Source organism: Gossypium hirsutum, chromosome A11 (assembly GCF_007990345.1).
Source record: "Gossypium hirsutum isolate 1008001.06 chromosome A11, Gossypium_hirsutum_v2.1, whole genome shotgun sequence".
Lineage (NCBI taxonomy): Eukaryota > Viridiplantae > Streptophyta > Magnoliopsida > Malvales > Malvaceae > Gossypium > Gossypium hirsutum.
Genome location: NC_053434.1, coordinates 1,793,822 through 1,901,292, shown reverse-complemented (window position 1 = coordinate 1,901,292; position 107,471 = coordinate 1,793,822). Strand labels below are relative to the sequence as shown.

The following is a 107,471-nucleotide window of genomic DNA, read 5'->3' as shown; positions in this document are numbered from 1 at the left end:
AATTTGATCAGTAGACTTATTTAATTGTCAGTCGTTACAACGGCTATAACTAGCGGTTTAGATTCTTATTTTATGCTTATTCCAATATATCAGGCTTTGTTCGATGTATTTGTTAAGTAAACAAGACTAGGATAGGAAACATAGCTATTAAATGCATAGAGGTATATGGAGTTTTATGATGTAATGCATGCTTTTCGGCTTGGCACTAGTACTTGGTTTTTTCGAATCCATTTATTGCTTGTTGTGTTTAATTAACGCATTCTAGTAAAGTTTACTGAGATTATCCTCCAGGCATTTTCGTATTTATTATGTTTTAGCGGATGAATTTAACATTCTATGAGCTTGATATCTCTTACCGATTTTGGTTTGGTAATGGATCACGTTATCCCTTTCTGGTGCATGTTGTAGTGCCCGCTATTTTACCTTTATTATGTCTTTCAAATGGCCGTTATGTTTTTAAACCCTAATTATTGTAATTCAAGTGTTTAATCATCATGTTTTTCTCTTTGTAGTTTATATCAATCTTCAGTTTAAGGCTTTAGGGCATCCCATATCGGTTGTTTGATTGATCACATGAAGTCAAAGCCGATGACCTCCATTGAAACGGACTTGTCTGAAGAGCAAGAAGTGCTAGCTGCCACTATGACTGGCATAAAGTTTAATGTATCGGGTGATGAAGATAATGTAAGTATACTTCATTGCTGTTTTTATTTATTTGTTTACCTCTATGTTGGAATTGTTAATAAAACGATTGAGTTGAGTGATTTAGTAGAACCAATCCACACCTGCTGTACGATAAACTTTAAGGAAGGCGAGTCTGATTTTTTTGTGATAATATTTGAATTGAATTTATATTCTTATTCAGCTATGATTTTTTATATTTTTTCTAGTCACTGTTTCTTACTTTTTTCGGTTTTTAAGATTGTTTCAGACATGGCAACTTAACAATCATGTAGCACTTCCCTTAAATTATTGTTAGTATTTCCCTTCCTCTTAACAACTTGGGACGTCATTGCTCTGTTCGGATTCTGTGACAGGAGAAGATGTCAGTCATGGAAATTGTTGCATCAAGTCAGGTGTCTGACCCTAAGCTGGGGTTCCCAAATTTGAGGAATCATTGCACCACCTGTGACGCCAGAGATTTGGGACATTGTGAAGGTGAATGGCAAATTTAAAACTTTAAATGATATCCATGTCTGTTTAAGTTTTGTTTCATTATATAGCTATTGAAAACTCACCGGTTTGTTTCCATTTGTCTTCTTAGGTCATTTTGGGGTTATTAAATTTCCGTACCCAATAATCAATCCATATTATCTATCAGAAGTTGTGCAGATATTAAATAAGATTTGCCCTGGATGTAAATCAATTCGCAAAGATCTATTGATAAAGGTTGCATACCTCACACCTTCTTAAACAGATCATCATATTGTCATGTAATATCATATTGTCCATACTGGCTTGTTTACTTTCTTAGTGTTGATGTTTTCATTGTCATGCATGTACCAGGGAGATAAGTCGGCATCCAAACTACGTCAACGCAAGGGGTGTAAATATTGTGTTGTAAGTTTGTCTGGCTTCTTGTGCTCTTAATCCTTTTTTTCTTTTACCTTTTATTCTTTTACTAATTATTTCTGGTCGACAGGGGAACTCAATTGATTGGTATCCACCGATGACATTCAAGATATCCTCTAAAGAGCTTTCCAAAAAAAGCACAATTGTGGTAGAGGTAAGTGAAGATTCTTTAATGATGGTCCGAAAGAGAGGAAGGCAAGCCTTACCTGCTGATTATTGGGATTTTATTCCAAAAGATCAACAACAAGAAGAAGATGGCTTGATGAAACCACGTAGAAGGGTCCTATCACATGCAAAGGTAGCATTTTCTTTTCCAATTCACTGTTTTACGGTGCTTCTTTTGTTATCTATATCGCGTTGTTGGCATTGGTATTTGCCAACCTTGAACATTTATTGTGCTTCTTTTGTTAACTACATTGTGGTGTTGGTGTTGCTTCCCCCTTCATGTTAACAATCCCTTTTTTTTAACCACATTGATGGGTGCATATTGCTTGATGGTTTTCAGGTTCATTATTTATTGAAGGATGTTGATCCAGAGTTCATTAAAAAGTTCATTCAGAATGTGGACTCTATTTTCCTCAATTGCTTTCCTGTGACACCCAATAGTCATCGAGTGACAGAAATCACGCATAGATCTTCTAATTCACAGCGCTTGATCTTTGTAAGCATCTTTACTTTGAACATTCTGTTTTACATGCTAAAATAACCTTGGTTAATGTGGATGGTTTATATGATTATGTGTATTATATCTGTTTTCTTTTCAGTTTTACTTATTTTTCTGGTTAATGATTTTGTTGTAGGATGAGAGAACTAGGCTTTACAAGAGACTGGTTGATTTCCGAGGAGTAGCTAATGAATTGAGTTCCCATGTATTGGAATGCCTAAAAATTTCAAAGGCAAGTTACAGTGCCTTGTTTTCTTTTTTGTATTTGGTTCAACTTTCGTGGAATCTTATGCTCCATCTCTGTGGTTACATTCATTGTGCAGCTGTTCCAGGAGAAGCCATCAAATGAAGATAATGAACTTATCCTTGCCCTGACAAGGAATAAAGATCCTGTTTCTAACATGTCTGGTTTAAGATACATGAAAAACGTTCTTCTTGGAAAGCGAAATGACCATTGCTTCCGCATGGTTCTTACCGGAAATCCAAATCTTAAACTATCGGAAATTGGTATACCATGTCCTGTTGCAGAGAGGTTGCAAATTGCTGAGCAACTGAACAAGTGGAACGAGGAAAGATTGAAAGCTTGTTGTAATTTGCGTATTCTCGAGAAGGGTGAGATTTGCATTAGGAGAGAAGGTACATTAGTTAGAATTCATCATAATGAAAAGATCCGACTGGGGGACATCATCTATAGGCCCCTAAATAATGGGGATATCGTGCTTATAAACAGACCTCCTTCTATACATCAGCACTCTTTCATTGCTCTGTCTGTCAAAGTTCTACCTGTGAGTTCCTCTGTTTCTATAAACCCCCTTATTTGTTCCCCTTTTCGTAGAGATTTTGACGGTGATTGCCTCCATGGCTATGTTCCTCAGTCCATCAACACAAGGGTTGAGCTCAGCGAGCTTGTTTCTTTGAATAAGCAGCTAATTAATGGCCAAAATGGTCGAAATCTACTTTCACCGAGTCATGATAGTTTATCAGCTGCTTATTTGGTCAATGGTGATGGGGTTCTCTTGAACTTGTACGAAATGCAACAGCTTGAAATGTTCTGTCCCAATCATTCACCATCGCCAGTGTTGAAGCAATGGTCAGCATGCAGCAACCAAGACTGTCGAGGGCACTACATGCAGAAGCTGCAAGTTCATCAAGCCAGCAAGCTGTGTTTTCACTTATTTTGTATTTTTAAGTTAATGCAATGTAACTTAGTTGTATTTCAACTATGTTAGGTTTATATTTGATGTAAAACTGATGGTGATTGCGCTGATTAATCAGCTTTGTTGATTTGTACAAGTTAATTAGCTCAAGTTACTAAGTTTGTTAGTGGTAGTAGGTGAAGTTTAGGTTAACCTACTGTTTTGTCAAGTTGTAAGCTTGTTTATGTATTGGCTTTGAGCCATATTCAGTTTTTTGAATGAATTCAACAAGTTTTCATCCATATGCTCTCCATTTTTAGTTTTGCTTCAAAATCTATTTGAGTTTTCTGCTTTGTTTCTGCTGCAAGTCACGAGACTTGCTCAACAAGCATTCTGTTGAAGCTTGCTGCTGTAGCACTTAGATCCAACAATTGGTATCTAGAGCCATATTCTTAGAGGACCTGTTGTAGTTCAGTATCAAAACCATGGCATCATCAGGTTTTTCACCAGCTTCACCACCTGTCTTCAATGGAGAGGGCTTCAACATTTGGGCAGTTAAGATGAGGACTTACCTGCAGGCATTCGACCTATGGGAAGTTGTTAACTCAGATGCTGAGCCAGCACCTCTTCGAGCTAATCCAACAGTTGCTCAAATAAGGCAACACACTGATGAAAGAACAAAAAGGCACAAGGCCATGTCATGCATACAGAATTGAGTGACAGATGTGATCTTTATGAGGATCATGGCCTGTGAAACACCAAAGGAGGCTTGGGACAAGCTGAAAGAAGAATTTCAGGGGACTGAGAGAACAAGGCAACAACAGCTGCTCAACTTGAGAAGAGATTTCGAAAATCTCAAAATGAAAGAGGAAGAAATAGTTAAGCAGTACTCAGATCGGATTATGGCTGTTGTAAACAGCATAAGGCTCCTAGGAGAGCAATTCAGTGAAGCTAGAATAGTTGAGAAAGTCATGTCCACTCTACCAGAGAGGTATGAAGCTAAAATTTCATCCCTCGAAGACTCAAGGGACTTGACAACTATCTCCTTAACTGAGCTAATCAATGCCTTGTATGCACAAGAGCAAAGAAGAGCCAGCAGACAAGAGGAGCACCAGGAAGGGGCTTTTCAAGCCAAAGAAGCCTCGAGCATCAAAACTCACAAAGGCAAAAAGTTCTGGAAAAACAGGCCTAAGCCTGATTGATACGGGGTTATGCGCGGACCAAGATCGAGTTGCCAAGTCACGAGAAACTCCTATGAAAACCCTAAACAATTAGATCTGAAACGAAACAGAAAATTAAAAGATTAGATTTTTGAATTTTTAGATCTAAAATAAAATCCCCAAATCAGCAAAGAATCAAATTGAGAATAGAAATAAGTGTTAGGGTTCTTGAAACCCTCAAGGAGATTGTGATTCTGCCCAATTGAACACCAAGATAGTTTTCCCCAAATTTTGACAATCTAATTTCACCCAAAAAGAGTATGGAAAAACCCTAGAAATTGGGGATTTTTGGGCTGATTCCTTAAGATAGAAAAAGGCTGAAAACACAATAAGAACAGAAAATAGATTAGATAATGATTCAGCACAAGTAGAAATAAAGAAAGAATTGACAGTAAGAAATTAAAAGATAAGTCCTAAGAAGCCTTGAAATCTCGAAAGATCTCACAACTCCCTTCAAACGGCTCTAATCTCCCCTCCAAAGAATATCAATGGCAAGAAGAAGGTTGAAGATGGCTCCCACAATCAAAAAGATTGTTAAAACAACTTCTAAAGAAAACTCAAGAGAAAATCCTTGAAGAACTCAAAGAAAATTCTGCTCTCAACAAATCTGAAATTTTAATAATAATGATAAGTGTTTAACAAGGTGGACAGCCATGCCTTTAAATAGGCCTTATAACTAGTCCTAATCTAATTAGAAAACTAAAATAAAATAAAAAAAACTCCTAATTATTTTAATATGGAAATTCGGTCAAAGGTCATTTTATCTGGGACTCTTGGACTGAATATTGACATAAAAATTTAAACTAAGTAAATAAATAAATAAATAAATAAAAATAAAAATAAAACTTTACAACTTGGGCCACTTTGACAATTTGGCCTGATTTTCAACTAAGTATGGATGGATTTCTTGATTGGGCTGGGAATTTGCTTATTGGGCCTCGCCTTCAAGAATTTGGGCTTTTGTGACTCGTATCATTCCCCCCTTCCTCAAAAAGATTCGTCCTCGAATCTGAAAAATCAAATGAACTCGACTTTCCTCTATCGAACGGGACTAATGGCAATTGAGTCCACTGAAAAGAATAGCCATGAGATAGTAAATAGCAACGGAAACAAGCTTGTAGTCCAATCATAAGCATAACAGAACAGGTATAACGTATGTGAATGGACAGATTCAGATTACCATGCAAACAATCTAATTTACTCACCACTGCCTCGTCAAATATTTGAAACAAAGATGGACATGTTTTAAGGCATTCAGTCGTCTCACATTGTTCCCACAAACCATGAATAAATTGCGAGTAATAAATCAAATGGTAAACATAATCGTCACAAGTAGGTATTTGAAAAGATTCACATGGTTCACAGAGTTGCATAATCATACCATGCATTAATCGACGGTCTATAGATTCACTCACACATGCATTATCAAAAACAAGAATCTTTTTATCAACCATCAAAACAGATAGATCATCAATAAATAAAATAGGACAGTCAAGCACGTTTCGATCTAAGTGTTCATCAACACGATCTTTATCACTATCCGAGGAGTACAAAAGTGTTTCAAAGGTTTCAAGCATCTTACCTCGATAAGCAGAAGAATAAGGGTCGATTTTACCTTTTTCATTTAAAACAAACCTTCGCTCATCGGGGGCATAGTGTAGTCGAATCTCCGTTGTTGAGTTAACCTTTGTCAAATGGAACTCAAACTTCATGTACAACCACATAAACTGTTTAAGGCACGAATATAAATTGAAAACAAATTTGGAAAATTTCGTTACCTTATTCTCCAAAACAGATTTGGACAAATTCGAGGATTTTACACAAGGTAAATCAAGAGAATAACAAATCACGCTTCTTTTCGTAATGACTTTATCAACCACAATCGAAGAGTAACAATTAATCGGATCAAAATGAGGGGATCTTTTAAGAACTAAGTCACCAAAAGTTTTATCAATAATTTTCAAATCTGCACTGGACTCGGTTTCTAAAATTTCCTTACCTCGCTTACCTTCGGGATCATGTAGTGTGATTTCATCTTTGCCTAAGTTGATTGTATGAAAGCGTCTTTCATTTGAGAGGTATTGAAGTTGAAAGTTATCTTTCGATCTTTCGGGAACCTGAAAAGTAGCAACACAAGAAAAATTCATATCTTGGTTAGTGGAAACATTCCTCACTACCCTTTCCACGTCTTTTTCTTTTGTTTCTTTTTCTAATTCATTTTCTCTTCTTTCTTCAATTTCTTTTTCACTCTCAATCTCTTTTTGCTCTTTTTCATTCTCTTTTTCTTTTTCCTCACTTGTTTTAACAGAATTTTTCAGTTTGATTTGGTCCTCATGGACTTGTTCCGGAGTGAGCGGCACTAAGGTGAGTTTCTTTCCTTGATGCTTGAAAGAATACCTATTGGTACGACCATCGTGAGTGACTTTTCGATCCAGTTGCCATGGTTCTCCTAGCAACAAATGGCAGGCTTGAATAGGTACTACGTCGCACACGACTTCGTCTTGATATTTACCGATAGAAAAGGCGATGCGCACTTGTTGAGTGACCTTAAATTGGCTTTCGTTGCTAAGCCCTTGTAGTTGATAAGGTTGTGGATGCTTGGTAGTGGTTAAGCAAAGCTTTTCCACCATCGTCGTGCTGGCTATGTTCGAGCAACTTTCACCATCAATAATAACTCTACAAAGCTTACCTTGTACATGGCAGCGAGTATGAAAGAGATGTTCTCGTTGCTGCTCGCTCCTTGGTTTTGCCAAAGATGATTGTCCACGATCATGAAAATCATCATCCATTCTAGTGACACGTCGAGGGCCGCGCCTTTGGGGTTGGTTATCCCTATCTTCCTTAATTGGATCTCGATATTGATGTTTTTGATTCACTCGTACCTCATTCAAAGTAGTATTCAATGCTTGAAGTGTAGCATTTATTTGTGTGATTGCAGCAGTATGTCCATCTAACTGTTGTTGGACTTTCATAAGTGCATCATTATTATCACCTTTAGACATCTTCAAAACCTGTAAAAAATAAACACTCAACACTCAAAAATAAAAGTTAGCAAACCTCACCATTAATCACTCAAAAAGAAAATTCAAATTCTCAATGAGGTCGAATTCAATCTTGTGAGTTCTTTATCAGAGTTTATATCAACCAATTAGAGAGTGTGAACCAAACTACCAAAGAATCCTAATTTGCACTAGGATGCCAAAAACTGACGAGACACCAATTGATTCGTGTTGCACCGAGGAAGAAGTTGTGCACACGTTTAAATCCTACTAACACAAGAAACAAGAAGGTGTTAGATAACGTAAAGGAAGAATAAAGGTAAACAAATGAAAACCTACAGCTAAGAATCAATAAAAATTGCTGAAAACAGAAAACCCGAAAAACTGCGGAGTAACTTGACAACTTCGTTCGAGGTGTTCCCGATCTCCAAAAATCACGAAATTAAATCTGGAGTGTCCTTATATATTTAATTTTTGATCTGGAAAATTTGGGCACCAAATTCAACCCGCTGAATATTTTTTTAATTTTTTATTAGATTTCGTCTTTTTTCAATTTTTTGACTTTTTCGACTTATTTTTTTGCGGGAAATATTTTGTATATTCAATAACAGTGCCAAAAATATGTATGTAAAATTTCAGATCAATCAGAAAACGTTTACCCACTCAAATGAATTTTTTTCGAAAATTTTTCTGGGTAAAACTGCTGTTTGTAATTTAAAAAATAGAGATCAGTTTAGAAATCAACCAAGAACACCCAAAACGCCCAAAATCTGATACCAAATGATACGGGGTTGTGCGCGGACCAAGATCGAGTTGCCAAGTCACGAGAAACTCCTATGAAAACCCTAAACAATTAGATCTGAAACGAAACAGAAAATTAAAAGATTAGATTTTTGAATTTTTAGATCTAAAATAAAATCCCCAAATCAGCAAAGAATCAAATTGAGAATAGAAATAAGTGTTAGGGTTCTTGAAACCCTCAAGGAGATTGTGATTCTGCCCAATTGAACACCAAGATAGTTTTCCCCAAATTTTGACAATCTAATTTCACCCAAAAAGAGTATGGAAAAACCCTAGAAATTGGGGATTTTTGGGCTGATTCCTTAAGATAGAAAAAGGCTGAAAACACAATAAGAACAGAAAATAGATTAGATAATGATTCAGCACAAGTAGAAATAAAGAAAGAATTGACAGTAAGAAATTAAAAGATAAGTCCTAAGAAGCCTTGAAATCTCGAAAGATCTCACAACTCCCTTCAAACGGCTCTAATCTCCCCTCCAAAGAATATCAATGGCAAGAAGAAGGTTGAAGATGGCTCCCACAATCAAAAAGATTGTTAAAACAACTTCTAAAGAAAACTCAAGAGAAAATCCTTGAAGAACTCAAAGAAAATTCTGCTCTCAACAAATCTGAAATTTTAATAATAATGATAAGTGTTTAACAAGGTGGACAGCCATGCCTTTAAATAGGCCTTATAACTAGTCCTAATCTAATTAGAAAACTAAAATAAAATAAAAAAAACTCCTAATTATTTTAATATGGAAATTCGGTCAAAGGTCATTTTATCTGGGACTCTTGGACTGAATATTGACATAAAAATTTAAACTAAGTAAATAAATAAATAAATAAATAAAAATAAAAATAAAACTTTACAACTTGGGCCACTTTGACAATTTGGCCTGATTTTCAACTAAGTATGGATGGATTTCTTGATTGGGCTGGGAATTTGCTTATTGGGCCTCGCCTTCAAGAATTTGGGCTTTTGTGACTCGTATCACTGATGCTGCTAGGAGCAGTGACCAACTCTGCAGACATTGTAAAAGAGCTGGTCATCCAGAAGATAGATGCTGGTTTAGACCAGATGCAGTATGCCAACACTGCAAGAAAAAAGGCCATGTTGAAAAAGTTTGCAAGAATAGAAGCAAACCAAGACAGAATCAATTTCAGCAACAAAAGGTAGAAGCTCGAGTAGCTGAAGAAAGCAGTGATCAAGAAGAACATGTTTTTGCTGTGTCATGTGCAGCAAATCAGAAGAAGGGTTCAAAGGGCTGGCTTCTAGACAGTGGGTGCACAAACCACATGTCACCAGATGCAACTATCTTCAAAACCCTGGACAGAACCTGCAAAACCAAGGTAAAAATTGGAAATGGTCAGTTGATTAATGCTGAAGGAAGAGGAGATGTGCTGATTCATACCTCTACAGGTGGCAAAATCATTTCAAATGTACTTTTGGTACCTGAAATCGATAGGAGCCTTCTCAGTATAACTCAACTACTTGAGAAAGGTTACTCAGTTGTGTTCAAGGAGAAAGAATGTCAAATTTTTATCCAACTGGATCAAACCTCATAACAGTCACCATGACTGATAAATGTTTTGAAGTAGACTGGCCAAATGACTTACATTCAGCCTGCATAGCCTCCACTGATGACTCTAGACTCTGGCATCAGAGGCTTGGACATACAAACTACAAATCCATAGCCCGCATGGTCAATGAAGGTCTGGCAGAAAATTTCATCGATTCAGTGAAGAATGATGAGCTTTGTGAGATATGTCAGCAAGGAAAATTGGCAAGATTGCCATTTCCAACAAGCACAACATGGAGAGCATCAGAGAAGCTCCAGCTTGTGCATACAAATGTGTGTGGACCAATGAAGACTGAGTCTCTCAAAGGAAGCAGGTACTTTATTCTATTTATTGATGACTTTACAAGATACTGCTGGATTTATTTTCTAAAACAGAAATCAGAAGTTCTATCTGTGTTCCTAAAGTATAAAGCTGCTGTTGAAACTGAGTTTGGTTGCAAACTTAGAGCAATGAGGTCAGATAATGGAACTGAGTACACCTCAGCTCAGTTCCAAGCCTACTGTGAAGAAGCAGGTATCAAACACCAGTTGACTAATGTGTATACACCCCAACAGAATGGGGTCAGTGAAAGGAAAAACAGAAGCTTGATGAACATGGCAAGATGTCTTCTGTTTGAGAAGAATTTACCCAAAACTCTGTGGGCTGAAGCTGTTAACACAGCAGTTTATCTCCAAAACAGGCTCCCAACCAAGGCTCTGGCTGAGAAGACTCCATTTGAAGCCTGGTTTGGGTTTAAGCCATCACTGGCTCATCTCAGAACCTTTGGTTGTCTGTGCTACACTCAAGTTCCAGCTGAGAAGAGAAGCAAGCTAGATAAAAGAGCTCAAGCAGGGATCCTGATCGGCTATAGCTTGGTTAAAAAGGGCTACAGAATCCTAGAACCTGCTACAAACAAGATATTGGTTAGCAGGGATGTTGTTTTTAATGAAAAAGGACACTGGAATTGGGAGAAGGCTGAACCAGAGGCAGTGGCTGAAGATCTGGCATTGGACCAAAGTGAAAGTGATGAAAACACACCTGAAATAGATGTAGATGATGTTCTAATCAGAGGCACTCGATCACTGGCTGATGTTTATGAAAGAGCACAAGTGGCTACTGTTGAACCAAGTTGCTTTGAAGAAGCAGAAAGCCAGGAGGACTGGAAGCAAGCAATGATTGAAGAAATCAGGATGATTGAAAAGAATCAGACCTGGAGTCTGGTTGATAGACCAACAAACAGGAAGATTATTGGTGTCAAATGGGTTTATCGAGTCAAGAACAATGCTAATGGTAGCCTAAACAAGTTAAAGGCTAGATTGGTTGTGAAAGGCTTCAGTCAAAGGTATGGATCAGACTACCTGGAAACCTTTGCACCAGTGGCCAGACTAGACACCATCAGACTACTAGTTGCCTTAGCAGCACAAAAACAGTGGCTGATACACCAACTTGATGTAAAATCAGCATTTCTGAATGGATTCCTTGAAGAGGAGATTTATGTGGAGCAACCTCAAGGTTTCAAGGTGTCTGGCAAGGAAGAAATGGTGTACAAACTCAACAAAGCCTTGTATGGCTTGAAACAGGCTCCAAGGGCCTGGTATAGCAGAATTGATGGATATCTGACCAGTTTGGGATTCGAGAGAAGTCTAAGTGAGCCAACTCTCTATGTTAAATTGACTAGTACTGAAATTCAGCTCATTGTGTCAATATATGTCAATGACTTACTGGTGACAGGAGGAGATCGAGAGATGCTTAGCAGCTTTAAAGCTAAAATGCAACAGCACTTTGAGATGTCTGACTTGGGATTGATGTCTTACTTCTTAGGCATGGAAGTAACTCAAGCTGAAAATGGAATTTGGCTTAGTCAAAAGACCTTTGCTATGAAGGTTCTCAACAAATTCTCAATGGAGAATTGCAAAGCAACCAGCACACCAATTGCTGTTGGAGAAAAACTCTCGAGCCAAGATAAGCATGAAAAGGTCTGTGAAACAACCTATCGAAGTCTAGTTGGATGTTTGTTGTATTTGACTGCTACCAGACCTGATATAATGTATGCTGTGAGTCTACTCTCAAGGTTCATGCATTGCTCAAATGAAAGTCACTTTAGAGCTGCAAAAAGAGTTCTAAGATACATCAAGGGAACTTTGTCCTATGGAATGCAATTTACCAAGGCTGAGAACTTAAAGTTAGTTGCCTATTGTGATAGTGATTGGGCAGGTTCTTTGGATGATATGAAGAGCACAACAGGTTATGCATTCAACCTAGGCTCTGGTATGATTTGCTGGAGTTCAAAGAAACAGGCAGTAGTAGCACAATCTACTGCAAAGGCTGAATATATAGCTGCTGCTGCAGCAGTTAATCAAGCCATATGGCTTAGAAAAATCTTAGCTGATCTTAACCATGAGCAAAAGGAAGCAACAAAGATAATGTGTGACAACCTATTTGCTGTTGCAATTGCAAAGAACCCTGTCTTTCATGGAAGGACCAAGCATTTCAACATCAAACTTCATGCAGTTCGAGAAATGGAGCAAGCTCATGTTATCAAATTAGTTCATTGTAGTTCTGAAGAGCAAACTGCTGACATTTTGACAAAGACACTCAGTGTTTCCAAGTTTCAACACCTAAGAACTAATATGGGAGTTTGCAACATGCTAACCAAGGAGGAGTGTTGAAGCAATGGTCAGCATGCAGCAACCAAGACTGTCGAGGGCACTACATGCAGAAGCTGCAAGTTCATCAAGCCAGCAAGCTGTGTTTTCACTTATTTTGTATTTTTAAGTTAATGCAATGTAACTTAGTTGTATTTCAACTATGTTAGGTTTATATTTGATGTAAAACTGATGGTGATTGAGCTGATTAATCAGCTTTGTTGATTTGTACAAGTTAATTAGCTCAAGTTACTAAGTTTGTTAGTGGTAGTAGGTGACGTTTAGGTTAACCTACTGTTTTGTCAAGTTGTAAGCTTGTTTATGTATTGGCTTTGAGCCATATTCAGTTTTTTGAATGAATTCAACAAGTTTTCATCCATATGCTCTCCATTTTTAGTTTTGCTTCAAAATCTATTTGAGTTTTCTGCTTTGTTTCTGCTGCAAGTCACGAGACTTGCTCGACAAGCATTCTGTTGAAGCTTGCTGCTGTAGCACTTAGATCCAACAGCCAGCAATTATCAAAGCTCCTTTATTGAGTAATCCTGTTTGGACTGGAAAGCAGTTATTCAGCATGCTCTTTCCTCCCGAATTGGATTATGGTTTTGCTCCAAGTGATGTTGTTATCCGTAATGGGGAGCTTATAACTTCATCCGAGGGATCTTCTTGGTTCCGAAATGCTGATGGCAACCTTTTTGAAAGTCTTATTAAAAATTGTCGAGGAAAGTGTTAACATTATGATTAATGGCAGACAATTTTAATGGAAAACAATCCAAGTGGTGCAAGTTTAGCACCCTAAAGTTGACTTTGAAAAAGTGGCATGGGATAATTTTTTTTTGGTCCTTGAGATAATGGGCTATTTATTGTTTGGTCCTTAAACCTCAACTATAAATAGGCCTTCTCATTTCTCATTTCAATTCATCCCAACCAATCTTTCTCTCTTAGTTTTCTCTCTTCTCCCATTTGAGAATTCTTAAGGAATTCTATTTGTTTGTAATACTTTGGAGATAGTAAAGTTATCATCTGGTGTTAGTGCCCGAGGACGTAGGTATAATTTACCGAATCTCGTTAAATCTCTTGTGTTCTTTCTTATCCTATTTTTCTTTCAATATTTGAGGGTATAATAGTAGTATTTAATTGTGATATTAAATTACTATAGAAGGGATATTCTGTCTAAGGAAAGACTTGGTATTTAAGAGATCCATGTGATCCACCTCTCTTCCCTGGGAATTAAACTTTGTGTGATTTTTTAGTACAATAATTTACACGCTTCCGACCCTATTGGAACAACAAGTGGTATCAGAGCCGAAGGTTAATCGTAGTATGCTCTGTGGTTGCAGTTTAAACTGATCTTCCATATCAGAAAAGATTTCCTTAGGTATATTGAAAGATTATGGAGAAAACGGTCGGTGTAGGAGCTTCAACATCGTCCATGTAGACAAGACCGACAATTGCAAATGCAAGATTAGCTGTGGAGATCTTTGATGGCACGGGCCATTTTGGTATGTGGCAAAGTGAGGTTCTAGATGCCCTTTTTCAGCAGGGTCTAGACATTGCCATTGATGAAGAGAAACCAGATGATGTACAGGAGAAAGATTGGAAGGCGATCAATCGGTTGGCATGTGGCACAATTCGATCATGCCTTTCTCGAGAGCAGAGGTATGTTTTTTCAAAGGAGACTTCTGCAAATAAGTTGTGGGTGGCATTTGAAGAAAAATTTTTGAAGAAAAACAGTCAAAATAAGCTCCACTTGAAGAAAAGACTGTTTCGCTTCACATACGTCCCAAGTACCACAATGAATGATCACATCACCAAATTTAATCAGTTAGTCACTGATTTGCTGAATATGGATGAGACATTCAAAGATGAAGATTTGGCTTTGATGCTGTTGGGGTCACTTCCTGAGGAGTTTGAGTTCCTAGAAACTACTCTACTTCATGGCAGGAGTGATATATCTCTGAGCGAAGTCTGTGCGGCCTTATACAGTTATGAACAGAGAAAGAAGGACAAACAGAAAAACTCAATCAGAGATACAGAAGCTTTAGTAGTCCGAGGTCGTTCATACACTCAGAAGAAAACTCAAAAGGGGAGATCAAAGTCAAAGTCCAGACTCGGAAAAGATGAATGTGCCTTTTGTCATGAGAAAGGCCACTAGAAGAAAAATTGTCCAAAGCTGAAGAATAAGGGAAAAACTGCTGTAGATGCTTGTGTTGCAAAGCATGATACTAGTGACTCTGAACTATCACTGGTTGCATCATCATCGTCGTTCCATTCAGATGAGTGGATATTAGATTCGGGTTGTACCTTTCATATGTCCCCTAACCGGGAGTGGTTCTCTGATTTAGTAGAACTAAATGGAGGAGTTGTTTATATGGGCAATGACAATGCCTGTAAAACTGTTGGGATAGGTTCAATCCAATTAAAGAATCAAGATGGATCAACCAGAATTCTGACTGATGTTCCGTACGTGCCCAGTTTGAAGAAAAATCCCATCTCATTGGGAGCCTTGGAATCCAATGGTTCAGTTGTTACTATGAGAGATGGGATATTGAAAGTGACATCTGGCGCACTTGTGATATTGAAGGGCATCAGGAAAAATAACTTGTATTACTACCAAGGTAGTACAGTTATTGGAGCAGTCGCTATAGCTTCCAGTAACAAAGAATTGGACTCAATGCAGTTGTGGCATATGAAGTTGGGACATGCCAGCGAAAAATCCTTGCAAATTCTGGCAAAGCAAGGATTGTTGAAAGGTGCAAAGGCTTGCAAATTAAAATTTTGCAAGCATTGTGTTCTGGGAAAGAAAAAGAGAGTGAAATTCGGTACTGCTATCCATAATACAAAAGGTATTTTGGAATATGTTCACTCAGATGTGTGGGGGCCTTCCAAGACACCTTCATTGGGAGGAAAACACTACTTTGTTACTTTTGTTGATGACTTTTCCAGAAGAGTTTGGGTGTATACCATGAGAACTAAGGATGAAGTGCTTAGAGTTTTTCTTAAATGGAAAACTATGATCGAAAACCAGACTGGCGAGAAAATCAAGCGACTTAGGATGGACAATGGAGGGGAATATAAAAGTGATCCGTTCTTCGATGTGTGCCAAGAGTATGGTATTGTTCGACACTTCACAGTTAGGGATACACCACAGCAGAATGGATTGGCAGAGCGTATGAATCGAACATTGCTGGAGAAAGTTCGATGTATGTTGTCCAATGCTGGGTTGGGCAAGCAATTTTGGGCTGAGGCAGTGACATACGCTGGCCATCTTGTTAATCGTTTGCCATCATCTGCATTAGAAAGAAAAACTCCTATGGAGGTATGGTCTGGAAAACCGGCTACAGATTATGATTCCTTACATGTGTTTGGATCCACTGCATATTACCATGTGAAGGAGTCAAAGTTAGATCCGAGGGCAAAGAAAGCTCTCTTTTTGGGAATCACTTCTGGAGTGAAGGGATTTCGTCTTTGGTGTTTAAGCACAAAGAAAATGATCTGTAACAGAGATGTTACCTTTGATGAATCTGCCACATTGAAAAAGATAGCAGATAAAGATATTCAGACGAGCAATACTCCACAGCAGGTGGAGTGTACTCCAAAACAGGTGGAGTTTGAGCAGATGGGGATTTGCCCAGTTAATAAGTCTAATTCTCCAGCCACAATGGAGGAATTAGAGGTTGAAGAGGTTCTGACCCAAGAACCACTAAGTACACTAGAACCAGTTGCAGTTGCAAGGCCACGGAGAGAAATTCGTAAACCTGCTCGATTTACTGATATGGTAGCCTACGCCCTTCCCGTTGTTGATGATATTCCTATCACTTATCAAGAAGCAATGCAAAGCTTAGAAAGTGATAAATGGAAAAGCGCCATAGATGAAGAAATGCAGTCTCTCCTGAAGAACAATACTTGGGAATTGGCGCAATTACCGAAAGGTAAAAGGGCAATCGGATGCAAGTGGGTATTCGCAAAGAAAGATGGATCTCCTAGCAAGAAGGATATTCGCTACAAAGCAAGATTGGTAGCTAAAGGCTACGCTCAGAAGGAGGGAATTGACTACAATGATGTATTTTCCCCTGTTGTGAAGCATTCCTCCATTAGAATTTTGTTGGCCTTGATAGCACAGTTGAATTTGGAACTAGCTCAACTTGATGTTAAGACGGCTTTCTTGCATGGTGAGTTAGAAGAGGAGATCTATATGATTCAGCCCGAAGGATACACAGATGCTGGTGGTAGAAATTGGGTTTGTAAGCTGAACAAATCGCTATATGGATTGAAGCAATCCCCGAGGCAGTGGTACAAGCGATTTGATAGCTTTATGAGAAGGCAGAAGTACACAAGAAGCAAATATGATAATTGTGTATATTTGCAGAAGCTGCATGACGGATCTTTCATTTATCTACTCTTGTATGTTGATGATATGTTAATCGCTTCGAAGAGCCAAAATGAGATAGATAAGCTGAAGGCTCAGTTGAATCAAGAGTTCGAGATGAAAAATCTAGGTGAGGCCAAGAAGATTCTCTGCATGGAGATAAGTAGAGATAGACCGAGAGGCAAGCTCTGTTTAAATCAGAAGCAATATCTGAAAAAGGTATTACAATGTTTTGGTATAAATGAAAACACAAAACATGTAAGTACCCCACTTGCTTCTCATTTGAAACTTAGTGCTCAATTATCTCCGAAGACTGAATATGAAAGAGAATATATGGCGAAAGTCCCATATGCTAATGCAGTTGGGAGTTTGATGTATGCGATGATGTGTACGAGGCCTGACATTTCACAAGCTGTTGGAGTTGTGAGTAGGTATATGCATGATCCTGGAAAAGGACATTGGCAAGTTGTGAAATGGATTCTACGGTATCTTCGAAAAACCGTAGATGTTGGTTTAATTTTTGAACAGGATAAATCACTTGGTCAGTTTGTAGTTGGATATGTTGATTCTGACTTTGCTGGTGATTTAGATAAACGTCGTTCAACTACGGGGTATCTGTTTACTCTTGCGAAAGCCCCAGTGAGTTGGAAGTCTACCTTACAGTCTACAGTAGCTGTGTCTACTACAGAGGCAGAATATATGGCAGTTACAGAAGCTGTTAAGGAGGCTATTTGGCTTAATGGATTGTTGAAAGACTTAGGAGTTTTTCAAAGTCACATAAGTTTATATTGTGACAGTCAGAGCGCTATTCATTTAGCGAAAAATCAAGTCTATCATTCAAGAACCAAGCATATCGACATAAGATATCACTTTGTGCGGGAAGTCTTTGAAAAAGGAAAAATTCTACTTCAGAAGATTCCAACAGCAGATAATCCCGCAGATATGATGACCAAGGTGGTAACAACAATCAAGTTTAATCATTGTTTGAACTTGATTAACATCCTGAGAATTTGAGCACCTTCAGGTGTATGGCGCTCGAGAGTGCATTTGGAGGCACTACAAAAGATAGCTTTATCAAATTTGGGGAGTTGAAGGAAGTGTGTGAAGATGTGATTATCCTAATCAAATCTTCAAGGTGGAGATTGTTAACATTATGATTAATGGCAGACAATTTTAATAGAAAACAATCCAAGTGGTGCAAGTTTAGCACCCTAAAGTTGACTTTGAAAAAGTGGCATGGGATAATTTTTTTTTGGTCCTTGAGATAATGGGTTATTTATTGTTTGGTCCTTAAACCTCAACTATAAATAGGCATTTTCATTTCTCATTTCAATTCATCCCAACCAATCTTTCTCTCTTAGTTTTCTCTCTTCTCCCATTTGAGAATTCTTAAGGAATTCTATTTGTTTGTAATACTTTGGAGATAGTAAAGTTATCATCTGGTGTTAGTGCCCGAGGACGTAGGTATAATTTACCGAACCTCGTTAAATCTCTTGTGTTCTTTCTTGTCCTATTTTTCTTTCAATATTTGAGGGTATAATAGTAGTATTTAATTGTGCTATTAAATTACTATAGAAGGGATATTCTGTCTAAGGAAAGACTTGGTATTTAAGAGATCCATGTGATCCACCTCTCTTCCCTGGGAATTGAACTTTGTGTGATTTTTTAGTACAATAATTTACACGCTTCCGACCCTATTGGAACAACAGAAAGGTCCTTGATTTTTTACATGGTGCTCAGGAAGTTCTTTGTGAGTGGTTATCGATGAGGGGTATGAGCGTTTCACTCTTGGACCTATACCTAACTTCTGATTCAAATTCACGAAAGAACATGATGGATGAAATCTTCTATGGTCTCCAAGAAACAGAGCTGACTTGCAACTTTAAGCAGTTAATGGTTGATTCCTACTGTGATTTCCTTGCTGGAAATAATGAAGAAATTGATGGTTTTGTGGGTTTTGATTTTGAACGGATGTGTTATGAGAAGCAAATATCAGCGCCAGTTAATCAAGCTTCTGTTGATTCTTTTAAGCAATTTTTTCGAGATATCCAGAATTTATCATACAAATATGCAAATAAAGACAATTCATTATTGACCACGTTCAAAGCAGGGAGCAAGGGTAACCTGCTGAAGCTAGTGCAGCATAGCATGTGTCTTGGACTGCAACGTTCACTTGTACCTTTATCATTCAGGTTTCCTCCAAAACTCTCATGTTCTGAATGGAATGATCTAAAATCTCAGGGCTTAACCCAGAACGGTGATGATACTGTTGAATCTGCAACGAATTTCATCCCATATGCTGTGGTCGAAAGTTCTTTTATGACAGGCCTGAATCCACTAGAATGTTTTGTTCATTCGGTTACTAGTCGAGACAGTTCTTTCAGCGACCATGCTGACCTTCCTGGGACACTGTCACGAAGGCTTATGTTCTTCTTGCGTGATCTATGTGCATCATATGACGGAACTGTGAGGAATGCATATGGAGATCAGGTTGTTCAATTCAGCTATAGTAGTGATAAGGGTACATCTACAGCAACTAGTTTTGCTAATGAAATACGAAGTCATGGCAGTATCCTACCTGATGGAACAGGTGGCTAACCTGTTGGTTCATTGTCTGCCTGTGCCATTTCTGAGGCTGCATATAGTGCTTTGGATCAACCGATTAGTCTACTTGAAACTTCACCATTGTTAAACCTGAAGGTGAACTCTTTCTTTCTCTTTAATATAGTTGCTAAGAATCGTGGTCTCTCATCTAAAGAAAAATTTAAGGATACAAATTAGTAATATGCTGAAACCTACCTAATATAGTTCCTAAGAACCATGGAACAACTTGACACTATTCAGAACTAAAAGCAAATGGTTTGAATGTGCTTATGGTCAAATTCCATACATTTTGCTTCTCAATGTCCATGTTCTTTTTATGTTATATGTGCCACCACAATCCAGTCCACCAAAGTTTTAGCCCTGATGGGATGGTGAGCAGGGGCAAATCCAGAAGTTCCTTGTGGGGGGTTAGGGCGAATTGAATTATAAATTTTTTGTGAGGTTAAAGTGTAATTTTATCTTGTATTTATAATTTCATCGCTTTTGAAAGGACTATATAGAAATCTTTTTATTTTGGAGGGCCAAAGTGCAATTTTAACTTATAGTAACTTCTAATACTATCATTTATTAGGAGACAAAAAAAATTCCACTCTAAATTCGCTTCTGATGGCAAGCTGGTGTGAATCCCGAATTAGTTGGTTGATATAAAAATGGTTGCACATGTTAGAATGCTAAGAAATTAATCTGATTAACTTGCTCAGAGGGTCCTTGAATGTGGTTCTAGAAGAAGGAATTCCGACCAGATTATGACGCTATTTTTCTCGGATAAACTTGGAAAGGGGAGACATTGTTTCGAGTATGCGGCTTTAGAAATCAAAAATTATTTGGAGAGATTGATCTTTTCGGATATTGTATCTACTGTCTTAATAACGTGAGTTTTTGTTTCTTTTATAATCTCATCCTTTCTCGTTTTATGCTTTTCTTATTATTACTCGAGATTTAACTGTGTCCTGTGGTATAGCTACTCCCCGCAGAAGTCAACTGAAAACTGTTTCAATCCTTGGGTTTGCCATTTTCATGTGTGCAAGGTAATGTGATAGGTAAATGGTATTTTTAATTATGATAAATCTTCGACTTTCAAGTGTCCCCCCATAAAATACTGTACTTTACAGGATACCATGAAAAGGAGGCGCCTTTCAGTGCATTCTATTATTGGTTCTCTCCAGATGCACTGCGCCAATGCCAAAAAATTATGGAAAATCAATTTGCCTGACATCCAAGTTACAAGCGAGTAAGTTCCCCCCACCCATGTCCCATTGTTGCGAGAACTACTCACTGACACTATTAATACAATGTAATTCATCTTTTACATAGTTCAATGAATATCAAAATATCTGTCCATTTAAGTTAGGCCAACTTATCCTTAGAATGTATATCCATGGGAAGCTGTTGGGGTTGTTAAACAAAACAGCGAAATTGCCAGCTCTGGAGATAAAACATGTCCACTAGCATTATTGATTTCTTTCATAGAATTTATTTTTGCTTCTTGACTTGCTTGATTGAATGGTAGGTCTTGTTCTCAATTTGGCATGCCAAATAAAGATGATAGGTTTTGTATCACCGTCACGATTGTTGAGCCTTCCAAAAAGTCTCATATAGAATTGGATGTGATTCAAGCCATAGTGATACCTTCTCTTCTGGAAGCAGTTGTAAAAGGTTTGTAATTCTAGTTCTCCGTTTTTGTCCAAATTTACTAGTATTCGAAATCTCATTCATCTTCTTTTGGTGTTGAATTTATAAAATTCTCTTTAGGATTCCCGGAGATCAAGAAGGTGCAAATTTTATGGAATGATCGATTCAAAGTCTCAAAATCTCATAAGACTTCTCCTGGTGAACTTTACTTGAGGGTAGCTGTAACAGGTGGTTTTAGTAAAACAAACCTCTGGGGCATGCTTATGAATGATTGCCTTCCAATAATGGATTTGATCGACTGGACACGTAGTCATCCAGATGATATTAATCAGTTTTGCTTGGCATGTGGCATAGATTCTGGATCGAAATTTTTTCTCAATGTAATTATTACGTCATTGTTATCACTCCACATGTTTCTACAGGTTAACTGCATTAAATTAACTTGCTTCATGCTATTTTAAATGCAGAATTTGAAGAGCGCTATATCAGATACTGGCAAAACTATACTAAATGTGCATTTGCATCTTGTCGCCGATTGTCTGTCTGTTACCGGGGAGTTTGTTGGCTTAAACTCAAAAGGCTTGAGACTACGACAAGAACATGCGTTTGTCACATCTCCTTTCATGCAAGCATGCTTTTCTGTTAGTATCATTATATCTAGCTTTACGCTCTTAATTTAAGCCAAGTAAATGTCGTTTTTAAAGTCGACTTAGCCTTATCTAATTTGTGGCAGAATCCTAGTGCTTCCTTTGTCAAAGCTGCAAAGAAAGGAGTTTCGGATGATCTTCAGTGGACCATTGATGCATTGTCATGGGGAAGAGTTCCTCGCATCGGGACCGGTGCACAGTTTGATATATTGTACTCTAAGAAGGTATATTTATGCATGTCTTGTGACATAATGTACTTATTGGGAATTATCCATATTTATGGAAAATCAAATATATGGGTATCAAATAATGGAAAGTCAAAGATATGGGTATCAAATATTGGAAAGTCAAAGATATGGGTATCAAATATTGGAAAGTCAAAGATATGGGTATCGAGATATTGGCATAATAAAATCTGAGATATTTGCAATATATGGTCCCTAAATTGTAAAGTGACTTTGCAAGTTGATCCCTGAACCTCAACTATAAATAGGCATAACCATCTCTCATTCTGTATCTCAAACTTGCCATTCTCTACTTAAGGCATTGTTTTCTCTCTCTCTCTTTGTAAATTCTCACTTGTATTTTGGAGTGAAATATATTTGGTAGTGCCCGAGGACGTAGGCAAAATTTGCTGAACCTCGTTAAATTCTTGTGTTCTTTATTGTATTATTCTGCATGAATTGTGTGTGTGATTGTAGTGATTTATTGTGCTATTAAATTACGATTGAGGGATATTCTGGCTAGGAAAGACCTGGTACTTAAGCGATCCTTGCGATCCACCTCTCTTTCCTGGGAATTGAACTTAGTGTGATTTTTTAGTACAATAATTTTACTCTTTTACACGCTTCCGCACAACAATTGGTATCAGAGCTAGATTCGTACTTGGGGAATACGATCGTTCACGGCACTGTTCACGTACTGTAGTTGGGATTGAGGAGAAAAAAATGGAAAAGTCATCGTCAAAGACTACTGTGACCAATGCGAAATTTGAAGTAGAGAAATTTGATGGTACCAATAATTTTGGTATGTGGCAATGTGAGATCCTGGATGTCTTATGTCAGCAAGAGCTGGATATAGCCCTTGAAGAAAAACCTGACAAGATGGATGACAAGGAGTGGGCCAAGATCAATAGACAGGCATGTGGAACAATTCGCCTATGTTTGGCCAAAGAGCAGAAGTACTCTGTCATGAGAGAGACATCAGCGAAGAAGTTGTGGGATACACTGGAAGAAAAGTTTCTAACAAAAAGTCTTGAAAATAGGCTTTATATGAAAAAGAAACTTTATCGATTCACGTATGCACCCGGTATGTCGATGAATGACCATGTGAACTCATTCAATAAAATTTTAGCAGACTTGCTAAATTTGGATGAGAAATTTGAAGATGAAGATAAGGCATTATTGTTGTTGAATTCCCTTCCTGATGAATATGATCATCTTACCACCACATTGCTTCATGGGAAGGATACGATCACATTTGATGCAGTCTGTAGTGCGTTGTATAGATCTGAGACTCGAAAGAAAGATAAAAGAGATCACAGAGATACAACCGCAAAAGTCTTAACAATAAGAGGTCGTTCACACAGCAGCAAATCTGGTAGAAGAGGAAAGTCCAAAGGGAGACCCGCCAAAGATGAATGTGCTTTTTGTCGTGAGAAAGGGCATTGGAAAAAGAATTGTCCTAAGTTACAAAAGGGTAAAGCTATTTCTGATGCATATGTAGCGGAGCATGATGAGGAGTCAGACTTTAGCTTGGTTGGCATGGCAATGGCATGTCATACAGATGAGTGGATTTTGAATTCGGGATGTACTTACCATATGTGTCCTAATAAGGACTGGTTTTCTAGTCTTAAAGAACTAGAAGGTGGAGTTGTTTTTATGGGCAATGATAGTGCTTGTAAGATAATGGGAGTGGGTACAGTCCAATTGAAGAATCACGACGGCTCAATCCAAGTCTTGACAGATGTTCGCTACGTACCTAGCCTGAAGAAAAATCTCATCTCATTAAGTGCCCTAGAATCTAAAGGGCGCACAATCACTTTGAGAGATGGATTACTAAAAGTAGTAGCTGGGCAACTGACGGTGATGAAAGGCACAATAAGAAATAGCTTGTATTTTTAAATGGAAGTACAGTTATTGGATCAACATCAACAGTTTCTACAAAAGATGTAGATTCAGAGGCTACCAGATTATGGCATATGCGATTGGGACATGCTGGTGAAAAAGCTTTGCAGACATTGGTGAAGCAAGGCTTATTGAAAGGTGCAAATTCTTGCAAAATGGAATTCTGTGAACATTGTGTTTTGGGCAAGCAGAAGAGGGTAAAATTTTGTCCAACAATTCACAATACGAAAGGAATTCTGGACTACGTTCACAGTGATGTGTGGGGACCTACCAAAGTAGCTTCTTTGGGAGGTATGCACTATTTTGTTACTTTTGTTGATGATTATTCAAGAAAAGTATGGGTGTATCTAATGAAAAGAAAAAGTGAAGTTTTGGATGCATTTCTGAACTGGAAGAAGATGGTGGAGACTCAGACTGGTCGAAAAGTCAAACGACTTCGATCAAATAATGGTACTGAGTACAAAAACGATCCATTTCTACAAGTATGCCAAGATGAGGGCATTGTGCGACACTTCACTGTTCGGGATACACCACAGCAAAATGGGGTGGCAGAACGAATGAATCGAACTATACTGGAGAAAGTTCGATGTATGTTGTCCAATGCTGGATTGGGCAAAGAATTTTGGGCTGAGGCAGTTACATATGCGTGCCATCTAATTAACCGTTTGCCATCAGCTGCAATAAATGGAAAAACTCCTATGGAGATGTGGACTGGTAAATCTGCTACTGATTATGATTTTTTGCATGTATTTGGTTCCACTGCATATTATCATGTAAAAGAATCTAAGTTAGACCCAAGAGCAAAGAAAGCATTATTCTTGGGTATAACTGATGGAGTAAAAGGATATCGTCTCTGGTGTCCTGATACAAGGAAGATTGTTTTCAGTAGAGATGTGACTTTTGATGAATCAACCATGTTGAAGTACAAGGATTCACAAAAGGATGACAAAACCAGTAGTACTTTGCAGCAGGTGGAGCTTGAAAAGGTTAACGATGATCCAGCTAATATTGAAGGGACAAATGATGAAGAGGTTCCTACCCAAGAATCTCTACAGCAACAAGATTCAATTGCATATAGAAGGCCAAGAAGAGAGATTCGTAAGCCTGCTCGCTTTGATGATATAGTGGCCTATGCACTTCCAATTACAGATGATGATGTTCCTTCTACTTACACAGAAGTAATAAGTAACCCTGATGGTGTAAAGTGGAAGCAAGCAATGAATGAAGAAATGCAGTCTCTTCATAAAAATAAGACCTGGGAGTTGGTGACACTACCCAAGGGAAAGAAGGCAATTGGATGCAAATGGGTATATGCAAAGAATGAAGGATTTCCTGATAAAAATGAAATTCGATACAAGGCTAGATTAGTAGCAAAGGGTTACACTCAGAAAGAAGGAATAGACTACAATGAAGTGTTTTCTCCAGTTGTGAAGCATTCGTCTATTCGGATCTTGCTAGCCTTGGTTGCGCAATATGATCTTGAACTAGTTCAGCTTGATGTGAAGACCGCGTTTTTACACGGTGATTTGGAAGAGAAAATCTATATGACTCAGCCAGATGGATTCAAGGTTGCTGGAAAAGAAAATTGGGTTTGCAAACTGACAAAGTCGCTTTATGGATTGAAGCAATCTCCGAGGCAGTGGTACAAGCGATTTGATCAGTTCATGAAAGGGCAAAGGTACACAAGAAGTAAATTTGATCATTGCGTGTATTTTCAGAAGCTACAAGAAGGAACTTTCATATACTTGCTCTTATATGTTGATGATATGCTAATAGCATCTAAGAGCAAAGTTGAGATTGAAAGATTGAAGACTCAACTCAATCTCGAGTTTGAGAAGAAAGATCTAGGAGAAGCTAAAAAGATTCTCGGCATGGAAATATGGAGAGATAGAGCTCATGATAGAGTTAGCTTGTCTCAGAAGCAGTATTTGAAAAAGGTACTACAGCAGTTTGGCATGAACGAGCAGACAAAACCTGTAAGTACCCCGTTGGCTTCTCATTTCAAGCTTTCTGCACAACTATCTCCTTCGACGAATACGGAACGAGAATACATGTTGCAAGTTCCGTATTCTAATGCAGTGGGTAGCTTGATGTATGCAATGGTGTGTACAAGACCCGACATTTCACAGGCAGTTAGTATAGTGAGCAGGTATATGCATAATCCTGGAAAAGGACATTGGCAAGCTGTGAAATGGATTCTACGGTATATTCATAAGACCATGGATATTGGATTACTGTTCAAGCAGGATACTACACTTGGTAAAGGTGTTGTTGGGTACGTTGATTCTGATTATGCTGGTGATTTGGACAAACGAAGATCAACCACTGGTTATGTGTTTACTCTTGCTGGAGGACCAATAAGTTGGAAGTCTACACTGCAGTCTACAGTTGCGTTGTCAACCACAGAAGCTGAATACATGGCTGTAACAGAGGCTGTAAAGGAAGCTATTTGGTTACAAGGTATGGTTAAAACCTTGGGATTGGTCCAGGAGCATATTAATGTGTATTGTGATAGTCAAAGTGCTATTCATTTAGCAAAGAATCAAGTCTATCATGCACGTACAAAGCATATCGATGTACGTTTCCACTTTGTGCGGGAAATTATTGATGAGGGGAAAATTCACCTTCAGAAGATTAAGACTGCAGATAATCCCGCAGATATGATGACCAATGTGGTAACAACAATCAAGTTCGAACATTGTTTGAACTTGATCAATATTCTGCATGTTTAACAGTTGAAGAAGGCACTATCAAGTGTTGTTGACAAAGGCAGAGAGAATTGTGTGAAGATAAGATTACTCGAATCAAATCTTCAAGGTGGAGATTATTGGGAATTATCCATATTTATGGAAAATCAAAGATATGGGTATCAAATAATGGAAAGTCAAAGATATGGGTATCAAATATTGGAAAGTCAAAGATATGGGTATCGAGATATTGGCATAATAAAATCTGAGATATTTGCAATATATGGTCCCTAAATTGTAAAGTGACTTTGCAAGTTGATCCCTGAACCTCAACTATAAATAGGCATAACCATCTCTCATTCTGTATCTCAAACTTGCCATTCTCTACTTAAGGCATTGTTTTCTCTCTCTCTCTTTGTAAATTCTCACTTGTATTTTGGAGTGAAATATATTTGGTAGTGCCCGAGGACGTAGGCAAAATTTGCTGAACCTCGTTAAATTCTTGTGTTCTTTATTGTATTATTCTGCATGAATTGTGTGTGTGATTGTAGTGATTTATTGTGCTATTAAATTACGATTGAGGGATATTCTGGCTAGGGACCTGGTACTTAAGCGATCCTTGCGATCCACCTCTCTTTCCTGGGAATTGAACTTAGTGTGATTTTTTAGTACAATAATTTTACTCTTTTACACGCTTCCGCACAACTACTGTCAAAGTTATTATATGAACGATGCATTTTAGAAATAACTAGCTAATTATGTTCATGCCATTGTTAATTTTTAGGATGAAAGGATCACCGAACCGGTTGATGTGTATAAGCTTCTTGGAAATATTGATGGTTCTCAGAAGCAAGATGTAGAGTTCGAAGTACCCAAAGCTTGTAACTTCAAGTCCGAGAAATATGTCTCTGAACTTATGGATGCGCTTGGTGATTCCGCCTTTGAACGGCTGAAAAATATTGAAACAAAAATAGAGAGAATTTCTGACGTTAAATGACATTCAGAGGCTTTCACGTACTTTAAAGGATATATTGCACAAGTAAGCTTTCCTCCAATTTGTTGTTTAATTTCTTTGTTCAGTTTGGTCGTGCTTCTCCGTTCTCTGATTGCCATATAGTTCCAGATTTTGGTGATGTTATATTATAATCGGTTTCAATAAGTCTGTCCTAAATTCTGACTATATGCCAAGTTGACCCTTTATCTTGAGGTTGTTGCACTGCTATGTATGTCTTAGAATGGTGGATAGCTTGTGATATCTCCTGATTTCTCGTCTTTAGTGCTTTGATTCTCAACATCAATTCCGATGAAATGACTAGACATGTTTCGTGCTCTTAATTTCTCGGTCTCGTAGTTATTTACTTCTTCTAAGTTTATACTTTTGCTGACTATAGGTCTCCTATTGGCCACCGCTTAAGCGGAGCTGACTGGAATTCCGCTATGATGGCATTGTACTTTCATCCTCGAAGAGATGAGAAGGTCGGATCTGGAGCTCAAGAAATAAAGGTATGTTAAAACATATTGGAGTTTTAACATTTATTATTCATATACATACGCACGGATACAGTGGTTTCTTGATCTTCGTTCCCCTATTTTTTTCAGGTAGGGTATCACCCTGAACATAAAAATTCTCGGTGCTTTCTTTTGGCAAGGACCGATGGGACAATCGTAGATTTCTCGTATCATAAATGCATTATCGGGGCTCTCGAGGTCATCGCCCCCGATAAGGTCCAATCCTACAAGTCAAAATGGTCACAATCCGGTGATCTGTAAACCGGCTCCACAAGCACATGTGCTTCTAATATACAGAAAAGACACCCATTCATACAAATTGATTGCCATTAAGAACTACAGCAATGACATACAAAAACTTTCTACATTGAACAGTTTGATAAATTTCCGGTTTTTACTTGAAAGATCAAATCCGGATCTTAGCCTCACAGCACTGGCAATGTTGTTCAAAGATCACATTGTTTGTATTCTTTTGTTGTTGAAATAGGGTCATCCTCAGCTTCTTGTTGCTCCTTCTACTGGAACTTGTTTTCTTTTTTTTCTTCAAATTTAAGCAGAAAAGATCTAGTCGAAGCAGCAACGAGAAGCTCGGAACCGAATTTTCAATTTGTATTTCTTGATATACTTGTGACAAATACAAGTAACATTGTTATTTCAGCCATTATATCATTGTTTTCTTCCCAAATGATTCTCTTTTTTTTAGGTTAGTGATATACACATACTACACATGCACATGCACGTACTAAACCTATTTATGTGTTGAACTATTTATTCAAATTCAAACACTCACCCGCAATATGGGAGGGTTTGAACAAAAATATTAAACCTAAAAAATGGGTTTAGACAAAAAAATTAGGCTCATTTAAAATATGAGCCAAACTCGAGCTTGAAAATACAAGGCCTAATCTTGGCCCAACTTGGCTTGCTTTTATAAGTTTGTAATTTTAAGCTTATATTTCGAGTTGAACCGTGTAACAACCCAAAATCCGTGGGCACCAGAAAAGTGTGTTATCGGGCCTCCGTCTTAGTGAAATAAGTTCGAAAATAATTATTAAAAATATTTATGAGTCTAGTAATGTGTTTAATTAGGTTTTAATTAAGTAAATTTAGCTTAATTTAGAATAATTAGTAAAAAGGATTAAATTAAATAAGAGTAAAATTTTAATTATAGATTAAAGAAAAATTAGAAGGACTTAAGAGGAAATTAAACCATTTCCTATAGCTGAGGCGGTTTAACGTGGAAAATATCAAAGATTTTATTGATTAAAAAAATATATATTTATTTAATAATTAAGTATATTATATTATATTATTATATATAAAAGAAACAAATAAGTTAAAAGAAACAGAATGAAAGCAAACGAAACAGAGAAGAACAGGGGAGAAAAGAAAGGAAAGAAGAAAGAAAAGGGGAAATAAGGTTTATGAAGCTTGGAGTTAATTGGTAAGCTCAATCAAGTCCTTTTCTCATAATTTTGATATTTTAGAAGTCTTAAAACAAGTTTTTGATGAAATTAAGTTGTTAGTTTGGAAGTTCTTAGGTTTTTAAACAAAGTTCATGTTGAATAAAATGATGAAATAGGGGTTTAATTGAACGAAATTCAAGTTAGAATAGATATAAGGATTGAATTGCAAAGTAAGCTATAAGTTTTGTGTTTTAGGGACTAGATTGAGGAAAATTCGGAATTAAGAAAATATGTTAAAAATTTAATAGTTAAATTTGAGTTTAAATGAAATTTGAATAGGAATAAGGTGTGAATTGGTGTTATAAATTTGGTTATTAACATTTTTCATCAAAACAGTTTTGGGAAGTAGCAATGGTCTGACTTTGAAAATTCACTAAAAATTTTATAAATTGAACTAGAGGATGAACAAAATATGGAATTAAAGCTTATTGAGTCTAGTTTCTTATAGTAGAAACAGTGTAAGCAATTAATTGATGAATCAAGAGATATTTGAAATTTTGTAATACTGGTTCGGGGTGATTTCGAGATGCCCTGTTTTAACTTTAGAAAATCATTAAAAATTGTACAAAAATTATTATGGAGTATAATTTATATATGTGAACTCCTTAATGAATCTAGTTTCAAAATAAATAAACAAGAACCTTATTCGAGTTCTGTACAATGAGATAATTTAGTTTTAGTAGAGAGAGGTCAGAACTGTCAAATGAAATAACAGGGGAGTATTTAACGAATAAACTGTATTAAATGGATAGACCAAAAATTCTGGAAATTTTATGATTAGAAGATATATGAGTCTAGTTTTAAGGAAAATTTACGGATATTAATTTGGAGTTTCGTAGCTCAAGATATAAATAATTTAGTAACAATGACTCAAGTAGACAGCTTAATGGTGAAATTATATATATACATTTAAAATGGTTAAATTTGCATGTTTAGGCTCATGAATTAAATTGAATCATGTTGTATTGATGATTATAAATTATTATTTTCGTAGCCAACAAAGAACCTAAAGCATCAGCATCGAAAGGAAAGGAGAAAGTCAGCGAGTACTAAAACGGAAGAATTACGGTGTGTATTACTATAATTCGAATTTTAATTATTATTGATTGCTGAATTTTTTTTATTGTTATGTATGGTAAGTAAGACTTGAGGTAAGTATGTGCAATTGATATGAATATTGAGTGAAAATGAAAGTGATGCAAATTGAATCAAATTGAATTGAATAAGTGAATTATGGAAGATGTAATTATTTGAAAAGCGTATTGATTGAAAAATGATTGGTGATTTGAATTGTGAATTGAAAGTGATATAGGATTGAGAAAGTGAATTGAATACCCTATTAACTAGTTGGGCTGAGTCGGATATAGTTGGCATGCCATAGGATTGGAAGTGTTCAGGGATACTTCGACCTCGAGTCGATGAGACACTGGGTGTCACTATATTTCTTCGGATAGATTCGATGAGGTACCGGGTACCAACTTTACTTCGGCTAGGCCGATGAGACACTGGGTGTCAACTATTACTTCGAACTATCCGATGAGGCACTGGGTGCCATATTGGTGTGTTTGGTTGGATCCGTGTATCCGCCAAAGTCCGAGTTACGTTAATAGGGTGAAAAATTGAAATGTGAATTTGAGGCATTGAAACGAGAAAAATAAATTGAATTACGAATTGAAATTGGAATTGTGATAATAAGAGAAAAGTATGAAATGTATATTCATAAGTGATATAAATTTAAGTTTAAGAAAATACATTGATTTATGAATTAGTACATATGACATTAATTGTTAGGTATTTTAATATTTATGTTTGTACTATTGTTGATATAATTTGAATTATGGTAATATCACTGAGTATATCCATACTCAGCGTACGGTTGTTTCCGTGCGCAGGTTAGTAGAAGTCAAGTGTCCCGGTTCAGCATCCAGAACATTCCCGACTCCAACACAAATTTGGTGATGTATATTTTTCTTTTGGGTAAAGGTGGCATGTACATAGGTGTTATATAGTCACTTGAATATGCATATTACTTTGGGTAGTGAAGGTTGAATTATAAGATTTAGATGGTTAAATGAAATGGTAAGAAAAGTATATGATATTTTGATACATGAACATTAAGTTGTTAAATGAATGAAGTTTTTAATCAATTTTGAATGATGCTATGATAGTTATTAAGTTGAAATTATGTTAATGATATAAATATTAGTTATATGAATGTGAAAAATTGGTGCTGGTTGTTTTAGTTTAAATTTGCAGAAGGTTTTAGGTAAAAATAAGCAGACCGAAATTTTTATAAAAAAAAAATTCAGAATATTCGAACAAGTTCCGTTCTACTTTTAACACGTGCTTGAACTTTGAGAGTTCAAGATAGGGACTCAATTATTATATTATACCATAAAAGTTATATTAATTGTAAATTATTAGTAAGTTGTCTGATATGTCTGGTAATGACTCATAACCTCGTTCCGATAACGGTTTGGGGTTAGGAGGTGTTACAAACCGAGTTTAAATAAGCATAAAATGTGTTAATATTATACTTAGGTTCGGCTTATGAACACCTCTAGCACTCATTACGTCATAAAAAGTTACTCAAATAAAGACCTATCACTTACTCTTCTAAAAACTTGAATCAAAGTGGGTATTATGAGTGAACAGTTTCTAGCCACACTGCACACGTACACACTATGTCCAAAAGAAGCTATCCAAATAAACACCTACATTTGCCCTCCAGAAACTTAATAAAGACCTACGTTTACTCCCTAGAAACTTGAACCGGATGAGTTTTGTAGACAAATAGTTCTTAACAATTAAGGCTTAGACTAAATCACATGAGTTCATTTTGAAATATTTTTCATTTTAGCATTGTTTTATTTTTAAGAAAATAAAATTTTTCACAATTTTATCAAAGAAAAATAGTGCATTATTAGTTGCTAGTTGAGAATGAAGTGAATGCATAACATACAATATGTTTTAAGTTTTTATACGAATTAAAATTTAGTCTTTTTATTTTTTCATATTTCAAAATTCAAGGATCAACTATTCACTATTAAATTTTTTTATTAAATTCATTGGTGTGATATTTTAAAATAAAAAATTTGATCTAGTAATTAATGTCATATAACAAATGGCATTAACAATTAAACTTATTTTTTTAAAATTTGAAGAGTAAAGATTAAAAATTTTTAAATAATTAAAAAAGAGTAAATTTTAAATATGCAAAGAGTACATAGTAGAATTAAAACTTTTCATTGCTCATGTACCGAATACTTATTCTTTAATATGGATAATTGTTTGGTACACTGATGATGGGACTTTTTAACTCCACAAGTGAAGTTAAGATTTTATCATATGTCCTTAAATTGTATTTAAAAAATAAAAAAATAAATAAATAAAAGATGTGACAAAATCTCAACCCCTTATAGGACTACCCTTTTAATATTATATGGTTAATATAAGATGCATGGCATGCATGGCTTATTTTCTATTTTAAGTATTTATAATGTTCCGATTAGATGTATTCATAAATTGAATTGAGATTTAATTTTAAAAAAATATATAAGCTTGAGCTCAATTCATACAAATTAATCCAAATCATTCGTTTTGTTATTCATAAAAATAATAAAAATTTATTATTTATTTTAAGTTAATTATATATATATATAAATACAAATCCGAACTAAAACTGGCTGAATTAATTAAGCTGAATAAGATATCCTAGCCATAAACAACACTTCTAATGACAACTAATAAATGAACAATGGCTGTTAATAAATTAGTCGATGTTATTAATTGAATTTTTTTTCTGGAAGATATTAATTGAAGGTTAGTTAAATCAGCATCCAAATATGTATTAAATATAACTATTGGGCATATATATATAAAACTTCGAATAATATAAATTTTGGACATGAATTCAAGGAATATATTAATGAACTTTTTTTAAGTAAATATTATTTTTTATTCATAATAATATTTTTATTAACATTTCTCATAATTAATTGAAAATGAATAATATTAATGAGAAACATATTATAAAAGAGGGTCAATATTTTTACTCTTCACAAACATAAAAACAATATCAATAAAATAATAAGGGGTAAACTATAAAAATAATCACTTTTGTTTGTCTCAAATTACATTTTAGTCACTTATATTTGAAATATTATATTTTAGTCACTTATGTTATCGTTTTGTTATACAGAGTAATTGCTCTACTATTAAGCTTCATTACGTCCCTAACAGTGGTCCTACGTGGAAGTCCAAATAGGTTTTAAATGCCAACTTGGGAGTCTTACACGACTATCCAAATTAAATATATTTAATTAAAAACTTATTTCATCCCAGCAACTGACATCTAAGTTGGTATTTGAAACACGTTTGGACTGCCAAGTAGGACTTTCATTAGGGAGATAAGGGAGTTTAAAGGTAGAATGACTACTTCGTAACAAAACGATAACGTAAGTGACTAAAATGTAACATTTCAAACATAAGTTACTAAAATATAATTTAAGTCAAATAAAAGTGACTATTTTTATAGTTTATCCAATAGAAAAAGAAGAGTCGTTTGTTTTTAAATTTTAATAATAAAGAGTTGTTTTTTATTAGTTGCTATTATCGTTGATATAGGCTTTTGTACCTGATCTTTTTTCGTTACTTGGATACACAAAAATGGCAAAGAATGCTGGAATTCTTGCTATCGAAGTCTATTTCCCTCCTACCTGTGTTCAACAGGTGACTTCATCAGTTCATCTCTTCTTTTTTTTTAACAATAAAAATATATAAAGTTTTTAACAAAAAGAATTAATTTATTCTTTCATATAATATATAATAATTAATTTTTTTATTATTTTAGTAGAAGAAGCAAATACAATCTGACACGAAGCACAAAGTTTCTATAATATTTTCAAAATCACAAACTTTTTTTTCTTTTAATTATGACATATTTATAATAGGTTTAAAACAATGTGTTGGAAAAAAATCATAGTGGCAATTAAAGAAATATTGTTGATTTTTCCCCTTTTTATAGTCAAAATTTTCATCTAAAATCACAATAAATGGTGAACTATGGTTTTTATTAGTGTTGAAATACAATTGGATCAAAGAAACAAACCATTTACGGTAAACAAAGTCTTTCCCCAAATGGATTTAAAGCAAAAACTTACATCACAATACACATATCTTTTGATTTCGTATCTTCCGTCGGGGATGAAGATGAAGATGACGACGAGGAGCTCCTTCCACTGCTTCTCTGCCCCTGCAAAATGCCCACCTCAACACAAATATCTTAAAGCTACATATATAAGTTCTTTTCATGTATTTGAAGGATCTTGGAAGTGCCATATCTTAAAAATCGAGTCTGGTTATACGTAGGATATGGGCTACAAACATGGATATTTCGACAAGAATAGAGAATCGAAGCAAAATAAGACAGAATAGAATACCTGTTGAGTTGTTACTAATCTTGAACCACCAACAACGGGTGGTGGCTGACGCGGTGGTGGCTCTTCTTCAAATTCCTGTTGTTGTAGAGCTATTGCAAGCTGTAAATCCGAGCTGCAATGAAAATTTTCATAGAACCAATCGAATCAAAAGCAGCATTTCTGAAATATTTTCTAATTGACAGAACAATGGCTTCCAAGAAATTGTGAGAAATTTATATTATCATTAGAACAGATTAACATCGATACATGTAACGTACTTTACGTCCAATCCAGCTTGCACTGCACTATCAATGCTGGCAATGTAGTCCTTGCATGGTGAAAATTTGTTTGGTAAGTATTCATGAAAGTAAATAAGGTAAAAATTGCATTGTCTCATTTAATAAAAGAACGGGCAAATTAGTCTCTGTATGTTAGACCAGAGTAAATTAATCATTCTGTTAAAAAATTTATTCATTGTTACTATTAAAACTTGTCATTTTACGTCAACATGAGCTACACATGACACATCATGTACTACTGTTTGGTTATTCTATTAGCCATACCAATTTTAAAATTTTAAAATTTTAAATTGTAGAAATAGATGAAATTTTTAAAAGTAAGAATCAATTTATTCATTGATCTAATGTACAAAGACTAGTTTGCCCATTTTTTAGTAAAGCGAAATGCAATCTGGCATATTGTACAAGGATTTCCTTGATATTTTTACTAAGTAAATAGGAATCAACAGTTAAAAATATTTGCTTGCAAAAAAGGGACAATACTCACAGCAGTACTGGCCATAGCATTTTGCTCATCCCAAGTACCCGTGAGATGATTATCATCCACCTTGAACTCCTTGAAGCTGCCGGTCATAAACAGCGTGTCTCCGTTGACCTGAAAGAATCAACATATTACTCAGACTCAAGTATAAGTGTCAGATATGGGTTAATTCCCGACAATGGTAACAATTTTACCTCATTTAGTTTTTCCCAAACCAAATTGGGCTGATTTAGATAGCCTTGGTCAGTAGCTAAAAGATAGAGTTCCCCATTATACTGCAAAAAAAATGAGATACAATGAATGAACAAATGACCATTAGAGCAAACAAAGAAAACTGGTTCTTATAGTTATATCAGCTTATTAGTTTAGTCAAATCGTTTCGAGGGAACACATAGTTGGCAGTTCGTAGATGGTCACAGGTGTTAATTCACAGAGAAACTGACCTTAAACATGGTGCTGAAATGATTATTACGGAAAAAAACACAAAGTTCGCGTTCTTTAAGTCCATCTTGTAAGCAAAAAAGCCTGTAGAATGGATTAATAGGTCACTAAACAACAAGCTTGATAATGACATAAAGAGTTACGATGTAATAGACTCGAAGAAATTGGATCTTTAAACAGCTAACATAATATTAAGAATACCCATAAAAGGTCAATTGACTGGCATTGTTCTTCAAGAAGTTTCCAATCAGTTCCCCTGAATAGCAACAAGCAACTTTAGACCTTACATAACGAAGAACGGAGGTCGAATAGATGAAAGAAAGATATACACACTCTATGACAATAAAGATCTATATTTTCTAATAAGATGCACTACTAACCTTGTTGTGGAGTGATTTCATCTTTAGACCTTACATTGCAGTCATCTACAGCTCTTTGGTCGACTTGTTTTGCAAGAATTGCCTCACCTTCATACATTGGCTCCGGGTTTTCATATGTTGTTGCTGTTGTTGCAGAATCTGCTATGCATTCTTCGCCTTCGTATATAGGTTCACTTTGAGGCACATTTGCATGATGTATTTTGCCACTAGAAGAATCTGAACCGGCATTTTGTAAAGGTACAGATGATACTTCTATGATCAGGCACCCATTCACATCATCAGGAATGTCATGAGTATCGGTTGTAGAATCGGATTGAATCTCGATTTTTTGAATCCCTTGCAATATTTCAGTGTTATTTCCACTGATAGAAGCAATATCTTTTGCCAGATAAACAGGAAGTGCACCTTCAACCTGGAGCAATTCTTCTGCACCATTCCCCTTATTCTCAGCCACATTATTTGAAAGGTTAATTTCTCCGGATTTAACATAAGATGACTGATGCTGATTAATCCCATCAGTCTTCTGGGACTCTTCCCTTTTGAGGGTCTTGGAACATGTCTTACTTCCGCTATCATTGCTCAGGGAAGTGCAATTATCTGATAAGGAAGGTTCGGTCCACTGCAAATTTGGATTTTCAACGCCTTTTTCCCCCTCTAGTGTATCTTTCTTTGAACATGATCTTTCATGGGAACTGCCAGGATCGCTAACCGAGTTTTGCGATTCAGCCTCTGATAATTTCAAGACTCTCAGTAGCTCTGCTTCCTCATCGAGATCCCCTTTTCTTAATATTTTCTGACCAGACAAAGAACGAGGAGAATCGTCAAAAGATTTGGTTTTCAAGAGGCAAGGAGAGGGAACTCCCAGAGTGGCAGTTGTTGCAGCAGCAAAATCCACACAATCTCCAGAGTTACTTTTACGTAAAACCTCCATATTTTGTGCTTCCAGTGCAACAAGCTCTTCCATAATTGCATTGTAGGATTTTGACCCAACGGCAGAAGCAGTTTCATAGTCCTGGCACACATGTGTACCATAAAAATTAACCACCAAAGTTCCTTGTCTAAGGGTTAATCATGTTTGTTGAGCAAGCAGACAAAGAAACACTGAAATCCTATACACAAAACAAACTTCCATGGATTACTCTAGGAGCTTGGCAGGACCAATATGATGACGTGATCCGTACCCCATCGAGCGATAAAAGATGCATATGACAATAATACGATCAACAAAGGAAACAACAGCAATATAAATACACAATTCTTATTAGCTTTGGAGTACCTGGGGATCAACTATCCAACCATGATAGAGAGGAATATCAAGCAGATCGAATATGGCACACTCCGAAGTGAACTCAAAATCGTCTGTTCTGTATGTTGTACACATTATTCAATATAAACCACGAAATGAACTGGTTTGTAGGAGGAAAAAAAAACTTACAGAAAGAAAGAAACGAAAAGGCTAACCTTCTGAATTTGATATTTACATCAATCCCTGTAGCAAGACGAGGGAGTAAATCGATCGCATCAGCAATATTCCGCAGTTGATTTTCGACGTATCCGGCATCTTTATTCTACATTGCCGAAAGAAAGGATTTATCACTACGAACAAACTATACCAGCAGGAAGCAAATGAATCAAGCATAAAAAAAGATAAAGAAATTACGTCGACATTACTGTTGGAATCAATGAGGCGCTCGGCCACCAGTGAAAGTAGTTTCTCCTGCGAAACTTCGGCTATATCGGGACTCAGGTTCAAATTGTTGCTTAAAAGGAGAACATTACCTGTCACAGACGTTCATTTTCAAAACTTCACTAGCTCCAAATTCAAATTTCCACCATAAAATGATAATGATGATGTCGAACAATTAGAAATTTGATCATGTTCATAATTCAATCCATAAATGATATACACATGTATATACTGTCCTGTTCTGTCATTGAGGTATTCCCGCTAAAAACAAGAGCAACAACAAAGAATCAAGTCAATAAAACCTAAATATAATCAAATAATTGCGATGCTGTAAAGAAATCTATACTTGACCGCTCTGAGAAACAATGGAAAGAAAATTGAATCGAAATTCTTCCATTTTTTTAAAACTGAAATTATAAACGTAAGACCTAAATCAAATTTTAAATTGAATTTGAAATCCGAATGTTCCAATCAACAATTAAAAAAAAAACAGAAATGGAAATGGAAAGAGAGAGTTACAGATGGCGAGGAGAGGGCAAGGTCCATTGTCGTTTTGGAGAATAATAGGCGTAGTACGACCTAAGAACTGGATAGCCTTAATCTTGTATGTGCAATCTTTAATTACTTCTTGCTTAGGTTGTTTTTCTTTCACTGCTTCTTCTTTCGATTCATACACAGAAGAAGACGAAGAAGCAGCCGCTGACATTTTTTGTTGTTGTTTTCTTTGTTTTGATTATGAAACAATTTGATCACTGAAATTCTTTTATGATACTGCTAAAATCTAAATCAAAATTTCATAGAATTCAAATCCATGAGTGAGGCAAAAATTTTCTAGTATGTGTTGATTTTGCCTCAGGTTCAGGCAAGCTCCCTCCATGTCTTTCGGAACCCATTGCCAATTACTAGTTGATTTTCACATTCAACCTTTAGCCCATAACGTACATTAGCAAAAAAATAAAAAGGTTGGAAGGTCCTGAAACTATATAAAAGCAACCTATTGAGATAAGGCTTAATGATTATGGGCTGGCCTGTACAGGGTGGGAGTGGTAAAATTGATTGACCAAAAGCTTTTAAAAATTTAGGGCTAATATATCATTTGGTACCTGAAATTGAGTTTAACATTCAGTTTGGTACTTAAGTTTTTTTACCCCCAATTAGAATTTAAGTTTGGCTTCAATATCAAGGTAGTTAGTATCGCACATATGGATGCACCATTATTCTACTGGAATTGGTGCTTATTGGTATTAGTTTGATTCAATGTATTGTTTTATGATTTATTGATATTTTAAAAAAAATATTATGTATATAAAAAAATTACAAATATCAAATGAATGTTATTAAATAAATTTCAAATATAAAATATTCATATACCAGCTGATGTATAATGTTTTGGTAAAAAAAATTATTATTTATTATCATAATGGTAGATTGTCAGAAAATTTATATTTTTTTAATATTATTCATGTAAAACTCAGTGCGCAATGCTTTGGTCAATGTGACTGAAATTGAGTGAAACAAATTGGTAGGACTAGCATGAGTTGAAATTTCAACCGATGCAGAAAATGGAGTTGGTTACACTAGTTTATTATTGGAATGGTGCGCACTAGTTGGAATAACCGAAACTGGTATCAAACCAACTACCCTTCATTCAATATTCAATTTGGTACCCAAGGCAAACGGTATCATGTAATCCAATTAAAATTTAACACGTATGCTCTAGTAAAAAGCATAAATACTTAATCGGGAAAAAAAGAACAGTCATTTATTAAATTGAACATTGAAATTGAACTTAAATACTTAATTAGAACCAAAAAAAAACTTAAGTATCAAATTAAACATTGAACTATATGGGCCTAAAATTCTAATTGGATGATTATTTTCACGATTCACATTGCACAAATGAAAATCATTCCAAGAGTTCGATTATTGTACAAATATGACAATGTATGTTGTGATTTGAAATAAAACAAGTTCAAATATACATTGTATTAATCGACGGTTCTCTCAAAAATTACATGTTAAGATCCGCCATAGAACTAAAAGAAAACAAGTTATAATTCTCTTAGTTACATTATTCAGACTCAATTGAACCACGGAGATGTTCATCATTGCCTATGTTATAGAAAATACAAATAAAATTCTCCAATAAAAAGGAAAAACTAACGAGATCAACTAAATAAAATAAAGGTGTTCGTAAATCAGGCCGGACCAGATTAATGGAAGTTGACATTTGACTTGTAAGTCAAACCTACATTCCAATTTGCAGGTGCAACATTCCAACATATGATAGTCTCCTTGGATGTGTATGAAGTGATCTTGAAAGATAAAGATTGGCCCATAAGTGTTGCAAATGCTTGATATGAAGCTCCCCAATTATGGCTCATACTAATCCACCCTGTTTTGCTTCCTTTGACCCACATTTTGGCAATGTCACCTCCTCCTCCTACATTCATCACATACACTAACAACCAATACCCATTCCCTTGAAAATAAAATCGAAGCCCCCCTCGTCTTATACACGGTACTCTGCAAGGAATTGAAAATTCGAAATTATAAAATAACGATCATAACATTATTTTGTGGAACTTTCTTGTTTAGCTTGATGGTTAAGGATTATTTACTCTTATAATTTATCAGAGTTCATACTTTCGAGGAACAAGTTATGAGTATTTATTTAGACAGTTTCTTTTGGACATAATATGTGTAGCTTGAGTATATCCCTATTCAAAATCATTAAAAAAAGTCATACCTTCGGTACATGATAGGAACAATGCCGGCTTTCCACTGAGCAATTTTCATAAAAGCGGGCTTCGACATGTCAAAATGGACTCGTGGAGGGTTGCACCACCCAACATTGTTGGTGTCTTTGGCCCAATTCGGAGGGCAAAGGTTTGTAGCCGTCACGGTGGTGAATTGAACCCCACTGTAGCACCAAGGCGACTTAACACACTTTATTTGATAACAAGTCCCACAAGCAAACCCATTGTTGAACAATGTTGTGCTCAGTGCAGCTGTGTCAATACCATAACCATTGCTAAACAAATTCCCATACCCACAAGCACCTCCTGTAAAGAAAACAACTTTTAATTATAACCGATTATTCTGGATTTCATGTCTGAATATTCACTTGTAAACACGTATAATTTACAACATAACATACCCATAGTCTCGGAGGCGGTTTCATCGCCGTAAAAGGTTGCATGGGCGAGTGCCCAAGGGCTTGGCCGGTACACTACGGCAGCTACAGAAGGTCTGCCGATGATTGTCAATGCTGTTAGTGTCATAAAAAGAAACACAAAGCTCCATGAATTCATTGAAAAAGACATGGTTTTGTTTTCTATGAGACCTTTGATCAAACAAGTTACTAACAATTAATTCCTGTTATTGACTTCTACATGTTTACATTATATATAGTATTTGCAAACTCACCAACCCGACCGGAGAAGGATTCAGAAAACCGAAATGCATGTTTTTCTGACACGTTCATGAAGCTAAAATTCTGTGAAAGTCAAACTCGAAATTTTTGAAATGGATATTGTTTATCATGTATTTGCTTTTAATATTTGTCAACGTGCCTGCAGGTTCTATTTGTGATCTTTTTAGTTAGATTATTTTAATTTTTGTCCTTTACTCCCAACTAATCAATTTTGATTAATGTATGATAATCCAAAGTTTAAAACTTAGATGAGATAAATATTTTTCTTATCTTAAATAGTGGCTAAGAGTTTAATCATTGTTTTGAGTATAGGATAGCTTTAAGACTCCGGTGTGTAAATGTTGACGGTTAATTATTTTAAAAATATCAAGACTAAATTAACGTAATTTATAAATATTGAAGGTGTTACGCTACCGCCCTTAATAGTTACTGACTAAAAAAATATAATTAAATAATCACTTCATAAATTTACATAGTTAAATAATAAAAAAATATTAATAATTAAATTTTTTATATTTAAAATTCAATATATATATCCCGCCATGAAATATATAATTTTCTTTTTGTAGGTTCAACAAAAATTAATACTGACACCTTAAAAAAATTAATACTGACATATTTAGGGTTTTTTTTAGTAGTTTTTGGCAAATGGCAAGCATGCTTTATAAATGTCAACCTTGCAAAACGCAATTTTAATCCATTATCAACCTTATGCTAACTCAAACCGACCAACTATAAGTTCAAAAAACATGACCAAGTATAATTTAGATTATTGGAAAGTTCATTAACTAAAAGTCGAGTACAAATAATTAAATTTAAAATCAAACCATTTAAAAATATTTTTTTGAAAAATAGGTTTTTTCTTCTTCTAAAAATATGTTTTGAATAAAATTTAACTTTGAATTGCGTAATTGAAATTGAATTTTTTTTTAACCTAAAACAAAAATTTTGTAATTTTATTACTTAATATTTAGGGTGTTTTCATTCTCTAATAGCGGATGACTATACACGTCACATTATATTTACACTTTTATTTTTATCACCTAACTTTTAGGTTGATTTCATTTTGGTCATCAAAAAAAATTCTTTTTAAGTATTGATCAAGTAAAAAAATAATATTAAAGATTAAAATGAAAAAGGGTAGAAATTAAAATAATACATTAAAAATTTGTCATATCCTACTTGTTTACCTCTCACTGAAAATTCTACTTTTTTAATATTGAAATTTTATATTTCAAAATATCAAAATCAATTAAATAAATTGTTATCTTTTTCTTTAGATGTGTTAATCAATTTGTTACTATAATATTGAAATTAATTAAGGCAATCCCCTTCTAAAATTTAAAATTTCATTTTATTTTTTCATTTTTTACTGTTAGTTAATTGGTGACAAAATAACAATTGAATAATTAGGTAATCATTTTGTAACTTTTCATAATTAATGATAAAAAAAATAGATAAGTACCAATATAGTTTGTCATAAATTATAAATATTTAACCCTCACAATATTTGAACAACGAAATAAAATTAATATATTAAATAGTTATTGCTAGGTTTAATGAATAAAGGTAATTATGAAAAAAGAAAAAAATAATGGCCAGAAATAGAAATTGAATTAAAAATCAATTACTTAAAGATTTGGAATAAATAAATATGAAAACGGGCATGGATTGAGACACATATCACGGTCAAAATTATATGATGTTGCTATTGTTCCACTTTGTTTCAATAAGACACTTTTTTACGAAAATTAATACTATTTTAAATTAAACAAATCCTTATATTATTTTGTAATTGAAACAAGCTAGACTTTTATTTATGTAGGCCTTGAATTTTAATATAAAAATATTTTTGAAGTTTTAAATTAATTTTTATTTAATACTGATGTAAATTTAACGAGAATAAATTATTGAATAAAAAATAATATAATATTTTTTTAAAGTGCTAATATGGTTTTGAAATTTTTTTGTAAATTTTATATTGATGTTAAAGTGCTTGTAATATCTAATGCATCAGCAAAAAAATAGATAACAGCCTTAAATTGAAAATATCTTTACTTTACAAGAGCTTTACAGGTAAAAATTATAAGTCAACTTTCTAATAAACTACATTAAAATCATGGTTGCTGCTCATCTGTGTTCTAAATAAATATATAAAAACTATCATCATATCTTGAGAACAATGGAGAGCAAAAAAAGAAAAGAAAAAAAAAAGATTTTATCAGCAATAAAATTCAGGGTTCATAAAAAAATAGTAACCTGCCAAGGAATGCAACTCGTATAAGAGGAGATTCAATTTACTATTATCTGCATTGTGAACTTTACGCTCATTGCTTGAAGCTCATATCCAGGGAACCTTCCATCTCGGTTTAACATACCATACCCACTCAAATGGGGAGATCCTTTTCATTCAAACAACTCACTGCAGCCAAATCAGTTGATGACTACTTTATACAGCCTTTGAACTACATATACACTCAGGGTATGGATTTTCATAGAAGGATTCTTCGGTCCTAAAACGTGCTTTGCCTTTTATTCCAGGTGAAGGACCTTTTCGTTTTCTTGGAGCTCCTTGTCTACATCATAAATACAAAAAAGAAAAAAAAAAAACGAACATCAAATTTCATCCAAAATTATGCCATTCCATTGGACACTGTCATGAGATACTTCCAATTTTGTACAAGTTTCCACGGCCAAGCTGTTTTGCTACTGTCTGGTCATTCCATCAACCGTACCAGTTTTTTACATTACAAAAGAATGAAATTTTTAACAAAAATGATTGATTTTCTTTTTGATCTAACATATAGAGACTAATTTACCCATTTTTTAGTAGAAGAGGTAAAATGCAATCTAACTCCTAATACAAGGGCTTTCATGGTACATTTAAGTAGGTCCACATGGAACAAAGGGTCTAATTCATGGAGAACTGATAATTGCTAGTTGCAACATAACTACCTGTTTTTGTGCATTTGCTGCACAAGATGAGAGAATGATGATGTTTCTCTGAGCTGTCCACTTTCTAACTCATCAAAAAGCCTGACTAGTCCTTTCCTGTAAAATATATATATTAACACACTTGAGATAAGAATATAAATTGCTCGAATAAGAATAATATTTCTTTCGGAAAAAAAAAAAACAGAAGTATTCTTATACCATAGGGTCTCTCATAATACTAAGTATTTCTAGAAAAGAAGTTAAGAAACCATTATTAAAGTTGATATCACCTTGTATTAAAAGAACCAGACAAACTAACTAACAAGACCAAAGATCAATGGTTCATGTCCTCATAGAAAACCTTGTCCTAAAAAGAACCAAATAATACTTTCACTGTCAGTAACCTGTCTGGGGTGATTGTCTTCCGATGGCCTAAGAATCTGCGGTGCCCCTCAACTGCTCGTGCCATGTTACCTGAATATGATGGAACAAACACATCGCTTTCCAAAGAAACAATGTAATCTAGTGCAGCACTTTGAGATGCATGCTTAGCAAATTCATTCAACTCTTCCTTTGTTGCCAGTTTTTCCTGTCATCAACATAAGTACCAAGTCATGAAGGCACCATATCCTCATGGCAGACTATGCATATCAAGCTATTTATAACAAAGACAAAATATGACTTGCAGACCTTGAAAACTAGATTTGGAAAAAAAGACATAAGCTCTGAAAGGCGAGCATCGCCACCATAAATTTCACCAGATGCAACATAAATTAATGTTGATGGAGGATAGCCAATAGCTTGAAGAAATATCCCGACTTCTTTGGGGGTTAGTGGACAAAAGCCACCTATCCTCTGTTCAGTAGAGTTTATATCTTTAACCTTCCAATGCTTTGTGTTCTCCCTGGAAAGATATTTAGAAAGTTCAGTATAAGCGAAAAAATGCAGAAATGCTTAAGCGCCAAAAATATGACTTCTTTAATAATTAACTTGGTCAATCTAGTCACATTATTCCCCATTTTTAGTAAATTTAACTAACAAAGAGAAACATCTAAAGCACATCAAGGATAAGGTGAAACTAGCTAACCTCTTTCTGAAACTTCAAAGAATTAAATACAAAGATTTGAAGTCCATGTCTCGAGACTGTTATCAGGTTAGTTTATTCATTAAGGTTCAATTGGTAAAAAATCTAAAATACTTGGAGATTAGTATATGGTTTACTGGATGGCAAGTAATCGACAAAGCAATTACCCAGGCCATATGAACAAGCCAGGGGCTAATATTCTCATTGTAGAAGTTCTTCTATGTGTTTTCAATAATGGCCAGTTTACCATTGAGGTTGAAAAGTGCTTCCGAAAATTTTGACACTGCTTGCCATAGTTGAAAACTGCTTTTGAAAAAGAGAGAGTATTTTAGACATGATGATGTAAAGTAGAAGGCATGTTGGACTTCTTTAATGAGGATAAGAAAGTAATTTCAACCAAAAGCTAAAAAATTAGACTTTTTAGCTTGAGCTAAAATCTCAGTTTAAAAACATGGTTTGGTTCGAAAAGCTCCTTGTTTACTATTGCTTTTGGATTGAAATCATGGTTTGGGTTGAAAAATCACTTTTCAACCTCAATGGTAAAGCCTAAGACAAATTGAATTTATGATGAAGAAACGAATTCTTGTTAAGACTGAAAGCAAATGCATTAGCACAAAGGATAGGTTCCCACCTCATTATTCTCAGCTCTTCAGATTCTGCATCAGTCAAACCAGAAGTACAACCAGTAAAAGCAAGCATGTCTTTCTCATATCTTAAGTGAAGTGCAATGTATTTTCCACTCCGCATTCTCAGACGATCCACCAGCTTCTGTGGTGTCATCATCATGCATACTCAGAACATAATTTAAAAAGGAAGCCCCATAAGAGACCTCTTAAATGCATCAAAACTGAAATAAACATGAATGCGTTGTGCTCAATTATATTCTACCATTACATGATGAATTTTTTATAAGGTCTTAAATTCTAGCTGCTTTTAAAAAGCTTCCCATGCCTTTTCTCCATGTGTGCAGGTAGTAAATTAACATGGGCATCAACATCAAAGAGTAGCAATTCACCTTTCCTAAGCTCTCAATGGGGGGAGAGAAGCGGAGAGCATGATATAGAGCACGACATCTCAACCTCTGTATGTCAAGAGGAAGATCATTGTTCGCAAGTCTAGAATCTGATTTAGCAACATGGATCACCTGCAAATTTTTCTTGGTCAGCATACTTGGAATTAAAACTTGCCTTAATTTTCCATTTTTTTTCACATCCTACATAATTTGGGGAAAGAGCATGCAGTTTTAAATTTTACTACTACAATCTGGAGAACTTTGCCTTGATATTGAACTACCTAGAAATTCTTTAGTAAAAAGAATGAATTCCTTTCTACTTGTTATAACTGCATTAAACAAAAAGTAACAGCGAATTAAATTCCTTTCTACTTGTTATAACTGCATTAAACAAAAAGTAACAGTGAATTATACCCTGAAAAATGTTAACTCAGACAGATTGCAATGCATCAATGTAGATTAATCACATCATGAATGTCTCAATAAGAAGGTATCTAAAAGAAGCCACAACCAAAAACAATAATGCCAACAAGTATAGCAAAGAAAATGGTTTATAAACCTGATGATCATTCCATAGCTGCATCATTTCTTTGTAGTATCCCATGCTAGACCAGGAAGTAAAGTGCTTTCGTGCCCGAGGAACAAGTTCCAGTTCCTTTGGAAGCTCCCTAACAATCCTCAAATCTCCTTGTAAAGTTGTGATGAAATGAAGCTCATCAAATATATCAGAAAATGTACTGTTTCATAGAATTGAAGATAAGATACCTTAAGTAATAACTGGAAACTAATTAAGATCAAAACAACTACAGACTTGTTGGAGTTAAGAGAGAAACAAATGAGAATACCTTGAGTCTTGCCAGAAGGATCGTCTATCCAGCTGGGGAATGACTAAGGTCGCATTCATTATGTGTGCCACAGCCACCATGTCTGATATCTACAAGAGAATGGTTACAGAAGTTTTGGTCAATGAACCAACAAGGCAGCATCTGGGAAACTTGAAAGCAAACAACAATGGATTTTAGAGCTAACAAATGCATTCAACCACATGTAAGAAACTTGAAAGCAAACACAACAGATTGTAGAGCTAATAAATGCACTCTATGAAATACAAGTTCAAGCAAGTCAAATAGGATAAACATAGAGACAATTTTTTTGATGTGCCAACTGTTAAAAGCTTTCACAACAACTTTTATTGAACCCAAACACTATAGAAGTGTAAAAAATGATATGCAAATTGCTCTTAGAATACAAAGCATCAAGCGCTTAGCTCTGACTTAAAATCATAACTATTTCATATCATTTTCATTCCTTGGATTATATAAGATATGCAAAGTACTCTTAGAATATGAAAGTTCACCTCATTGTCATTCCTAGGATTATATAAGATATGAAATATATAAAATAAAGGTTTTTACTATATACTATTGTCAAGGGTCAAGGCACGCTCTAGGGCCTAGAACTTTACATTGCCTCAAGTGCAAGGCACAAAAGAAGCACCCGCCTGAGTGAAATAAGGGACGATATGCATAAGTGTCTCTTTGTGTCTGCCTGTGTATATATAAGATAGCTTAAGACATACAATTATGATAATAAACTCTGAAGTGTGGTCTAGTATATTTACAAAACATGCAACTTTTTCTTTGGCCAATATGCATGATTTTCTTATGTTCCCATGTTTGCTGTTGAATACTCACATATTGAGAAGTAAGAATTTGACGCTATCACCTTTCTTGCTAGTAGAGGTACATCTATTTTAAAAGTTAAAAATAACTTAAAGAGAACTTCAATAAGGAGGGCATTTTTTATGCGTATAGCCTTAAAAAAAGAAAATAATAATAATAATAATAATAGGGGCACACCTAGGCAAACCAAGTGTGCACCTGATCAAATGAGCCTTGCCCGAAAGTGTTTGAGTTGTTTTGTTGTTTAATGCTAAGGAGCAAGGTGAAGGCCTACCTAGTAGCATGCCTTGACAATCATTTATAATTGGAAATTTTCATATTCATACAAGGAAACTTCTGAACTTTCAATTCTAGATTAAAGGTTAAAATGAAGAATTTCTTCTTGATCCAAATTATTTATTTGAAACTTAAAGAAAGTAAAGGCTTTCTAGAAAAACTCAAACATAGCAGGTTATACTGGCATGAAGTCTTTCTTCAAAACATTTCTCGCTCTTAAAATGAGCATCCTCATAAAAGCATACACCTTGACACATTCTTAGCCTATGCTTTTTCATTTTAAAACAAATAAAAGAGGACCTGGAATGACAAAAAAAGACGCTATTAACTTCCTCTTTTATGAAGAGCAGAGGAGAAAAAAAGTTACTAAAAAGTATTTTTCACTTTCAGGAAGGCACAATGTAGCCATGCTGCTTCGACTCTCTATTTCTTAAAGTAACTGTATTCAACATATATTCAGACATGAGTATAGTGATATGACCCTCCAAAGACTCTCCAAAAAATATATATATATATGAAAGCCTAGAAAAAAATTAACATATCCATGTCAGACACATCCATTTCCAACACTTACTCCTGTGTCTAAGTAACATAACCTTGTAGTACAAAATACAAGGCTAAAATGCAAGAAGATCGGTACAATTATTAATGCCATAACTCAAGCAAGTTTTTAATTCTATGAAATCATTGGATGTGACTCTGGATGTAATTAGACACATTGAAAAAGCAAGCAAAAACAAAAGAAAAGAAATAGATGTAAGTGAACATACACCGGTGCGCATTTGATTCAATCCTCCATTGCTTTTCACTGTTAAATAGCGGTCAGATCCTTGTGCAGCTGACATCACATTAAATGGAATTAGGAAGTATAAATTACAAACAAATAAACAAATATACAACTACACATGATCAAAAGAGTAAGCTCAGCAAAAGAACTGCTCCAAAAGAAAAAGGCAACAGAGTACAGACTAAAATTGTAGATTTTACCTTTATATCTGCTCGTAGGTTTGACACATGGACGTAAACCATGGCGAGAAGGGGCATCCCAGAGTTCATCATCAGCTGTCTGCATAAGTCAAAATGAAATTATAGAAGCAATTTATCATTGAATTCCCTTTTTCCGCAAACTACAACGGTTTTCCAAAATTAGATTATACATTTTATAATAACAACACCACCTAGATAGCTGCCAATTTGTTCATATAATTTTCAGATACCGCAAAAAGACAATGACCCATTTTTCAAAAGCCTCGAATATAAGTACCCATTAAGAGAAACAGAAGAAATAGTGAATCAGAGACCTGTAGAAATTTAGTTTGACGGTGGGATTGGATGGAGATAACTGGGGCGGGGTGGTCTTCCACAATGTTGCCAGCGTTGAAGACAAAAATGAAGATTGAGAAAGCAAAGAGGAGTAATATGTAAAGAGCAATGGTCCTGGGAGATTGTTTCCTAGAGATAAATTTGGTTGTTGAAGCTATTCTCATATGATTATGAGACGAGCCCCTATGGTTTACCATTCCAACAGGCAGATCTCCCGCATCACTTTCTGTATTTCCGCCTATCAGTGCTATATAATTCACATTATTTTAAAAGGTAAACTACATTGAATAGTACTCAACTATTAGTAAGTTTTTCACTTTAGTCACTTAATTATAAAAAATTACAATTTGATCATTCATGTTTTTTATATTTTTTTTCACTCAGCCATTAAGTGTTTAACGGAATACTGACATGGACTATTTTCTTGCTCCTAATATGCTGATGTGGAATTTTTTTACACAGTTAAAAGTTTCTTTTGGTCACTTAACTATGATTTTTAATGTGCCTGAATTGATTATTAAGGTTTACCATTCTTATTGCGTGTTTGTCTTTCTCTCTCCCTTAAGGGTCTATTTCTATATTTATAAGGTATGATTCATTGATGTGACGTATTAGATTCAAATAGGTCACATACATATCAACACATACTTTCCCTTAGTATCAGTATGTATCCTCCTTGTATGAGTTCGCCAGCATGCTGGCAAATTGCGTCTTAGCAAAACCTACTGACGAACTGTGTGGTATGCGAGCTCCTAAGCAGAGAGCTACATAATCATAAGCAATAATCGGTTGGGTCGATTTTATTCAGATAGCGGGTAGTTATATTCATCTGTACTGTGGGTGAACTTTTATTGGCTCCTGTTGACAATGCTTCCGCTGCATAGTCTTCTCTGTTAAATAGGTAATCTATGTAACAATTTTGAGATGTTAGGATCTTCTTTTAGTTGGAGTGCTGGACATTTTTACTTAGGTTGAAATTCAGTTTAGGTTCTTGCCTTCTCATTTTTTTTAACCGTTTGTTTACAATCTGCTGTCAAGTGAATTCATGGATTTATTGATGTGAAAAGTTTTTCATTCAGGTGGAAGCAATTTATGTTGGTGTTCTGAAATATATTCTCAATTTTCTTTTACTCCCTTGAACTGTTCTTTCTTTTGGGTACAGCTATTTCTTTCATTAAAATCATAGGAAAAAGAAAGGGTAAATGGCTGAAAACATCTGCATTCTGCTGATGGTGATATTGGTTGTGAACATGTAAAATCTAAAATTTGGGGTGCAACTTGTGTCAGTACCTGATGATGATGATATTTGTTTGTTGCCTTATGTGTTGGTTTCAGATTTATGGAAATTCTCTCGATATTTGCTAGTAGGTGAATGCACTCTTGTTGATGTCTTTCTTTAATCATTAAATTTATGATTGTGAAACACTTCTTGATTAACTTGGCGGATAAATCCAAGCCGTATATGACAAGGGAATGTAGGAGCAACATACATTAGTTGCCGTGTTCTGTTGGATGGTAATCAATTGCTTCTCTTTCGGATGCTGTAATGTGTACGTTTGTTTTAGGAAAGATAAACACTTGTTTGCTGATTTGGTTGAAATTTTACCCAGGTTTATACGAAGGCTATTCTATTAATGTCCTTTGTTATCTTGCATTCACATCTACTTTAAAGGTGCCCAGAATTTGGTCTATCTGTCTGATCCGGTGGGTCCTCACCTCTAATTCCATCGCCACTTGGTTGCTGCCAATGGAGAGGGTGTGATTATGGGTACCATTGCGCTTCCTCCTCTGATCGAGCTAGCGGCTGATGTCATTTACAAATACGGTGCCAGTCACTCTCTTTGCCAGTTTCGGTTTGGAGGCATTGGATTCTTTTGACGGCATCAACTTGCATTGTCAGAGCTGAGCATGCCGAGTGCAAAGAGTAGAGGTATTTATGGATCGAGTCGAATCAAGTGTTAACACAAGTTATATTTGTACAAGTTCAGCTTGATGTGAAATATAAATTTAAAATTTTGTTAATATCTGTTCATTTTATCTTGTCCATATTATAAAAAAAAAACTAAAAATAGATTTATATAATTTTATTTCAATATTTAATAATTCTTTATAATTCTATTTATTAAAATTTTATATACAATAACATTTATTAATAGTATTATATATTACTATAAATTTAATTCTCATGTAATAAAATACGTAACATAATATAAATCATTATAAATTTCAAAAAATGTTTGGCACAATTTAAACTGTGTTATCTCCATCCCTTACCTTAATATTGTATCAAAAAATAAAAAATACTAATTAAGTAGGGCTCAAAGCATTGAATGTTTAAGCTCAAATTTGACCATTTTTTAAACAGATTTATTTTTTCTTACCCAAGACTTCTTAAATTTTAAATGAGCATTCAAATTTAAACGGATAATTCCATCACGAACAGATCTAGTGAAAAGATGATTGCTAGACTTATGTTGAAAAAACAAAAACAAAAGCCCACCCATAACCCCGGATCCTCAAATGAAGGCTATCAACTATTTTTGTGGGTTTATCTGAACTAACACCATAGTCTTCTTACATGGGCTATAAAAAACAATGCTGTTGCTTGCTACCCCTCCATATCTATTCACTTTATATACGTCAAAAAGTAATTTAATTTTTTCAGTTAAAAATTTTATTTATTTTTATTATTAAAAATTAGCATGGTTGATAAAATAATCAGATAATTACGCATGGTGTGTCACATATACCTCATGCTGATATATAAGGATCAAGTTTTAACGGTAAAAATAGATGAAATTTTTAATAAAATGATCAATTTGCTCATTAGTCTGACGTTTATTGACTAATTTACCAAATTTTTAGGTAAATAGGATAAAATACAATCAAAGTTTAATCTGAATCCTAATAAAAAGGTCTCCTTGACATTTTTAGCATGCAAATCTCATTTATGGAAAACATACACATGCAAAATAAAATAAAATAAATAAATGAAATCTTGACATTATTAGTTATCACTTTCACATCCAACTATACATGAATACTATGTATTAGTTTCTAATCCCAACATGTGCCTGTGCTATTTGATGAATTCTCTCCCATTCTTTCTAATTTGTTATCCACAACATTTTGTATAGATTGAATTCTATTCTATAATTATCCCAATTTAAATTTGTAATTATATAGTAATTACTAATCTCCCCTTCAAACTAATGCTTTAACACTACCAATCGGGTGGCATCCAAAGTTCAGTTTCTTCCCAACACCCAACCAAAAATGTTATTGTGCAGCCAATTGGACATGGTAGATTAAGGATTCAAAAAAGAAAAAGAAATTATAACATCATTAAAATATTGTCGGAAAAAACAGAAGTCAAAGGTATATTATCTTTCAGTAAACATGTTTGGGCAACAACACATGATATCATTGATAAAAACAATGTGTTGATGACGTTATGTGATTAACCAGCAGGTGGGGAGTATGAGAACCTAATCCAAAATCTTTAGGGGGGTACCACGCAATCTTAATAAGGGGCTAAGTATTGTGCGGCAAAACCCTCTGTTTTCTAATTATTTTGTTAATCTACCAACACATGATCTTCTACAGAAAAAAGAAAGAAAAAAAAACAATCACCTTTATAGGCCGAGGCTCTTTTTTATTTCAATTACTATGTTTGGTAATCACAAGAGTTTTTTAATGTTTTTTTTATCTACCAATAGGGATACACTAATGCTCGTAAACTATTTGAGTTTGATTTTAAAAACTCAAACTTGATTCGGTAGTTATTATCGAATTCGAATTTAGTAATACTTCACTTAAATAGCTCAACAGTAAGACATGTTGAATCCTCAATGAGAAATGCAAATTCAAATTTTAAAAATAATATTGTTGGAAAGAACAATTCCGAACATGAATCCTAAAACAAGTATGGAGAATATAAAAATAATTTTTATTTTTAATATTTTATATTATTAAATTGCATCGTTATTTTTAATTGAGTCAAGTTTGAATATGAGTGAGTTTAATTGAGCTTGAGCACAAAATTAATAAATGAACTCAAGTGGTTCAATTATATATCAAGTTGAACTTAAAAAATAAATGCTCGGTTGAGTCTGAGTATTTAAATTCAGCTCGACTTAATTCCACTCCTATCCACAAAACTCAAATCAATGTTTATATAATTGGGCTGGTGATCTCATTGGTCAGGCATCGGTCATTAAAATATTTTAAAAAATAAAAAATAAAACTTAAATCATTAATTTATTTTAAAAAATAAAAAAATTAATTTAATTAATTCAACTGCTTAATTTAATTATTTTTTTAATCTTTTTAATTAATCTGTACTAATTATTGAATCGATTTTACTTAAAGAATGAATTACTGTTTATATGAAAGATTGTGAGTTGGTGTAAGATATTTTAAATTGTAAATCCAAATAAAGTAAAGGGTGAAATCAAATTCAAGGATTTCAAAAGGGAATAAAAAGCTAATATGAATATTTTTTACAATGAACAATGAAGAAACTTGTCATTTTCTTATCACTCTATTATGATTACTTGGTTAAAAGTATATATAGTGGGACTGCTATTTGTTGAAAAATTCATGCCTAATCATTAAAAGAAAGTAAAAATCAACCATATCTTTGCTATTTGTTGAATAAGCCAATTGTGAATAAATCAATTATTTTGCCTTTTCTTTTTCTTTTTCAATTTGCTCCTTTGGGCACATAATAAGTACTGAAATTGGTTTGTTAATGTTTGCCTTGTGAAAGCGAACCATAACGTCCATTTTCTAATTTCCTCGTAAATTATTATTTCGATTCTCATCCATCCGAAATTATTTTACATAAATAATATTTTTATTTTAAAATTTGATTGTAAAACATATTAATAAAAAAATGGAATAAGATCAATTTAAAAACGAATTCAAGTACGTGAATATAAAATTTAAATTGAGCCATCAGTAGCCGATATTTTATAAAGATGAGAGACAATGAGGATGGAAGGACATAACCATGCCGAAGAAATGGTGGTCAAAGCATGATTTAAAAGCTCAGGTTAGTAGTGGAGTATCACATGTGATTTAAAAGCTCAGGTTAGTAGTGGAGTATCACATGCACCAAGTTTGACCTTATCATGATTTTTTTATTACACTATCTTATTTTGTCGGCCAAAGATCTTTCAGTTGACAAATTTTAGTTACACTTTGGCTTTGACTTTGAAACGTGAAAAATCATGTAATGTTTTGGAAATCAAATAATAATAATAATGGCGATCCAAATACATGCCTCAATCAAATTGCAGATTTAGGATAATGACTTCGAAATTATTATTTTTTATTTATAGTAAAGTGAAAATAAATAATATATTGTCTCAATTTGATGAAAATTCATCATATAGAAAATAAAAATTAATAAAATTATCATAAAAAAAAAACAAAAAAGATTAGATATGAACTCAGCTCTAAATATTTTTTGAATTTTTAAATATGGTTGATAGATTTTGTAATTGTGGAGGATTAAATTTGTTGAACTATTAAAAATTATGACAAATTTGATAAAATGTGTAAGCAATGAGAATTAAGTATGGTATATTTTTATTAATTATTTAATGGAGAGTAATTAAAATAAAATTAAATAATAACATTAGTGATAAAATTGAAAGTTTTTGAATTCAATGACTAAAATAAAAACATGTTAATAGTTTATTAACTAATTTTAGAATTTACCCTAAATTTTAAATAAAGAAAGAAGAAAATCACCTACTTTTTATATAATGGGAAGTATCAACGAATTTATTTTATTTTATTTTATTTATTTTTTAGTGTGACGTATGCTTCGAGTGTCTCACGGAGAGATTTGCGGCGCCGCTGTATGCGATCCTAACCCACTTCCCATCCCACTTAACACTGCCTCCAAGTATAACCCGGTTTAGAATTTGGAGCCAAAAGAAGCGCAAGCTGAGTAAAAAAAAAATTAAAATTAAAAACCAATTTAAATTGATGTGTTTAGATAATTTTTGAAATAATTAAAAAATATGATTAATTGAATTGAAATAAAATTTATTTTTATTTAAGTTATAATTAATTATTTTTATAATTTAAAATAAATATTTTATATTTAAAATAGTAAAAATAATTCATAATTATTGTAATAATTTTATTTTAAAATATTAAATAAAAATTAAATATTTTCTATTTAATTAAGATTTTCATTTTTCTAAAAATGTTTTTGAAAAAACCTTCCAAAATTTATCAAATTATAATCATAAACCATAAAACAAATCTTGAAGATAAATTTTAAAATCCAAAATTTAAAATTAATAATAACTTCTATTTAAACGTGTGTAACAAAGGGACCCAGCCAGATATCCACGTGCTGAGCTGTCTTCCACGTGTCATCTCACTGTGGCCTCTGTACTTGACCCTTCACTGCTGCAAATAGCCACCGACTCTAGCCAATCTTTTCTAGTTGACGTATAATTGGATATCTCCGCGATGACGTGGCCCACACCGGTGTACAGTTTGGCGGGAATATAAAACCGTTTTCCCGCCATGTCCAATCCGAAGCTGGTCCCTTTCACCGTTTTAAATATTAACCTTTTAATTTCACAAGTTTTAACCGCCAATAACTGTCGCTTTAACAGCTTTGCTCCCACGTGGCATGCTTGCAACTTCTTAATTGTAGAGTTAATAGATTGTGGTTTTTTTACTAAAATAAAATTAAAAAAAAAATTATTTATTAAAATAGGTTGTCAGCTCGATTATATACGAAAATGTCATGTTTTTTTCATTCGCGCCTATCTGACAGGCGCGACTGATTATTTTATATTAATTTTATTTTTTCTTTTTTTAAATAAAATATTTTTTTATTTTCAGAACAGTAATCGAGCCTTTCTCTGAGGCACGACTAATCGAGCCTTTCTCTGAGCCTAATCGAGCCTTTCTCTGAGTTGATGTCCACATCTTTCATGTGTTATTAAAATGCATACTTTATCCGGATGAAGTATGTATTAGCAGCTGGTAATATTTAAAGCAAACTTGTGGATTATATAGTCGATGAAAGTTGATAATATTATAAAGTTGTTTTTAATACTCGGTTTTATTAGGTATAAGTATTTAAAATTTTGTTTTTGTAATGTGATACATGCGTAAATATATATATAATCATATTAGTGAATCTGCTAATACATACTTCATCCGGGTAAAGTATGCATTATTAAAATTAAATTAAAATATTAAATAAGAAATAAAATTATAAAACAATATGTTATTTAGAAAATAACTATTATTGTAATGAGATAGATGTTTTATTAGGTATAAGTATTTAATTTTTTTTTTGTGATGTGATACATGCATGTATATATATATAATCATATTAGTGAATCTGCTAATACATACTTCATCCAGGTAAAGTATGCATTGTAATAACACATGAAAATGTGGGCCTCACCATTTGCACCTCAAAGAAAGGCTCAATTAGTCGCGCCTCTCAGGTAGGCGAAATTACTGTTTCGAAAATAAAAAAAATAATATTTTATTTAAAAAAACAAAAAAAAATTAATATAAAATAATCATTCGTGCCTGTCAGATAGGCGTGAATGAAAAAAACACTCCATTTTCGTATATAATCGGGCTAACAACCTATTTTGATAAATAATTTTTTTAAAATTTATTTTAGTAAAAAAGCCATAGATTGTTTTATAATTAAGTTTTAAATATCTGATCAAAGTAAATTATTTTTCATGCTCGAATTTAATTAATTTATTTACGTAATTATGTTCATAAGCCACTGTAGACGTAGACTTAAAAAAATGGGTAAACTGTTTAAGTGTACTAAATTATAAATAAATTTACTTTTTGATCATTAAACTATTCAAAAGTTAACGTTTAAATCATTGAATTATTAAAATTGTTGTTGTGTGACATTTTCTATTTATACTGCTTGCTTCAAATGAAAGCTCTCATCCTCCTTTCACATTTTAGTTATTTTCATAAATAATTTTAAACCTCATAAATTTATGAATAGAAAACTAAACATTTTTTTCTTTGATCTTCGTCACTAATTATTTGGTCGATTTGGATCTAAAGAATGTTCTATTTGTCGATGAGTATTAATCTACTATATTGATCGTCAAATCTTTACTTGGAGTTTGCTATTCAAATTTTTTTAATAATAATAACCTACTGACTTAAATAAAATTTTCGAATAATACAATAATAATGTAACTTTTTGAAGTTATGTTACCAAAATGTAAATTTATTAATATTTTAGTGACTTTAAGTGAATTTACCCAAAAAATTTAAAAAAATTGAGAAAAATTTAAGTCCCTCTTCATAGTCTTCATGTTTGTTTGTTATTTATTTATTTGGGGTTATTTGGGGTACAGCCGTATAGCCACCTAACTGTAAAGACGTGCACGTAGGAACCGGTGCACACGACACGGTGTAGCTAAACCGGAGAACGTGTTTTCTGACAACCCTGTACTTGAATTACAGACAGTGGGCCCCAGATGTATGTTTTGCGGAGTGTTGGTTCGACACGTCTTAAATCATCCATTTAAAAGAAATAATGTTTTATTGAAAAAAGTAATTTAAAAAAAAAACTACTAAATAAATTCGAAAGCGTGTATCCACGACTACATCTGAACACATGCGCGCGGTGTTTTTTTTCTTTTTTTTTTTGCCTTTTGACAAATTAAATACGGCTACGTACAATTTGCCTTTTTTTCTTTCTTATTTGACTAATAATTTTTGCTTTACAAATCTTTGTTATCAATAAAGTTTGAATTTAAACATTTTAATACTCAGATTCCATAATTTATCATTTATGTTATAAATAAGCGGTTAAATTTTGTTACTTCTTTCGGCACCATTACATACTTAATTTTTATATTTTTAAAATTTTAATTTTTGACTTAAATAATATTAGTTAATTATACGTAAAGTTATATATTTATTTTATTTTCTATTCTAAATTTTTATACTTTACGATACTTAAAATTTTAATACTGACATAAAGAAAATTTATTAAATTTATTAATCAAATATTTTTTTTATCAATATATAGAAATAGTAACTTGAAATAATATTACACATGTAATAATATATTTTATCTTATAAAATTTTAAAAATAAGAAATTTTAACAACAACATTTTGTGGAAAGTAAAATTTTAGAACTCGTAAAATAAATAAACTAAAAGCAGTTGAACTAAAATATATGAATTAGATCTACGACTTATATATATTACATAAGCTAGTAGCAAAGTTTAATCAAAATAAAATTAACTCAAATTAAAATTAAAATTAAAATTAAAATTTATATTTATATTTATATTTATTAATTTCAATTACTTATTTAACTTTATTCTATCATATCATAATACGAATGAAATAAATTTAGTGCTTACACTCGCCTAATACAAATTGGTCCAACTTATTTAGGGGTGTGCAAATTTTGGATAAAATAGAATTAATTCGGTTGGAGTTGGTTAATAATTTTTTAAAAATTCGGTTAATGGTTAATTTGGTTTGAAATCGGTCAGTTAACCGTATTTAATAAATAATATTATAATATATAAGTATTCGGTCGGTTCAGTTAATTTTTTAGAAATATAAACTAATCGGTCGATTAAGTTGGTTAAGTCGGTTAATTTTTGATATGTTTTATATTTGTTTTAACCAAAAATAAAAAAAAATATAAATTTCAGTTAATTCGGTTAACCGACCTAATTAATCGAAAAAGTTTAATTCAGTTAATTTTTTTGAAAAATTTTCGGTCCAATTAACGGTTAAGAATTTAAAAGAATTGATTAATTCGGTTAATAGTAGTTAAGATCGGTTAATCGATTGAATATCCCTAAACATACGATTCCGGATTATAATCTCTTTCATAACGTGCATCCGAGCTGGACTTTAATTGACAACGTGGCATCATTAAATTTAACCACCGTGTAAGAAAAAACCAGGTCAGTACGGGCAGACTTAGGGCCAGTTCTGCATTGCTTTTCAAAAGCACTTCTGGCTCCAAAAGCACTTCTGGAAGAAAAGCTGTACAGAACAAGCTACTTTTGGCTGAAATTTTTAACTTTTCCTCTCTCAAAAGTACTTTTAATGCTTAATTACTTTTTCACCCCTCCAATAACATGGTACTTTCCTTTTTTTTCTTGGTACTTAATTACAAATGTGTTAAAATCATTAATTAAAAATAAAAAATATTTTTTAAAATACTAATTACAAATATTTAATAGTTATATTTAAATATTTAAAATATAGTTTATATATTTTAATTAAATTTTATAAATAATTAATATTTTAATTAAATTTTATAAATAATTAATATTTATTGCTTAAAAATATTTAAAATTTATATTTTATATATTAAAATATTAACAAGAAGTTATAATAAATTTTTTATATTCTTACTAAAATATAATAATATTAACTAATTTAAATATTATTTAAATGTATATTTTTTTGATAATAACATATTTAAAATTGACATTTTACTTCTTAAAAGTACTTTTTGACAGCAATACTAAAGACTCAAATTTTAAACTAAAATCAAAAGCACTTTTTTACTACTGTACTTTTTAAAAGTACTTTTTTAAAGCATTGCCAAACTAACCCTTAGTGAGCAAGCGTTACCCGCTCTATTTTTTTTCTTTTCTTCTCTGTATATATATAATTACACACACCAATCAAGGCTTAAAATACTACAATAATACAAACATTCAAACAACATTTTTTTTTATATATATGGGAGAGCATAAAACCAGGAAAAAAAAAGCTTAAAACAACAAGGCGTGCTTTGCGTTTTCAACTCTTTAATTAAAGAAGAGTTTTGTGGGAGTTGTTAAAAAGTTGCGACTTAGTAGAAAAGGATTCAAAGCAGAAGAGCTTTAAATGTGTCCAGATTGCGGTCTGTTGTTGGTTTCATAGGTGTTTCGAGACATTAAAAAAGGTTGTTCTTTTTTGGTGTTTACATTAAAATTTTCAATATTTTTTTGGGGTTTCTTCTAAAAGAAAACAATGGAGTGGCATGCTTGTCTTGATGAATATCAAAAGCTTGTTATTCGGATGAGTACTCCCAGGTTTGTAACAAAAAATCATCAAAGAAACAAAACCCCATTTTGTTTTTGTGGATTTTGCTTCTGATTTTGCTTTATTGATTTTTACAGGGTGGGAATCGACAATACCGTTTGTCGCACAGCGACAGTTGTTAAGGTTAACTTCCGTTGAACCTGTCTGGTCTGAAATATGAAGGCAACCCCACTTTGATTTTTTTTTTCAAAGCTTTTTGGCTCATTTAAGTTCTTGTTTACTTTGATTTTTCTTCAGGTTGATAGTGCTAGAAGACATGGAACATTGTTAGATGCTGTTCAGATTTTAACGGACCTTAATCTTTCAATTAAAAAGGCTTACATTTCATCAGATGGCCAGTGGTTCATGGATGGTAAGAAAAATATTTTTTAAAGCATGAATTCTGAAATGAAGTCTGTTGGTAAAATTACCTTGGATGCTCTCTAGTAGGATTGTATTTTACCCCTTCTACTAAAAAATAAGCAAATTAGTCCATATATGGTAGATCAAAAAATAAACTGGTTTTTTTGGTTAAAAATTTCATTCTTTCTACTACAGAAAATATTGGTTTGCTCTTTGTGGTTAATTTACTCAATTTTTTAAATAAAGGAGCAAAATGCATCTAATTTCTAGTCCAAGGGTAATTTTACCAAAGTTTGTTCTGTTTCCATGTTATAAATTTTGGGCTTTGCTCGAAATTGCTGTTACTGACTCTTTTTTCATGGATTTGCAGTTTTTCATGTGACTGATCTAAACGGAAACAAATTAACTGATGAAAGTGTTATTAGTTACATTGAACAGGTAGTTATTAGAACACTTAGATTTTATTTAGTGTTAATGTTCTTTTTTATTACATTGATTCGTTGTTAAACTGATGTATTTTCTGTTTGTTGTCGGGTTCTACAGTCACTTGAGACCACTTATCCCGATAAAAGCCTTGGATTTAATGGCTTAACAGCGTTGGAATTGACTGGAACAGATAGAGTTGGTCTCTTATCTGAAGTATTTGCTGTTTTAGCTGAGTTACAATGCAATGTGGTGGATGCTAAAGTATGGACTCACAACGGTCGGATTGCGTCTTTAATCTATGTAAAAGATTGTAATTCAGGGTCCCCGATCGAGGACTCACGACAAATTGACAGGATTGAAGCACGTTTAAGGAATGTTTTGAGAGGGGACAATGATATTCGTAGTGCAAGAACTTCAGTTTCTATGGCTGTAACACACACTGAGAGAAGGTTACATCAAATGATGTCTGCAGATTGTGACTACGAACAGAAGTCTGATTTGCAATGTTGGACAGATTCGCCGGTTGTCAATGTACAAAATTGGACAGAAAGGGGTTATTCAGTCGTGAATGTTCAATGTGAGGATCGGCCTAAGCTTCTGTTCGACGTTGTTTGCACATTGACAGACATGGAATATGTTGTGTTCCATGCCTCTATTAACACAACTGGGGATAAAGCATATCTGGTACTATGTTGTTTCATGTTTTGGTTACAAACATTGGCTCCTAGATTTTTTGGACCTAAAATTTGTTGATTCTTGTAACAGGAATTTTATATTAGACACACGGATGGAACCCCGATTAGTTTGGAACCAGAAAGGCATCGACTGATCCAATGCTTACAAGCTGCAATCGAAAGGAGAGCATCTGAGGTATATTCCAATTCAGATCCATCTCGATTTTCAAAGTTCATCCAATATTCCAAACACTTACGCATACTAGTTCATATGTGATTTCAGGGCATCAGGCTTGAGTTATGCACATCAGATAGGCAAGGTTTATTAACCGATGTGACCCGAACGTTCAGAGAAAATGGACTGAACGTGACAAGGGCTGAAATATCAACCGCGATGGGCGTGGCAATGAATGTTTTTCATGTAACTGATGCGACCAGGAACCTAGCAGATCCCAAAAGTATTGAATCTGTAAGACAAAAGATCGGCTTAGGTAACTTGAAGGTGAAGGAACTACCATTTAGGCATAGTCAAATGGCTGAAAGGCAGGATGAACACGAAATTGGGGTTGGCGGGGCGGTTTTGTTATCGCTTGGGAGCTTAGTGAGAAAGAACCTATACAATTTGGGGTTGATTAAATCCTATTCTTGAAGGTGACAACTCCATGGTAGGGGCAATTTGGTTGAAAAAAATAGGCATATTCTTTTGCTCCAGTTTTGGGGTTGATAGTGATAAAATTATCATAGAGGCCTTCATATATATATATATATACAAGTCAGATTGCATTTTAATTCCTCTATTTAAAAAATTAGATAAATTTGTCTTTTTTGTTAAATTTTTTTTTTCTATTTGTACTGTTAAAAATTAGCATATGACTTAAAAATCAAACAATGGCACATGATGTGCCATATGCACGTCATGTTAATGTACAAAAATCTTATAACAGTAGAAATAGACAAAAAATTTAACAAAATGATTATTTTACTCTTTTATCTAACTTATATGAATTAATTTGTTCAAATTTTGAATTTAGAGAGTAAATTGTAATTTATATCCTGGGATCTCTACATAGTAGTTTTAACGGTTTATAGCCTTTGTGTATATGAAAATGGTGGAATTTGGTGTTATTTGTTGCCCACAATGGTCGCTAAGAGTTATTTGGTAGTAAAGGGGAAAAAAATGGTATAGGTGGTGGAAAAATGATGGATTGTAATGGTAACATTTGTACATAATGACTTTCAAGTATTAACTATAATGGTAGGCTTTATGTTATAAAATATATTCTCTTTTGTATACTATGTTTTGGTTGGGTCCATTAATATAGTGTTTAGTTAGTTGAATATTGTGGAGATATAAGGTCTTTTTTTTGGGAACATATGGAGACATGAGGTCCTACACTTTTAGACTACTAAAAATGAATCCTTTGCCCAAAGGGTAAATTCTTCACCATGTTTCGTCTCTAATCATTACATGTAAAATGGTATTATTAAAATTTAATTTTTAATTTAGTTGGCGTGTATAAATTATACTTAAAAACAGGCCTAAGAAACCCAGCCTCAAAGCTACAAAATCCTAGCCTCTAAAATACCATTGTTATAGGAGGAGAGCGCTAGGGAATGTCGGAGTAGCTGGAGGCGAGAGTAGGGGATGTACTTTTCCCCGGCATGTAATGCCTTCGGGGGGAGACCATGCACGATGACCCAAAAATAGCATCGTGAATTTCCATGGAGCAGAAGGGAGCCAACGTCAGTGGAAGAACTTATGGCTGTCAAAGTGGCCTTAGCCACTAGTCAAACTAGCTGGTTCGGAGAATCCCAAACTCCGTCGAGCTCCAACTAGCAGGGAACCGAAGAGATAATGGCACTAAACAAACAAAGGGATGAGGTTGCTGGAGAAAAGTTGAAAGGGCCAAGCCTAATGTCGAGGGTGGACTAGGAGGGAAACCCTTACAAGGTGGTCGAAAATACCTCCTAGATGGCCGATCTAAGGCTGAGGAAATAAAGAAAAGGTTCAAACATTATTCTGCCGAGAGCAAAGAGAAAAATAAAACAAAAAATGGGACGACAACAAGCATTTCAAATCAACTATTTGATGATGGAAGAATCCAAAAAGGACCTCATCAAATTAATGGGCTGAGGGAATGTCTCACTCATAAAGAGCAACTAGTCAAATAACATGTGGAGCTTACTTGGACACTCTTAATCTCATATTTAAGCAGCTTCATATCTCAATTATTAACTTCACTCTTTTATCAAATCATATTTTATCGTCCTTTTATAATTTCACCATTATTTATTTTAAAAGTACACGTATTTAAAGAGATCCACATCATGCACTAGGGTGAATCTAAGGGTTGACGGGTTAACAAGACGGTCTCCCATAAAAAGAAATTTTTTTATTTATATTCTTTATAATTTATAAAAATATTAAATTAATAATAATAAAATTATACTTTAAGTCTCTTAAAAATAATAAAAATTTAATTTAATCTTTTAAAAAATATAAAAATATAAACTATTAAAATAATAAAATTATATTTTACTACTATAAAAATGTACAATTTAATTTTAGATTTGAAAAAAAATTTCCTTACTTCATCGGTTACATAAGCTGTTTTTTTTCCTACCTAAAAGACTCCACAAAGAAAAACAAACTCACTCTGCTTGCCAATGCTCAATTCCTTTTTAGAACCTTCAATTCATCTCCGAACTCATCAAAACCACTTTAGATCTCCAACCCTGATTCTTGTGTATCAGTGGTGTGTATATCTATATATGTATTAAGGCTAAGTTTGGTTCAATTTATTCAGATTTTTAGAATATTTTAAACTTTACATGATAATTGATTCAATTTTAATTTTTTTATAATTTTTTTATTTTATTATTTTTAGACTTTCTTTGATAAAGTTTTAATTTTTTTTATAAAACTTTTCTTTCATTAATAAAACTATTTAAAAGAGGAAAGTACATCAGTGCCCCCACACAGACAAAAAGAAAAAGAGGCACGAAGCCAAGTCAATAATCAGGTATGAATACTAAAACGCAAGTTTTTAGAATTATAGGTTTAAGTCTCCAACAAATTTAAATGGCTTAGTTAAATACATCATTAAAATATATAATTGATTTTTTTAACTCGATTAAATCAATTCACACCTATTTCCGACTCAATCAATCAAAATTTTTATCTAAATTAATGTTTAATTAATTCTCAATTTAACCAAACTAATCAACTAACCCGATTCAAAAAATATAGCTAAAACTAGTTTAACCATGCCCAATACACAATTTTTTTAAAAATAATTTTTGTATATAAATTTTAAATTATATTTACTAATTAATATAAATTTTTAATTTTTATGTTATAAAATTTAAAATCAATTCAATTATGAAAAAAATCAAAAACCATCAACACGAATCAATTTTCAATTTCTTAAATTTGTTTGCTCAACTTTTATATTATTATATTATGTATTGAAAATCAAATAGCCATGTTACTTGACTAAACTTTATTGGAATGCCGGCAATTAGCCTTTTCTGATTAGAAAAAAAAAATTAATATAATAAAATAAATAATAAATACATAAAATATAGTAATATTATTTTTCAGCATTAGCATCATGCGTTATTTTTTTAAATGAAAAGATTCTTAATCATCTGTTCTTATTTTCCCCTTTCGATGAGTTAGAAACCAAAATAAAATAAATAAAAAAGTTAAAGGCTTTTTACCGACCAAAAAGATTAAATAAATTAAAGATGTTTACGAATTCCACTACTGTATTCAAGTAATAATAATATTTTTCATTATTAATAAATTAAAATAAATAAAGAAGAAGAAAAGGTGTGGATGGATGTTAATGTTCATCGAGCTCATCAATAATATTTAAAACAAAAGTTTTGAAAATTAATTAAATAGTAGGACTTGGTTTGTTCTTATCTTTAAATTAATTATTTAATACCACTATTTTCTTGTTTTCTGTAACTTACCTTTTAAACTTTGTTATAATATTAATAATCTCAAAATTAATTGCATTTCTAATGGGTCAGTCTTGTGGTCCATCATGATTATAATATAAAATTATTTATTTCTATTAAATCAGAATTACTTCCCTTTTTAATTAAACAAACAATAATAAATTTTATTTTTTTAATTTACTTTTTTTCCTCTCATTTTCTTCATAAGAAAAGTATTAAATAAATTTATTTTTAATTTTTTTAATCGATGGCTTGACGAATTTTCATTTTAAAAATTATAATTGTTATTATTTATTATTGATTAAATTGAGATAATCGATCTAACTAAAGCTTCTAAGTTGAATCAATACTCCAAGTTTAACTGATTTGTTTAAGTTTTAGAATCTTAAAATCGAATATTTACCTTTTCTTTTTATTTAGAGTTCTTTATTTTATTTTATTTTATTGACAGTGGTTTTGTTAATAAGTTAAATTTTTTGTTACATATTTTATTTTTTAATAGCCATTTCTCAGAAATATATTTGGCCTAGCCGTTACACCTCACCAATTTGATGGGCATAACGTGTTAACGATTTTTTTATTCAGGATAAAAGTGAGCAACGTATTTTATATATTTATTTTTGTTAAAATAAGTTTAATCATTAAATTAATTTTTATTTCGGAAACTAATTTAATGGAGAAATAATAAAAAATCCACGAAAATAAAGATTATTAATAAGAGAATGTTCTTTTTCTCTTATTTTTTTTAAGACGAAAAAGAATTACATCTTCTTTTTCTTTTATTTTTTTTAAAACAAAAAAGAATTACATCAAGATAAATTGGACAAAAGTATCATTATTCTTATCACGTCGAATGAGCTCTAAAACGAAGTTCGGGACACTATCATAAACCTGAAGACTTGAGCTCTTCGCTGGACTTAGTTTCACCAAACAATCAATAACTTTATTAAGATCTCTAGGGACATATTTGATACACCGTTGCCTTTAGTTCTCAAAATTCTTTGAACTCTTCTGAGAATGTTTTGATCGTTTCTACTTAATCATTTCATTAAAGCCTTATTTAATTTTAATATAAGATATACAAATCTATTTTTTACATAAGTTTTTTCTTTTTTACCATCATGGGTGTATCATAATCTAATAATATATATAATCTTCTGATTGAGTTGGTATCACGAGTCAATCAGACACCAACTCAATTACAAAATGACTATAAACATTTCTATATACAAATTAAATTATATTATTAGGGTGTTTTTTTATTTATATTTTTATTAAATTAATAAAATACACACGCGTATTTTGAACATTTACAAAATTTTTGTTTGATAACATAGATGTCACAAACATATATACTAAGAATAATTGCAAATTAAAAGTGATTTAATATAGTTAAGGTTTGTTAAGCTTCAATTATTAAATAAAGTAGGAGCTAAATATATATACATAATTTAGTAACTAATTTTTAATTGATAATAGGATAATTAGTAATTAAAATTAATGTGTAAAAGTTATATATTAATTAGATTTATGATTCTTAAATTACATATACATAACTTTTCTGGCATCCAATCTTTAAAAAAAAAAGTTGCTTCCTCTAAGATACTTGTATTTTAATTTGAAAAATCAAAATCACAAGATTTAAATATTACAAGATATCGATAAATTCAAGTATGTTTCATTTTGACTTTTATATAATTTTTTTATATTTTTAGATGAATCTATCCACTGTTATTGTGGATGTGCTGTAATGTAATATAAACAAGCTTTTAACTTTTAATCTGCACTTAAATAAACTCTTAATTTCAAAATTTGTCACTCACAAATACGAGTAAAAAATAATTTTTTAAGTTGATGTGGGTTTTTTATAGTAAAGTAATTACAATAATTTTTAAGTGAGGTGGTTTTTTTTTAAAAAAATATTTTAATATTCTATTTAATTTTTCGTCTCTTTTAATTCTTAACCTTGTGTTATTTATCAAATAATTTAAAAATAAATAAAAATTAATATTTATTAATTTACTACATAATAATTAATTATGTTTTAAATATAAAAAATTTAAAAGTCATTAAAAAATTTAAAAAATATATTTTTTAATATTTTAATTATTAAAAAAATTAATTAAGTACAAACTAATTTTTTTTCTTTCAAAACTTAGCAACTTGAAATTACTTGTCATTCACGACAGAAAAAAAAACTATGTTTTCAATATATTTATATAATAATATAAACCCACTTTTCATTGTCTCTAAAAAAATATAAAATTAAAAAGAAAAGAGAAAAAAAATATCTACCCACTTTCATATTTTTTAAATATTTTATTTTTCTAGATTCCAATGAAAGATAAAAAAATCAATATATTAATGTAATAAAATAATTAATATTTTATTAAAACACAATATTTAATAAATTCCTTTTCATTATTTTAATAATCTTAAATTCAAACAGTTTTAAAAAGAAAGTTAGGAAGCTAAATTATCAAAAGCTGAACAACAAAAACAAAACCTCTCTTTTATTAAAATCTCTATCATTTTTCCTTGAGCTTAATTTTCTTTTTCAATTTTCCTTCTCAAATCTAATTTTTCTCCTTCAAAAATAATTTAATTTTAAAAAAAATTAAAACCCTCCATAATCCCTATTTCGTTTAAACTGTTTTTTTTTCTTTTTTAGCTTCGAAAATCTTAAATTAGTTATAAAAAATTTAATGTTTTCTGGTTTTGAACTTTGAAAGTTGTTTTGTTTTTAATTTTTTTTCTTGAATTTTTTTTAAACGAAACAAGTTGTTTGAGCTTAAAATCCAAATGAATTTTTGATAGAAATCTAAAGGAAAAAAATTAAAGTTTAACAATGGAGTCAAAAGAATTTGTAACTACCACTACTGCTACTGCTGGAGTTAGAGTGGTAGGATCCGATTCTCCATCGGACTACCACATAGCTCCAAGGTCCGAAAACTCAACCCAAAACCCGAACCCGACTCCCGGATCCGTTCCACCGCCGCAGCCCCATGCGGCACAACCAGGACCTCCGCCGCCGGTTTCAGTTTCGGGGATGCCAGAGAAGAAGAAGAGGGGAAGGCCTAGAAAATATGGACCGGACGGTTCAGTCACTAAAGCGCTCTCTCCGAAACCGATATCAACATCTGCGCCAGCGCCACCTTCGGTTATCGACTTCTCTGCCGTGAAGAGAGGGAAAGTGAAATCTCCGATATCGTTTTCAAAGGCCAAGAACGAGCCGGAGAATTTAGGTGAGAAAAACCATAACCCATTTTTGAGTTTTCAAGTGATTTTGGTGGATTGTTTTCATCTTAAAAGTTGGGTTTTCTTTGTTTGTTTATGTTGATGGGTCTTTTAAGTGGGACCTTAGAACTGGGGCTCCATGCCTCTCTATAAGTCATAATCGAGAGATCTCTTTGAGAAGCGTGTGTATGCGGTAGATTCTTTTGAACGATAGTGAGAGCATTTTTATGGGTTATTATTGAGTTTCCTTACGGAATCTTATCGTTATTGAGTGTACTTTGCCACTTGGCATATTATATGCGGTGAAAAAATTGTGGAAGGTAACTGCTTTGAATCTCCTGTTCAAATCTTTCAGAATCTGAACTGACTTTGATATGAAATCTGTTTCAGACTATTGGAAAATCATATATGACATATAGTACGAGAATATGACTATAAATACATAGAAAAAGAATCGAACTCATATACTCGACTTGAAATAACATAGGTTGCTTTTATAAGCTCTTGTAAGTATGAATTTATGGGGCCTCTGTTTTGGTTACTCTGTATTTAGTTTCTTTTGAGTGTTTGAACTTGAAGGATATAAATCATATGTATCATAGTTTTAATCTTTACTAATAAGGTGGATAGATCGAGTGTCATGCCATTTATTTTAGCGAACAAAGCAACTTCTCGGTGTAATACACTGTTTTTCAGTGTACAAAATACAACCGGATGATTTTCATGATTGTCCCCGGGGTGATCTTTGTTCTTTGGCTGGATTTGTGCTACGAAATGAACTTTTGCTTGGTTTTCCGTTTTGGTAATAATTTGGGGATAAGGGGATCATGATAGTTTCTTGGATATCTCATATTTATGCATTTGTGTTCTGCGGTGTTCGGTTTTTTATTACATCATTCTCTTTTCTCTTTTTTGTTTAATCCGATTTTGTTTTCACAATTCTGTGTGTGGTGATGGAAGATCTCTTGTGCTGAGATAACTCCTATGTGCAGTTGCTGATTCTTATAACTTTCTCGATGTAGGTGAATGGGTTCCATGTTCTGTCGGAGCTAATTTTACGCCGCATATCATCACTGTTAATGCTGGTGAGGTATGTTGTATAGATAACATTGAGCTTGCGTGATGTTTATGTTCAGTTATGAATGTGAAATATCTGAATTTTCTTGCTGAGGAATATGGTTCAAGAATACTGCCAAGTTTCATTCTGATGTTTAGCCAAGAACAAAACTCGTTAATTCATTACGTCAGGGGATTTTATTTTTGTTCTTTTAGGATGTCACAATGAAGATTATATCATTTTCCCAACAAGGGCCTCGAGCTATATGTATTCTCTCTGCAAATGGGATCATCTCAAGTGTCACTCTTCGGCAACCAGATTCTTCCGGGGGTACATTGACATATGAGGTAAATGCTCTGTTTCTCTTTAATTCTACATCAGTTGTGAGACATCCTTCGAATTATATCGTCAAAAGTAGTGAGCTGTTGCATGAACATCTTACAGATGTACATGTGACGTGCATGCCCTTGTGCATAAGCATATGTTCGAAGTATAGGAGTAAAATTTCCAGAAAAACCAACATCGCTTTGATTGATTTTACTCTCCTAAGTTGCAATATGGCCTCCTCTTCATAATAATTCTGCATTTCTTGACTTCAATGTTCATTAATCCTAGGGTGAAGTAGTTCTACTTTGTTATTTCATCCTTCATGGGCAAACGTATGATCTCTTCTCAAATTTCCTGCAGGGTCGTTTTGAGATACTGTCCTTGTCTGGTTCGTTCATGCCCAGTGAAAGCGGAGGAACAAGAAGCAGATCTGGCGGGATGAGTGTTTCATTAGCAAGTCCGGATGGACGTGTAGTAGGTGGTGGAGTCGCTGGACTCCTAGTAGCTGCTGGTCCCGTGCAGGTTTGGCTTCGGTTTTGCCACTATTTTCTCTCTGTTATTTCCCGTCTTCATATTTTCACAACTTCATTTAACCAAATCATTACCGCAACCCTGGTTACAACATAGCTTCTAGCTTCTAACTTCTTACTTTCTGTTGTTGCAAACCAGGTTGTAGTAGGCAGTTTTCTGGCCGGGAACCAGCACGAACAGAATCTGAAGAAACAGAAGCACGACTCCGTAACAATATCAGCTGCCACACCAATGGCTGTTATTCCCATTTCTAGTGCCGATCCCAAATTAAACATCTCCTCATCTTTCCGTGGAGATACTTGGTCACCGACTGATTCAAGAAATAAGCCCACTGACATTAATGCTTCTCTGCCTGGAGGCTAATATAAAACGTTACAATGTTTGATATCAAAAGCGTCAATGAATTTCATTCTCACCGTAGTTGTCATTGTTGTTGTTGTTGCTGTTGTTGTTTTATGTGTAAGTTTATCAACTTCTCACAAGTACCGACATGTTCATGTCCGGCTCGGGTTTGTTTTACCCAATTTATTTTTCTCTAGTAGTTAGTCTTTTGAGTGTAGAATATTGAGTGTACTGTTCTAGTGAGAGAGCATTAGCCTTTCTTCCAACTTATGGATTTGTGATTGAGAAACAACCAATGTATTTTGAACATATCAAATTCATTGCTAATGGGTAATTTATCTAGCTTCAGATTATTACTGGTTCAGTTAGCTGGTTGAATCAGTTAAAAAGAGTTAAATCTCAAATTGAAGAGGAAAAAAAAAGGGTTAAATCTCAAATTGAAGAGGAAAAAAGAGGGGTTAAATTCTGTTATTAGTTCGTATACTTTAAGAATATGCTTGGACAACACAAAATTAATTTTTTATATCATGTTTGATATTGCAAGTTGTAATTACAAAATTACATCATTTATATTTTAGAAAAATATTAATTATTATAGAAAAATTATTAGGATGATAAAAAAATCTAAACAAGTAAAAGAAAATTAAAATCAAATCATCATATGTATTATGTTAGTCCAAAAAAATAGTTGATAATATTATTACTAATAAAAATAAATATCATAGGCAATTTTATCTAATTGTTCTAGTGTTCCATTTTTGTTGGATTATTCCCTATTTGATATTTAACATAAGCTCATTTTCATCAAATGTTGGTCCTTGACCGAGTTCATCATCTTGAGAATCTGAATTTATATCATTAAAATTATTAAGATCACTTTCGTCCATGTACTCTTCAACGTATGAATTATCTCAAATCAGCCTATATATGAAATTATGAAATATACAACATGCTATTACGATCTAACATTGTTTCTTTTATGTTATACTAAGGTGATACTGTTAAAAAAGAAATGTTTTTTAAAACAACAAATGTCCTCTCAATCACATTTTGAAGCCTCAAATTTATCAAATTAAAGAGTTCATGAACTATCTCTAGTGCTTGTATTTAGCTTCATTCTCTCAAGTGATATCATCTTCCACGACATAATGCAATAAAATTTTTTATATTTGCATAATTAACATCTAATATATAATATTAGGGTTCACGATACAAATAATATGTAGTATTAATCATAAAAACTCATATAAACTTAAGCTAGAAAAATAATTATGCTAGGTTATAACATTTTTATAATATATCAATTAAATCAAAAATAATATAAAATCTATAATATATAATTTTTATTGTCTAATAATTTTCATAACATTTCTTATAAATAATATAATTTTTTGTCATAATTTTAAAAAGTTATTTTTTTTACAAATAAGTTATGATAAAAAACTATAACACTTTTTTTTTCCAATAAGCATATTATTTTTATAATATGTAGCACAAACACATAAATAAATTATGTCCATATTTCTTAGTCATAAGTTTTTATAAATATATTACACTTTTATAACATGTAGTTATTTTGTATAATAAACTTTTTTATTATAACTTTAAAAAATAGGATTTAAATAATATAAATTTTTGTTATAACTTTATAAAGTACGCAAAAATTATTTTTTAAAATATAATTTTTTAAGATTTATTATATAATAAATCTTAAGTCATAATTATCCTAAACATTCATTCATACTTATAATATAACAAATTATAATTTAATATAAAAATAATATTTTTTTAAAAACTAAATTTGAGTGTAATCAAGTGCATAATTACTCTAATTTTCAACCTTAAAAATTAGAAAGTGTAATTGAGATTCTCTAATTACATTCAATTTAATGGTACCCATAAATTATAATGGTTACCCAAACATACCACCATATATAATTACAAGCAATTACACTCAAATTTTATTATTAAGTGTAACACCCCTTACCCGTATCCAACACCGGAATAGGGTACGAGGCATTACCAAAACACATACACTTGTAAACGTATTTAACCGAGTTATAAAATTTCATCAAAATTAAAACTTTCAAAATAATTAACATGTTTCTATAACTTTTCACAATATATCCTCAAAATATTATAATCATAATAATTAGGGCCTGCGAGACCCGATACATACTCGTGCAATTTAATGCTTCATTTCCATTTCATTCAATTCGCAATTTCTCATGCTCATAATTTAAATCATATCACTAGCAATTTCCATTTAATTCACGTACAATTCAATGACATCAAATTCAAAACTAATACGTATTTACCATTTAACTCAATGTTTATTGATTATACCATTCAATAACACATTTATGAAATTCTCAATTTAGCAATGAAAATATCACTTTAGTTTGAATAACAACATCGTCCTGATATAAATACACTACCACTAATCTATTTACTTTAATTCTTTTGGGCCCATTTGTCACTTACCATCCTTAATCAAATTAGGGAACGGTCACGGAAAATTGAGTACTTCACTTTCACTTTGCCATAGTATAACTATGGTCTTACGTATGATCAATTATCACTTGTCCCTGATCAGATAAGTGTAGCCACCTATCACTTTGTTTCTTGATCAGATAAGTGTAGCCACTTATCACTTTGTTTCTTGATCAGATAAGTATAGCCGAAGCTATCACTTATCACTTTTCACTTGTCACTTGATCAGATAAGTGTAGCCGAAGCTATCACTTATCACTTTGTCACTTGATCAGATAAGTATAGCCGAAGCTATTACTTATCACTTTCCACTTGTCACTTGATCAGATAAGTGTAGCTAAAGCTACCACTTATCACTTTGTCACTTGATCAGAAGTACTCAAATCCGGCGTTCCGCTCAATTTGATCATTTATTCATATATCAGGCTTACCAACATGTGTTAATTCATAAACCATTCATGGTATTATTTCATGCCAAATCATATACTGAATATACCATACACACATACTATGAAACTTTATTTTCACACATGAGCTTAAACCATGATCAATAATGCACAAAAATAAGCATCATTCATATTTCATCGTTTATGAGTTATAATCAAACATATGACCATTTATACACGAATCATTCATATATTTCCCAATTTTCCTCCTCCTCCTCTCCATTCCACATCCTTAATGTGTATAACACACTTAAACAACATTAACCATAATTTCAATATTCACTAACATGTATATTCAAAGCTGTTTATCCGAGTCAGAGTCACTAAATAATTTTTATCCGGAGCTACAGAGCTCCAAATTAAGATCCGTTAATTTTCCCTGAAACTAGACTCACATATCTTCATACCATAAAATTTTCATAATTTTTGGTTCAGCCAAATAGTACAGTTTATTCTTTAAAGTTTCCCCTGTTTCGCTGTCTGACAGTTCCGACCACTCTTCACTAAAAATTAATTATCTCATTGTACAGAATTCGGATGATGTTTTAGCTTGTTTCTTCTAAAAATAGACTCATTAAGGATTCTAACCATATAAACTATAACTCATAATCATTTTTGTACAATTTTTAATGATTTTCCAAAGTCAGAACAGGGGAACCCGAATTCATTCTGACATTGTCTCACAAAATCTATTATATCTCATGATTTACAATTCCATTGCTCACATCATTTCTTTTATAAGAAACTAGACTCAATAAGCTTTAGTTTCATATTTTATTCATCCTCTAATTCAATCTATACAATTTTTGGTGATTTTTCAAAGTTACACTACTGCTGCTGTCCAAAACTGCTTTAGTGCAAAATGTTGATTTCCATTTTGCCCCAAATTTCACAGTTTATACAATTCGGTCCTTTCTCAATTAACCCCTCAATTAATCTAATTTTCTCAATTAGTACTTTACTAGACATTATAAGTTGTTACACAACTATTGAAATTCAGAATTTCCACATATAACTCTATCTTCAAACTCTTTTACTATTAGGTCCCAAACATTCACTTTCTATTCAATTCTTTCAATAAAATCAGCATATGAACAATTTAAAGCTCTAATTTCATGCTAAATCATCATATACTTCCAGCACATATTCATATCAACTTTTAACTTCTTTCATAAAATCAAAAACTAATGGATTTAACAAGTGGGCCTAGTTGTAAAAGTCATAAAAATACAAAAATTTCAAGAGATAGTCAAGAATTGAACTTACTTGTAATAAAAATATGAAGAACCAGCTTGAAGAAGCCCTTCCATGGTGTTTTAGCTGATGAGAATTCAGAAAAATGAAGAGAAATCTAGATAATTCCACTTGGGTCCTAACTTTATTAAGCAAATTTTGCAATTTTCCAATTTTGCCCTTAATTCTCCTTACTTTCTTGCTGATTTCATGCCTCTGCCGTCCAGCCCAAATAGACCTTGGGTCTATTTGCCTTTTAAGCCCTCTTCCTTTTATCATTTAAGCTATTTAATCATTTCCCAAAATTTTGCATTTGTTACAATTTAGTCCTTTTAGTTCAATTAATTATCGGAACTTTAAAATTTCTTAACGAAACTTTAATACTAACTTTTTAACACTCCATAAATATTTATAAAAATATTTATGGCTCAGTTTAAAATCCCCGAGGTCTTGATACCTCATTTCGATTCTAATTATTTTAATATTTATTTCTAGTGTACTATTCACTATTTCAAAAATTTTCCTAACTTCATATTTAACTTATACTTACTAAATTAATAATATTTTCTACCCATTTGTCAAATTTAGTGATCTCGAATCACCGTTCCGACACCTCTGAAAATTCAAGCCATTACATTTTTTTTTCGTCGGATTTGTGGTCCCGAAACCACTGTTCCGACTAAGCCTAAATCGGGCTATTACATTAAGTGGCTTTCCAAACACTACCTAATGTAAAAAAAAATGGTAGAAAATGTATCACATGACATTCATTTTGATATGGGAATTGATGATGTGGAATTCATTAAGAAAACATTCAAAATTATATTTTTATAATATTTAAAAAATATATAAAATAGAAAAAAATTAAATTTAAGAATAATTTTATAATAAATAAAATATATAAAAATATATATAAATGATAAAAAAAGTTTAAATTGAAAACATTCAAATTTTTTATAATATCAATTATATAAAAATGAAAAAAAATATATAAGCTATAAATAATTAAAAATTTTAAATATATATTAAATAGTCAATGATCAATTCACGTTTCAATAGTTATATTATCGATCAATAGCCACGAATGACAAAGAAAAATAATGAACACGTGCCACGTTTTCATTGGTTAAATATGCCATCAATTTCTTTAACATGGTTAATATTAATATAATTATTTTTATTTAATATTAATATAAATATTAATGTAAAATTTGTATTTAATTTTTGAATACATTTTATTTTTAATAATTTTAATTCATATTTAATATTTTAAAAAAAATTAGAGTAATTATTAAAAATATCAAAATAATGTTTTATTTATATTTGAAAGACCAAATTGATTATTAGCCCATTAAACTAACGTTCCGTGTCATTATTTTTAATGGAAAAAAAATGGAAGAGTGACACAAATGTAACAATTCAATAACATTAATAGCTATTACATAAATTTTAAATGTTGGGTGGTCGAAACATAGTTTGATATGAAGTTTAGGGACAGTTGGTAGAATTTACCCTTTTTTATACTAAAAACTAAAATGAAAAGAGAATTAAATTTCAAACTTGGGCTTTGTACGTGCGAATATAGGCCCTAAATACCACGGAGAACTCCCACACGAAGTAGAATCCTCCTTTTCAATCCCATTATTGCAACTTGGGCGGTTTATGATCCCATATAAATAGAAGCCTGAAAAGACCCCCTAACTTATATTTTGATCAAAATAAGAGCATTTAGGGTTTCGATAGTCCCAAATTTGACTTGATTTCCTCTTTCCATCGAAGGTATTCTCGTTTTCTCCCTTTTTTAGGCTTCAATTTTCATTGAAATTTAGTGTATATTCTACGATGACCACTTCCTATTGAATCACCGATTGATTCTTAATTTCGCGATTGTTTGTTTCTATTAGTGCTTTTTTTAAACATTGATTATGTTTTATTGTTTTTAAGTGAAATGTTCCTTCAATCTTTTGGTTTTAGGGTTTAGATTGATTTTCGCTTCTGAAATTTGATACGGTCGTTGTTTTTTTTTCTTATGTTCCATTCAGACATATTTAGAAGTTCAATAAATTGGATTCGATTGCTTGTGTTGCTCTATTTGTTGAGTTGTTGACAAAATATTTACCTTTAGAATGATGAATGTTGCGTTATCTAAGTAATTACAAAGATTGGTTCCTTTCTTTTTTTTTTCCCCTAGAAATTCATATTTAACTTTTTTCTTCTTCTTCAGAGTTTAGAGGGATTCAGAAAATGCAGGGAGGCAGAGGTGGAAGAGATCCTTTCTTTAATTTTGGTGGTGACCCCTTCGGTGGTTTTGGGGACTTTGGAGGATTTGGTGGTCCTAGAAATTTATTCTCCAACTTCTTTGGAGGAAGGAACCCATTTGATGACCCTTTTTTCACACGCCCTTTTGGAAGCATGTTTGATTCAAGCTTCTTTGGCCCCGGTCAAAGTCCTTTTATGGATATGCATCCGACTGGGTTTATTGAGCATCAGGCTCCAGAGCCAAAGAGACCAAGGGGTCCAATTATTGAAGAACTAAATTCTGATGATGAAAAGGAAGAAGCAGATACCGGGATGAAAGGGAATCCTAGGAAGCATGGTAGGTCTAATGCTGAGCCTTATGTTGAGGTTCCGGATGATGAAGCTGGACAATCTGAGAGAAGGAACAGGCATTTGCAGTATATGAATGGTTATAATGGTTCGTATCAAAATCAGCAGCAGCAGCAGCAACAGCCTCAAACTAGTAGTTTTGTGTTTCAGAGCTCCACTGTCACTTATGGTGGTGCCGATGGAGCTTACTATACTTCATCAAAAACAAGGAGGACTGGAAGTGATGGAGTAAGTTCTTCTGACGCTTAAAGAATGTTCATTGATAATCCTTTTCTTATTGTCTTACATTTTGCTGTTGTGGAATAGATTACTTTTGAAGAAAGCAAAGAAGCGGACACCACTACAGGCCAAGCAAGCCACCAGGTTTCTAGGGGACTTCACAACAAGGTGGCTTGCAAATCTTGTTTTTCTCAATCAATCTAAATTCCGAGTCTTTGACCTTGGATTATGACTAGTATTTTTTGCTGTAGGGTCATTCAGTTATGAGAAAGCTGAACTCGGATGGTAGGGTGGATACGATGCAGACCTTACATAATTTGAATGAAGGTATGCACATGTTATATACAACAGAGTGCCGTGGTGTATTTGTTGATAGAGTTAGATTACCTGGTCCAATGGCAGTTAAAGTAAATGTTTTAAATTGAACTTTCCAGATGAACTTCCTGGTTTTGAAGAATCTTGGAAAGGAAATGCCCAAAAGCGTCTGCCTGGCTGGTCCGGAAGTTTTATTGGCCATGATAAAATAGGTAAGTTACGTCTTAGGACAAGCCTTTTTGTTCATTCGTTTTTTTTATATTCAGTTACACTACATATTAAACACTAGATTTTCAATCATTTTTGCGTAATACCAGTTTATCTTTTCCCGGATATATTGTGGTTGTGACGATAGGAATAACACAAGGCAATGCTTTTTTTACATCTTATAACATCAAATCATATTTGTTGCTGCAATTTTTGTCTTAGGGACTGGCAGCAGTGGACAGAACGGGCAGGCTGGTCGGGGAGGATGGGCACTTCCCTCTACTGAGTCTTCTCAACCAAAAGGGAGGATGATGGTAGATGCAAGAGACAGGTCCGGGCCTTTGCATAGCGAACACACTAGGATGAAAGGATCAGCAGATTTTAAAGATAAGAGTTCTCACTCTCGAGGGAAACGTAGGGACTAAGTTGGAGTGAGTCTAACACCGAGATGATCTTGTGGTGCAGAAGGCATTGCCTTCCCTCTTATATATATATGTATGTAGTATTGTATGTTGTTGCCATGTTTTCCTAGTTTAGAGCTTTTATGATTCATGCGTCTGTTGTGGCAGTCCTTTTACCAAGGAGGGTTGCTAATGCAGAGAGAGCTTTAGACAATTACTGCAAATACATAGTGATTATATAACATCTACTTTCTAGTATATTAACATTGCAATCTGAAATAATCATATGCTTTGCTTCACTTTTTATGAGGAATTTTAATGATGTGCTAATGTTTGCACTCGAGTCTGTGTTTGATGTTTTGACTTTGTGTTGAGTAAGCCCAGTTCGGTTCACTGAAATGGAATAGAAATGTAGAAATGTAATTAGTAATTTAATTGTTTGATTGAATGGAATAGACTAGAATTTTAATAATATTTTTGTATTTGGTTGAATGAAATAGATATTTTTATAGCATAAGGAAAAAATTGAAATAATCAAAGTACCCTTGGTAGAAATCTTTTTAAGTAGATTATTGTTATTGTTATTAAATTTTAATAGGATTATTATTAAATATAATTTAATAAAATTTTTAATATAATTATTATTAAAATATGAATTAATAAAAATATATAGCATATAATATTAGAAAAATGATATATAATTTATTTTATTATTTTTAAATTGTAATACATATTTAATGCGTTAGAACATTATTAGCGAAATAAATAATTTAATGTTTATACATGAGGACTATATTTAATATAGCTTGAGGATTATATTCTACGTTCAAATATAATATTTATACATTAATAAAAAATTACACGATGTCATTAGTTTAATGTCCTAATCTATATGTTAAATTTGACATCATCAAAAAGTTACAATAATTTGTGCCATTCTATAATGTTATTATACAATCTAAATATTATATATACAAAACGTTATCAAAAACATCATCAATAAAACCATGATGTTTAATTGCTTGATTTTTTTTATAAAAGTAAGTCATAATAAGGGAAACTGCGATGTCTGAATTAACCGATTTCTTTATGATTATAAAAAAGAATAAATTCATATTAGATATAAATTTGATAAAAACAATATAATAAAGACGGAAAATAATTTTTACACTTATATATTCCATATAATATTGACATTTTGTTTTTTAAAGAAGGTATTCCACTAGCCACCAAAAAAAAAATAGGAGTAACAACAATTAGACATTGACCTTTTTTTTTCGTATACAACTCAGGTGGAAAGCAAATAAGGTCTCCATAGATTATCAACTCCGAAAAAGCTATATCTTATAAGTACTCCTTTGAGCCCAATTTAAGACAAGAGTAACAACTGTTCGACAAAAGTTTCCAATAAGCAAAGCACAGCAGCATAGAGGAGAAGCTGATGTCATGGTGAAAACGATTTCAAATGCATTCAATCTGCTAATTTATATATTAAAGGGAAAAAATGCAGCATAAAGAAAAAAACAAACTGATGCACTAGTAATATGATTTGATAATCAAACACTTGCAATGACCCCAAATTGAAAAGCTAAATATTGTATTATTAATTTATGATAAATTATAACCTTTAATAATTCACTGATGAACAAAATTTGTGGTTCACATATATGTGGAACAATGAATAAAAAATGCTGAACATTTTCATAATAATTATCTTTTCAAAGAAAAGGAGTAAATAGAGTTAAACTGTATTTACAGTGTCTACAAGGGAACGAAGTATGCATCCGAAACCGGCTTTCTCTGTCAGCTTTTCATGGATTTTAAGACACTGATCACATGTTGTGCGATTTCCACTCGACAATCCTCTATATGCATATCTGAAAATATTCATAACAATTATATATGACCTACATAACATTTGTGCTTGTAATGAAAGCAATTGTTTCCTCAAGAGCTACAACATCATTAGGCAAAATGTTCAACAATGGGAATAACTAACCTAGTAAAAGATTTTGTCACAAAGTGCAAATTCATCAGCTGCAGGTGCTTCTAGCTATTCATTGGTCACAAATAATGTAATATTCAGTGCAACAACAGTAGTGCAGTAACAACTGCTAAAAGAGGAAAAAGCATAAAAGTAGATTCCTCGGGGATTAAGCAAATTAGATCAGAATTCATTTTGCTTAAATACTCTGAAGCGGCGGTGCGGTGCATTTAGCTTACTTTTTGTTTCACGCTATAGTATCGCTACAGTATCTAATCTCACCGTTACTACTGTTTTTACACTAACCGCAGGTAAACACACCGCTCATCTAAACTCACCCTTAATCTCATTTAAAAAATTTGAAAGAAACCCTATTATTGAATGAAATGTACAAGTAAAATGCAAAAAAGAAAAAGAAAAAGAAAAGACTCACTTCATAAGAATATCATAGTACTGGGGATCTAAAGAACGAAGCATTCCTTCAACATCTTTTATAGCCATTAATGCTTTATGCACACCTATCCAATTCGCAGACTGCAAATGCTAATATCCAAATTAAAATGAAAAAAATGAAAAAAAACTTTTTTTCTTTTTAGGGTACCAAACCTTGCATCGTTCATCTTGGGGAGGATAACCTTCGAGTGCAGTTTTAATCGCTTCAATGAATTTATATCTGAGATAGAAACAAATCAATCCTACAGAATTAGGGTTTTTTATTTTCCTTTTAAAACTTTTAAATAAGAAATTCTAATTCGTATTAGAAATTTCAACTGTTTAATTAAGCTCTCGATCTTCAAAGATTTGTTTTCTATTTTTGTTAGTATATCCTCGACGTTATCAAATCCCATAGATTTCTTCGCTTCTGCCATTATCGTTAATTCACTCGCTCTCTCTGATCAATCACCTGTCAAACAAAAAATTTTCTCCTTTCATACAGAACTCCTTTTAGAGTTAGAGGGATGGACCTAATATATAAACAAGCTTAGATTTCTAACCAAATAAGCAAAGAGATGAAATTGTAACAACCGAAGTGAGATTGAGGGGAATAATAACTTTACCGGGATCAACTCTGTCGATTACTTTGGGGGTGTGGTGGCTTGAGGTAAGATTTTTCTCTTTATTTCTCAGCTATTCTTTGGGTATGGTGAGGAACGCTTATTACGGGAGAAACTGTAATAAGAGATGAATGATGATTCCATGGAATGAATGATTCGGTGAACCAAACAAAGGGATAACTGATTATCACCAAATTGATCAGTAATGAAATGGATATTACAACCAACCAAACATGAGGTTATACTAAATTTTCATTTTTATTTTATTTTTTACATTTACAATTAACTCGCACACACCCTTAACAAGAGCGAGCTTACCAGACTATGACTGCAAATAGGCTTGTTCCTATGATTCAAACAGTTGCGAGATTTTTGGAGTGAACGCCCAATGCTACTTGGTCAAGAGTTAGAATTCGAGAACTTCGTACTAGGTCAACAGTTAGGATTCGAGTGAATTCATGGTATCCTTAAGATTATTGCTCATGGGGGTTTTGCAAGTAATTTTGTTACTGATTCTGAAATTGCAAATACTTGAAGATCTGAACTTTGCATGCTTCTTCGGATACTGCAGCATTTACGGTGTCTGGTGAACAAGATTCGATTTGAAAATTCAATAATGAGGAACTTAAAATAACTGAACAGATACAACATTGTCAATGGAGAAACTGTTTGCAACAGAGCTTATATTTATATGAACAACGAGCAGAAACTGCTAACCAATGCTCTATTTACACCAGTTGTCTCAATTTCCAAGCATTATTAGAATAAATGTACAATGAATCCACATATAACGGCAGCAAAGAGAAAATAAAGAACTCCCATGTCGATTGGAGGAGGATTCCGGCAGCCGCACCGTGTTGATTCATTGACATTGCAGAAGGCTTAAAAATGATTGAATCTTTCTGATCGATGTAATGAATTTCGGCATTGCTGAGGAGCTGTTCATCTAGACCATGAGATTCTGAACTTTCCGGAGCCGAAGGTGATGGCTGGCTTTCTTCAGAATTGCTTTCGGGATTTCCCCCATCATCTTTTTGTTCGTCATCACGATCCTCCTTATCATTTTCTTTGCTGGGGCCTCCACCGGTGCCGTCTTTTGGGATGCTCTGAACCAGCTCTGGCTGAGCTTCCAATCCAACCCGTCTCAGGTGCAGCTGCCATGATTCACACACCAGATGAAATGACAGTCATCTTGATATAACGATTGTACAATCAATCATATATACGGGTCAAGTTCCATTTTGATATATAAACTTCGTGCACCTGAAGATGTAGGTTAACTTCATCTGGGCGGGAAAGAAAGGGGAAATCGCCTCCTGTTTTGAGATAAGCTCGCCTTGCACCCGGGTACCTCTCACTCAACTGATCTTTGAGTTGTTGAGGAATTGCCGAGTAGTCGTTCGTCTTTGAGGCCAATGCAGAAACCATGTCAATTATAGAGCTACCAGCTAAAGCTTAAATTTCTCCTAGTATTGAAGGTGAAGGCAAAAACTTCCTCATATGAATACAATCATGTAGCTAGAAAATGGTCAAAATATGTTGAAAGTTTCGGTACTCTTCGAAAATTTGGAATTTAGTTACTAGATTTTTATTTCTAGAAACGTAATCCTTCTACTTATCAAATTTCAAAATAGAAGTTCACCACTGTCAACCTTGTTAAACTTTTTTTGGTTAAATTCAAGTTAATTAGAACATCATTTTTGTAATTACATAGCTACAAAATGAGTTTTTCTTTTTTATTTCAAAATGTCATGCTAACAAAGATAACAAAAAAATTTAACAGTGTTAATAGTTGAATCTGAAAATTGAAATCTGAAAAATAGAAGATAAATTCCTTGAAATAAAAGTATAGAGACTAAATTCCAAAATTTCAAAAAGTACTGGGACTTATGGCATATTTTAACCCTAGAAAATTTGGCATGTTAAGCTGCAAGTTAACTGAAAGATATCTAAACAATGAAATGGGCTTTTTTTGAAAATAAAATTATATTTACCACCATCTTTTATGTTTTTTCTTCTCAGTTTAGCAAGGAAACTTTGTTTCCCAGAAGCGGCATGCATATTTGAGATACATTAGTGTGCACAGCCGATAAAAAGCAAGTTTCAGACTACTTACATCCATTATAGTAATAAATGAATCTGAAAGTAGTAGCGGTTTAACTGAAGCAGAGTCAACTGTCAAAGTCAACCTGGATGCTAATTCATCTCTTGAGAGTGTTTCGACCTGAAATGATTTTCACATATGGCCTCATATAACGAAAGCAATCTCTTTTTTATAGCAGACAATTTTGCATTTAAAAGAGCAAAAGATACGAAGTGCCCCATACCATAATGTTAATAACAAAAAAACCCAATAAAGAAAAATAGTCATGTTGTTCCCTGAAACATACCTGCGAAACAACAAAGTCCACAGAATCGGCAATAAAAGGTTCATGAAGGCCATCACGGATTCCTGTTAAGACGTATCGTTTCAACAAAAAAGACGGGGTCCAACTGACACTGCATGTCGGAAATAAATATCTTAAGAACACATTCATATTGACAAGCAATATGTAAATTTAATAAAAAGACCAGACAAGGATAAAAACCAAGAAACACTAAATTAATAGAAAAATATAGGGTTAAATCACTTTTTGTGGCTTGTACTTCTTTTTTTGTACAAATTAGACCCTGCACTTGGCAGTTGTTCCCACATTAGGGCTTGAACTTTTTTTGTCCAAATTAGTCCTTGAAAATCCTAAAGCTCATGCCCCAATGTAGGAACAATTGCCAAGCTCAAGCTCCAATGTGAGGACAATTGCCAGGTTTAGGGACTAACTAAGACAAAGAAAAGTTCAAGCCCTAATATGGGAACGGTTACTTAGTTCAGACCCCAAATGGGAACAATTGTCAAGTTCTAGGCCCAACATAGATAAAAAAAAAATCAGGTCCTAATGTATAAATAGTTGCCAAGTTCAAGTCCTAAATATTGATTTAACCCAAAAATATATGTAAAAGCAGAATGAATATACTTTTTTCTTTCATCCAAGAAATACAAGCACGCACGCAAGTGGTTAATTTACAGGGAATTGACTCATTGCAAGGGAATTTTGTTCTAACTCGATACCACACAAAACTGCATGCATGCATTATCGGATATCAAATTTCCAATGAATTTCTGATGAATTTACAACGCACTTAAACACAAATCTTAAGCAAATGAATAGCTAATATGCATAATCCTATAAATGAATCAATTTAGAACAGCCTAGAGTTGATAACAAGAAATGTAGAAACATACATAGGTGCCCAAGGCATTGCTGCTGCAAAACTGCGTGTCTCCAAAAATGTATTTGATAGAATTAAGGATTTAACCCGTCTGGGACGATGTTGAGCAAAAAGTTGTGCTAGGAAGCCTCCAAGGGATGTACCATACAGATGTATCTGTCAAAGACATGCTACTCAGTCTGCTAAGCAAATGTTACAATTCAAGATAAACTACTGCTAATTAGATTAAGAACTACACTGTAGAACTGTGCAGTCTACTTAATATTACAGTCAACTGCACGATGTTGTTTCACTTTAAGCAGGTAACCTATGCTTTATTCCAGAAAAATATAATAGGAATAATAAATATAAAATATCTACTAAAAGGAAAAATAAATGCTATAATAGGGAAGGAATGAAGCGTAGGACACAAATATATTATGTTCTCACATGATGAACATCGATGGCATCCAAGAACTTTTCAAAACTTTGAATCCACTCTTGATGATTCCAAACACAGGGAATATCAACAGAAATGACCCGGTAACCCTGAACATTTGTGAAATTAATGATTAGAGTTAATGAGAAGTAAACATTCTTCACAATAATATTCGGTAACCATAAAATAAATTGAGTAAATCCATATCAGGAATATGAATAATCTTTTCACCAACCAATAAATGAAATGGGGAACTTTGAGCGTGCTAGCATTGAAAAGAAAGGGTTAAATCACTTTTTGGAGCTTGAACTTGGCAATTACTCCCACATAGGAGCCTAATCCTTTTTTTGGTCCAAATTATCCCTGAACTTGGCAATTGTTCCCACATTGAGGCCTCAACTTTTCTTTGGTCCAAGTAAGTGCCTGATATTTCCTTGAAAACCTTTAAGTTAAAGCCCTAATGTGAGAATAGTTACCAAGTTCAGAGACTTACTTGAACAGAAAAAAAAGGCTCAAGCCCTAATCTGGGAACAATTACCAAGTTCAGGGACTAACTTATACAAAAAAAATTCAAACCCCAATATGGAAATTGTTGCCAATTTCAGGCCCCAAATAATCATTTAACCCAAACAGAAATTAGGAACTCTACTCATTAATAAAATAAGATTAATAACTTGCTAGGAGCTAACTCACTGAAAATAAATAGAACTTCAGAATATCCACTATATCAAGCAAAAAGGGAACAAAAAGACAGCCTATGAAGGTTGCCTTCCATTTATCTTATGTCAAAGTTACTTATCATAGATGGCTTACAACCTTCATGGACAAGCACATGATTTGTTTGTAGTAGACATCTGCTGTCCCTGCAGTTCCAGGGAGACATATGAGTGGAGTAACCACTTTGGGACCAAAATCATAATACCGCCACTGCTTCGTGCCGATCTGTGAGAAAAATAAGGAACTCCAAAAATGAGTCATCACAATTAATAAAAGACAATTACAGAGAGACAAGATGAGTCTATAACTTCGAGACACATGCTAAGCAATGCCATAACCAACTAGGTATGGTAAACTATCCTAGACTTGAAGTGATAAATAGATGATAAAATTTATCAGAAATCACAATATACCTTCATGAAAACAGTATATAATGAATAACAATTTAATTAACCGCTGATCTGACAAACCTCGAGAAACTATTTTGAAGTAAGGATTTCACAATCGTAAGCATAAAAGTTAAAAGTAATAAGGAAACTGCGGCACTGAGGAAAATCAGACAAATAACCAGCTGGTTAATAACCATTCAATCATAGGCATCCTTAGTGATATAACAAAGTCAACTAGTAAACTCCACCAGATAATAATTCAATAATAAGAATGAAATCTATCAAACTGAAATCCAATTCTTTTTTTATTTTTTCAAGATGAGGAAATATCTAAGCTCATATAGATAACTAATTTACTGAAAATGGTCATTAACAGTAAGAAAAGCACAGATTTAAGCAAATTCTATGAACACCCAGAACAACATTTTGTAATTTAGCGATCAGAATTTTAATCAAAACTCACACAATAATAGACTATAGCTAAAACAAAAATATTACCGCAATAAACTTAAATCATAAAACCCGTGACAAAAAAATTATAAAAGTCAACAAAAATATTTAGAGAATTAAAAAAAAAAACTTACGGGGATCCTGTGAAGAGGGACTTGGGACTTGAAGTAGATGTAATCTCCGGGCGCCGAGAAGACCCTTTTCATTGCTGAAATCCACTCAGTCGACGTTCATTTCATTCCATTTGATTCTTTGGATCAATCAACTAAATCTGATCGACGATCTCTCTGTTTTTATTTTATTTTTATTATATTATTATATTTCTATCAAGTTTCAAGTTTAATTTTGACGAGTAGACGAGAGAAATCACGTGGCTGAGCTATAACGATCAATTGACGGAACCGTTTGTCATCAACCAGTCAGCGTTATCTCTCAAGGGGTGCGCAGTATAAATTTTGGTGCACCTTATCGGTGCATTTTAGACGTGCCGGTATCTTCCAATGACTATTTTTCGGTTTTATTAGACAATTAGCATCTAAACTATACACCAATATCTTAATTGGTCCTTAATTTTTTTCATTTATTTCAATTTATTTAGAAAATTATATCAACCAATAAAAATATCACATACAACATATTACAATATATTGTTATTGCATACAATATATTTTTATTGCATGTTGTATACTTCTTAAATAAAATGGAATAAGATTGATAGTTCAAAAATAAGTTTGGCAAAAAAACATTAAGAACTAATTTAAGAATAGAGATTAAATTTATTAATAAAGCATTTTATTTTCAGTTACATTATATTTGAATAAATAAGTATAAAGGATATAAAGGAAAAGCAATGGTAAAAAAAAGAAGGAAGAAATAATTAGGTAAAATAGATTTCTTTTTTTTTATGGATCAACCATTCAACCTTCAATCTCTAATATGTCCCCAGTTCGGTGAAGAAGCCATGGAATTATAAAAGATCATGGAAATAATTGTCACCTAATCTTTGTTATTACAAATTCATCAGTATTTGAAAATTAACAACATTAACCTAAGAACATATTGACAACAAATTATACTAATATTCAATTTTTTAATAAAATTTCACCTGATATATTTATTTAAAAGAATTAATTAACTAATTATATCTTCTGTGACAGAATCTTGGCGTCAAAGTTTTTAAATAAAAAAAATACTCGAGTAATGAATAATATAACGATTTAATAAACCTGAACCTAAAAAAAAAAATTAACGAACTAGCAATTACACTTACCTTTCAAATTCTCAACAATATAAAAACTAAATTTTCTTAAAATAAAATAAATTTACAAATATATGACGTAAGGAATAAATAATTTATTTTAAAATATAATTTTAAAAAGATAAAAAGGTTGAAAAAAAAAACACCCAGCCCGAAAGAGAAAAATCCTGCAAACCTAAAAACCAGTTCCTAACACAGACTATAATTTTTACTTGTTTCCTTGGAATGAACACAAAGATGAGTATTTTATATTTACAATGCAAACGAAATCAAATTACTAATGAACTATTTTACTTTTACTCATCATCTTTGCAATTACAGGTGCCACTTTGGGATTTGCTTGATGCTTTGCAAGATTAGCAGGATTCTTCATCACTGCAAAAACCAACAACAAGATCAAGTAACAACCATTGCTCAAATGCATAAAACTCGGTTACGGATAAATAAATTTCTCGAGAAAATATGAATGGTTTCCTAATCTCCTAATCCGCAATTGCAGTTTATGCTTAAATAAACCACAATGTTGTTCAAAAACTATTAAGGCAAACTCGTCATAAGCATATAAAGATCGGGCAAAAGAACGGAAAAGATATTGAGAGTTGAATTTTTCGTTCTTTAACTTCCATGTAGGTTAGAACATGATCATTTGGCACAATCACGATAAAGAATCATCCACATAGCACATATAAGGATAAACGCAAACTCTGTAAATTATCAAAAGTTTTAAAGAATACAGATCAACTAAAACTACAGGCTTCAAGGCAAATGTATTTGAAATATGGTATAGCAAAATGCCTACCGTCTTGAAGAGCAGCCATGACTTCTGGATCACTAAATGCTGCCATTAATTCAGGATCCTGGCCGAAAAATATCAACATTAGAAATCACATAAAAGGACAAGCATTTTCTAGATGACCTAAAGAAAGTGAAAAGGAGGGGAAAAAAGAATTGCATTAGCACATAAAAAGAAAAAAAAAACCAAGCCTGTTTCATCATATACTCACATTCAATATTTTACTGAAATCAACATTTCCAGGCATCCCACCCGGCATACTACCAGGGAAACCACCTGGCATTCCTCCAGGCATTCCACCTGGAAACCCACCAGGCATCTCACTAGGTTTTGTACTGGAGGATGATTGCTCCTGCTTCTTTGCTTTCTCATATTCAGCCTTGAGCAAAATATGCAATGGAATCGAAGTCAAGAAAGCAATGATATGGTAATGTTAGCAAAGGATGAATAAGAGCAAAATTACTTGAGCTTGAGCATGACGATGCCGTCTCTCGCGTTCAATAATTCTATCTTCTTTCTCTTTACGCAGTCTATCATACTTCCTACGGTGCTCCTCAATGCGGTGTGCATTAGGTTCAACCTGTTTAAGCAAAGAAGTCAGTGTGAGCTGTTAAAGCAGAATTTACGCCCAACAACTATAGCCCTGTTATGCAACTTTTAAAGCATCTGATGCAGCAAAAACAAACATTAGTGGCAGAGAATAATACTTCATTTCTATGTCAAAAAAGATGCATATGTACCCCTAGTTATTTTAATTGGAGAAATCCTCAACGCATCTGATACATCACATTTTGATTAGATCACAGAGTTAAAAATGAAAAAAAGAAGCAGCAATACAACTTGGATGAGTTCAGTTAGTTAGGGCAAGAACACTATATAGACATTCACTTCTGCAAGGAGAAAAAAAATGAAACAGAAAGAGCAAACCTTCTTAAGGACGCTGTTTATTTCCTCATCGTGATCCAACTTCGATGCCAAGCGTAGATCCTTGGCGGCATCTTCCCATTGACCAAGCATTGCTCGTGCAATGCCCCGAGACTTGTAGCCCTTAGCAGAATCTGGGTTAATCTGTAAGACAAGAATGAGGATAAATATGTCTCATGAATCCATAAAACATGAGGAAACAAATATGGAACACAACGTTGCTCAGCAAAAGTTCCTTACATATCAAGCAAGTCAATACATGGTTTAAAATTTACATAATTCCAATTTAAGCATTTATCCTTCAAGCATGTGCACACATTCAAACGAAGGCAAACAACAATATATATAAATATATACATACAAACCTCCAAAGCCGCATTGGCATCTCGAATGGCAGCATTTGGCTTTTTCATCTTGATATAAACACTAGCTGAAACAGAAAAAAGAACAGAAAGCAACCAAATCATTCGAACAAATATAAGAATCTATCTCAATTAAAATTAAATAAAAACAGAGAATGGACGTAGCTAAATAATAAAACACTAACCTCGGGTTCCATACATGATTGCCGATGTTGGATTCAGCAAAATCGCCTGTGTCAGATTCTCTATAGCTTCCTCTAACTTCCCTGCAGTACGCAGCTTCAGTAAATACAAATTCAATATAAAAAAAAAGAAAAGAAGATAAAAACATTAAATATAGTGATTCATTTACCTTCAGAAATAGCATCCATGGCTTTGGCTTTAGCCAACTGCGCAGCATCGCGGTTCTCATCGTTAACCTCCACTGAAGAGTCTCCCATCTACAACACCAAAACACACACACACACAATTAGACATAATTAAACAAACTACAACGGAAATTAACTGAATAATTGTGAGATGAGATCCTACCTTCTGTGGAGGATCATTATCAGGCTCAACGACATCGCCTTCGAGATCGATATCAGATTCAATAATCTCTTCTTCCTCCTCCTCTAAATTAACTTTCTCTCCATCGTCCGCCACTTCCTCGTCACTCTCCTCCATCACATAACTCTTCTATAAATCAATTTCCTCAGTTTGATCAGTAAATAAGCAAAAAAAGAATGAAAAACACGATTGATGCTAATTAGTATCAAAACGGTTACCGATTTGGAGTCTCCGGCTTCATGGCCGCTAGCTGAAGATGGAAGATTTGCTCCGAGACTGACAAAACGGTGCCGTTATTTACTTCTTCTTTTTTTTCCATCAACGAATAGAAATTAGGAGCAAAAAATAGATAACGATTGAGTGAATATACCTTTGGAGATAGTCACGGAAGAAGGAGAGTGAAGGATCGCTTAGAATGGAAGGATTAGCTTTGCACTGATCAATGAACTCCTTTAGCTCCTTTAATTTTGCTTCGTCCATTGTTAAATTCATTTTTGCAGAGGTTTTTTTTTTTTTCTTTTCAAAGCCGAAACAACATAAATAGTACAGAACAGTCACGGTTCTTCCAGGTCTTTCCACAGGCATTATACTGAACAAGCTTGGAAAAAGGAAGATTAGATTTAGTTGTTAGTCCCTGCACTTGTATAGAGTTTGAAATTTAATCCTTATACTTTAAAAGTTAAAAATTCCATCCTCTTTACATTTTCAATTTAAATATATTAGTTCAATCATTATCATTGTTGGTAGTTTATATCAAAATTTATCAACTTATAATGTTTATTTTTTATTAACTATATATCACGTCATATGAGAACTACCTAATCAAAATTCTAAATTAAGAAATTTTGACAGAAAATACTTATGATTAGGGGCGAAGCAAAAATTATTTTCTAGGGGACAAGATTGAGTTATATGTTTTTGTGAGAGTTAAAATGAAATTTCACCATTATATTAACATATGTCTTTATAGTTTTTAAAAAGATTAAATCAAAATTTTATCATTTTTTAGAGGCTAAACAATAATTTTATCATTTTATTTACTTAAAGTTTTATAAAATTTCAGAGGCTAAAAGCATAATTTTTTATTTTAGGCCTGCCCCTCCCTTCACCTTCCTTAAGATTTTAGTGATTAGGCTCATATTTTTTAAATAAAAAAAATAAGAGGACTTAATTTTTTAATTTTTTAGATATAGGGACTAAATATTAAATTTTGTCAACATCAAGCACTAATAGCATACTTTAACCAAAACAAAACTATGGGCAAATTTCTTTTCTAATCATTAGTAGTAAATGTTGGCCCAATATAGGCATGATCTTAAAGCCTCACAATATGCAAACAAATTTGTTTTGTTACAATATATGATTAAGTTTATTGCTTTATATATAAAGAAAATAAATTTATATTTTATATTTAGAATATAAATATGATTACTAAATGATGAAATTATTTAATATTGTAATAGCCTGAGAACCTGGGAAACAGAAGAATTAATGAAATCACAATATCCGAACCTATTTTCAAGTAACAAATTTCGAGGACGAAATTTCTTAAGAGGGGGAGAATTGTAATAGCCTAAATTTTTAGTGGTGTCGGAATAGTGATTCGAGATCACTAAATCGACAAATGAGTAGAAAATATTAATAATTTAGTGAATATAAGTTAAGTGTGAAGTTAGGAAAAAATTTTGAAATCGCGAATAGTGTACTAGAAATATAAATTTAAAAAAAATAAGAATCGAAAACGAGATATCGAGAGTTTGAAAATTTTTAAAACGAGCCAAAAATATTTTTATAAATATTTACGGAGTGTTAATAAGTTAGTATTAAAGTTTCGTCAAGAAATTTTAAAGTTTCGATAGTTAATTGAAAAAAAAGGATTAAATTGTAATAAATGTAAAATTATGGGAAATAATTAATTAGCTTAAATGATAAAAGAAAGAGGGTTTAAAAGGAAAATAGACCCAAGTTCTATTTGTGCTGGACGGCAAGGTGCATGAAATCAGCAGTAAAATTGATGAATTAAGGGCAAAATTGGAATATTGCAAAATTTACTTAATAAAACTAGGACTAAAGTGGAGTTATCTAGATTTCTCATTATTTTTCTGCATTCTCATCAGCAAAAAAAAAAACACCATAGAAGGGTTTTCTTAAGCTGGTTTTTCATATTTTTACTGCAAGTAAGTTCAATTCTTGATTATTTCTTGAAATTTTTGTGTTTTTATGACTTTTACAACTAGGTCCACTTGTTGAATTCATTAGTTTTTGATTCTATGAAAGAAATTGGAAGTTGATATGAATATGTGCTGGAAGTATATGATGATTTAGCATGAATTAGAACTTTAAATTATTTATATGCTAATTTTATTGAAAGAATTGAATAGAAAGTGAATGTTTGGGACCTAATGGTGAAAGAGTTTGAAGTTAGCGTTTTATGTAGAAATTTTGAATTTAAATAATTGTGAAATAACTTGTAATGTCTAGGTAAAGCATTAATTAGGAAAAATTAGCTTCATTGAGGGGTTAATTGAGCAAGGGCTGAATTGTATGAACTGTGAAATTAGGGGCAAAAATCGAAATCAACATTTGCACTAAAACAGTTTTGGACAGCAACAGTAGTCTAACTTTGAAAAATCACCAAAAATTATAGAAATCGAATTATAGAATGAATAAAATATGAAATTAAAGCTTATTGAGTCCAGTTTCTTATAGAAGAAACGGGGTAAGCAACAGAATTGTAAATCATGAGATATAATAGATTTTGTAAGACAATGTTAGAATGAATACGGGTTCCCCTGTTCTGACTTTGAAAATTCATAAAAAATTGAATAAAAAAATTATGGGTTTAAATTTATATTTTTAAAATCCTTTCAATGGAAACAAACACGGACATCATCTGAATTCTGTATGAAGAGATAATTAATTTTTAGTGAAGAAGGGTCAGAATTGTCAGACAGCAGAACAGGGGTGACTTTAAAGAATAAACTGTACTTATTGGCTAAACCAAAAATTCTAAAAATTTTATGATAAGAAGATATATGAGCCTAGTTTCAGGGAAAATTAGCGGATCCTAATTTTGAGTTCTATAGCTAAAGATAAAAATAATTTAGTGACTATGACACCGATGGACGGCATTGGAATATACATAAGTAAACAATTAAATTATAGATAATATTACTTATAAGCGGGTTGAAGATGAAGTCAATACTGATAAGTGAATGATTTTACAATGATAGATCGAGAACCCGAAGCAAGTCGAGGAAAAGAAAAAGTAGCTGATTAGTCCCTGAACTTTCACAAATTTTACAAATCAACCCAGGTAAGTTCATATGGTTGAAGTTTAATGATTATATGTTAATTTTATGAATTATATAATGTATGATGAAATATATTTATTGATGAATAGAGAATAAAATAATAACCCAAAAATTGAATAAATGATCAAATTGAGCGGAATGTCGGATTTGAGTACATCTGATCAGTGACAAGTGATAAGTGGTAGCCTCAGCTACACTTATCTGATCAGTGATAAGTGACAAGTAATAAGTGGTAGCTTTAGCTACACTTATCTGATCAGTGACAAGTGATAAATGATAAGTGGTAGCTTAGCTACACTTATCTGATCAGTGACAAGTGATAAGTGATAAGTGGTAGCTTTAGCTACACTTATCTGATCAGTGACAAGTGATAAATGTGATCAGTGTAAGACCGTGGCAGGACTATGACTTCAAAAAAAGTGATAACTGATGGGAACTCACAATGGCTGTGGTTGGCAGGTGAACTTAATAATTGTGTATATTATACAAGTGTATAAATATTTGGTAAGATTTATGTTTTATGCCTATGAACTTACTAAGCTTTTATAAGCTTACTTGAGTGTATTCAATGTCTCTTGTAGATTGACGTGGAAGTATACGGAGGATCGGATCAACACAGAGGATCACACTATCCAGATTATCTCTGGTAGCTTTTGTAAATTTCCTTTTTGATTTATATGGCATGTATAAGGTTTGATGATTATATAAATACTAAGACTTGTTTAATGAATATACATTAAAGTAATGAATGATGAATATGTTAAATAGTGTAGTTATAATAGAAGTATAATTTGGTATCAATTTGATTGAAATGAATTGGTTGGTTGGATTGGTCTCGGTTTTAAAATTTGCAGGGAAGGTTAGATATTTATAAATGGGTTATATTGAGCAAAAAAAAAACAACTTTGGGATTTTGCGAAAAATTCCTTATGGTTTCGATTTAATTATGGTTTGGTCTCGAAGTATGTTTTGGGCTTTGGAGGCCCATCTAAAGGACGTCATGACATGTTTTAGTAAATGAATAGTATTTAACTCGTATTAATGGAAAATTAATTCGGTAAACTCCGGTAATGCCTCCTACCCTATTCCAACGACAAATACAGGTAAGGGGTGTTACATTTAGTGGTATCAGAGCTCGGTTTAGTCGGTTCTCGGAACATGTGTTATGTGTAAAGTGTTTTGAAATACATGCCATATAAATCTGTGATAGTGTGATGTGTATGATCCGATCTAATCTTTGTCATTTTTATAGATACTCTCCGATTATAAAGATGTCAGATAGACCTGAACGTACTGAATAGGAGGAAGCTAACAGTAGAGTGCAGACTTCTGAACAAGGAACAAGTAGTGATATTCCAATTTCTATGATGCGAGAGCGAGAACTTAAAAATATGATTTATAGAGTTATGAATCAGTGGTATAAGGAGATGATACAAGAAAAAAGTTAGTCTCAACCACCTCCTCCCCCTACTGCACCACCTGTGGTACCTCTGGTTGCTCCTCCACCTCCTTCAATAATTGAAACTAGTAAACGTTCTCCGATTGAAAAGCTTAGGAAGTTTGGAGTTGAGGAATTTCGAGGGAGATCAGATGATGACCCTGTAAAAGCTGAGTATTGGCTACAGAGTTTGGTACGAATTTTTAAACAGGTGGCTTGTTCTCCGGAGGATTATCTACGATGTGCTGTCTCATTGTTAAAAGAATAAGCATATAACTGGTGGGAAACTGTGGAAGCTATAGTCCCTGCAGAGAAGCTTACTTGGGAAATTTTTCAGAACGAGTTTAAAAAGAAATATGTGGGGAAAAGATATCTAGACAAGAAAAAGAGAGAATTTCTTGATCTACGGCAGGGAAATAAGTCAGTGGCTGAATACGAAAGAGAATTTGTCTACCTCAGCAAATATGCTCGAGACATTGTACCTACTGAAGAAGAAATGTGTATCAGATTTGAAGAAGGGTTAAATAATGAGATTAGAATGATGATTGGGGGTAATGAAATACGAGAGTTCATTGCTCTGTCAGACCGTGCTCAAAAGCTCGAAGAAGTATATAACAGAAAAATGCAGCGAGATCAAAAAAATAAAGAGTCATTTAAAAGAGGTGCTTCTAAGTCATTTTCAGAATTACCTGTAAAGAAATTTAGAGAAAAAATTAGTTGAACTACATCAGTGCCAGGAAGATTGGGTAGAGGTAGATCAAGACAATCTGATTTCAGGGTATTTGATAGACCTGCAGCTAGTGTGAGCAGTGTTCAGAATACTCCCCGGCCTAAGTGTCAATATTGTGGAAGACATCATTTCGGTGAATGCAGGACTAAGATGGGGGCTTGTTATAAATGTGGGGCTACTGATCATCTTATTCGAGATTGTCCTCAGCTGTAAAAAAATGAAGTGGATCAGAAAGAGATACAGAGAACCACTCCCCAAAGAAGTAGACGTCCGGGCTAGAGTAGTGCTACAGGGGCTACCCGTTTGGGTATGAGAGAACTAGTTAGTCAATCAGAGAATAGAGCACCAGCACATACCTATGCCATTCGAGCAAGGGAAGAGACTACGGCTCCTGATGTAATTGCTGGTATTTTCTATCTTTATGATGTTACCGTTTATGCATTAATAGACCCTGGGTCTACTCATTCATATATTTGCACTATGCTAGCATCTAAAAAGAAATTATCTATTGAGTCCACTAACTATGATATACAAGTCACTAATCCATTAGGTCAAAGTGTGATGGTTAATTTAATATATCATAATTGTCCACTGAAAGTGAAAGGCTGTGAATTCCCTACTGATTTGATGTTGTTACCCTTTCGGGAATTTGATATTATTCTGGGGATGGATTGGTTAACAAAACATGATGCTGTAGTGAACTATCGAGAGAAATGGATTGATTTGAAAAATCAGACAGGAGAAATGATTTCGGCTGAGTTTGGAAATATGAAAGATAATGTCTGAGTTATTTCAGCCTTTTCAGCTCAAAAGTTAATACGAAAGGGTAATGAAGCATATTTTGCTTATATTCTTGATACTCGGGATTCTGAATCAAAGTTAAAACAGTTGCCAGTTGTTTATGAATTTATTGATGTATTTCCTGAAGAATTGTTGGGTTTACCGCCAGATCGTGAAGTTGAGTTTGTGATTGATGTGATCCCAGGAACAGCTCCAATATCTATAACACCATACAGAATGGCACCGACGGAATTAAAAGAGTTGAAGACTCAGTTGCAAGAATTGTTAGATAAGGGGTTTATTAGACCGAGTACATCTCCTTGGGGTACACCTGTTTTGTTTGTGAAAAAGAAAGATGGTTCGTTAAGATTGTGTATAGATTACAGACAGTTAAATAAGGTTACAATCAAGAACAAATATCCTTTTCCCCGCATTGTTGATTTGTTCGATCAGTTAAAAGGTGCTGCTGTGTTTTCAAAAATAGATCTTCGATCTGGGTATTATCAACTGAAAGTTAAAGAATGTGACGTGCCAAAAACTGCCTTCAGAACTAGGTATAGTCATTACGAGTTTCTGGTAATGCCATTTGGTTTAACTAATGCTCCTGCTGCATTTATGGACTTGATGAATCGGATTTTTCAACCTTATTTGGATAGATTCGTGGTTGTATTTATTGATATACTGGTCTATTCGAAGATCGAGCCTGATCATGCACAACACTTGAGAAGTGTGTTACAGACCTTGAGAGAGAAGCAGTTGTATGCAAAGTTCAGCAAGTGTGAATTTTGGCTACATGAGGTTGGATTTTTAGGTCATACTGTCTCAGCTGAAGAAATTCGAGTAAATCCAAGTAAAGTGTCAGCAGTGGTGAATTGGAAAACTCCAAAGAACGTAACAGAAGTGCAGAGTTTCCTGGGATTAGCGGGATACTACTGCCGATTTGTTAAAAATTTTTCAATGATTGCTTTGCCGATGACTCGACTACTTCAGAAGAATGTTGAATTTGTATGGTCTGAAGAGTGCCAACAAAGTTTTAATCAGTTGAAGAACATGTTGACAGAAGCTCCAGTGTTAACTCAGCCAGAATCAGGTATACTATATGTTGTGTATAGTGATGCATCTTTAAATGGTTTGGGTTGTGTTTTAATGCAGTCAGGGAAAGTAGTGGCATATGCTTCTTGGCAATTAAAACCGCACGAGAAAAATTACCCTACCCATGATTTGGAGTTGGCTGCGATTGTGTTTGCTTTAAAAATCTGGAGACATTATTTATATGGGGAAAAATGTTATGTGTATACCGATCACAAAAGTCTGAAATATTTGATGACACAGAAAGAGCTGAACTTGAGACAGAGACGGTGACTCGAACTATTGAAAGATTATGATCTTGTTATTGATTATCACCCGGGGAAAGCTAATGTGGTCGCTGATGCACTTAACCGAAAATCATCATTGTTTGCACTTCGAGCAATGAATGTTCATTTGTCTGTTAATGAAGATGGTTCAGTATTAGCAGAATTGAAAGCAAAATCTACATTTCTTCAACGGATCCGCGAATTACAGAGTGATGACCCGAAACTAGTGTTGAAACGACAAACGGTTCAGGATAATTTGAGTTCAGAATATAGCGTTGATGATGGTGGTATGTTGTGTTATCGTAATAGAATTTGTGTTCCGAATAATCTAGAATTGAAAAGTGATATTCTTGCTGAAGCTCATAATAGTAAGTATTCTATTCATCCGGGTAGTACAAAAATGTATTGCGACTTAAAAAGAATGTACTGGTGGTCTGGTATGAAGCAAGAGATTTGTGAATTTGTTGCAAAATGTCTAATCTGTCAGCAGGTGAAAGCAGAGTATCAAGTACCAACGGGTTTATTACAACCTATTATGATTCCTGAATGGAAGTGGGAACACATTACGATGGATTTTGTATCAGGATTGCCTGTGACTCCAAAAAAGAAAGATTCAATCTAAATTATCGTTGATAGATTGACAAAGTCGGCACATTTTATTCCATTCAGATCAAATTTTTTATTGGAGAAGTTAGCGGAATTGTATATTTCTGAGATTGTGAAATTACATGGAGTTCCAGTATCTATTATTTCAGATCGGGACCCGAGATTTACTTCGAGATTTTGGAGTAAATTACAGGTGCTTTGGGCACTAAATTAAATTTCAGCACAGCTTTTCATCCTCAGACAGACGGGCAGTCAGAGCGAGTGATTCAGATTTTAGAAGATATGTCAAGGTGTTGTGTACTTGAGTTTGGCGGCAGTTGGGAAATGTATTTACCTTTAGTCGAATTTGCTTATAATAATAGTTATTAAACTAGTATTAAAATGGCACCATTTGAAGTTCTGTATGGAAGAAAGTGTAGAACTCTATTATATTGGTCTAAATTAAGTGAACGTAAACTAATGGGAGTGGACTTGATTTGGGAAACAGAAGAAAAAGTTCGTATTATTCGAGATTGTTTAAAAGCTGCCTCCGATCGGCAAAAATCATATGCAGATTTAAAGAGAAGAGATATAGAGTTTAATGTGGGTGATCGTGTATTTTTGAAAGTATCACCATGGAAAAAAGTTTTGCGGTTCGGTAGAAAGGGAAAACTCAGCCCATGATTTATTGGGCCGTATGAAATTATTGAAAGAATTGGTCCGGTAGCTTATAGATTGGCTTTGCCCCCGGAGCTTGGAAAGATTCATAACGCGTTTCATGTGTCTATGTTGAGACGGTACAGATCAGATCCATCACATGTAATTCCTCATACAGAAATAGAACTCCAACCTGACATGACTTATTCAGAAGAACTGGTGAAAATTCTAGCTTGGGAAATTAAAGAGTTAAGGAACAAACGGGTACTGTTAGTAAAAGTGTTGTGGCATCGACATGGTGTGGATGAGGCAACCTGGGAAACAGAAGAATCAATGAAATCACAATATCTGAACCTATTTTCAGGTAACAAATTTCAAGGACGAAATTTCTTCAAAGGGGGAGAATTGTAATAGCCTAAATTTTCAGTGGTGTCGGAACAGTGATTCGAGATCACTAAATCGACAAATGAGTAGAAAATATTAATAATTTAGTGAATATAAGTTAAGTGTGAAGTTAGGAAAAATTTTTGAAATAGCGAATAGTGTACTAGAAATATAAATTTAAAAAAAATTAGAATCGGAAACGAGATATTGAGAGTTTGAAAATTTTTAAAACGAGCCAGAAATATTTTTATAAATATTTATGGAGTGTTAATAAGTTAGTATTAAAGTTTCGTCAAGAAATTTTAAAGTTTCGATAGTTAATTGAATAAAAAGGATTAAATTGTAACAAATGTAAAATTATAGAAAATGATTAAATAGCTTAAATGATAAAAGAAAAAGGGTTTAAAAGGAAAATAGACCCAAGTTCTATTTGTACTGGACGGCAAGGTGCATGAAATCAGCAGGAAAATTGATGAATTAAGGGCAAAATTGGAATATTGCAAAATTTACTTAATAAAACTAGGACTAAAGTGGAATTATCTAGATTTCTCATTATTTTTCTGCATTCTCATCAGCAAAAAAAAAAACACCATAGTAAGGTTTTCTTAAGCTGGTTTTTCATATTTTTACTGCAAGTAAATTCAATTCTTGATTATTTCTTGAAATTTTTGTGTTTTTATGACTTTTACAACTAGTTCCACTTGTTAAATTCATTAGTTTTTGATTCTATGAAAGAAATTGGAAGTTGATATGAATATGTGCTGGAAGTATATGATGATTTAGCATGAATTAGAACTTTAAATTGTTTATATGCTAATTTTATTGAAGGAATTAAATAGAAAGTGAATGTTTGGGACCTAATGGTGAAAGAGTTTGAAGTTAGGGTTTTATGTGGAAATTTTGAATTTAAATAATTGTGAAATAACTTGTAATGTCTAGGTAAAGCATTAATTAGGAAAAATTAGCTTCATTGAGGGGTTAATTGAGCAAGGACTGAATTGTATGAACTGTGAAATTTGGGGTAAAAATCGAAATCAACATTTGCACTAAAACAGTTTTGGACAGCAGCAGTAGTCTAACTTTGAAAAATCACCAAAAATTGTAGAAATCGAATTATAGAATGAATAAAATATGAAATTAAAGCTTATTGAGTCCAGTTTCTTATAGAAGAAACGGTGTAAGCAAGAGAATTGTAAATCATGGGATATAATAGATTTTGTAAGACAATGTTAGAATGAATACGGGTTCCCCTGTTCTGACTTTGAAAATTCATAAAAAATTGAATAAAAATAATTATGGGTTTAAATTTATATTTTTAAAATCCTTTCAATAGAAACAAACACGAATATCATCTGAATTCTGTATGAGGAGATAATTAATTTTTAGTGAAGAAGGGTCGGAATTGTCAGACAGCAGAACAGGGGTGACTTTAAAGAATAAATTGTACTTATTGACTAAACCAAAAATGAGTCTAGTTTCAGGGAAAATTAGCGGATCCTAATTTTGAGTTCTGTAGCTAAAGATAAAAATAATTTAGTGACTATGACACCGATGGACAGCATTGGAATATACATAAGTAAACAATTAAATTATAGATAATATTACTTATAAGCGGGTTGAAAATGAAGTCAATACTGATAAGTGAATGATTTTACAATGATAGATCGAGAACCCGAAGCAAGTCGAGGAAAAGAAAAAGTAGCTGATTAGTCCCTGAACTTTCACAAATTTTACAAATCGACCCAGGTAAGTTCATATGATTGAAGTTTAATGATTATATGTTAATTTTATGAATTATATAATGTATGATGAAATATATTTGTTGATGAATAGAGAATAAAATAACAACCCGAAAATTGAATAAATGATCAAATTGAGTGGAATGTTGAATTTGAGTACTTCTAATCAGTGACAAGTGATAAGTGGTAGCCTCAGCTACACTTATTTGATCAGTGATAAGTGACAAGTAATAAGTGGTAGCTTTAGCTACACTTATCTGATCAGTGACAAGTGATAAATGATAAGTGGTAGCTTAGCTACACTTATCTGATCAGTGACAAGTGATAAGTGATAAGTGGTAGCTTTAGCTACACTTATCTGATCAGTGACAAGTGATAAATGTGATCAGTGTGTAATGCCCCTTACCCGAGACCGTTTCCGGAGTCGAGCGCAAGGCACTACTAAACTTATTTGAGCACTTAACCAAATTCAGATAATTTATATCATACTTTTCAGAAAAGCTGTCCAACTGCGTCATAGTTGCTAAATAATTCATATCTCGAGTTATAAAACTCGAAACCCAAATCCGTAAGTTTTCCCCGAATTTATACTCATATATCTACTTAGCAATTTTTTTATATAATTTTTGGTTGGTCCAATTAGTACAGTTTATTAGTTAAATTCTCCCCTGTTTCAGGGTTTGGCTACTTTGACCCCTGTGCACTACGAACCAAATTTCTCTCTGTACAAAATTCAAATAACCATGACGTTTGTTTCTCTTAAAAATAGACCCAATGAGGAATCCATACATATACAGTATGACTCATAATTATTTTTTTGAAATTTTTAATGATTTTCTAAAATTAGAACAGGGGAACTCGAAGTCATTCAGACTCTGTCTCACCACAATTTAAATATCTCATAACATAAAATCCAATTGCATGCGCCGTTTCCTCTATATGAAACTAGACTCATTAGGCTTTGATCTCATTTTTTTCAGCCCTTAACTCAATTTCCACAATTTATGGTGAATTTTCAAATTCAAACTACTGCTACTTACCAAAAACTGTTTTAGTACAAATATTGTTAACTAGTTCATAACATCTTTACTTCAATTCATTCAAACTCTATACATGCCATATAAATCTTTAAACATAAAACAAAAACTACCAGAATTGATCTGAATAGTGTGCCCTGTTGTGTTGATCCGATCTACCCACTTCACTTCAAGTCAATCTACATAAAAATATTAAACACACACAAGTAAGCTTATTGAAGCTTAGTAAGCTTATAAGCAACAAATCGTATCAAATATCGTACACAATCATATATCTATTAGTTTAACTATTTCATCCTCCAAATCACAATTTCATTAATAACTCATTGGAATAATTTTCATATGGCTACTCACAATTTAACTCCCTTAGGCCCATTTCTCATTTACTTCATTGTCAAATTAGGGAACAATAAGGGAATTGAGTGCTTCATTATTACATTGCCATAGTAAACTATGGACTTTCACATTGTTACGCATCACACACCGAAGCCATATCCTTGCCATGGTCTTACACGGTTCACATATCATACCGAAGCCATATCCCAGACATGGTCTTATACGGAATCACATTATCACATTATACCGATGCCATAGCCCAGCTATGGTCTTATACGGAGTCACATTATCACATTGCACCGATGCCATAGCCCAGCTATGGTCTTAAACGGGCACACTTATCACATATTTTTCGTCAATTCATCAGGGTGACAGAATAGAAGCACTTAAATCCATTATTCCTACTAATTTGTACTTTTAGTTACACATTATTCATTAGTTAATGCAAATTGATAGTATTCATCAACAATAAAATACTTTAAAAATCATAAGATTTTCATATCAAAACATTGAATTTTTTCATATGAACTTACCTGGACTAATTTGCAAAAGTCGTAGAAATTCAGGGACTATTCTTGAATTTTCTCCTTTCCACAATTCAATTCGTTTTCTTGATCTATAATTATAAAATCATTCCTTCATTAGCATCCATTTCAATTCTATTTCACTTCACAATTTATGCTGTTCAAATTTTGAAATTGCACTTTTACCCCAAAATTTACAATTTTCACAATTTAGTCCCTGCTCAATTCACCCATCAATTGAACTATTTTTTCTCAATTAACACTTTATTTTATCATTATAAACTATTTCAAAACCTTTTATATTCTTAATTTCAACAGAAACCTTCAATTCACAACTTTTTCACAATTAGGTCCTAAATATCATTTCCTATCAAAATCACTTAATAAAACCACCTTAATATGAAATTAGAACTTAAATTTCGTAATAATTCATCATAAAATTTCCCTATCCATCCAGGGTAACTTTCAATTTCACCCATAACATCAAAAACTAATGAATTCTACAAGTGGACCTAATTGTAAAAGTCATAAAAACATAAAAATTATTAAGAAAAGTAAGAATTAAACTCACATGATGTAAAAATATGAAAAAACAGCTTTCTCCAGACCTTCTATGGCGTTTTGGCTGAGAAAATATGAAGAAATGTCTAGATTTTTCAATTACATCATTATTTAACTATTAACTTTTATGCTATTTCCAATTTTGCCCCTTGTTCACATTGTTTTCTTGCTTATTTCATATCCAAACCGTCCAGCCATTAACCTTTGGGTCTAATTGCTCCTTAAATCCATCTTTTTAAATACTTAAGCTATTTACTGACAATTTAACAAATTTTGCGCTATTTTCAATTTAGTCCTTTTTAATTAATTAGCCATCCAAACATTAAAATTTTCTAACAAAACTTTAATACTAACTCAATGACACTCCATAAATATTTATAAAAATATTTATAGCTCGATTTTCAACTTTGAGGTCTCGATACCTCATTTTTGACCCGTTTGACCTAATAAATTCTTTTAATTCACTAATTTCACCATTTCACAAATTCTTCTAAATTCTTACTTGACTCATAAATATTAAATTACTATCTTGTTCAATCTTATTTGTCGAATTTAGTGATCTCAAATCACCATTTCCGACACCACTGAAAATTAGGCCGTTACACAGTGTAAGACCGTGGCAGGACTATGACTTCAAAAAAAGTGATAACTAATCATATGCAAGACCATAGTTATACTATGGCAAAGTGAAAGTGAAGTACTCAATTTTCCGTAACCATTCCCTAATTTGGTTAAAGAATTATATATGACAAATGGGCCCAAAAGAATTAAAGGAAATGGATAAGTGGTAGTAAGTTTATATAAGGGAACTCACCAATGACTGTGGTTGACAGGTGAACTTAATAATTGTGTATATTGTATAAGCGTATAAATATTTGGTAAGATTTATGTTTTATGCCTATGAACTTACTAAGCTTTTATAAGCTTACTTGAGTGTATTTAATGTCTCTTGTAGATTGACGTGGAAGTATACGGAGGATCGGATCAACACAGAGGATCACACTATCCAGATTATCTCCGGTAGCTTTTGTAAATTTCTTTTTTGATTTATATGGCATGTATAAGGTTTGATGATTATATAAATACTAAGACTTGTTTAATGAATATACATTAAAGTAAAGAATGATGAATACGTTAAATAGTGTAGTTATAATAGAAGTATAATTTGGTATTAAATTGATTGAAATGAATTGGTTGGTTGGATTGGTCTCGGTTTTAAAATTTGCAGGGAAGGTTAGATATTTATAAAGGGGTTATATTGAGAAAAAAAAACTTTGGGATTTTGCGAAAAATTCTTTATGGTTTCAATTTAATTCTGGTTTGGTCTCGAAGTATGTTTTGGGCTTTGGAGGCCCATCTGAAGGACGTCATGACATGTTTTAATAAATAAATAGTATTTAACTCGTATTAATGAAAAATTAATTCGGTAAACTCCGGTAATGCCTCCTACCCTATTCCGACGACAAATACGGATAAGGGGTGTCGCATAATATACTTTATAAATTTTGATTTTTTTTAATTTTAAAAAATTAGTTTCAATGTAAATTTTTTATCACCTATTTTGATAATTAATATCTAATGTCTAATTCAATTAATTGTATTAAAAATTTAAGATTATTAATGCGATTGTTCTTTTTACAATTATTGCTTTATTTTGTTATATTAAAAAATTAAAATTAAAATTAAAATTAAAATTGTTTTCTTAATTTACGTATGGATTATATTTTCACTAATTAAATAAATAATTGATACTTTAATACATGTTTTACATAAATAATATAATATATTTTAATTATTACACACGATGTAGTTCGTGCATGGAATCGAAAATAAACTAGAGTTAATGCACTTGAGAAGTCCCTATATT

The 107,471-nt window shown here is 32.9% G+C and overlaps 9 protein-coding genes and 1 pseudogene across 16 annotated transcripts; 4 read left to right on the top strand and 6 right to left on the bottom strand.

The window, feature by feature from the left end:
* The first annotated feature begins 558 nt into the window (after positions 1–558).
* LOC107923475 (DNA-directed RNA polymerase IV subunit 1-like) lies at positions 559–28,637 on the top strand (annotated as a pseudogene).
* A 5,073-nt stretch (positions 28,638–33,710) lies between these two features.
* LOC107923040 (ubiquitin carboxyl-terminal hydrolase MINDY-1) lies at positions 33,711–39,263 on the bottom strand. Of its 2 annotated transcripts, XM_016853251.2 has the most exons (13): positions 38,844–39,263; positions 38,298–38,416; positions 38,099–38,205; positions 37,914–38,001; positions 36,638–37,649; positions 36,459–36,513; positions 36,260–36,341; positions 36,011–36,091; positions 35,823–35,930; positions 35,315–35,364; positions 35,058–35,169; positions 34,779–34,870; positions 33,711–34,334 (listed from the first exon to the last, which is right to left on the bottom strand). In XM_016853251.2, the coding sequence occupies exons 1-13, from the start codon at positions 39,028–39,030 to the stop codon at positions 34,331–34,333; spliced, it is 2,097 nt and encodes a 698-aa protein (XP_016708740.1). In that variant the 5' UTR covers positions 39,031–39,263; the 3' UTR covers positions 33,711–34,330. The 2 variants fall into 2 exon arrangements, with proteins under 2 accessions (XP_016708740.1, XP_016708739.1); XM_016853250.2 differs by lacking the exon at positions 33,711–34,334 and having other exon boundaries at positions 34,672–34,870.
* A 1,049-nt stretch (positions 39,264–40,312) lies between these two features.
* On the bottom strand, positions 40,313–41,676 carry LOC107923797 (expansin-A7). Its single transcript, XM_041080505.1, has 3 exons — positions 41,485–41,676; positions 41,074–41,389; positions 40,313–40,850 (listed from the first exon to the last, which is right to left on the bottom strand). The coding sequence occupies exons 1-3, from the start codon at positions 41,648–41,650 to the stop codon at positions 40,538–40,540; spliced, it is 795 nt and encodes a 264-aa protein (XP_040936439.1). The 5' UTR covers positions 41,651–41,676; the 3' UTR covers positions 40,313–40,537.
* Positions 41,677–43,797: 2,121 nt separating this feature from the next.
* LOC107924838 (O-fucosyltransferase 38) lies at positions 43,798–50,332 on the bottom strand. Of its 2 annotated transcripts, none has more exons than XM_016855442.2 (11): positions 50,050–50,311; positions 49,736–49,814; positions 49,519–49,586; positions 47,636–47,724; positions 47,350–47,527; positions 46,794–46,922; positions 46,410–46,546; positions 45,385–45,598; positions 45,099–45,283; positions 44,716–44,811; positions 43,798–44,336 (listed from the first exon to the last, which is right to left on the bottom strand). In XM_016855442.2, exons 1-11 carry the CDS (start codon positions 50,266–50,268, stop codon positions 44,210–44,212), a joined length of 1,521 nt encoding a protein of 506 aa, XP_016710931.2. In that variant the 5' UTR covers positions 50,269–50,311; the 3' UTR covers positions 43,798–44,209. The 2 variants fall into 2 exon arrangements, 1 of the variants encoding a protein (XP_016710931.2); XR_001691874.2 differs by having other exon boundaries at positions 44,266–44,336; positions 44,985–45,283; positions 50,050–50,332.
* Positions 50,333–60,778: 10,446 nt separating this feature from the next.
* LOC107923026 (ACT domain-containing protein ACR8) lies at positions 60,779–63,447 on the top strand. Of its 2 annotated transcripts, none has more exons than XM_016853228.2 (7): positions 60,779–61,162; positions 61,250–61,295; positions 61,410–61,524; positions 61,885–61,952; positions 62,058–62,624; positions 62,706–62,810; positions 62,898–63,447. In XM_016853228.2, exons 1-7 carry the CDS (start codon positions 61,101–61,103, stop codon positions 63,261–63,263), a joined length of 1,329 nt encoding a protein of 442 aa, XP_016708717.2. In that variant the 5' UTR covers positions 60,779–61,100; the 3' UTR covers positions 63,264–63,447. The 2 variants fall into 2 exon arrangements, with proteins under 2 accessions (XP_016708717.2, XP_016708718.2); XM_016853229.2 differs by having other exon boundaries at positions 60,796–61,032.
* A 5,606-nt stretch (positions 63,448–69,053) lies between these two features.
* Positions 69,054–72,430, top strand: LOC107922756 (AT-hook motif nuclear-localized protein 1). The gene is made up of 5 exons (XM_016852912.2): positions 69,054–69,828; positions 70,843–70,910; positions 71,093–71,224; positions 71,565–71,726; positions 71,874–72,430. The coding sequence occupies exons 1-5, from the start codon at positions 69,432–69,434 to the stop codon at positions 72,096–72,098; spliced, it is 984 nt and encodes a 327-aa protein (XP_016708401.1). The 5' UTR covers positions 69,054–69,431; the 3' UTR covers positions 72,099–72,430.
* Positions 72,431–77,818: 5,388 nt separating this feature from the next.
* Positions 77,819–80,297, top strand: LOC107924512 (uncharacterized). Its single transcript, XM_016854998.2, has 6 exons — positions 77,819–78,028; positions 78,474–79,084; positions 79,163–79,243; positions 79,327–79,402; positions 79,510–79,602; positions 79,820–80,297. The coding sequence occupies exons 2-6, from the start codon at positions 78,494–78,496 to the stop codon at positions 80,020–80,022; spliced, it is 1,044 nt and encodes a 347-aa protein (XP_016710487.1). The 5' UTR covers positions 77,819–78,028; positions 78,474–78,493; the 3' UTR covers positions 80,023–80,297.
* Positions 80,298–81,578: 1,281 nt separating this feature from the next.
* On the bottom strand, positions 81,579–83,349 carry LOC107924138 (actin-related protein 2/3 complex subunit 5A). Of its 4 annotated transcripts, none has more exons than XM_016854445.2 (5): positions 83,041–83,349; positions 82,754–82,947; positions 82,589–82,655; positions 82,416–82,525; positions 81,579–81,875 (listed from the first exon to the last, which is right to left on the bottom strand). In XM_016854445.2, exons 2-5 carry the CDS (start codon positions 82,849–82,851, stop codon positions 81,740–81,742), a joined length of 411 nt encoding a protein of 136 aa, XP_016709934.1. In that variant the 5' UTR covers positions 82,852–82,947; positions 83,041–83,349; the 3' UTR covers positions 81,579–81,739. The 4 variants fall into 4 exon arrangements, 3 of the variants coding, with proteins under 3 accessions (XP_016709934.1, XP_016709933.1, XP_016709935.1); XM_016854444.2 differs by having other exon boundaries at positions 82,754–82,886; XM_016854446.2 differs by having other exon boundaries at positions 82,416–82,516; positions 82,754–82,886.
* Positions 83,350–83,694: 345 nt separating this feature from the next.
* On the bottom strand, positions 83,695–88,663 carry LOC107924135 (maspardin). The gene is made up of 8 exons (XM_016854441.2): positions 88,413–88,663; positions 87,539–87,664; positions 86,734–86,832; positions 86,318–86,460; positions 85,428–85,536; positions 85,154–85,261; positions 84,301–84,441; positions 83,695–84,191 (listed from the first exon to the last, which is right to left on the bottom strand). Exons 1-8 carry the CDS (start codon positions 88,482–88,484, stop codon positions 83,766–83,768), a joined length of 1,224 nt encoding a protein of 407 aa, XP_016709930.1. The 5' UTR covers positions 88,485–88,663; the 3' UTR covers positions 83,695–83,765.
* A 953-nt stretch (positions 88,664–89,616) lies between these two features.
* Positions 89,617–92,739, bottom strand: LOC107924136 (FAM10 family protein At4g22670). 2 transcript variants are annotated; one of them, XM_016854442.2, is made up of 11 exons: positions 92,535–92,739; positions 92,383–92,440; positions 92,147–92,293; positions 91,968–92,055; positions 91,801–91,881; positions 91,619–91,683; positions 91,257–91,397; positions 90,793–90,909; positions 90,541–90,708; positions 90,336–90,393; positions 89,617–89,911 (listed from the first exon to the last, which is right to left on the bottom strand). In XM_016854442.2, the coding sequence occupies exons 1-11, from the start codon at positions 92,654–92,656 to the stop codon at positions 89,814–89,816; spliced, it is 1,143 nt and encodes a 380-aa protein (XP_016709931.2). In that variant the 5' UTR covers positions 92,657–92,739; the 3' UTR covers positions 89,617–89,813. The 2 variants fall into 2 exon arrangements, with proteins under 2 accessions (XP_016709931.2, XP_016709932.2); XM_016854443.2 differs by having other exon boundaries at positions 92,147–92,290; positions 92,535–92,738.
* Between the last annotated feature and the right edge of the window lie 14,732 nt (positions 92,740–107,471).

Coding starts and splice junctions, on each gene's coding strand:
- LOC107923040 (XM_016853251.2), bottom strand. CDS start 39,030: ATGTCAGCGGCTGCTTCTTCGTCTTCTTCTGTGTATGAATCGAAAGAA. Junction 38,002..38,098: donor GTAAATATCAAATTCAGAAG/GTTAGCCTTTTC, acceptor TACAACATACAG/AACAGACGATTTTGAGTTCA. Junction 35,365..35,822: donor ATGCTATGGCCAGTACTGCT/GTGAGTATTGTC, acceptor TCACCATGCAAG/GACTACATTGCCAGCATTGA.
- LOC107923797 (XM_041080505.1), bottom strand. CDS start 41,650: ATGTCTTTTTCAATGAATTCATGGAGCTTTGTGTTTCTTTTTATGACA. Junction 41,390..41,484: donor AACCGCCTCCGAGACTATGG/GTATGTTATGTT, acceptor TTTTCTTTACAG/GAGGTGCTTGTGGGTATGGG. Junction 40,851..41,073: donor GTTCCTATCATGTACCGAAG/GTATGACTTTTT, acceptor AATTCCTTGCAG/AGTACCGTGTATAAGACGAG.
- LOC107924838 (XM_016855442.2), bottom strand. CDS start 50,268: ATGGTAAACCATAGGGGCTCGTCTCATAATCATATGAGAATAGCTTCA. Junction 49,815..50,049: donor GTCAAACTAAATTTCTACAG/GTCTCTGATTCA, acceptor TGACTTATGCAG/ACAGCTGATGATGAACTCTG. Junction 46,547..46,793: donor CCATTGAGAGCTTAGGAAAG/GTGAATTGCTAC, acceptor ATGACACCACAG/AAGCTGGTGGATCGTCTGAG.
- LOC107923026 (XM_016853228.2), top strand. CDS start 61,101: ATGGAGTGGCATGCTTGTCTTGATGAATATCAAAAGCTTGTTATTCGG. Junction 61,163..61,249: donor ATTCGGATGAGTACTCCCAG/GTTTGTAACAAA, acceptor TGATTTTTACAG/GGTGGGAATCGACAATACCG. Junction 62,625..62,705: donor CTGGGGATAAAGCATATCTG/GTACTATGTTGT, acceptor TTCTTGTAACAG/GAATTTTATATTAGACACAC.
- LOC107922756 (XM_016852912.2), top strand. CDS start 69,432: ATGGAGTCAAAAGAATTTGTAACTACCACTACTGCTACTGCTGGAGTT. Junction 70,911..71,092: donor TCACTGTTAATGCTGGTGAG/GTATGTTGTATA, acceptor TTGTTCTTTTAG/GATGTCACAATGAAGATTAT. Junction 71,727..71,873: donor TAGCTGCTGGTCCCGTGCAG/GTTTGGCTTCGG, acceptor GTTGCAAACCAG/GTTGTAGTAGGCAGTTTTCT.
- LOC107924512 (XM_016854998.2), top strand. CDS start 78,494: ATGCAGGGAGGCAGAGGTGGAAGAGATCCTTTCTTTAATTTTGGTGGT. Junction 79,244..79,326: donor CTAGGGGACTTCACAACAAG/GTGGCTTGCAAA, acceptor TTTTTGCTGTAG/GGTCATTCAGTTATGAGAAA. Junction 79,603..79,819: donor TATTGGCCATGATAAAATAG/GTAAGTTACGTC, acceptor TTTTTGTCTTAG/GGACTGGCAGCAGTGGACAG.
- LOC107924138 (XM_016854445.2), bottom strand. CDS start 82,851: ATGGCAGAAGCGAAGAAATCTATGGGATTTGATAACGTCGAGGATATA. Junction 82,656..82,753: donor ATCGAGAGCTTAATTAAACA/GTTGAAATTTCT, acceptor TTTCTATCTCAG/ATATAAATTCATTGAAGCGA. Junction 82,526..82,588: donor CCCAAGATGAACGATGCAAG/GTTTGGTACCCT, acceptor TTTGGATATTAG/CATTTGCAGTCTGCGAATTG.
- LOC107924135 (XM_016854441.2), bottom strand. CDS start 88,484: ATGAAAAGGGTCTTCTCGGCGCCCGGAGATTACATCTACTTCAAGTCC. Junction 87,665..88,412: donor TCCCTCTTCACAGGATCCCC/GTAAGTTTTTTT, acceptor TTTTTCTCACAG/ATCGGCACGAAGCAGTGGCG. Junction 86,833..87,538: donor TCATGTGCTTGTCCATGAAG/GTTGTAAGCCAT, acceptor ACAAATGTTCAG/GGTTACCGGGTCATTTCTGT.
- LOC107924136 (XM_016854442.2), bottom strand. CDS start 92,656: ATGAATTTAACAATGGACGAAGCAAAATTAAAGGAGCTAAAGGAGTTC. Junction 92,441..92,534: donor TTCCGTGACTATCTCCAAAG/GTATATTCACTC, acceptor CCGTTTTGTCAG/TCTCGGAGCAAATCTTCCAT. Junction 92,056..92,146: donor ATAATGATCCTCCACAGAAG/GTAGGATCTCAT, acceptor TTGGTGTTGTAG/ATGGGAGACTCTTCAGTGGA.